The sequence below is a fragment of the Micrasema longulum genome, unplaced genomic scaffold (assembly GCF_059751315.1).
Source record: "Micrasema longulum isolate JH-2025_06_02 unplaced genomic scaffold, ASM5975131v1 h1tg000003l, whole genome shotgun sequence".
In the NCBI taxonomy this organism is placed as follows: domain Eukaryota; kingdom Metazoa; phylum Arthropoda; class Insecta; order Trichoptera; family Brachycentridae; genus Micrasema; species Micrasema longulum.
Genome location: NW_028277212.1, coordinates 309816 through 453994, shown reverse-complemented (window position 1 = coordinate 453994; position 144179 = coordinate 309816). Strand labels below are relative to the sequence as shown.

The following is a 144179-nucleotide window of genomic DNA, read 5'->3' as shown; positions in this document are numbered from 1 at the left end:
AATTGCCCTATTAATGAGTGAATTCTGACTTGCCTTTGTACGGCTTCTGGGTGTGTAAAACAGTGCATGAGATCTCGCTTTAGTATAAATATTGGGAACATACAAACTGATCTCTTTCAGTATATTTGGATTATATATACTTCCAGAAATCAGCTTATAGAAATGTTTCCTGAGAAAAATTTGACGACGAGATTCGAGGCTGTTGTAATACAGCGTCCCCGCTAGAAATAATGACAGATACAAGAATGGATAATTTTTTTTTTTTATGATATAAGTATTACAAAAATCGCTTTTGAACCTTTTCTATTTCAAGGATGTGGTTTGCTTCAGAAGGTCCCAAATGATGGAACAGTATTCTAGTATGCCGCGGACTAATGTATCGTACGATGTGCGAATTGCGGTAGTATTATTCAAATATCTAGAGTTTCGAAGTACAAATCCAAGCATTTTACTAGATTTATCTACAACACCAGTAATATGGGACTCAAAAGTGAAATTCGCCATGAATACTCTCCTGTTATATTACGATTCGCGACATCGACCCTTATAGGTCCAAGCTACAGAAATAAATACAAATATATTGCCTTCTTCCATTAAGGACAGGTAAGAAGATTTACGACGAGTATTGATGGATGCAGAAAACGAGGAAGACCGAGGAAGATGTGACACGACCAAACACGACAAATAAAAAGTTGGAATAATCATAATGTAAGAATGTATTTGTGAGGTTCTATTCTCTCCCGACTCAAAAGTCAAAATTTGAGGTACAGTAAAAGTCAAACAACTTTTTGTCTTTTTGTGGATTGGTATGCTCCATCCTTGAGCTATTTCAAAGTGAAAGAGAAATAGTTATTGTACCTTATTTTTCGACGTAATTCCCCTGGATGCAACGCACTTCTTCCGATGACGCTCCGACATTTGTCCGACCTCAGCCGATCACTTTTCTACGCACCAAATGACCCAGTGGTGGTTTTGCAGACAAGGTAAGAGAGGCTCAGCCTCGCTGAGAAATCATACTCCACACGTTCTCGATACAAAGCTTTAATATAAAAATATATCAACGTAAAAACAAGCCTATCCTTTTGTTCAAAATACAGTTTTTCGCATCGCACAGGCAATGCAATATCTTCAGTCTATCAATTTAGAGGCCGCCCTGTAAGCAGAAAACATCTTTATTTTTTTATTATAAAAAGGAAACATTTGCTTTCTTATTATTTACCCAAATAATTCGATATTTGGGGCCATTTTTAACGAGTTGTAAATAACTCACTATCAGAAAATGGGAACCGGGGTAGAGTGGGGTTTGAACCCCGGACCTCTGATCCGTGAATCCGCAACATTAGCCACGGGACCACAACCGGATTCTAATATACAAAGTTTTTTAGGGCCATACTAACTTTTTAGAATATCGCATTTTTTAATTTACAAAAAAAAATAGACTAAAACATATTTGTACATTGAGTGTGTATGTACCTATAGTCCTTAAAATATAACTTGATTAGAATGATAGTTGTCAGCAAAAGTGACGACATAACTTTGTAATTACGTCTAAGAAGTGATTTATATTGACACACGAAAAATCATTAGTATCTGGCATGTTCATTTATTTTTTTAATACTATATTTGACATATAAATCAACATAAATGTTTATACATTTATCAATCAGCTTTAAAACTAAAAAAAACTTAAATAAACCTAATTATTAACGACATTCTTACAAGGTTACATCATTTTGCAAAAATATTAGAGATGGGATAAATAGATTAATGTAAATTGATAGAATAAAAAAATAATTTATGCTATGTTTTTCATGAAAAACAGTATAAATGTCTCATTTTTTGCTGAATAATTGTCTTAAACACACTAAAATAGGCTTGATTTTGCGTTTATATATCAATTTTCGGAAAAAGAGTTTCATGTTTGCATAAAAAAAAAACTGATAAAATCTATTTGATCGGTACATGATCAGTGATCAGTAATTTTCCATCACTATTGACATTAGTTTGACAGATGTCAAGGACTAAAGTAATGAATAACTTTGTAATTTTATCAAAACTTAAAAAGACGTACCCACGCTTCTAATTACCGTTTTATTTTTAATCTAGTAACGTCTATAGATAATCAATATTGATTAGTTAAGTGTGGCAGTATTTGAGTATAAAATATATTGTAGCCTCACGTGACCTCATTGTCGTCCAAAAAACTGTTTCCACGCAAATGTTCCGTAAATTTTGGTGATGGCCGGAAGTCACCGGGGGAAGATCAGGTGAATACGGGTGTGTTCAATCAATTCAAACCCAGCTTCGTGAATATCAGCCATCAATACCAGACACTAACACCTCCCATGCTGAAACATGGGTGGTGGGGTGTAGATGAGCGCTTGGCAGGGGTCGGACAAATGTTGGAGCAACGCTGGAAGAAGTGCGCACAAGTCCAGGGCCCCGATTTCAATGGGAAGTTAACAGAGTTATCTTCGACTGTCAATAAAGAAAAACCGATATATGTGTATGAAAAGTATCTTCGTCGGTAACCTATAATTGAACGTAGTTATGCAAAAAGCCACAGAAAGTCCACAATTAAAAAAAAATTGAGATATTGATGTTTTTGGGTGCAGTAAGGTCAATTCTATGTTCTGCTGAAAACAGCCAGAATGTTTTCATACAAAAAATGTATCCATCACCTTCTGAAAATCGTGTCGATCACAAAAACGGCATTTCTCAATTTGCTGAAAACACCCAAAACACTAGGAAAATTATACTGTACTTTAAAAATCATTAAAACTGGTCAAATACATAAGATTCTTGTTTGTAATTAATAAAAAAAAATATGTATTCATTTTTTATCATTTGTTAAAGTCAAAAACATGCAAACTGTTTTGTAGATTTGATTATTCACTCTTTTCACAAAAGTGCTATTATCTCAGTTTCACTTTTCTATGGCTGGCTGTTTTCTGCATAACTACGTTCAATTGAACATGTTTAAAAGAAAAATTGTATGCATATTCTGCTTTTCATACAGAAAACTTAATTTTACTTTGTAGATACAATTGAAGATAAATGTTAATTTCCTATTGTAATCGAGGCCCAGGGGATTCCCATAGAATGAAAATCAGACATTTTCACGGTGTTTAAAATGTTACATTAAATATTTCTGTTTTGTTTCTGAAACTAGGTCATTAGCATTTTCAATTTCATATTTGAATTTTTCACATCTCTATTGTTAAAAAATACCTTATTTTTAAAATTAAATATAACCCTAGAAAATTGTACGTTCATACTGCACCACATCAATTGTTTTTTTCTTTAACTTTTCACGAATGTGTCATGTTACATGTTGCTTTACACGGTATGGTATACGCGTATATTTCTACGTAAACCTTAACTAAATGTCTTAGGGCTAAATGGCCACTCACATGTATTCACAACAATAAATAGATTAACCAACTACGCGACTAAGTCTACTTTCCTTACAGCTACAAATAAAAAATAAATGCTTCTTCAATTAAAGCCCGGAGACGAAATTCTATTTCACGTTTAAAATACAGCTATTATAAATATTTATAGTTAACAATGATAACATCCGACATCTTAGAGGTCATACACTGAAGTTAAACACTACCTCCTTCACATCCAACCTCAGGAAGAACTTCCTGACAAAACGAGTTGTGGGGCAATAGAATAACCTTCCAAGGAAAGTGATCGGTGCATGTTCAGTTAATGATTTTATAAATCAATTGTTTTTTATTTAATTTTGTATATTTATGTACAGCGGAACCTTTATATACGTGAACCCCCATTTTTCCCCATACTTCGTCGGGCCTCTGTCACAAGTTGGCAACGTACATTTTACTAGTAGCGAGATATAATATATAATATAATAAAATCTCATCCCAAATCGAAAATTCAAATAAAACTACAAGTTGAATATTATAAAATATTATTTTTTGTATTTGTAAAATATGACACTTTTTTTTGTATGTATATTTGTCAATGTTATTTTTTTGTTGCATCTATCTATGTAGGTAAACCTGTTCCAAGATAGGTGCAAGTTGTGTTTGTATGGTGTGGTATCGGTAGGGTATCGCACCCGTAGGTAGCACGGCAAGAAACGACGAAAAGCGATCTTGCTTGAACATTTTTATATTCACCCGAATGACAGCGGACCGCCCTGCTATCACCGCTCACTATATTTCCCACAAGCGCATAAACATATATACATATCTGCAGTAAAAAATAATAATACATAAATAATATACTATGTTTCAAGGGCATTGTGCCTTGTCCTAGAGCCACATCGCCACAGATCGTTTAAATAAAGATTTTTCGAAAGTTTTCATTTGCTAACCTGCATCAGAAACCCAACAATTTCTTGTGTTTTCCATATTCACAACAATAATAATAGATATTTTTTTTGTATTCCGTATTGCAAACAAATTATGTAAGACAATGTAAAGTTGACCAGGTCAGTGGAAGCTCTACATTCGTCAACCCCGTGTCGTATATTCGGTAATTGTCACATTTTGATGTCAATTTATTACCGCCATATTATTTAATAGTATTTGTCGTCACTCCCAACCAAAATATAAGTACAAATACAAATGCATTTGCTACTTACACATGAAATGTGATCCCATCCTGTTTCTTTAAGATCCCAGCAGTATTTCTACACTTTAAAACAACACAACACGGCATAGTTGAATTCATATTTCAATTTATTTCAACAGAGAGGGAAAACATTTTTGAGAAGGGAATATGGAATTCTAGGCATTTACAGGGCTTATGATCTGTCATTGGCTGGTCATTGGCTGATCCCTACTCAAAAATGTTTTCCCTCTCTGCTGAAATAAATTGAAATATGAACAACTCCTTAGGGAGGAAAAACAGCCAGTCTGCAAGCATTTGGACATAATCAAACATTGTTGAATTACTACCTGGTAAAAGAAGAAGTATAAAAATTGGAAAATTGTTTTCAGGTGTTGCCTAGTGGGTGATTTGGTTCAGCCGGATGAATCTCACCCGCGTGATAAAGGCTTCAGCTCTTTTACTTCACAAAAGTCAACAGATGGAAGAGTTTAGGAAATGTGGATGTTCAAACATGGGCAGAATGGTGAATGATACACAGTGTGTAAAGTGGCCACTTAAACCAGCTAATGACAGATCATAAGCCCTGTAAATGCCTAGACTTCCATATTCCCTTCTCAAAAATGTTTTCCCTCTCTGTTGAAATAAAGTGATATTTGAACAATTCCTTAGGGAGGAAATCCAGCCAGTCTGCAGGCATTTGGACATAATCAAACATTGTAGCTGAATTCAAATCGGGAGTTGCGTACTGAGCGACATCTGCAAAGAAACTAATGGGTCAAAACGTAAAACTACTCCTTCAAGAGTAGTTTAGTCGCCTTCTGTTTGATGCGCGTGTGCGGTTTCTGGACTATTCTTAATTCTACGCCTCACATATTATATTTTTCATGCATAAAACTCAATTTTACTTTGTAGATGAAATTGAAGATAAATGTAAACTTCCATTGTAATACGGGCCCAAGCAGAGATTAATGACGAATATAGAGGTTTCACTGTATGTACAGTAGCCGGGATTAAATAAATGAAATCGGGCTTAGGAAAGAGACTGCTGGCGTAGTCGGCAAACTGGGGCTTTGTAGAGCGTTGTCTTTGTCATACATACACGTATACAGATACCGAACTCCTAAGACAGAGACGACGCTCGACAAGGTCGGCAGTCTCATCCTTCAGTCCAATGTATTTTATTTACTGCCGGGTACTATATATATATATATATATATATATTTTTCGGTTTGCATCTATTTTTAACCAAGTGCTTGGATGTACACGCATCAGCTTTAAGCTTCAATTTAACTTATAATGATACAAGGGATATTGTCAGGTTTATACAAAAATTGTGAATTTTTCACTTCCTTAAAATTATATGTACATGCAAACCACTGGTAAATTCATTATTATTTATGTTCAAAGCATTAACTTTGCTGTCAAACATTTTACTAAATGTAATTAAATATTTGTATATAGCCATTTTCTATATCTACCGGTTTCGAGACATACCCGTCTCTCTCGTCAAGACACTACACCAACATGCAAATACACTTTCACCTTTACCATCGCCGTAGTATACATCATCATCATTCCCTTTCCGCACCTTATAGTGCATAGGGCACTGCATTAGCACACCAATTGCAGAGTATCTTGATCTTTTTTTTGTTACATGAAGATAAGATAAGATGATCAGTTGTACGCTTCAGGTACAAGTCCAGGGACTATAAAATATTCTAGTGTAAAAATACCCTTTTAAATAAATATTACATATAAACCATGTCGGGAATCGAACACGAGATCTCTAGCGTGGTAGGCAAATGCGCTGACCATTACATCACGAGGCCGGCAAGTATGCGTAGAATGTACAAAAAAAATACATACATTACATGCAGAATTAAAGGCGATGCAAACACCACCATGTCCGAACATGCACTAAAATTAGGCTAATAATTCAATAATGTTTTGAGTATGTCCAAATGTTTGTCAGGCTGGATTTCCTCATTAAACATGGTCAGAATGGTGAATGTTACGCAGTGTGTAAAGCGCAAATTAAACCAGAGAATAAAAGGTCATAAGCCCTGTAAATGACTAAACTACCATATTCCCTTATCAAAAATGTTTACCCTCTCTGTTGTAACAAATTTAGATGTAAATAACGCCCTTAGGAGGTGTAAGTGAGGCGGCCTCCGTGGTGTAGTGGTCAACACGCTTGACTCACATGCGGAAGGTTCCGGGTTCGATTCCCGGTGAGAACACAAAAATATAATATGTGATTTTTCTCAAGCCTGGGTTTTCTGTGATGTAATTCACCACTGTAATTAGGCCCAATGGCCTGTTGTGGTGCAAAAATAAATAAATAAATAAAAATCAACAAGTAAGGAATGTAGGTATATTGTTGGTAACAACAATATATCTACAGTTGTCTGTAAACAGTCCCCCTCTAAACATAGAAATGATAAGTATTTACAGTAAACCACAGTTAACTGTACCAAGTCTTATTACTGATCTTATATCCCACCATAGGGTATAACAGCAGGAAATCCAGCATGTCTGCAAACATTTGGACATACTCAAAACTTTGTTGGATTAACTAAGAACTATAAAAATTGAAAAATTGTTTTCAGGCGTTGCCTAGTAGGTGGATTGGTTCAGCCAGAAAAATCTCGGCCGCATGATAGAGGTTTTAGCTGCTTTACTTCACAAAAGTCAACAGATGGAAGAGTTGAGGAAATGTGCATGTTTAAACATGAGCAGAATAGTGAATATTACACAGTGTGCAAAGTGCAAATTTAACCAGGCAGGAGTTGAGGATATGTGCATGTTTAAACATAGGCAGAATAGTGAATATTGCACAGTGTGCAAAGTGCAAATTTAACCAGGCAGGAGTTGAGGATATGTGCATGTTTAAACATAGGCAGAATAGTGAATATTGCACAGTGTGTAAAGCGCAAACTAAACCAGCCAGTGACAGATCATAAGGCCTGTAAATGCCTAAACTACCATATTCCCTTATCAAAAATGTTTGTTGCAACAAATTTAAGTTAATAATATTTTGTGATATGTTGCAGAATGTAAAGGTAAAAGTGTATTTTAGTATTCGCATGCTGGCGGAGTGAGTGTCCTGACGAAGAGACGGGTACGTCTCGAAACCGGTAGACATAAAAAGTCGGTATGTGGTCATATACTTATATTTACTAACTTCAATGCATTCTTCATTTTATATTTCCAATAGTTACGAAGACATCACATCTATATAATGTGCCTAATTGAGAATCGTATTTTAAAAATCTACGCAAACCTATTTTTTGTACTTTTTATCAGAAAATATTAAATTTACTCTCAATTTTTATGCTTGCTTCGCGCATAGGGGTTCCGGGATCTATTCCCAGTGAGATCACAATAATAACAATGTGATGTTCTCAAGGCGGAGTGTTCTGTGGTGTGATCAGGCTTGCAGACCCGTTTTGATGCAAAAAAATGTATTAAAAAAACAAGTCCTTAACTCATGTTAATTTTTTATGACTCGGTCGTCAAGACATTGTTGATAGGCTAAATAGCTGCTATGCAAGAATTGATTTAAAAATAAATGCAATGTGTAACATCCCCTGACTTTGTTAGTTAGGCCAAGTCATCGAAAGGGCTGCGAGTTTTAAATACCAGGGCTGCTATTCTGAATCTACTCTACCCCCTAGAAAATGATTAATTTTGAGATTTTTATTTTTTGCATGCGTTTACACTTGGCTTTATATCTGGCCACACTGATGATTAAACGTATGCGCCATTGGGTACGGAAAGGGAATGATGAAATAAAATAAATTATTTATACTTATTAGTGGCTTAATTTTTTTTAAAATTTACGATTTTAAATTCCTGCAGAAATGGTTCATTGCATTGGCCACGCCCCTAATACGTCACGGTTCGGTTGAATTTTGAACTTTGTTTGTGACCGTTTAAATTTAAATAGAACATCATCACGAATCTTGATGTCACTTTTGTCGAGGCCAAGCATGTCGCGTTTTTGAAAAGACATATTTTTTTAACAATTTCATTTTCAAAATTATGCATGAAAACATCTCCCCACACTATCCATATTGATTTTGAAAATACAAATAATTTTTCTAAATTCATTTCACATGTTTTTTTACGAGTATTTGTAGTATGTGATATTTCCCTATCGACCAAACCATTATCGTTTTCTTCCGTTTTTTAATCAAATTTATACATCATTTGACATTTGATCATCGGTGTGGCCGTATATAAAAATTACATCTTCTCTACCCCCGCAATAAGATTCATAATTGCACCGCACCTTAAGGACCTGGGAGATCTGGCTATATGAGAGCACTCGCCTCCACTCAGAAGCCAGGCACTTTAAAAACCTGGTCTCGGAGGGCGAGAACCAATTTAGGGTGACCCGTCAGGACGCAGAGATGTTATATAGCACTGACCCCCAGCTTTCCGAATTAGTATAAGAAAATACGTATCGGAACACAGTAGCTTTCAGCTTAGAAAATGGAGCTGGGAGTGCGACTAGGATTAGCAGGCGCCACGTTCAATGGCATGAATCTGTGTTTAGATCAAATGTTTACTCTACGGATGCGAAACGTGGCACATCGCTAGGGCCCAAAACGGCAAACTATCGAGTTTCAAGAATCGGTGCCTCAGAAGAATACTGGGCGTGCGGAGGTGGTATGACTTCGTAAGGAATGTAGAAATAAGACAATGAACGCAGAAAACTCAAGTGACAACCGTAATCAAGCTTGTCTACTTTACAAGGCATCAGGTTCTCGCGATCCCGGACGTCAACAGTTTACTGTTCGTCGGCAGTTTGCGTCTGAACTACAGGACGCAGACCTGGCTTGGGAGGACACACAGCAATTGGCCACAGAGCCCTGGGGATTTCGAAAACTCCACATGCTCCAGTGGACATGGGTTAAATAATTAAATAAATTAAATTTCCAAAAGGTATTTCTTAAAACTGAAATTTTTCCTCATACTTGAAAGACAAGACGGTGAAAGATTTGAGGCTTAAAATCTGCCCAGCCTTCATTAGCGAACAGCCAGTTTTAGTACGAAATTCGTAAACAGAAATGTTACAACGGCCCCCTCACTGCTACGCCAGTAAGCATCGGTCATACTATAGTAAGTTCCTTTGAGGATAGTTTGATTTTCTAGTTAAAAAATGATTGAAGATGCGGAAATAGAATCGAGTCTTCGAAAAGCTTAAAGAGACTTATGTATCATAGTCTTCGTCTATGTCCATTGAAGGATTTTTACGCAGGGAATTGGATGTCAGTGTAGCGGGAGGCGTCTTAATCGGCAGCAAAGGTGGCGGCTCATTCGTGATCGAACTCTTTCTTCTCCGGGTAGGTAAAAGAGAAGAATTCGAAGCGCTACTTTCCAAATCGAACTTGTAATTCGACATGTCCAAGTGAATCTTCGGCGCTTGACCGTCGTTTGTAATGTCGATCTTGATCTTTGGAACGCTGAGGTCTTCCACTTCGTCGACGATTCCCGAGCCGGACGAATTGTCGTAGAGGGAAGTCGCGCGCTTCAACGTCTGCAAAGCGGGCGGCCCTTTTTTCGACGGCGTATACTGATTCAAGCTCTCGGATTTGTGCAGCACGTTTCTGAAGTTGCCGCTGTCCTTGAAAACGGGCGTTCGCGGCTGCCTCACCAACGTCGGCTTGAAAGCGGGGTTGTTTCTTTCAGCCTGTGGCGTCAGAGGAATTGACGAAAGGTCCAAATGAAACATCGGTGTCGTCGGCGTTTTGACAATGTTTGTGTCGAGAAAACCTTTGGATAAATCGATGTGCAATCGAGGCACAGTTGACTCTGGTAATTTGACTTCGGAAAATGTGCCGAAGCTGTCTTTGAATCCGGGATTTGGAAACGTCGTTCTTCCGACTGCGGTTTCAGTTTGTTTGTAAAATCCCGGTGACCGTGTATAATCCGGATTAGGTTGGATCACAGAGCTGTACGCCGGTTCCTTTTTGTCGTCTTCGTCTTCTCTGAGCGTTTCTTGGTAGAAGTTCGGCAGTCGATTCGGCCTCGGTTGAAACGATGTGGATGTGCTTTGTAAAGTCTGCGGTGGATTCTCTGGTTTGTGGATGGTCGGAACGTGGGTGTCGAAGGCCTCCAATCTTGTCGGGTGTTGACGCATGTTCTTGCCGTTGCCGTGTGGGTTTTTGATCCGCTTGTTTGTGGGTTCGTAATCACTACCGGAGTCACTGGACTGCCCGTTGTGCTGACTAGAAGTGGCGGGGCGAGGTTGCCTCGGTTTAGCCTCAGGAAAGCGGGAGGCAGTGGGAGAACTGTCGGCACTTCTGTGCTGAGCGGCTTCTCTCTCTTCGGCTTGCGATACATCGGGTATATTTTTTACCTGAAAAATACCCAGAATTAGTATTATTTTTATCATGGATAACTTACCTAGCGCCATTTTCATAATATAATACTTCAAGGGCACTTTACAGAGAGATTCTATAAATACGTAAATATAATTTTGGCCACATAACTCTTTGATTAGTGAATTTATCTCATGCATGCACATGAAAAAAAAGGGAGTCGGGCTACGTTTGGAAAGCTGAAACCATGTCACTCACTGCTAGAAGTATTCGCAAAATTAAGTGCACTCAGCGGTCTATGGAAAGACAAATGTTGGGCGTCTCCTTGAGAGACCGAATAAGGAATGAGAAGATAATAAAATAAATAAAAATATATCGGGTTGTGGTCCTGTGGCTAGTGTCTCGGACTCACGGACCAAAGGTTTGTGGTTCGAATCCCACTCTACCCCAACTCGATTCCATTTTCTAATAGTAAGTGTTTTACAACTTGTTGAAAATGGCCCTCTTAATGAAATATTCGGGTAAATCATAAGAATGCAAATATTTCTTTAAAAAAATAAGACGCCGTACAAAGGCGACCGATATCGCAGAAAGAGTGGGAAGACAAAAATGGCAGTGGGCGGGTCATGTGGCGAGACAAGAAGTCGACAGGTGGACCCCCAGAATACTAAACTGGAGACCCTACGAAGGTAAAAGGAAAGTAGGGAGACCGCAGAGGAGATGGATCGTGGGCCATGGATGGAAACAGAGTGCCCAGGACAGAAAAACATGGAAAAATTTGGAAAAGGCATAAATCCAGCAGTGGAGAGAAACGAGCTGATAAGAGAAGAAGAACCCGGCCAGGCACTCGCAAGTTAATTTAGTTGTAACAATTAGGAACAGTCAAATATTGAATTTAATATTTTTAATAAAAATAGCTGTTAGTTATAATATTATTATGGGAGGATCATTACCGCGCACTTCTCACTAAAATGATTTTCCCAACGCTGGCTGATGCAGCAAACTTCCGTCGTCATCACCAAAGTACTTTCGAAACGACCCAAATTTTTCCCTGACACGGAGCTATGAGAAGTTACCTATATAGATTGTCGATTGCGAAACAATTGTCACGAAGTTTTTATTTTTATATTTGTAAAAATAAAATAAAGTGTTCAGTAGACTCAAATCAGTGTTTGATTTCTAATATTATAAGTTAACCTATATGGGTTTTAATTAAGGAATGATGATATTTCTCCACAGAGTATCGAACATCTGTTATTTCAGTGCCCATTTTTCAGTTTACAACGCCATAATCTTGAAGCAGAATGCGGGAAAGATGGAATATCCTTAACAGATATCCACACTGTCGTTAAAAGTAGTCATCACGCGCCATTGTTCTTGGACTTTGCAACATGGTGATTGGACCAGTGATCGAACATCCCATTTCCAAGACAAGCAAAACGATTTTTTTCTGAGTACCTTAGCCTTGTACGTGACACGTAAGGCTACTAAATACAGGGGTCCAAATGAATATTAAAAAAAATATTTTTTTTAAATAATAATAATATTATTTGTTTTAGGTAATTTTATGGTCATTTTTGTGGTATGCATCATATTAGATACGCCACACAATTAAGGGTTACGCCATCATTACAAAAACTGTGTTTGTAAGTAGTCTAAATTATATTGTAATGACATCAAAAATACAGTAATCAAAATGTGTATTATGTCAGCAAGGATTATTGCGTAGCAAACCAAAATCATTGCAAAATTAGATAAGCAAAGATAATACAAAAATAATAGGTAATTTCCTTCCAGTGATATCGATATATATTATATCTGCTTGCAAATTCTGGGCAAACTTGTTTCAGGAAAAAACTATCGAGTAATGATTACAACAAATAATGTATTTTTAAATGTCGGTACACTTGTGAGGAATTTAGAATGTCTCTTTGTGCGTAATGTTAATATTATTTATTTATTTATTTGGCAATTGTAGTCTGCATTACTTCACGGGCCCATGCCCATCGTGTAATTTATTTTTATCACACTTAAATGAGATACAAATACCGACTCCGTGGAAACAAAGTCCTGTGTTGAGTTGGTACGAATATATATGAATAATACTTTAACAATCAATATCACCATATACCAGGGACGAACCGTGTATGAAAGCGATTATGCGCAGCTTACCATTATATTTGACTGACCATAACCATGTTTTACTGTAACTTTATCTACAGAAAAATAAATAAATAATTAGAATTTATTTTAAATCATTTCCACCGTTTGTATTTTTATCCTAATATAAATATTAATATTAATAAAGCGCGCCCAGCGCCTGCGGTGAGCCAAGAGACTAGCCGATTATTCCAGCTTATTTTTTTCATACAAAAAAGTATACTGTATTTTAAAAATGTCTTAACCTCAGTGCGGGTTTTTTCTGCTAGATTAAACTTGCAGATTACACAAATTATTAGAAAATTATTGTCCACAATCCCGACAAGAGACCGAGACGTCCGAGACCGACCGAGGCGAGGCGCGAGAGAGCGAGACTCGACGAGAGCACCATGTACATACTCCATCTCGGCCTGTCTCCGGTGTCTCGACGAGTGCGTACAGCCGCCAATAGACAATAAGTCATGGTGCGACACATATTTAACAGTTATTATAGTCAGCATTACTCGATGGGGTATTTAAACCCATTATGTAATGTAGACTGAGAATCTCTGGAAGAATAACATTAAGAATGGAAAGTAATGATTGAGAAGGAAATTAATGCTGCTAAATTGTCGATATGTAGAGACAAATATGACTGAAATTTAGCCACTCGTTTCTTTAACTCTCCCTTCCCGGTGATGCATAGCCAGTACACATTGCATCAAATATCTTTAATATCTCTATAAATATAATCAAGATTTCCAGTATTCCTCCATTATACATTTACATAGCGGTTATTAAATAATTAATGCTTATTGGAAACAGAAAAAGCATTTTATCAAAAATCGTATCGAAACCCGTTGTCAGGATGTGTCGGCTGCACTCGAGTGCATCTTATAACTCGTGACTCTGTGTTCTCGTGAGTTCTAAGGTCTTTTATGTATATCGTTATATGTTATTCATCATTATTTCTAGCAGGGACACCCTCGAATGTCGTCGTCAAATTTATCTTGAGAAACATTTCTATAGGCTGATTTCTGAAAGTATATATAATCCAAATATACTGAAAGAGATCAGTTTGTATGTTCCCAATAACTATACTAGAGCGAGATCTCATGCACTGTTTTACACACCCAGAAGCATGCACACTAATGCAAGTCAGAATTCACCCATAGGGCAGTGTGTTAAGTGGCCACTTAAACCAGCCAACGACAGGTGATAACCCCTGTAAATGCCTAGCCGCATATGCCCTTCTCTAAAATGTTCTCTATCTCTGTTGTAATTTGTAAATCATAATGACTCCCTAAGGGGTGAAATCCAGTATTTTGTCTACAAACATTTGGACAATCTCAAAATATTGTAATAAATTGAAGATATTTTCAGGCAAAAGATGGTGCAGATTTGGACAATTATTTAATAGTAATTTTCTCACCATATCCTTCAAGAAGTCGAACCTCGACTCGGCTAGGATGCACTGCTTGAGGTGTGACGGGCTGAGGGTCTTGGCGTTCCTACTCTGCGTCACCTGAAGGGACTTGGTGAGGAGAGACTCCACAAACAGCTCCAGGGTACGAGGTGTGAGGGAGTTAAGGAATGATCACTGAATAAATACCATCACCATCCAGACTTCGAGGCCTGGGCAATGGAAACAAAATGGCTGTCTTCATCATCATCATCATTTATTTATTAGGGCTCTTACAATACACAGTTAAAAGTACATAAAATATTATAGAAAATAACAAAAATTAAATCATAACACCAGCCAATGACAGGTCATAAGCCCTGTAAATGCCTAGACTTCCATATTCCCCTTCTCAAAAATGTTTTCCCTCTCTGTTGAAATAAAATATGAACAACTCCCTAGGGAGGAAATCCAGCCAGTCTGCAAGCATTTGGACATACTCAAACATTGTTGAATTAACTACCTGGTAAAAGAAGAAGTATAAAAATTGGAAAATTGTTTTCAGGCGTTGCCTAGTAGGTGATTTGGTTCAGCCGGATGAATCTCACCCACGTGATAAAGGTTTTAGCTCTTTTACTTCGAAAAAATCAACAGATGGGAGAGTTGAGGAAATGTGGATGTTCAAACATGGGCAGAATGGTGAATGTTACAGTGTGTAAAGTGGTCACTTAAACCAGCCAATGACAGGTCATAAGCCCTGTAAATGCCTAGACTTTTATACTCCCCTTCTCAAAAATGTTTTCCCTCTCTGCTGAAATAAATTTAAACATAACTATTACACTTAACATGTAATTCGTTCTAAAAAAAAGAAAAAAAGAAATAAAAGTAAAGATGAATGGAGAAACACATTAAATAGGGGAGAATTGGGGGATGGCCATTCGATTCGAAGAACTTGTGACGTAATATTTCAATTAGTTTATTTTCATACATTTTAGAGAAACTTGGTCATACAACTAAATGCTCTACTTTTACTGTGTTTAAAAAAACACTTTTTAGATCCAATTTCCCATAGCACTAAACTTCCTCATTAAGTAGATGCTAAAGTGTTCTTCTGACATTTTAACAGTCAAATGAGCAAATACCACAAATAATGCTGGCCATTGCGAAGTCAAAATACATTAAGTTGAGAAAATTAATCAATTTTTGCTCTTCTTTAAAATGGCCGATACAGACGTACCACAGTGTACTTCTGGGGGTGCGACATTTACATATTACTAATAAATATATAGAAGAGCAATTAATTTTTCAAAATTCTAATTTATAATTAATATCAAGCATTTACACTTTAAAGACTTCTGAAATTGTAGGATTTTGCCATTTTAAAATGCTCATCTTTCAATATCGCGCCATTAAAAAATAAAGTAAATAAACACTAGATAAAAACAATCATTTTCTAAGATAATTCTGATAAAAAAAATACTTTAAAGTTTTACATAATTACCTTTTGACAAGCAGATATAAAGATAAAATAATAATCCAATCAAATGTGTTCTAATGACTTAAATATGGTAAATAATTGATCAGAAATGCTATTTAAGAAAAAAATTAGGTTTTAAAATTTAAAAACAAAAATAAAAGCATTTTTACCTTTGTGGTACAAACAAAAAGCGAACAAACCATCACGCCGTTTTTCCATAGGGGTAGGCAGAGAGAATAGAACGCCAAATCACTATGTCTTTGCATACATACCTCGAATCCTCTACATTCATACATCTCCTCATGCACGCACGCCGATTATTCCTATTCGTGTCCATCTTTATGTATTTGATGGACTTGATTGTGCCATGTCTTTCTCGGTCTTTCTCGTTTTCTGCATCCATCAACATTCACATCGTAGATTCTTCTAGCCATTTTTTCGCTATCCATTCGCTCGACATGTCCAAACAAAAGCGGCAACCCTTTCTTGATTCTGTCGATAATGCTTGTCTCAGCCACAGATCTCGACATTTGTGCATAGTTTTATATACATACATAGTTTTACCACACATTTGTCTGAGAGATCGCATTTTGGTAGCATTCAACCTACTGTCATAATTATTTTTCCAATTCCATACTTCGCTCCCATACATTTGGGTTAGCACTGGAACGCCAGCCAGGATTTGTAGACGGTACCACCTGTTTCATGTACCAATAAGTAAAACATTATGTAAAAAATGTTTTTTTCGTATGACTTTTTCAGTGTACAGTACAAAATTTAAAGACATAGATTACACAAACATCACTCTGTCAGATTTAAAATTTACACTAAAAATGCATTATGTAATTTGGTAGACATTATAATAATAAATATGTACATCTTCCTTCCCTTCCTTATCCTCTCTTCAAGCTTCCTTGTCCTAATCTTGCCCAATTAACAATAACTTACTGTTAAAAAATAAAAATATATCGCGGATATATGTTTGTTTACAATAAATATGTATGTAGAACTGTTAGTTTCCCAAATAAAATAAAATATCAATAGATGAACAAAAAGCATTATAGTTAGAGCAAGGACGATAAGGAAAGAGTGTTTTGCATAGTTAGTGCTACAGACTGGCAGATGGAATAAATACTTTTAATTGTTTTTATAATGTAGGTATTCAAAAAAAATTCCTTGAACATTTTTAATCCTTTCTATGTTTGTTATGTATTGTGGGCTCCACACAACGGATGCAAACTCCAAGTTACTGTGTACAAAAGTGTTGTATAAAGTGTTCAATGTATTTGGTTTTTTAAAGGGTTTGGAAATTCTTGAAATGAAGCCCACCATTTGGGGTAAGCTTTTTCAACAATATAACAATATTGTCATATAACCAAAAGCACTACTCTCTGATAAAAAGAAAAAAAATAAGAATAACTTAAATTAAGAGGGAACCTAAATAATAATATGAAGTGAAAAAAAAACAGTTAAGACTGTCGTAGATTTACGTGACGTTTTAAATTTTAAAAATGTCTTGAGTTCCATGATTCATCTTTAAAACCTGACTAAATTATTACGAAATATGCATTATTGCCACAGCCTTGAAGATTAATTGTAATCGTAACAATTCAAATATATTATTCAAATATAAAATCACGTTAAAGATTACTACGTACCATCATTATTTGTAAACAAACGTATTCAGTGCGCGCTCACCGTTATAAATAAGAAATGGGATATGTCCGTAAAAACACATTGAAAAGGATATAAATTATGACTGGAACAGCTTGAGCGACCTTCCCGACTTCCTCGTCCGTCTGCATTATCTTTTTGATCCGCCCCTGCAAAAAAATTAAGGCTAGGTCATGTCGAAGAACGCAAAAGCTTATCAACTGAAAAAACCACCCTTAGACGCAATACAACTTACCGCGGGAAAGCGCGCGTTGTATTTTTTCTTCTTGGATGGCATTTTGTACCGTCTGGCGATTAAGACTTAAATTAAAATGTTTTATTAGCACCACTTATGCACTGCACACAAAAACATTCGCATTTGCACACAATTTTGAGGTTATCGAGACGATTTTCTCGACCCACTTCATTTTTATATGAATCTGACAACTGTAAAAATTATCATATTCATAATGCGGCCAGTGAGAGTATGATTACTTAGGTACTCTAATTGTGAAATAAATCGGGGCAAGTTTGTCCTCATAAATAAATAATATAGTGTTTTTTATCAAGTTTATTTTGTGTTTAGTTTTTACTTACAGCTTTGTTTTCTTTCTATTTTATTTTATATCTCTGATGAAACTTCTTACACTCATAGGAGACAGATAACTTTTATGTCCGCTTTTCGTAAAAAAAAGAAGAGGGAAGGTTAAAATAAAATAAAGTGATTGACAAATTTATATTTTTTGGTGACATTTCTTTGCAAAACTGCATTTCAATTATTTTGAGAAAAAAATATTAAAATGGAATCAAATCTTATCCGTGTTTTTTTTATAATTATAACAGTTCAATTGAATTATTGAAAAAAAATAGTCTGACATAATATGAAGCATATGCGGTGACAAAGATTTGCTCTGGACTATAGAATGATTAATGACTTAGAGTGTCTTCCATCAATAAAAGCATCTACCCCGAATTACTGTTAAATTAGTAAAAAAAAACAGTCATTTATCTCGCACTTAGACATTAACGGTATTTCTTGCCTCTCGGATAAGTGCTGTCGGCCGTTTTCAGGTTCTGACTCAGCCCAACTGTTTTACTATCCAGTCTTATCAGCCTAACCTGCTATCTTCAGCAATCAACAGTTTTACAACCACCTCATCGAGAGTTACAAAGTAATCTTACCTACGAGAACTCGGGTGGTATTTTTAGTATTCTCTATCCCCTAGAGAGTGATTAATTAATGGATTTTAATTTTACACATGCGTTAACATTTTGTGAAAAAAGTGAGTTCTCTTTCTTATGCTATCGTTGGTTCCCGTGGACTCACTTTAAAAAAGGAAATGTATTCCAACCCGTAGTTGACAGGAGAGTGATTGGTTGCGATAACTCTGACGCCACTTAAAAATTGCTATTAAAATATTACACTTTAGATACTTTTTTTCGACAACCTGCAATGTTTTTTTTTATCACACAATCTGTCAACAAGTACCTATGGTACCTACTTTAAATTACTTTAAACCAAAGACAAAACGTTATAATCGACGTTAGTAATGCTGTGCCCGTTTGACAATGATAAACGAATAGCCAGTCGATTATGGACATCGGACAAAGTAATTTGGGAAAGTTGTCGGTTTATCAGTAAGGTTTATGGCATAACTGTTTTTTTTTATTTTTAATACGTTTGAGGAATAGAAATCAAGCGTTTATTATTCGAAGATGAATGAAAATCTTCTAAGAGTTTTCTTTAAAAACATCATAGTGAATAGAAAACTTTGTAACCCGAGGTGAGCAGCTAACATCTGGTCTTTATAAATAAATTTTATTCCAAATACTAGGCCCAAGTATACCCCTTTGTGTTAATTACCTAATGGAAAAACATCCTTAGTAATTTTGTTTTGGAACCGAAGAATTATAATCGTTGTAGCTTTTATTAATGGACAGTTTTTTATATTATTATGGTTAATCCTTGATAGATATTATAATTATCAATTTATTCAAGAGCATTATCGACAAAATCAAGAAAGGAGCTCTGCGCTAGTTTGGACGTGTAGAACGAATGGACAGCGAAAGAATGGCTAAGAATATTTACAACGCGAATGTTGATGGATGCAGAAATAGAGGAAGACCGGTAAAGACATGACACGACCAAATCCAACAAATACTCGAGGATGGACATGTAAAAGTCGAAATAATCGGCGCGCGTGCATGGGAAGATGTATGAATGAAGAGAAAGCGAGATCTGTATGCAAAGATAGAGTGTTGTGGCGTTCTATCCTCTCTGCCTACCCTTACGGGGAAACGGAGTGATGGTTTGTTGTTGTTGATAAAAGTCACTTAAAAAAGAACAGAATTAATCGGTTAATAAAATATTCGATTAGGTAATCAGTCACGCGCTTTACTACACTAATTCAGAGCAACAAAAAACAGCTACGCGATATGTCGTTGTCGAGGTATGTCAAAAAAGTATTAATTTTATCTTTAAAATATATCAACGCGTACTGTAATTATATTTTTAACATACGATTTGTGTTCTGCTATTTATGTATTGCAAAATAGTTTGCTATTTACTGTGTAAATATGTTTTATTTTGCTTTTCAAATGTGTCCTGTCAAATCAAAGAACTTCTTTAATTTTGCTGTGTATTTGCAGAATATACGCTTTTTCGTGTATTTATTGCGTGCATTAGTAAGTTTCCTATTTGGTTTTAGTATTTTGCCGGCTCCAACACAGAAAGTTTGGGACAGAGATGACGAGAGACGAAGCCAAGTCGGACAACGCATCGGGAGCGCGTTAGTTGTCACCCAATCGACTATTCCTCCTTACGGGCGAAGGAAAGGCTGGGTCCCGCGAACTGAAGATGATTTTGGAGGTATTTATGTATTTTTCTGTGTCTGCGCTTTGATTGCGAGACTAAAACACTCAAAAACGATTGCTCTGTCAAAAAATATATCAAGGTTAGGTTTTTTATTTTGGAGTAAAAAAATATTAAATGAATTCAAATTCAATTCAATTTATGTATTTAAATATAACATTTACATTACAAACATATATTCAATACGTACATATTATAAAAAATAAAAAAATACATGAAAAATACTCCTGCCAAAGTAGTAGGAGAATCCTGCTCCGGAAAACCCCTTCGGATACATGGAACTGATCAATATCCAGAGCGATGTTGTTCAGCTTAGCGGTAGCCCTTCCAACAGGCAGAACCATAGGCAGGTTGGTCCTGTATATCGGAATATGAAACAATCTATGCTGACGCTGTCTTAGGTACGCCATCAGGTACATACAAACCAACGCTCATCATAATCTCAGAATTATCGATCACACCGCGCAACAATAGATAAAAATGTGTAGTCAAATACACATTCCTTCTAGTCTCTAAACTGTTGTAGCCAAGCATACCCTGGAGAAACTCGGTCGGGTAGAGCCGAGGATAATACCCGCACTCTCTCATGTAGAGATATTCATTTTTGTAGTATGTAGTGCTGGGAACCATGTTGAGCTTAATAGAAGAAGTTTAATAGAGGATAGAAATGTGCCTACTGCCGACTGCGACACGGTACAAATTCCTAGTAATTAAACACATACTTTTTTTCTACAAAACACTCAGCTTACCCGGAAGATGGCTCCTGCAATGGTAGCCGAAACGCCGGAATAAATCCTACACACACAGTATCACCCGAAAAAGAAACATATTATATATTGTGTTGTGTACATTGGTGCCGTGTTAGGTTTATGTTTTTTGTAATAACACTGTAATTATACCAATATAGCACTGTGTGCACAGGAATAAACTTAAATAAAATAACAATGTTTGATTATGTCCAAATGCTTGCAGACTGGCTGGATTTCCTCCCTAGGGAGTTGTTCATATTTAAATTTATTTCAATAGAGAGGGAAAAATTTTTGAGAAGGGAATATGGAAGTCTAGGCATTTACAGGGCTTATGACCTGTCATTGGCTGGTTTAAGTGGCCACTTTACACACTGTGTAACATTCACCATTCTGCCTATGTTTGAACATCCACATTTCCTCAACTCTTCCATCTGTTGACTTTTGTGAAGTAAAAGAGCTGAAACCTTTATCACGTGGGTGAGATTCATCCGGCTGGTGTGTAAAGTGGCCACTTAAACCAGCCAATGACAGGTCCTAAGCCCTGTAAATGCCTAGACTTCCATATTCCCTTCTCAAAAATTTTTCCCTCTCTATTGAAATGAATTTAAATAAAAAAAACTTCACAACTTGCTGGAACAGACTAACAGCTTTTTGCTAACAACAAAGAGGAACTGCAACTCTTGGTAACAAAAGTCTACGATGTATGCGAGGGAAGCGATTTGCTGATGAATGTCGATAAATCGAATAAGATGGTTTTACTGTTAATGACTAAATGTGAAATCACTGTGAATGGAGTTATACTAAAACAGGTTGAGGAATTTGTGTATCCGGGAAGATTAATGACTGAGACAGATATTGAAAGGAGGGTGGGTGCCTGATTTATTGAGGTTATTTCCAAACCGTGTAAAAAGAAGTTTCAGACTTTTTATTTTTCATCGCAATGAAATGAAAAATAGTCTACATGTGAGCGTTGTTTGTTTGTTCTAGACGGGGGCGCCTTCCCGGAAGTCCCGGTGGCGCAGCACCCCATGGGCATGGGGCTCCGCAGCCGGGGGGAGGGCGGCGGCGGGGGGAAATCTCTGGCCGTTCGCCTGGACGACCAGGGGAGGGTCAAGTACGATGCCATCGCCCGACAAGGCCACTCCAAAGACAAGGTGGTTAACTACATATTATTATTTTAGATAGACGATAAACTCATTAAAACAAGTAGAAGAGTTAGTGTATCTGGGAAGCATGTTTTCACGAGATGGAAAGGTTGAAAAATATGTTGAAAGGATAGATCTTCATATGAACTATAGTCCTTAAAATATAGCTTGATTAGAATGACAGTTGTCAGCAAAAGTGAGGACATAACTTTGTAGTAATGTCGAAGGAGTGATTTATATTGACCCATGAAAAATCATTCATATCTGGCATGTTAATTATTTTTTTTAAAACAATGCTTGACATATAAATCAACATAAATCAGCTTTAAAACTAAAAAAACTAAAATAAACCTAATTATTAATGAAGTTCTTACAAGGTTACGTCATTTTGCAAAAATGTCAGAGATGAGACAAATTGATCAATGTAAATCGATCGAATAAAAAATAATTCATTTGTTGTTCATGAAAAAAAGTATTGAATGTCTTATTTTTTAGTTCTTCATTTTAAACCCCTTTAAAAAAAATCTGTTTTAATTTCAATTATTGTTTGTATCGCAATCATAAAATAATAGTCATTTCTGTTTACCCGTAGATTATCTACAGCAAGGCGAAAGACCTCCTTCCCGCCGATGAGTTGCAGACCATGGAGCGTCCCGATGACGAGGAGGTGGAAGAGACCACGGAGAGGACTAGGAAGGCTCTGGAGAAGCTCACCAGCACCAAGGTGTCGGCAGCCATGCCGGGGAGGTGTGCCGAGAAGAGCGTAAGTGGTGTTGTAAAGCATTCCAATTTAGTAGTGAACGTTCTCGGTGGATGTTTGTTGTATTTTATAAAATATTTTCATAATTCCGTCCAACTCAGTTATTACGAGGACGACGGGACCGACTGAATTTGCTTGTTATAAGCATTACACGTTATATCAGATTAAAGTTTTTTTTGAAAATACAATCGCCATTGCATATTGTCACTGTAACAGACGCGCCAGAATCACTGGCTTCCGTAGCAATTGCGCCAGTCACAAGAACTGTATACTGTAGTGGCTGATGTCAACGCAGAGTGGCCGGGCGTAGGCAGTCCTCAGCCAACGAACGATAAGCTCTGGGGGAGGTATCGCTGCCTAGAGATCCCTTGCGGGGTCGCTAGTGAGTAGCACTGGCGGCCGCAATCTCTCGGTCGGCGGGAACGGCGGGGTGTGTTCCGGGGAAGTAGCCAATGGTCCAATTTATCCGGGGTCCAAAATCCAATCCAAAGAGTATCCGAGTTCCAAGTCCATGGGGTAGCGGCGGTCGAATATTCCCGGTGGCGGCGAGGTCCGGTTAAAGCGAGGCAGGGAGACGAAGTGGAGAGTAAAAGCCCTTAGTGGTGTTAACGATCGACTGATTTATTATTTGCCTGGCGGGGCATATATACAATACATTTTGCCGTGCGGCGGCGATGCAAGGCAATAGCGGGCGGTACTAGGTTGACCAATCACGCGGCGAGAAGGATAGCGAGCACATTCGCCCGCTCTATCGGTCTCTCTCGCCACGTATAAGGACGCCCCCCTCCCGCTACCCGGCCGCAGTTCCCCGCCGACCGCGTGGCGATCAACATTCAAACAGAATAATGAATAATTTTTCTCTATGATTTCTCTTCAAAAGATTTTAAGACTGTTTAAATTAAATATTACTCATTAAAAAAAACATGTTATTAGTGCATATAATAGTAAAAAAACTGTCGAGGAAAATTATAATAAATGCTTACAAACATACCCATCGCATGAAGACATGAAGTATCTATCACAGGCCACTAAATGTCATAGTTAAAATAAAAACACTCATTATTTTTTCAAACATGTCCTAAATACATATTAAATAAAATAAAATTATACAAAACTTACATATAAAAATCCTTTTTTATCTATTTGACTTGATCCACTCATCGATCAATGTGCAACCCACCCCCATTATCCATTTCTTAATAGCAATTTTATACTGAGAATATTTGTTAACTATTGTGTGTCGATATAGTGGTATCTCCATTCCAGGGCCCAGCACAATATATCCGGTACACTCCGGCACAGCAGGGAGCTGCCTTCAACTCCGGCGCTAAACAAAGAGTAATCAGGTTCGTTAGTTTGTCTATGACGATTTAGCATCTTTATTCTGTTCACAAATTCAAAATTCTACTACAAACCAAAACGAAAAGCAAATCCAACTAACTATATAAAAAGCAAGTCAACTATAGAAATTGAAAGAATTAATAATGCTTATCGCAAGAGGCAAAATTAGCAGTTCACAACGGAGTCCTGGTCCCGACCCTGATGTATGGGAGCGAAGTATGGACTTGAAAAACAGGGATGAAAGTAGGCTGAATGCTGTCGAAATGCGATCTTTCAGGCGAATGTGTGGTAAAACTATGTACGATAGATGCACAAATGTTGAGTTCCATACATTATGTATGGCTGAGACAAGCATTATCGACAAAATCAAGAAAGGAGCTCTGCGCTGGTTTGGACATGTAGAGAGACTGGACAGCGAAAGAATGGCTAAGAATATTTATAATGCGAACGTTGATGGATGCAGAAATAGAGGAAGACCGAGAAAGACATGGCATGACCAAATTCAACAAATATTTGAAGATGGACATATCAAAAGTCCGGCGAAAAAGGTTCAGGGAAAACTGTGTTTTCACAGTTTTCCCTGAAGATGGCTCCTGCAATGGTAGCCGAAACGTCGGATCAAATCCAACATACACGGTATCACCCAAAAAAGATACATAATATTGATAACAGTGACCGTGAAAACCTTCGCACCCATGTTATTGCTATGTTATAAACTGTTATTGTAATTTCTAAAAATGTGCATAATAGCAAATTGTGCGAAAGTAGAATGTGTGAAAGTCAAGGGCCGTGTGTATAAAATTATTAACTCTAACAAAACACAGAATTTTGTAAAAATATCATCAAAACATGATCACAATACCAGAGATAAGGAAAAAATCAGAATCCCATTTAAAAAAAAAAGTGGTCACAAAATTCAACTTATGAATGCAGTAAAATAATACTATGAAACTGAAAAAAAAATCAAAATTCAAATTTAAGGTTAAGACATAATATGTGTTAAACAATTTATAAGTAATATATATACAATATACATATTATGTATCCAATGTAATTATTAGAGCACACATAAGAATATGTTTATGTGTGCCCTACTTCAAGATTCAAAATAAAAATTAATAAACTGTGAAATGAATATCTCTGTTATTTGTTTCCAGAATGGTAGAGGCCCAGGTTGACCCCATGGAGCCCCCCCGGTTCGCGATCAACAAGAAGATTCCCCGCGGAGCTCCCTCCCCGCCCGCCCCGGTGCTGCACTCCCCCCCGCGCCGGGTGTCCGTTCGCCAGCAGAGGGACTGGAAGGTGCCCCCGTGCGTCAGCCACTGGAAGAACGCCAAAGGTCAGCCCCTTTGTCTTATTTTGGGCAACTTTTGAATTATTTTCCCTTTCATAACTAGAATATATCGACGGCAGAAAGGCTACATAACCAGCAACTTTCAGATTTTCGCTTTTTGATGGATCTTAAATGAAAAAATGACAAATTATATTCTTATTGCGCTAAAAACAGTGGATTTGGTAAGGGGGACTTCCTATTTTTTGTTGTAGACAAACATTGCGCAGATCTATCAATGAATAAAATGACTCGCCTACAATCTGTATTGAATGCCGCAGCGAGACTTATTTTTGGAATCTCTAAGTTCAGTCATATCACTCCACTACTTCGGGAATTACACTGGCTACGTTTTCCACAGAGGGTGGAATACAAACTCTGTTGGCTTATGTATAAGCCACTGCACAACTCTGCTCCAGAATATCTATGAGAACTCTGCATTCGATATGAACTGGCTGACAGATGTCTTACGCTTAGATCAGCTACATCTACGTTGAAAGGAAAAGTTATTATACCTCTACGCAAAGAGCGCTCTGAATTCGGCGAACGCGCATTTGCAGTCGCAGGCCCTACGGCATGGAATGCTCTCTCAGCAGAGGTGCGAAACTGTGAGAGTGAAGTGATGTTTGGAAAAAACTTAAAACCCATTTGTTCTCTAAATCATTTTAATAAATGGTGACAGAGTGCATTGTTTTTCTTAAATTAAAAATTGAAAAAGTTAAAATCAAACTTATATCTTCTTACAAATCACTCTGTAAAGCGCCCTTCAGGTATTATATTATGAAAATGGCGCTATATAAGCTATACATGATATTTAATTAATAATTTACCATAGGGGCATTCCATGTAAAGTGGGAAAATGAGGTAAATTTTGAATTTCCGTTTACCACCTCTAATTTAATAATAACATGGCTAAATGTGTTTTTTTGTATACCACCAATAGAATTTTTTATAGACCATAAAAGATGCACTTTTTTACTCTGAAAATTGGGGTGCGTCTTATGGTGCAATGCGTCTTATTGTACAAAACATTTTTTTCTTCTAAAAATTGATAAATATATTTTGGGGTGTATACGAAAACGCCCTTTGAGAGTTAATAAATAAATGAATTCCAATTTTCTGTAATACATTTTTTTCTGTTTAGTTTCAAACGAGCGTTTCTAGTCTGATTTGTATTCTTCAGTTTCACTCTCATGTCTGCAACAAGAAGCCTGTACCCCAATCCGTCTTCGGATAATAACAGTATGTCTTCACATTATGCACTGAGGATCTCCATTGTTATTGATCATAGAAAGTTTTTGTTCTAATATTCTGTTAAATGTATCGATTCTCTTTGGCACTCATTCAAAGAACACCCATTTACAATACCGTTCAACAGTGCGCTTCGCCATTTCTCTTCCCAGGTTACACCATTCCTCTGGACAAGCGGCTGGCGGCGGACGGGCGCGGTCTTCAGCAAGTCCACATCAACGAGAACTTCTCCAAGCTGGCCGAGGCCCTGTACATAGCGGACCGCAAGGCCCGCGAGGCCGTGGAGGCCCGCGCGCAGCTGGAGAGGAAGATCGCCCAGAAGGACAAGGAGAAAAAGGAGGATCACCTGAGAATGATGGCGCAGAAGGCCAGGGACCATAGGAACGGTGAGTGACGACGACAACACTTTATGCAACTAGTTTAATCAACAGAATTTCACTATTTGTACCTAGTATTTGATAATAATAATAACAGTAATGTGGCGATAGCTACTATTATTTTTAATTCAGATTCTTGACTGTTTATTTTGATTTATTTCTAATGTTAGTTTTTCTCTCTTAATACCCATCCACAATTCCTCTTTCTTCTCTAACTCATATAGTGTCCATGCGGCTCGACTGTGGAATCATCTCCCATCCACCATCAAAGATGTGACTACATTATTTCTGTTTAAATCACGTCTGAAGAAACATCTCCTTTCTCTTCCTTAATCTATCCTCCTTTCCTCTTTCGTCTTTTTTCCGTTTTCCCATTGAGTAACAATTTAAGGTAATTTATAAACAAATATGTTTATTTATATTTTTATATATCTTTAGCTTTTTAATCATTATTTTCTATTGAATATGTTTTGTAACTTGAATTATAAAAATAAAACTTTTATTTTATTGGTTGGTTGGAAGAAATCGCCATTTGGCAATAAGCCTGCAAATGTACAAATAAAAAAAAATATAGTAAAACTCCCTTTAAAAAGTTTAAAACTGAGGACAAACATAATGAAAAGTGGAAGCATGCACATTATCAAACATCTGGACAACAAGCTCAATAGTATATAAATCTATGCAATATCTCTCAGCAGTCTCCTGCAATGGTGTCTTCCCTCAGACAAAATCCAAACTTGTATATTTTTCCTGAAAACACAAGTTTGGATTTTCTGCTTTCGTTTGACATTGAACACTCTTGGGGCCACAAAAAATAAACTTCTCTGAGCAAAAGCCGTACGTGTTTTTGGTATTAAATCACTCAAACTACAGGAAAACCTCGTACGAGCATTTTGCTGGGATCTCCTCTTGCAAACGCATGACCAGAAATGTGTCAATGACTCTTAAAAAAAAAATTGTCTTATGTTCAGTACCTTCATAAATTGAAACAATGCCTTAGATGGGACATCAAAGCATCACTCTAATTATAAATTTTTGTACGTTCATGATAGACGCGGTGCAACCTCCCCAGCCCACTATACCATAGGTCGCCACTAACTGGAAAATAGCAAAATACACGGTTCTGAGAGTGACAATGTCCAAGATGTTCCTAAGTAAACATGACATAGCTTTCTTAATCTTTCTTTCTTTAAAATGATTAGTTTTATACTTAGTTCAATGTCTTTTCTACATATTTTTTACAAAACAGCATTAACTGTTGTGTGGCTGTTATGTCACACTATTCAACATAGAACACAAAACTTGATATATCTCTCTTATTTTTTAAAATGATGAACCTGTATTTTTTGTAATCTTCAAATGGACATTTTCACACCGGATTTGGAAAGTAAAATTTGTATAACTATGCTGGATGTTAATACAAAAGTTATTTATCCTTGCTACGCGAAGAATGAATGTCCGATACTTCAGCAACAAATCTGTACAAGAGAGAGCACGAAGATATAACTCACAACAAGGAAGACAGTGACGCTGTTCTTTGGCGGGTGTTGTGTAAAACGGATTCAGTCGGATGATGACAATGATGGGGGACGCACGCGCATAATATGAGCGGCTAAATTATAGGTTTCTTTGCATAAATTATGGAAAAAGATTTATTAAACAGTATTAAACGCAAAGGGATTATTTACCACCTCTTTTAAGAGTTAAGATATGTTCATTTGTTGGTTAAGCATAAGCATAAAACAATGTTTTCTTAAATTTATTTACTGTATTTTTAATTTCCCACCTGCCTCCTTTTTGTCCATGGCACATACAGCCTTTTATGTTTCCAGTACTCAATCAGTGATTTTTGCTTTCCAGGTATTCGAACTTTGGGCGACAATTTGGGCGGAGACGAGGGTGGGGAAATAGACGGAGGGGAAGAAGAAAGGGAGAAACTGAGGCAGGATCGCCACAGGGATAGGCAGAGAGATAGAAACATCGCCAGAGCTGCTCCGGATAAGAGGTAACACACATCCCGTATAATCCGCCCGTAAATTGGATAAAACTAACGCATTGCTTTATTGATTGATATTCTCTACTTCTGTAGCTTAATCAAAGAGTTTACCACGTCAGTAAGTCTGTAGGATTTAAGTAGTTTTTTATATATTTTTCATATAGGAGTTGCTTTATTAATTACCTTGTATATAATATACAAGGTTTATATTTCAAAAGTGGATTTTTCTGCAATTAAATTTCTTTAAATTTATCTAAACCAGTGATTCCCAAAGTGGTCTATATCGACCCCCAGGGATCTATGACAACCTGCAAGGGGTCTACGTCAACGAAAAAAAAAAATGGGGGTCCATGAAATGAAAATGGGGGTCCACGATAGTGGATCTCAACATACACTGATAGTACTTCTGTACTTCTGGCTGCAAAAAAACATACCCGTTACTTATCCTGTATTATGGAATATAGCGAGCAAATTTTTAATTTCCTTTCCGTCGTCATGCCTAGTGGAAAGGGGGTTCAGCGCTGTTACCAATCTCCTAACGAAAAAAAGAAACAGACTGGACATCATTGGCCGAGTAGATTTAAGATTAAACCTGACAAAATTGACGCCAAATGATTGAAATCCAGTCCTTGTCTACAAAGATTTGGACAAACTCAAAATGTTGTTGATAAATCCACCTGGTGCATGAAGAAGTATAGAAATTGAAAAAATAACATTTTTAGGCGTTACCTAGTATGTCAGTGAAATAATTCAATTAGATGAATCTCACCCGCATAAATAAAGGTTTCAGCTCTTTAACTTCACAAACATCAACAGATGAAAGAATATGGATGTTCGAATATGGGCAGAATGGTGAATGTTACACAGTGTGTAAAGTGGCCACTTAAACCAGCCTTTGACAGGTCATAAGCCCTGTAGATGCCTAGACTTCTATATTACCTTCTCTTAAAAGTTTTTCATCTCTGTTGTAATATGTTAATATAAACAGCTCCCTAGGGAGTTGAATCCAGTCCTTGCCTACAAAGATGTGGACAAACTCAAAATATTGTTGTTGATAAAATTAATATGATAATAATAATATTTTTGTAATAAATTGAGCAATGCAATTGTTATTTTCTTTCCTCAGATCAAAGCTGGTGAAGGACAGAGAACGAGACATATCGGAACAAATAGCCCTCGGCCTGCCGGCCAAGTCTAACGCTAACGGGGAAGGAATGTTTGACCAGAGACTCTTCAACACTTCCAAAGGAATGGACTCAGGTTCGTATCTTATTGATATTTATACTACAGTAAAACCTCGTTCTTACGTTTTCCCGCTTTTTTCACCGAAATATTTAGGTCCCATTTTTTTCCATACATTCTCATTTAATTTTCCCCCCAATTAACGTTTTTCATAACCCCGGTTTTACGTCGAATTTTTTTCATAACTCGTTCGACCTGTCAAAAGACAAAAGAGCCGCGCGCCGCCGCGTGAATGGAGAATAAAATCGAGGTAAATAAAGAAATGTGCAAATTATTGTCTTAAACTAAATTCAAAGCGGGTGCAGTGTAATTGACCATTTTGTTTAAGTGTCTAATTTTGACGTTTTACTAAATAGTGGCGTGCAGTTGACGCATGTTTAGGAAGAATAAAGTCTTTATATCAATAATTTACGATGCAGAAAATTTAAAAAAATGGCAACATAAATATTATTTGATGTTATAAACATAATGTGAATAGGAGATAGTTTAAACAGTTATCATAAAAGCATGAAACATTTCGCGATGTAAATAAATGACAGTTGAAATTTTGTGGTGCCATACTAATAAAAGTGATACCATATAAATAAATCATTATATGCATTTTACGCAAATTCAAGTTTTTATTTTCGTGTTTTTAAGGTTATTAAATTAAATTAAATTATTTCTGCATGTATTTTTTTTTAATTCAATAAAAAATAACACATTGCAGTTTTGTTTGAAAAAATACAAAATATTTTTAATTATGCATATCATTGGTAAATATGAATAATCTCCAATCATGACAGTTCTTACAATTTTTCTGCAGTAAATTTAGTATAGTCTTGTACAATAATTATATTTAAATGAAATTGTATTTTTTCCATACATTTTTCATTTCCTCACTTTAAAGTTTTCCTCAGTTTTACACTTTTTTTTGTTGCTCCCTTGAAAAACCTAAAACAGGGGTTTTACTGTACTTGCGCTTCCTTCCCAGCGGAAAATAATAATTCAAACCAATGACAGGTCATAAGCCCTGTAAATGCCTAGATTTCCATATTCCCTTCTCTGAAATGTGCTCCATCCCTGTTGCAGCTTTGTGTAGAAATTCAGTCTTGTCTGCAAATATTTTGACACACGCAAAATATTGTAATAGTCTTTTATCTGTTTTCTAATTTTAGGATTTGGCGATGATGAAGCGTACAACGTTTACGACAAGCCGTGGCGCGAGCAGAACTCCCTCGGGAACCACTTGTACCGTCCCACCAAGAACATTGACAAGGACAACTATGGGGGAGATTTGGAAACCATTATAAAAACTAACAGGTTTGTATATTTCTATATCATCCTATCGTGTCTGACTCAATCGTATCGATGTATTTAAAATGGGATCCTCACATCACATCCTCCAAGAAAGCCGAGTCATTGATTTATTTGAATAAGAAGGCATTCCAAAATTTTACTCTAGAGATATTGCTTTAAATATACAAGACCTATTGAGTATGGATACCAGTTGCGAGTGGTGACTTTTTTAATAGGCAAGCTATATTTATTATGAGAGAGTTTATCTGAGAGAGCTCATCCAACCTCTTTCACAACACGGACTGTCCGTAGAGAACCCTTTTAATACCCTGTCATTGCTCTAATTTTTTTGCCTCCTCTTTCACAGTAGTAGCCGCTCGATTGTGGAATAATCTACCCACTAATGTTAGAGACGCCCCTTCTTTATATACATTTAAGTCAAGATTGAAATGCCACTATCTAAATATTTAAATTGTTCCTTTATCCTTCTTCTTTCCTTCCCATCCCCTCTCCTCTCTTCATAGTATAGTGTTATTATTTTTATTTATATATTTATTTTTGTTAATCTTTGCTTTTAATTTTTGTATAAAATTGTAAGATTCAATATGTTCATGTATTTATAATTTTCTCAAACTGAACGGTTTGGGTAGGTAGGAAGAAATTGCCTTAAGGCAATATGCCCGCCCTTATATGTATATAAAGTGTCAAAATAAATAAATATATTTTTTATATCACGCCATAGGAACTTTTGCCAATTTTTGGGCAAAACTTGTGTTTTTGGCCGAAATTTTGGTCGGTCACTATTCTTCAACAGTTCAAAACATTAATCGCAGAAACATCCTTGTAACGTACGCGTTACCACGTGTTATGCTGGTTCGTCACCCGCATCTGCCGCAGTCAGGCTTCCCGGCGTAAGTGGGAAGCCGCCCTCCCAGACAGTGTCAAAGACAAAGTCGGAAGGTAGGGGCTCAACTGCGCCGACCGCAAGCAACCTCAATAGCCCTGAAAAGGACTTTCCACCCGATGCGAGTGGTGTAGAGAGGCGAAGGCAGTCAGCTGGCAGAGCGGAGCGAAGTGCAGGAGGGTAAACATGGCGGAGAACTCAATGAAACACTTGTTGACTGTTCAGAGTTAGGAACTGAACTGATTTATTATGGCGAAATACACGCCTTATAAAGCGATGCGCGTCGGGCTCCGTGAGTCAGCCGTGGTGGGGGTAGCTCACCCTCACCACTTGCTACATGCCGCCGGCCGCAGGTGGCGTAAATATGGGCGCCTAGTGCCCGTACGGGCTATTCCGTCGGCAGCCGCGACGCGCGCAACATGATGATTACAAATTTATATTTAACATTCTTTATATTTAAATATTCTACGGCTATATTTTACCCTGGTATTACTGAGGCCAGGCTCGAAAGTGAATAATTTGTCTTTATTGGGAGTCTAGCGCTCATTCGTTCATATACCGGGGATTTTATCTAGTTTATTTTATTATATTTTATACAGTTACATTATAAATATTTTATTATTTTATATTATACATATTTTATTCATTTACACTACGCGTCCGGAACAATCCTACTATTTCAATGTCACAGGCTCAAACACCGGAACGGATTCATAAACTGTCTCGAGAGTAATTCTTATATTTTCCCATGTTTAACTACATTTTAAATTAGAAAATCTACTCGACTTTTTTATATTCTTGATCTTGCTTAACCGGATGTTTCGCTGTTTAGATTTGTTCCCGACAAAGAATTTTCCGGAGCAGAGAAATGGAACAACCAAACGCAACGTTCCGGCCCAGTACAGTTTGAAAGAGACGGCGCTCCCAGAGAAAGCGAACCCGTAAGCATTTGATGTATTTTCTTGATTTTAAATTGGGCGAATAGGTGAAAGGAAGTCTGAGAGAAACATGAGATGACCGAATTCAACAAATACTTGAAAATGGACATGTCAAACACATTTCCGCTTTTCGTAGATCTCTTCGCCACTAACACAGTGTGGGATGAAGACGGATTGACATAGCTTAGCTCGAAGTCTTGTATGTTGATCGTGTTCTTGAATATATTGTATACCATCATTTTATTGCCCTTACATAATTTTATGTTCTTTTTGTCAAGTTTCTTGTACATCTGTTTCTTCAAATAACTGTTTTTATTGGCATAGGCCGTGTATATGTGTTACGGGTAATGTTAGATAAACGATTAAACCTAGGTTAACCCGGGTAAACTTCGTAATACCCTTAGGTTAGGATAGGTTTAGTTAATTTAATAATATATATATATTTTTTTTTAATCAACTTAATCCAGCCTATCCTAACCTAACGCGTCGGCTTTTGGTTCAGCCGTTTTCAAAGGGTTAGATTTCAACCAGCCAACACGCATTGATGTAAATGTATACAAATTAATCAAATCTTAAGTCTGGTCATGTCAAAAGCAGGCAGAACCGACGGGCATGTATGACAAGATGTATGAATGTGGAAGTAGCTAGAAATGTATGCCAGGATAGACGTGTGTGCCTGTCCGTTCTCTCTGCTACCCCTACAGAAATGACATGATGGTAGTAGTAATGTCAAAAGTCAGAATAATCGGCGCGCATGCATGAGAAGATGTATGAATGTAGAGGTAGCGAGTGACCTGTCATTGGCTGGTTTAAGTGACCACTTTACACACTGTGTAACATTCACCATTCTGCCTTGTGGATGTTTAAACAATTATTGAAATACGCTGCATTTTGTGTATCGATACAGTGCCTCATGCACCACTGGGGGCAAATAGGGAAATGACAACGATATTCCCAATTTTAATCCTAGAATTGAAGAATGAATTATTTACTCATTTTTGTCAAAAACGTTAATTACCAACTTCTTGTCTTGGGTCTTTATAACCTGTTGCATTTGAAAAAGCCGAGTGGTAGACTGATTTTTCGGTGTTCGTTATTATGTTATTCTTACGACATAAAGTTTAGAAAATAAACATCTCAACTTATCTATGTACTGTTTCTTTCAGGCACCCAGCAGAGCGGACGCAGACTTTGACCCGTTCGGTCTGGATCGGTTCTTGACGGAGGCGAAGAGGGCGGACCGAGTCGGCACCACCAACCAAGGGTCGAGCTCGCAACCGTCGAGGTCGAACAAGAGGTCGGACCACCACGACTCGCACTCCTACAACAAGAAGAGCCGGAGAGATTAAATCCCTCGGGCGGTCAATCAATCGATTACTTCATTTTATAATTAGATGGAGATTATCTACCGAGGGTTTTGGAGGAACTGCATTTTTGTGATGAGTTAAATTAGCGGGAAATTTGATACAAAAAATGTTTTCTTGCGCTCGGTAAAAATTAGAGCATTAAATTGTACAGCAACGTTTCTTGAAAATGGACAAAAGTAATAATAAAAAATACTTTAATAAAAATGAACTACTTTGAACGACGTCACTAGTTCATATGAATCAACCAATAGAGAGCTGAAAGATATCTGGTTTACTTACCGTGAACGGACCAATGGGAAGAACTGACCGAGAATAAATGGAAGAGAACCTCTGGTCACATGCGGAGTAATTTCAGAAATACAAAACTTTAAAAAAAATCATAGGCGCCGATTGATGATGGAAAATTAAAATATTTTTTTGGCTTAGTTTAATAGTTTATTAACAAATAAAAAATAAACACTAAACCTCCTCATTATTTTTTGTACATTTAAAAGAAATGTTTTGTCATTCAATAAAATGTTTGCATTATTATATCGAAGAATACGTTTTTAAAATTTGATTTTGGATAGCGCTAAACTCTTTTATCGTTGTATAAAGGCAAGATGATCAGTCTACGAAAGCCGTGCGTTATCTAGCAGCCGTGATGTGGTGGGTGTAACTAGACAGCCGTCTTAATGGTGACAAGAGAGCGGTACTGCGGCGAAAAATAGACAATATAGAAAGACCTAGCTTAGTCCAGATACTATCAAAAATGTCAAAATCTATAATATTAATTTATATTTATGGACACATTTATGCATAGAAAATTATTGTAAAAAATTTAGAAAGACTCAATGGTTTATAGTAGACTTTGTGGGAGTGGAAGCGGGAGAGAGGTGTTTATAATTGAATTTGGTTCAGTGATCGCTTGAAAGAAGACAACTTGTTATCAAAGAAATCAAGACTGGTATGTTTGTTGGCAGACCTGAGGATTTTGGGAGTAGGGGAATGAAAACCATAGTTAGTTCTATGGTTATCGGTATGAAAGAGTAAGTTTTGTCTGAGGTTTCTAGTTGGGATATTTAATTTTATTGAGCCGAGTACTTCAGGCGCATCAAAGAGTGAGTTGAGAATTTTAAATAGGACTATATTAATGCTCTAGATTTGATTGATTGCATCTGTCCCTTATACTTGTGCATAGGAATTTGGGCATTATTATCTGGTATCAACGCTAGATTAGGATCGTTTTCGTATGTCCAAATTGAATATTCAAATGGAATAATAATTATCTCTCTATATTTGTATTAATATTATCCTCTAAATTGATTTATTTTAAATAAGCCACGAGAATATATATGGAGAAAATGTTGAAATTTGCACTTGACTGTGAGATGATGATTGCATCAATTTTGAATTTCTTTTACTCTTACTCGTATCTTACTCTCCTCCAAAAGATAGTTTTCAACTTCCGATGACTCCTTATCGTCCAAATTCGTAATGCTGAGTTGGTCTAGAATCTCTCTCTAAAAGGCTCCCCTAATCACCCAGGGCCCCCTGGGGGCTCACTTTGGGAACCTGCGGTCTAGATTGACCATTTTCCGCCGCAGTACGTCTCGGCTTTATAAAAATAATTTCGTAAAATAATGATGTAATAACCTACATTTACATATAAGTTACTAATAAAAAATACTCGGTGCACTTCCACTTATTTGTTCGACCAATAACACAAATAAGTGGAAGTGTACCAAGTATTTTTAATTAGAAACTTATATGTAAACATACAATGGAATTCCATCAAGATTTGTCAATAAATAATTTAAATCAAATTAATAAAATTAGTTGATCAGTCAATAAAATTAGTTGATCACGGTTGCTAGTTAACGTACTGCATTCTCAAGTTGTTGTCATCTCTGGTCACTGATAAGACAGCCGTCATGATACGCCCTCCGCATCACAGCATATCATGGCTGCTAGATAACGGTACAGCTTTCTTAGGGAACCATAGTTTTACCCTTTTCACTGTGAATATAAACATAACTGTAAAATACACAAGTTCAATTGTTTTATATTAAACAATAATAAACTTATTACGATTTATTTTCTTAGATACATGCTAGCATTTATTTTGTATAAACACATATTTGTTGTATGTCGGTGCGAGCATTGTGTTTTAGTGTGGGAGTTTTCCTCCCAACCAACAATTTTCAGGACTAAATTTGAATGTTAATTATATATTTTTAATAGTTGTACGTTAGTTTAATAGTTAATTGTTAAGATAAAACAATAAAAACCTTTTTCAAAGCCATTTTGTTTTCTTTTCTCAATTAATTTTAACCTTTCGAACAAGTACCGATGTTGCATTATCGTATCCTGATGAGGATCCGCCTTTTAGATTGATTGTATTTTATTATTTATATCACTACATTGTATTTTTTTATATTTCAGTACTATTAGTTGTTTAAAAATTCATAATTTTTTCATGTACCTGGGGAGTTTTACCACATTTTGGAATATACCTACAAACCTACATATTATTTTGGAATATTTTGTTTGCTAATTTTGTTGATTTAAATATACTTTCTTTTGTCCGTACTGAAACCATTAGGCCATTAGTTAACCAGGGTTTTATTTCACGATATTTAGAGATATTGTTTTTTTTGACACATTTTTTTAGTTTTCGACACCGCGATATGATTCATAAACATTTGTTCAAAATTCACAGAGCATAACAAACACAAAAAAATCATATAAATCTGGAACAAGAATGGTAACATTGTATAATATGGCAGTATTCTGTTCTGCTGAACTTTTGATTCACCAACCGACAGTGTGTCCACCCTTTAATAGTTGATTTAAGACCGCCATTTCATACCTTGAAAAATAACTCATATTTGTATTATGTATTCTGCCCTCATAAGCAAAAAGGCTGCTATTTTCAATAAAATTTAGAGCATTTAAACCTGGTGGAATTTCTCAAAAATGAATGGAAAAATAAATAATTTTAATAAAAACGGACTACTTTGCGCTCTCAAAAGAAGAATCCTCAGAGTTGTCTATGGCCCTGTGAGAGAAAACAACCATTGGCGTCGTCGCTACAATAGGGAGCTATATGAAATCTATGGGCGCCCACTGTAATTAACTCCATCAAGGTGGGGCGCTAGACGTGGGCTGGCCATATAATAAGAACGGACAATGAAAACCCCATAAAACGCCTAACTCTCTATGCCACAAAGACGACGAATACCAGCCGAAGGTCCAAAATGCGATGGATGGACTGCATCAGTGCAGATGTGATAATCTTGGAAGTGAGAAACTGGACAGGAAGGGCAGCAGACCGACAAGGGAAGACTCCTGGATTCAGCCAAGGCCCACCCGGGGCTGTGGAGCTTATGATAATGATGAAATTCAGTCTTTTCTCAAAATATTATGACTTTTGGCATGTCTATCTTCAAGTATTTGTTGGATTTGGTCATGCCGTGTTTTTCTCGATATTCCTCGTTTTCTGCATCCATTTTTTTTCATTCAGCTTGAAATTCTTTTTAGCCATTCTCTTGCCGTCCATTTGCTATACATATCCTGACAAAATGCAGAACTTCTTTCTTTATTTTTTTGATAATGCTCATCTCAGGATAACTGGCCCAGTTATATTTAATCTTGTGTGCGTCTATATAAACACTACCCGTAATCTGTTATTTTTCCAAAAATAAATATCGCTTCGCTCGTCCCAGGAGAGAACGCTCCGCATTCCACGGCACAATATGCCTTCCTTCAGCAGCTCTTTCAGTACCAGCCGTTCACCGGGGAAAATAAAAAAAGCATATTTAAAATTATGGTTTTATTTCTAAAATGTTTTATTTCTTAATTTATTATGTCAATTTTATTAACTTTTTCTAACCATAATACAATACAATATTTTAGGGTGCAAATTCCTAAGGTAGATGAGTAGGTACTATTTTTTTCGAAAATAATTTATCTCTGTAAATAACAAGACTCAGCCGATCTATAGTGCCTAGTACACCAAATTTAAATAAAAAAATTGCAATTTTTAGATGTATGCTTTGATAAAATTAAATACTTTTGTAAGACTATTCCTTTGTTCCTGGACTGACGCCTGAAGCGTGAGACTGAACACCTCACCTTTCTGTAAGACATGGTCAAGATGTACTTTTCAAATGGAGTGTCCTATGCACCATCAGGTGTGGATTAGGATTCAATCATTATGATGTAAAACTTACTTTTTGTTTAGTACCATTTTTGTAAAAAATGTTTGTATATAACAAAAACCCATGTACTGTGTTACACTTCATGCCTTGATGCCCAAAATCCCGACTCTCAAACCGAGTCATTAAAAGGGTTGAGAGTTTCAAATACCTGGGAGTTTATGCTACGGAAAACGGCAGCTTTCAAAAGGAACTGGGAGTGCGGCTAGGAATAGCAGGCGCCACATTCAACAGTATGAAGGCTGTCTGGAGATCGGATATTTACTCAGTGAAAACCAAATGCCGCCTATATAATGCTTGCATAACACATTCTCCTCTACGGATGCAAATCATGGCACCTCACTAAGGCCAAAAATAGCAAAATTCTGAGTTTTGGGAATAAGTGTCTCAGAAGAATCTTGGGTGTGCGGTGGTTTGACTTTGTGCGGAATGAAGAGAACGGACGCAACAAACTCTGGTGACAACTGTCATCAAGCGGAGGCGATACGGTTGGCTTGGCCATGTACTGCGGATGCCTCCTGAGAGCCTTAACCACGCTTGCCTACTTTACAATGCATCAGGTTCTCGACGTCCTGGACGTCCACTGCTGACTGTTTGTCGGCAATTCATGTCAGAACTACGAGACTCGAACCTGACTTGGGAGGATGCACAGGAGCTGGCAGCCGACAGAGATGCCTGGAGGATATTCGTGGACACCATATGCTCCAACTAGAGAGCGGACATGGAATGATGAACATATTTAAAAAACATAAATTTGAAAGACAGCTGGAACTTGTAAAGAGTATTTTAAATATGAAATAATAGCTATTTTGCTACTGTGGACTGACATTTGATAATACTGAACTAAAACTTCGCAACTATTTATTAAATTTGGTGTAAAAGAGCATAGTATATTTAACATTTGCCCATAAACATTTTTTATATAAACAAAAGTATCCATAAGATATTGTATACTTACAAAAAAAAATGTTTCATCTGAAAATTTAAATTGAATCATTTATTTGTCTTCCATGTTTAAAGTGCTAGGTTTGTTTCCCGGCAAGGTTGACTAACAATATTTATTAAAAAGGCCGTTTTTTAGTGCATTTTGAGAAATAATATATACATAGGAAGAATAAAATAAAACTTTGTTACCATTATTCATTTTAACATTGTAGGGTCAATTCCAAAAGAAATAACAAATCCATAAAACTAGAATTTTGTAGATTCATTAATACTATTATTTGTTGGCAAATGTTATATACACAGAGGTATTCACACAATTTATTCTAAACAATAGAGAAATATCACATTAGAACATTATTATATAAAGTTAGCACTATTTTACTATATAAAGTATTTTTTTGCTTAATTGTAGGCAATATTAGTTATATCTACACAAGGAGGCTTCGATTACCAAAGATACACATATTTTATTAGAAGTTTAATTTTTCAATGATAAAATTAAACTCAAACACAAGATGGCGCTAGTATGGGGTGAGGTAGGTACTTGTGTACCATCAGATTAGGAACTTATTTTAATTTTCACAGACAAACTAGAACTACAGTAGGGCCTCAACAATCGGGAAAGGCAAAAAACAGGACCTTGGCTGATTACCAAGGTGTCCAGGTTGTGGTCTGCAATACTTTGATGGTAATAAAACATTGTGTGTTTTAACTTTTAATTATCTTAAGACAACCCTTACAAGATAACTTAACAGTCACTATAGCTGCCCAAATTTGGATTCCATGTTCAAGCTTAAACAAGATGCTCGTCTTCGAGGTCACAGTCTCAGGTTAGAGAAAACGAGATTCAATCTAAATCCACGGAAGCATTTCCTGAGCAATAGGGTTGTTGATGGTTGGAATAAGCTGCCACAAGAGCTGATCTCAATGTGTTCAAAAATGGACTAGATTTGTTTGGGAAAAGTTAAAGTGCGCCAACAACTAACTTTCGTTTAAATAGATTTAAGCATATCAGCTTTAAGCTGCTCGCTTAAAATCAATAATAATAATAATATTATATTATATTCAATATCTCCTATACTTAAAGCCTCAATGTTGACTGCGCCTTTAGCAGGATTTTATTAAAGAGGCCATGGCGGTCTTTACTGTTAGCCAAACTGACAGGGAACATATTCTGCTTTTCAAACCGCAACTCGCCTGTGTTTTAAAAAATATATATTAAATGGCTCTTAAAACAGCCGTCAGTTAGTGTAAAAACTATTCCCAAGTATCTAAGGAAGATTTTGATGTATCAATATGGTTAATGAATGATGTGTTTCCAATTGAAAAGAGAATTATAAATCTAGTTTTCAAAGATGGACATGGACATGTCAAGAGTAGGAATAATCGGCGTGCATGCATGAGAAGAAAGGTCTGTATGCAAAGACAGAGTGATATGGCATTCTATCCTCTCCTCCTACCCCTACGGGAAACGGCATGATGGTTTATTGTTGTTGTTTTGTTTGTTTGTTTTTGTTGTAGTTTGAAAGTTTATGCTTTAATGTTTCCATTTTACTCACACAAACTAAAAATAACAATACAAACAAGAACATATGTTGGCCATTTATCAGCTATCATCAACCTCTCAGACTCCGCGACTAATAACATCAAGGAAAGCAGTCAGTAACCTCGCTTGAGGCTTTTAGAAGATTTCCATAGTTCCGTCATTATGCTATATATTTTTTGTCCTATGTAAGAGTATTGTCTCTGTGCCAAGGAAGTTCAAACTATTTGTAGAGAAATCAGATCACTATTGGAACTCCGAGTCTAATAATGATGAGAAATTGATGGGTATGTGTGACCACCACTGCCTTCAGTAAATATTGCTGCATGATATCAAGCACCACAGATTCCCCGAATAGAGAATCACTCTGAAATCTGTAAGGTTAATATTAAGATGGTTCTTCTTATTAATGTCTTTTCTACTTCTGCTGCTGGGTCCAACTCCGTCTGGTACAGCTACCCCAAGCAATGACACCGTACGAGGGAAGCAAAATCATTTCAATACTATTCTGTTTATTTGTAATACAGAAATGTGAATGATTATTGATAATGTGATACTCATATAATGTCCACAACTGTGGAATCATTTCCAAGATTTTTCTACAGTAGCTCATCAAATTATGCCTGAAGAAACACCTCCTTTCTGTTTCTTTTTTATTTATTCATTTTATTGAAAAACCTTTAAATAAGAAATATTATGTTGATTTAGCAAATATATGATGACTCTTTGGTTTAGCAGGGCAGAATGATCGACCCAGGCCACAGTTAGTCTAGACAGTGTTGCTATATTTCATTAGAAAGACATTCATTTTTAAACATGTTTATCTATAGTAATCGAAGCCTAGTGGCTAATGTACATTTCAACAGTAGAATAGAAAAATATAACATCAAAATATTTATGTGAAGACAATCCTCTATTTCATGTGCTTGTATAAAATACTTAATAAGAACATGTTCTTATAAATTTCGCTTCCAAATTACACAATTGACAATCACAAAAGTTCAACCTAACATTAATAAGTATGAATTAATTAAAATTATTATATTAGTGGCAATGACAGATAATAAAATAATCGATCACATTACTCACCGTTTGTATTCTTGCTACAGTAGTATAGAAAATGGTCCATCTCTCGAAAAATAAAACAGTGTATGGAATATTAAATGAGTTGTATTACAAAGATGATTGTTTTTATTGAAAAAAGGAAACATGAAATATGAAAAACGTATGAAACTGAAAAAAATAAACAGGGAGTATTCTTGATACTCCCTTCGGATAATTATTTCGTGAATGCGAAATTACATACATTGCTCTCGTTATCAAGAGATTCTTTTGTTTTGTTTGTCAGAAAGTTGAAATGAAAGTAAAAAAATTAGCCCAAATTTAGACCCCCACACCAAGTGCTGTGGTGTCATCTCGCAACCCCCCCTCCACTCATGACAAACTATTTCCGGTAGTCAACAAAACTGGCTATCCAGTCAGTTCTAGATATTCCATAATCTTTACAGATTTTGCAAAGGAGGCCCTCGAAAGTACACAAATATTGGTCGCGGCAAAACCTTACATGACACCGAGAATGAACCATAACATGTGCAATCGCATTCACATCAAAAAGGAAACGTGAAATAAAAAGAGGAAATGTGAAACAAAAAAGGAAACATGTGAAACAAAGAGGAAATGTGAAATAAAAAAGGAAATATGTTGAACGAAAATAAAAAAAAAAGTAAAATAAAATAACAATTTATTTTATATAATTTACATTTTTTAACAAGTGCCAAATTATGGCCGTTAAAATTATAAAAATACTTAGTTTATAATACACATAACTAGTAATTATTTACAATACTGGTTAGGTACTGTCAGACTGAGATTGTTAACTGAAGATATGGTGATTATTTCATAGGAAAATGTTTAATTTGACTACATAGACGTCTCAACAGAGACGAAGGAATTATTATGGAATGAGAATGAGACAAATGAAATAAATTTTTATGTTATTCATTTATTTATTTTTAAATTTATATAAACCACTTCAACTTTTGAGTTATACGTCGACCGGTTTCGAGGTTACTTCCTCATCATCAGGACTTGGACTAACTTAGAATTACTTCCATTGTTAGAAATAGAAGAATGAAAGAAGGAGAGAAAAAGAAGATAATACGAGTCATACAGATAATATTTTCCAAAGAAGACTTGAAGTTAAATTCAATTGATTATTTATTGTGGGGAGTTTTTGGTTAATGGCTTTACTTATTTCTAATCTTTCTAGATTGTCTAAGCAAATACCCATTTTCATTAATATGTCAAATTTCTACGCCCGATTCTTGATTAAAATTGTGGTTTTCGGATATAAGATGATTTGCAAATTCTGAGAAGTTATTATTGTTGAGACATCATATATTTATTATTATAACACTTGCCGTTCTGCATTGCAATATAAGAACACCCTTAAATAAATATTTTATGTCAACCATGTCAGCGAGAATAACCACTAGACAGTCAAAATACTTGTCTTAACAAATTTGGACATACTAAAAAGTACTATGGATTATTACATGTATTTTTTTAAACCTTGTCTGGACAAGGGGACATCATTTAAATACCTACTGAAATAAAAAAACAATATGATTTTAATTACTGGTATCCCTAAATACCTCTCCTTTTTTTCAGTTTGACAGTTCTGGTTGGCTTGTCTGTTTTCAAGCTAATTCTTTTTGTCCTTCTAAATAATATTATTGGAAATTTTTCATATATATATATATATGGAATAAACACATAAATGTTTAAAACTTTGCCGATTTATTATCAGTTTGAGACCCAGTTTTCATTCAAATGCATCCTTTTTATAAAATACAAAAGATAGAAAAAAAAAAAAAAACATTCACATAATGAGAAAGTTGAGTGCTATGAGAAATTGGATATGAAAAATGTTTTCTTAGACACAGCTAAAATTAGAGATTTAATTATACAGCAGTTTCTCATAAAAGTACAAAAAATTAATAAAAAATGAACTACGTCAGAAGTTCTTCAGAATTAACCAATGATAGTTTTGTGATAGAATTCCGATTTCCGGGAAGCCAAATCACCAATCAGTAGAATTCACTAGTCCTCTAGTCGTTCTAACTTGTGACAAAAACATAAAAAAATCATAGCGCTGATATGACACATGGAAATTATTTAATTTAATTTTTGCTTGGTTTCATATTACAAGGAATATCCTGAAAGTAAGAGTACTGTTTGGCTCACGTGCTGTGAGATTTTTTTTCCAAAAGTTGGCAACACGGATTGGTAGTGGGGGGTCTCCTGAACACAGTGTCGTAGTGTTCGTTTCTGTGAAAGATGTCAAGAAGAAATCCCGCAAAGAGCGAGGTGCGCGCTGTCGTAAGGTTTCTTGTTGCGAAAGGAAAAACTCCGGCTGAAATTTTTGAACGGATTAAAACTCGTTTGGTTGGGATATTTTGAACCACCCTGCATACTTTTTGCTCCCCTGACTTAGCGCCTTCAGATTTTCATCTTTTCACCTTCCTGAAGACTCGCAGAGCAAGAGGCTGTGTCCAATACAAAGATAACTACTCCTTCGAAGTGGTCGAACAATTCACCTACCTGGGCTCCAGTATAACTGAGAATAATAAGGATCCAGCGGAAATCAGAAAAAGAATCACAGCAGCCAACAAAACGTACTTTTCTTTGCTGCCAGTGTTCAAATCACGTAACGTCTACAGGAAAACCAAAATTACCACATGCAAAACAATTATATGTACTGTATATGGGTGTGAGGCGCTAACACTGACAGTAAAGATGGCTGAAATGCTGGACACTTTTGAACGAAAAGTATCCATAAGAATTTGCGGACCAGTGAGAGAGAATAATCAGAGGCGCATTCGGTATAGCGAAGAACTGTATGATATATATCAGGCGACCAGGCCCCGAGCATCTCGGCACATATGAAGATGCTTAGTTCACGATGGGCCGGACATTTACAGCGAATGCTTGACTCACGTATCCCTAAAACAATAATGAGCAGACAATGGAGGAAAGAGATTAGTGGGAAGACCCAGGCTGAGATGGGAGGATGAAGTGAGAAAGGATGCAGCGCAGTTTCTCCGGGTGGCAAATTGGAAGACGGCGGCTGAGGACGGACAGAGCTGGAGGGGAAAGTTGCAGGAGGCCAAAGCTCGATATGGGCTGTAGCGCCACCGGAGAGAGAAGACTCACATGGGTGGAAAAAAAATCTAACCGATGAGGAGGTGAAACAAGAGGTCTTGAAGTGGATGAAGGAGATGGCGGGAGAGTTCTATGAGGAGGGCATCAAAAAGCTTGTGCCACGACTTACAACCTGCATAGAACAGGAAGAAAAATAAGATATATATCTACAAATAATGTACTGTAATTTTTTTTAAAAAACAAAAATTGAGTTCTCTTACTTTCTGGATATGCCTCGTATATTAACAAACAAAAAGAAAATCTCTGAACTTTTTCATTCCTCGTAAGAGTTAATTCAGGTCAGGTTTGATGAGTGTATACATTTCACAGTTCCTATCAATCACCATATCTATGAGTTACTGTCCACATTGAATCAACCCATTGTTACTCCGGTTTCTAGAATTATAAATAGCATTTATTCACTAGAAATAAGTTCACTATGAAGTGAAATAGTCAAATGCACTTTAAAACGCAAAATGGAAAATTCAAATCACTTAAAAAAAGTGTGTGAAAAATTTAATTCTTTAAATTTACTCAAGAGTTCAACAAAAAAAAACATTAATAAGACATTTGTACACTGTGTATGTGGTTTATTCTGCCACAGTCCTATGTACATTATCAAATCTGCATTTTGCGAGGTTTACAGATGCAAAAACAAAGCTATTGGATATTGTAAAATTGCCAAACATGTCTGTAGAAATACAGTCTAACTTGGTTATTACGAGGAAGACGAAAATGACTAAATTCGCTCGTTCTAAGCATTACTCGTTATACTCTGGTATCAGAAGGTTTTTTTTTAATCCAGTCGCTATTGCATATTGTCACTATTGAAAATTATAATACATTGACATATTACAACAGAGATGAAGAACATTTTAGAGAAGGTATATTCTTTCATCTGTTGATGTCTGTGAAGTTAGAGAGCTGAAACCTTTATTTATGCGGGTGAAAAAAAATTTCAGGCGTTGCCTAGTATGTAGGTCATTTCACCTAATTAATTTTTTAATTAATTCAATTGGATAAATCTCACCCGCATAAATAAAAGTTTTTTATTTTTATTTAACAGCTCATGACGGCAGTATTGTTTTAAACCAGTAAATAAATCGTTTACACTACGGTGGTTTAAAACTCAGATTGGTTCCGAGATCGGTAGTTGTGAGGGCTGTTGAGTCAAACTGATGAGTCAAACTGCAAGAATTGTAATTTTTTTAAATAAAGATGAGGTGTTGTGAATAGATCATATAAAATGATAATTGAAAATATGTTTTCCGAATCGTAATAATTATGATGTATGGATTTTAAGGAATGGAATAAATTGCCAAGACTAGTTGTCCATTACATTTCAGTCAACCAGTTCAAAAACCGTTAGGATGCTGATTTGAAGGAAGAACTTGGACAAAAAGCAGTACACGAGATATAGGCGTATCAGCAAAGGATGCCTGCCCATATTGAATAATAATAATAAATAATAAAATAAATCATAATAATGTAGAGCGAATGGACAGCTAAAGAATGGCTAAAAGGATCAGTGATGCGACTGATGATGGATGCAGAAAATGAGGGGGACCGAGAAAGACATGGCATGACCAAATTAAAAAAATACAGGTAAACGTCGATTTACGCTGGGGTTCCGTTCCGAGAGACGCCAGCATAAAAAAAAATCAGCGTAAAATGAACAACAATGTTTGATTATGTCCAAATGCTTGCAGACTTGCTGGATTTCCTCCCTAGGGAGTTGTTCATATTTAAATTTATTTCAACAGAGAGGGAAAACATTTTTGAGAAGTGAATATGGAAGTCTAGGCATTTACAGGGAATAGACTTCCATATTCACTTCTCAAAAATGTTTTCCCTCTCTGTTGAAATAAATTTAAAATGAACAATCTAACATGTTTATTTAACACATATCCTAATTATATTCAAAATAAATTATAATGTATTTAATAAATACAATTTAAATTCGTTTACAAAATAAATAATAATCTCTTGATATAAATAATGAATTTTTTATGATAAATACTAACTCACCAGTTCATCGGTATTATATTAAATTCTCACACTTAAATGAAAAAAGCATCCAATTTCATTTGCTTTGATTGTTGCTTCCTTTCTTGCAGAACGATAGCATAAACTACAAATATTTTCATATTCTTTTAATTTTAATAATAATAAAATTAAAAATATAATCGTACCTTTTTATTTTTCTCAAAAAAAATACGAAAACTAACTCGGAAACAGTTTCACACACACAAAATAGGCTGCTCGCGTACACAGTAATATAATAAAACAATGTGTAAAAGTGTGTCTGCTATTAATCGCGGCGCCTGCTGTCGTCTGGTGTCGGCCGAACCGGGGAATCCCACGCCGGCACAAACCGACATAATTGTAAATCGGCGTAAATTGAACTGGCACAAAACGACGTTTACCTGTACTTGAAAATAGACATGTCAAAAATTGGAATTATCGTAATGCGTGCATGAAAAGATGTATGAATGTAGAGGAAGGGAGATCTGTATGCAAATACAGCGACATGGTAGTTTGTTGTTAAAGTTTAAACAATTTTTTTTCATTTTTGTACTACTTTTAGGAGTTGGAAACATAATTTGAATTGATTATAAACGCAATCTTCATCGGTACATATCGAGACGGTATAAAGTAAAATGGATATTTATATATGAAAATGTGTATATTTGTATGAAAATTTATGAGATCTTCATCGGCAACCTGTAACCAAACATGTTTGGAAAGAAAAATTGTATGCATATTCTATTTTTCATACACTAAACTAAATTTTACTTTGTAGATAAAATTGAAGATAAATGTTAGCTTTCCATTGCAATACAGGCCCTGGAACAGAATAATGGCAAATATAGAGATTCAACTTATACCATTTTGAATATAAATAAGTTATAATAAAAACTATTGCAATGTTCCAGTTGCTCACTGAAATAAATATTAGAATTCAAAATTAATAACATCAAATGTGTAAAATTATGCAGGTTTAAATTTAAAAATGAATAGTTTCTTAATTTATTATGTAGGGTATCATTAACAAAACGTCTCACAAATTATGTGAATTTAAATCATTAAATAAATTATGCAAGTTTTAATTAACTGATGATTTTACAAATTACACAAATTTAAATTAATATATCAATTTACAAAGCATGCAAATTTTTAATAATGAGTTTTACCGAGTTATTATCGTGCCTTGTGTTGTTCGTACTCTTTTCCGATGTTTCAGATCGCATTACCGCATCCCATCAGGGTTGATATTACTTGCGTAGTAATGCTACGTAATTAGGATTTGTAAAGTCGATGCTATATGCAGCTAATTAATATGAGTATCAGAATGATTTTAATCATACCCATCATCTCGATCACCTCTTTTACAAATCGAGTTTGGTGATTATCCGATCTCGCTAAGATTATCGGCTCGAAGAACGTTACACGAGTCTCGTCTTCGAGGTCAGTCTCAGACCGGAGAAAATCAGATTTAATCTAAGTCCACGGAAGTACTTCCTGAGCAATAGGGTTGTTGATGGTTGGAATAATCTGCCACAAGAGCTGATGTCAACGCGTACTCTCAATGAGTTCTAAAATGGACTAGATTTGCTTTGGAAAAATGCGGCAACAATTAACTTTCGTTAAAATAGATTTAATTGTATCAGCTATAAGATGATCGCTTAAAATTAATATAATAATATGCAGCCTTCGTGGTGTAATGTCTTTCTGGCCTCCTGTCCTATTGTGGTGCAAAAAAAAAGAAAATATATGTTTTTTATATATATTAATAATATATCCACACAAATAACATCAACCCTGATGACGAACTCTGTAATGCATTCCGAAACGTCGGAAAAGAGTACGAACGACACGCGGTATAATTACCCAGAAAAACACATCGTGCGTCTGAACGGCCGTGAAAATTAAAGAAATTCAATGAAATTTAATTCAGTCGTTTTGAAAATTACTCAAATTATAACAAAAAAATTATGCATATTTTATGTGGATTAACATCCCAATGCAAGGAAGAAAAAAATATTATCAATGTAAAAAAACTGCGTAAGTTTGAAGAGAACATTTTTTTAACACAATGATTCAAAATAGCACGTAAAATATCTTATATGTTAGACTGTTACATATGGCAAACAGACATTTTCTTATATGTAGGTATCTAAAACATTGAAATTATTGCTTTTCGTTAAAGATTTCGTTCATTATCGATCCTCCTATCAACACTTGCAAAAGAAGTTGTAAGGAATAATTACATCGTGGAGTAATTACGACAATAGGTAACTTTGAAATCAGCGTTTATGAGTTATCCACTAAAAGCACATATTTGGATCGTCCTCAATGAGTGCGACAAATTGACGGTTCCTAACCTAACAATGATTGAAAAAAATATAACACGAGCAGAGTAGTAGGTTGTCAAGTGTTCGAGATAAAAGGTAAACAAATAAACAACTAAATAAATTTAAAAATGAACTTTTTTACTTTACGCTTTGTGTATCTGTTTTTTTTTCCTCGGGATTATTCTTGGAGCTGTGTTTTGTAATATGGTGAATTTTTTTCAAATTTGTCGTGGTTTGATAGGATAATGTGCTACTGAAATGGTCGGTGTGTGGTTCAATGATTGTAGGCAATTTTGCGTGAACCCCTATCGACAAATCTTCCGGATCTTTCCGAAATTGAAAATGTTTTACAAATTTAATATTTGAATCACTAACTTTGTGGTTATTCATTATAATAAAATAAATAAAACAACTTTGTTTTTGATCACTAATTTTAAATTTTTTTCCACCGACCGGTTTCAAAGCTAAACAAGTTTCTTTCTCAAGGTTTACTTACTAATGGATTCTTTATTTTATCTCATCGGTATGCTGCCAGTGAAACAAATAAATCAAGTTTTGTAAATGGGGTCTAGAATTCCAATCGTCTATGCGCTTAGTAGCTGCAAGACGTGTTGTAATCTTACTCCTTTTTATTATTTATATTATTTTTATTTTTTTTAGTATCATTAATACACTAAATTTATTTGTCAATTTTTAAAATGTGTAAATGGGAGCTAAATTTCTAACTGTCTATGCGCTCTGTAGCTGCAAGACGTCCTGTAATCTAGCTCCTATCTGTTATAATTTTTTATTGATCTTAATTGAAAACGAGGAACTAGAATCCCAACCGTCCATGCGCTCTGTAGCTGCAAGACATACTGGGATATTTATTAATTGTACAGCGCCCTTGAGGTGATTTTCACAAAAATGGCGCTATATAAATTATCCAACTATATAAGTCTTTTTTTCTTGAAAGGATGGTAATGTGATATGGATACGTTCGAAACTAGACAGGAGCAGACTAAAATAAATAGTACTTTTGATCCAGTGTCTTTAAAGAAATAATATTTTTTTAATGTAATATTATTTTTTTCATTGGCAGCATACTGATAAAATGAAATAAAATAGGAAAGAATTCATTAGTTACGTAAGCCTCGAGAAAGAAGCTTGTTTTGCTTTGTAAACCGGTCGGTGGGAAAAAAAAAATTGTGGTTATATTGTTGTCTAATTTATGAAAATGTTTTGTTCTCTGCAATCTTTTTCGTTACTGCCTTAATGTTATTTATTTACGGACTTATTCAGTCCGTTCAACAATCGCAAACATATTTTCTTATAATATATAAAGGTACAATTAAAATAAAATACAACTGAAGAAAATTAAAGCTAGCACAAAAAATTTAATAATAATTACTACCTCGAGACAAGAAAGTTTTGTGATGAAATGTAAGTTTCAAGTGTACATGAATAGTTTAGAAATGTTGATTTTCAATATGTAGTTTGATAATAAAATATAAGCTAATATTATGACATTCATATATCATTTTAAAACCAAATAATTAAAAAAATAGACTTGCGATTCATTCAACTCTTATAATGACGGTGGCTGTCAGGTCCAGGAGAAACGTAGCAGCGGACACAGAGACACAAACAGACCCATGACCCTAGACGCTCCCTTTATGACCATCGAATGGCTGCTCCGAGACTGGGATCAAGAAGGAGTTTCACTGTCACTGACTTGGAGACCTCTGCAGAAAAATGCAGAGAGGATCTGTGGAAAGAGCAACTCGGCGATAGGCTCTGAATAATGTCACCTGAAAGCACGCCGCCCACAATTTGGACTTTCCTACGTGGAAAGTTCTCAATAGACTCTCTAGTAGGGGTGTCAGCATTGTCAGCAATCAGCATTCAATGACATGAAATCATTCTTCTGCAGTGATAGTCTTAATTTAAAACTGAGACAGAGGATGGTCAAGTGCTATGTGTGGTCAATACTGCTCTACGGGGTTGAAACACGGACTCTCAAGGTGAACTCCGTGAACCGATTAGAGGCTTTTGAAATGTGGCTTCAACGGAGAATGCTGAAAATCCCGTGGACAGATTTAGTGACCAACGTGGAGGTGTTGAGACGAGCCAGTGCCGAAAAAGAACTACTGTCCTCAATAAAACAGAGAAAACTCGCATATCTGGGCCATATCATGCGCGGAAGCAAATATACGCTTCTACAGCTGATTATGATGGGAAATATCGAGAGAAAGCGTGGAGTTGGAAGGCGACAGATGTCTAGGTGCAAATACAATCAACGGAGGTGGGGTTTTCAGGAGGGAGATGACATGAACTGCGATTGTGGAGAGGTGCAGGATGATCCTCATCTGCTGCGGAGCCCACTAATGCAGTTAACTTGTGATGATAATGATTTGAGGATGGCCATGACAAGGTGATATCTGTCGCTGCACACTGAAGTGGCAAGGTCTAAAGCCCAGACCCGATAAGTAAGTAAGTAATGATGGTTTGAAAGCATGATGACTTGTCTATTTGTAGTATTCATGAAGAAGGATAAAAGTGGGTAACTCACAAATGCTGATTTTGAAGTAACCTAGATGTAATGATTACCCCGCAATAAGAATCTCCGATTACTTTAATTAGTTGAAAAATATTCTTGGTCACATATTTTAAGAGGGATACATGCATATATTTTAAATGTAATAACACTTGAAAAATACCAAATGCGTACATTTTTAGAATTCAACGAGTTGTCTTAATGGTAAGAATGTATTTTATATAGAAAAAGCTTCACAATCAAATTGCCTCGTTTTGTGGTACCTATACTCAAATAAAAACATTCCATCCTTAATTCGAAAATTGCACTATTTGAAAATACGTAGTAATCCATAGATAAAGTCATAAAATATAAGCTGGCAACACTCAGCATATTTATCACGCCGAGTAGCGCTGTTGATTATTTTTATTTGAGTATAAGCACTTTGCTTGATATGCATTGATTCAAAATTAAAATAATATTTAGGTACATTTTTTATCATCGTAAAAGCGTAACATGTCAAATTTAAGTTTTAATGAAAATTAATTACAATTATGCTCTATTAAAATATTAACTTATTTATTAATGTGCTAAATATACAAAAATAGGTGCTGAAAAAAATAATTAAAAAATTGCACTCGAGAATTATAAAATATTGAAAATTTTAAAAAGAAAAAGTGCTTTTCTAAAAATTCTATTTTACAATTCAACAACAAAAAAAAAAACAGTGGAATAAATACTTTAAAAATATTTCTAGGTAGCTCATAATACTTCATAATAGTAGGAGTAAATCTATAAATAAATTATTTTGATTTTTATACATTGATTTTATGACTAGCAAATATTTGACAGAATCAAAAGACTTAATATTAAAGGTTAAGAAAAGTGTTGAATCAGTCCGAACTGTTGTTGTTGTGACATTTGACCGATTTGGTGCCGAATTCGTGCAAAATGTCAAACGCCATGTCAATGTCGTTTCTCGTTATTCCTAAAGCCCGCACCACACTGTCCTTCGGATACCCTTCGTTGACGAGCCGCGAAATGTAGTCGAGGTTAATGTTCTCGTACGGGACGTTGGTGGGAGTATTTTCGTCTAATCTCTGCCCCATGTGATTGTGCGTGAGCGGGTTTATCCGCGACTTCGCGTCGGGCGAAACCGGCGATTGAACCGCGGTTGATTGCGAATTCTCCGAAGCCTTCTGGCGCTTGATCGAAACTACAACACCTCTGCTGTCGAGCGTCACGTTTTCATACTGCGACGGATTATTCGCATCGTCTTTTTTGTTCTTCCCCGATTGAGCTTGGTTTTGTAATTCTTGCCAGCTTGTGAACTGGATCGTAATATCATTGCCGTGCGAGTTTTGCGGTTCCGCAGGCTTCGGTTGAACTGGCGTAACGATAGGCGACGGTTTCGTTTGACTAGGTTGACTATTCGGATGAGATTCGCTGGGTCTTTGCGTTTGCGTTTGTGTTTGCGGTACAGGTTTGAAATTAACACTTTTTGTCGGGTTTTTGTTTTCGTGCGGAGGAATGCAAGGAGGCGGTCTCGGAGGCGGTTGATTAAAGCTTTGCATGTTTTTATTTACATTCGCATTCCCGGGTATGTTCGGTTTGCTAAAACTCCGCGGATCTTGTATCATGGCGACATTTCTATGTGCAGGTAAGACCTCGTACCGCGTGTCGATGAGTCCGGAAATCGTTTCCGTAGAACCGGAAATAACCGAACTTAAATTGTTCCCGAATACGGGAATTTCGAGGCTTTGTTTTCGGCCGTTTGGTCGCAGAGTCTCGGATACGTTGTCGGAAAGATTGCGGAAATCAAACACAGTTCCCGAGATCACACACTGACCGAGAGGAAGCTTCGTAAGGTCTTCCGAGCTTCGACTGCCGGATATGCTAGGCCGAGTGACTTCGAGTAGATTACCACCATTCTGAGTGCTAGGAGTCGCATTTTGCATGCTGAGATTGATCATGCTCGTCGCGTTACCGAGCGGACTTCGATTCCCCGTATTTTGAATCAAATCATTTTCGAGGTTCCCGACTCTTAAAATATCTTCTTCCGACGAGAGCGGTAATTCTCGTAACTGTTTGACTTGAGACGCAGCGAAAGGGAAGACTCTTTTTGGCAAGCTCGGGTTAGAATTGATTTCTGTGGATTTTGCGTCTGAACTCGGAGAAACGGACTTTCTGGGAGGTAAAGGCGGCGCTGTTAAATCTTGAATTCTTTTCGGAGCCGCTCCGGATCGCGACTGAAAATTTTGATACGTTCGTTCCCCGTCGAGTTCTACGCTGCTCTTCGCGAGAGTGTGCGAAGTCGACAGCTCCCCGTACGTGTTTTCTGCGGATTGAGATATGGTGTTTAAATTTCGCACGCTCGTCGAAGCCACTGTTGGGAACACGGAGTTTTGGCTGGTAGAAGGGACGGTTTTGTGCGCCGGGACTGCGGGCACACTGCTCGCACTTCCCGTAGAATGTCGCGAACTCGGCAAAGCTTGACCCGACAGATTCGTTTTATGGGCGGGTACAACTGGCGCGGTGGAATTCAAATTAGGAGTAGAGGTTTTATGCGCAGGTATTGCGGGGGGATTGTTATGACCGGATTGGGGCAAGTTGTGATTGGACTGGGAATTGCTTTGAGTGTGATTTGACTGGGTCGGTGTGACCGATCTCGGTTGACTAGATTTGCGAACCGGTCGAGGAGACGCCAACGGGCTGTGAGGAATCTCTTCGGATCTCTGGTGCTTGATCAAGGCTTGGATGCTGCTGGTTGCTGCGTTGAACTCCAAGGAATCCTATGAAAATAAAAACAAAAAAACATTTTGATGAAATACAAATTTTTAAAAAGCAATCAAAGGGGATTTTATGACCAAACCAAAATAATAATAGATTGAGGTTATCTACTGATATTTTACAGCGGAAAATCATTTAAATTTTAAAAAAATAATTAAATGTAAAAGAAGAAATATTTGCATTCGTATAATTTGCTTGAATATTTAAATTTTGGGGGCCATTTTCGACAAGTTGTAAATAACTCATTATTAGAAAATGGGAATCAGGTTGGGTTAGAGTGGGGTTTGAACTTCGGACCTTTGATCCGTGAGTCAGAGACACTAGCCACGGGATCACAAACCGATTTAATTACAATAAATAAAACAGCATTTAATTAACTTTGACATTTAAAATTTTTACCAGTGACTTTATGGGAAGTAAATCGTTATATACAAATCAGGAAGTAAGCAATGATATTAACGTAATGGAAAATTTTCTATAAATAATCATTTTAAATGAATTAATTGAAATATTGTAGGGATTTGTTTGTAGAAAATTTATTTAATTGGTCAAAATTATAAACACATGTTTTACGAGGGTTTATTGATGCGCTCTACACCTGACCTGCTTCGATTTAACGAGTCGAGCTGATGTGCGTACATTATGTAGCCTAATATATGGTGTGGTTACAACAGGCCGTTGACCACTGCAAAATGCTGGACAATGCTCCCGCACATAAAGGGTTAGTGTCAACGAATGCTAATCACGAATCTCGGTTTGAATTGGTTGAACATCCTCAGTCCAGATTTAGATACTACCGGCTAAAACTCAAGGAACATTTGATATGAGGTCGTGTGCTGTGTAGATGACTGGTTGGCAGAGGTCGGACAGATGTTCTGTCAGGAAGCATTATGAATGTTGGAGCATCGCTGGAAAAAGTGCATATGGAAAATATTCTTCGTATCGGCTCTGAAATAGGTCAGGGGTAGAGATACCAATCAACTATCGTATTTATTGACCAATTATAAATAATGCTTTTCAGAAAAGCGAAAATATTTATTTTAAAAGGCAACATGCAAAGGTATGACATGCAAACATAATAATAAGCTTACTTACCGAAAATAAGATGCTTAGCTGCGGACAGGTGCCATCTTTATTCTAGTGTATAAATAAATCTTTGAAAAAACTTTATTTCATGCCATGCAGTGTAAATGAATTTGGCATACTTATGAGAGTTACAAAAATAGGGAAATATCACTTATTTTAAACATTTTTACAGTAATAAAGGTCTACGAAATACTGTCCAGTAAAAAAAAATTTTTTGCTAATTTTTGCATAAAAAATACTTTAGTAATTTTAATTTCCCGCAAAAACGGCTGTTCCATTGGCCACGCCCCTAATACGCCACGATTCATGTTTATTTGTTCCTGCTATTGAAATTTGTTTAGAACAATTTTATGAATCTTGACGTCACAACAACCAAGGCCAAGCACGTCGCGTTTTTCTACTAACATATTTTCATTGAATTTCTTTTTTACAGTTATGTATGAAAACATTTCATTACAACATCCATATTGATTTTAAAAATACAATTAATTATTCTAAATCTATTTCACATATGTTTATCAGTAATCGAAGTATGTGATATTTCCTTACAGGGATATATCACATACTACGAATGCAGAAAAAAATACACAGTTTTTCAGGGCCAGACCGTGAAACTTCAGAGAAACATTTCTCATGGTAAGCTTTTAAAAAAATCCTAATGAAATTTTTCCAAAAAGTCATTTAAAAAAATAAATAAAAATTGTAATCTCAAAATGTAGTAAATCCTTAGATTCTCGGACAAGCAGTCCCTCCACAAACCCCTACCCCTCTCCTACCCAGCTGCTTCCCTTGTCCGCGTCTGATGCGTATCGCTTCGTTGGTCAAATATGTTTTTATTGCATTTTTTTTTGTCGGGAGGGGTTGGGGTTTGCGGAAGGGATGCTAGTCCGAAAAATTAAAGATTTACTCCATTTTGAGATCATAAATATATATTTTTTTAAAATAACTTTTGGAAAATTTTTTTTAGGAATTCTTTGAAGCTTACCATGAGGAATGTACCTCTGAAGTTTCGTGGTCTGGCCCTGAAAAACCATGTACATGAAATTAATTAAGAATAATTAATTGCATTTTAAAATTCAATATGGATATTGTGGAGAAATGTTTTCATATATAAGATTAAAAAATAAATTACAAAAAAATATGTCACTAGAAAAATGCGAACGCGACTTGATAGTAGTGATGTCAAGATATAGGAATCATGACGGCGGCCTCCGTGGTGTAGTGGTCAAGACGCTTGACTCACACACGGAAGGTTCCGGGTTCGATTCCCGGTGAGAACACAAAAATTCAAATGTGATTTTTCTCAAGCCTGGGTGCTCTGTGATGTAATTCACCACTGTAATTAGGCCTCCTGGCCTGTTGTGGTGCAAAAAAAAAAAAAAAAAAATGTAAAAAAAAAAAAAATGTAATGACGTATTAGGGGCGTGGCCAATGCAATGACTGTTTTTGCGGGAATTCAAAATTACAAATTTAAAAATATTATTTATGGTACTAATTAGTAGCAAAAAATAACTTTTTTTATTGGACAGTATTTCATAGACTCAAATTACTTAAAAATGTAAAAACAACAAAACGTGATATTTCCCTATAGCAAAATATGTATATATTTTTTAATGACACAACTTGCGTTAATTTGTAATTAATGTAAAGGCTGTATTTAATGATCAGAAATTTGAACAGTGTATCGGTTAATTGAATACTTCACCAGGATACATTGCATCATAGGGTTTTTTACATTTCACAATCAAAAAATTACAATGGTAACAGTAGTAATATTTTTTTTGTGCGAGATTGCATTTTCCATAAATATGAGTATTTTGAACCCGAAAACCAGATGTTTTGTGCCCTGTGGGACAAACAACAGGTATGGCATTTTGGAGCCAAGCTTTTAAGCAATTTATTTATTTATTTGACAATGAGGGCACTGAAAGCAAAGACAGCAAACTCCCGTTTTGGTGTTTTTTAAAAATAAAAAAAACTGCTACACTAATGCCAAAGAGTCTTTATGTTGGAAATGTTATTTTCACTGAAGATACTAATAAATTAGCTTTAATACAAACACAAATTCAAAAAACTTTCTTAATATTTGTATGGTACGGCCATTTTGAAAATTTAAATCTCAAGCCTGTCATTTGTCTAATAAAATGGCTGATGGATATTGCTATGTTTGCTTCCAAACACTATTTTCAAACCATCGGAAGTATGATTACTACATTTGCAACTCAACTCATGATTTTTATTAAAATAAAGTTGATAAACTACAGAATTAAATCAAAACCAAAAAATTTTTTTTTGGAGGTTGCTATCTTTGCTTCCAATGCCTTCAATTGTAGTCTGCATTACTTTACAGGCTGTTAAACCCATCACATAATGCAGACTAAATATAAGTTAGAAATTAATTCATAGAAAGCAGATAGCTGCTAAACTGCCGATATGTAGAGAAAAATAGATCCATATTACCCGCAGAATCGCAATTGCCCAATGAATGGGTGAATTCTGACTTGCATTAGTGTGCATGCTTCTGGGTGTGTAAAACAGTGCATGAGATCTCGCTGCAGTATAATTATTAGGAACATACAATTATTGGGATTTCTTTCAGTGCATTTCGATTAAATAGACTTCCAGAAATCAGCTTATAGAAATGTTTACCAAGAAAAATTTTACAATATTTATTAGAAGCAGTCGGCGGTCATAATGAGTGACGTCAAAATGACGTGATGCCAACCGCAGTTGTTTTATATGTGCTCAATTTTAAACCCGAAAATTATAAATGATAACTTGTTTTAAATACATTGATAGTTGTATCATTAAAGTTGTAAAAATCCACTCTAAACATATATTATATTTTTGATGTTATTCCCGGCTTGTGAAAATACCCTATTGAATTAACAGTGTATTCCTCACTAAGAAAACTCGTGCCGAGGAATATATTTTACAATTTAAGCTTATTTTGATTTACTTGTTTTTTACACAAAAAATTGATTTAGAATATTTTTTTACGTAGTGTACACATGGAAGATTTCACATAATTTGTGTATAACATGACACAATATTTTCTGAGCCAAAATCTGATCTTTATACAGCTTTAAATTGCATCTTTTAAATTTTAAGATCATTGGAAGAAAAAAAAATAATCAGGCTTCAATAGAGTTTTGGTCGGTTCTTGTGATTACAAAATGAAATCACAACATAAGAAAAATTGTGTGCGAGTTGATTTATTTGTACAAAAAAAAATTCAATATTCATACAAAATTTTTCACAAGAACGATTTAAAAGAAACCATATATTTTACATTGTAGCCTTTAAGAAAGTGCAAATAACTCTCTCTAAGCTTTTCAATACATAAATGAAGTAGTCATGTGTATATATTTAAGATGCAATGTGTTTAAAATTAGATTTGTTCAATATTAGAAGAAAAAAACAGATTGATGTTTACAAAATATTTATCGTCATTGAAAATTTTATAATAAATTCATAATACAAAATAAATAAGATTATACAAAAACAATACATTAAGAAAAATATTTTCGTGTACTTTTTTAACTTTGGAATGCAAAATAGCTATTTCATTCTAGAATTATTTTTAATTTATGCCTACAATTATTCAAATATCATTCATTCCCTTTCACAAATGTATTGTGAGCACTGCACAAATTGTTTTGCATTTTATAGCATATTTTGTAAACATAAACTGTACCCAATATAAGGGGCAACGCTTTACCCACCATTAAACTGCTACTAGCCTTCTTAATTCTGACCTTTCTCTTGATGCTCAAATTAGTAGGATGATAAGTATACGCTTCTACAAGCAGAGACAAATCAAATGCAAAAATTTGCTGGTAGATTCCGCCCGTCAATTAATAAATGCTTCTGAGTCTAGAGTCGATTATTGTAATAGTATCTACGCAGGTCTACTGTCAAATATAATAACTCGTGTACAGTTTGTACTTAACACCGCAGTGAGACTTCAGTCATCTTCTTCTTCAGCCTTATTCTCTCCACTGCTGGATGGCGGCCTCTTCCAAACGTCTCCATTCCTTCCTATCACCCGCTTTCATCATCCACGTTTCACCGGCAATAGAGGCAATGTCGTCGACCCATTTTTTCTGTGGCCTTTCAACACTTCTTTTGTTTGCCCATGGTCTCCACTTTATTATTCTGGGTGTCCACTTGCCATCATTTTGCCTCGCCAAGTGTCCTGCCCACAGCCATTTCAATTTTGCCGCACGATCCGTGATATCCACGACGCCGGTTCGGCACCTTATTTCTTCATTTCTTACTCTGTCTCTTAGACATACACCGAGCATCTATCTTTCCATGGATCGTTGCGTGCATTTTAATTTCTGGCTACTTTTTTGTGTTACAGACAAGGTTTCTAGTCTATATATTGTCACCGGCAATATGCATGATTCATATACCTGTTTTTTTTAAGCATATTGGGACTTCTTTCATATCACTGCACTACTTTGGGAATTAAACTGGCTGCATTTTCCACAGAGGGCGGAATACAAGTTGACTTATGTAAAAGGCACTGCACAACTCTGCTCTGGAATATCTAAAAACTATGCGTTCAAGATGAACTAGCTGGCAGGAGTCTTACGCTAGGATCAACTACATCTACGGCGATAGAAGTTATTATATCTCTACGCAACCGCGTACTTTAGTAAACGCGCATTTGCAATCGCACACTCTACGACATGGAATGCTCTTCCAGCAGAAGTGTGGAACTGTGGAGTGAAGTGATGTTTCGGAAAAAAACTTAAAACCTGCCTCTTCTCTAGATCATTTGAGCAAATCTGTAGCGTAGGATGACAAAATAAACTGTTTTAAGTCAAATTGAAATCAATTATAAATAAATAATGTTGAAAGAGTCCAATGAAAATTTTTAAGATTCATTAATTTCAAACTGCATATTCCTATAGAACAAATCAACTACATGTCTCTGTTAAACTTTTTAAATTTACCTACTCTGAAGGATCGCAGGAAAATAACTGACCTAATATTTTTATATAAAATCATTAATTCTAAATTTGATAATTAACATTAATATACCAATACGTAGAACTAGACAAAATGGTATATATTATTGTCATCCTTTTCAAACCAACTATCTTTGTCACTCACCAATACCGCGTATACACAGACTCTAGGAAACGAATGTACCTCTCATATCGCCATTTTTAACTCGAGTCTCTGTGAATTTAAATCATCTCTTTATAAATATTTTATGATGTTCTACAGTAACAATTAACGAATTATTTGCAAAAGCTACTTATGCTAATGATCTGGTGTTTATTAATTATATATTTTTTATATGCTGACATATATGCATGTATATGTATATATTTCTTATTTTTAATTTTAGTTTTTATTCCTATGTTTTATTATTGTTTTTATTTTTTTGTATATCTAACTAACTCATTCTTTTGTATATTTTATATTGTAAAAGGCACTTGTGCCATATAATAAATAAATACTCGTAGAATCACTCTGTAGAGTGTAAAAAAAATGTATTTATTTGCATCATTACTAGAAGGACAGGAAGTTATTAGCAAATATACCTCATATCTTATTTATGTGGTATGTCCATTCATTATATTAGGTTCAATTTATTTTTTAATGCAACAATAGATGTTGTGACTATCTCTAGTGTAGCCCATTTCAAGTATCAGCTTTTTTGATTTCCTAGAATGTCCACTCAGTTGAACATTTCTAGGAAAAGACAATATTTTAAGGCTGTCAAATGCAATACAATTTGTTCAAACTCGCAATAAACACAGACCGTGCATTCACACAAGTCATTAAATCTAATTTATAATCACAATATAACATAATAAAATATCGTAAAGAATATCATGTGTTAAATAAATGCGCAACGATTTGGGAGGGCATAGAATTTTTAAAAAAGACCTTTTTTAATTGACCTCGACTTCAATATTTTGTTTGTAGACAAAATACTGGATTTTACCCCCTCGGGCAGTGATCGGTAATCTATGGCATGCGTGTCAGAGGTGACACAAAATGGAACCCATCAATATGTACTATAACATTGTAAACTTGTTCGATAAAAGATTCAATCAGTTTAGAACGCTTTAACAAAAAAATTAAAATAATAAAAATCAAAATACAGTACTTTGAAATTAACTGGTTTTGAATTTCAAGTCGGCATCTAGGCTCGAGAGTTCAGAAGACTGAGAACAAAAGACAAAAGGCCGCATGCTTTGGCCAGTCACAGTACAGCTCATAGCGGAAGAAGGTGGATGGGGTAAAAGGACATCATAGTTCAGGAAGCTTCGGCGGTGGTTTGGAATACCAGATGAGTTTCCAGTGAGGGTCGCTGACCCCCGAAGAAGAAAAGAAGAATGAATTAAACAATGTGTACTAGATATAAGAACACGACCAAAGATTACTCTAATTAATTAATTAAGAAAAATTATAACTCCGTGAATCAAATCGGTTCGCATTTTAATAAACACATTATTTCATATATTTAATTAAGGAATAATCTATTAAAAAATATATCTACAATAATACTAGTTGACAAGACACTTTACTTTATTAAGTATTCAAATTGTTTTTTTTAAATATTTATTTATAGTAAATATGTATGAGATTAGTTATCAGATGTACTTTACGAATTCATGAAACCTTTCATTATTTCTATGACGGCATCTAATGGCGCATGGGACACTGCATAGGAACAGCGCTTGAAGCATAATATTGATTTAAAATGCATAACTAAAATATTGTCCATACAAAATTTTGTTCGTGGATGTATTTGTATGTTTCATACAAAGACCTATCCTAACCTCGTTTTACACATTTTTTTACACGGTTTCGAAATAACACGATCGAAAAATTCATTGGATTTTTTTAAACATTAATTTAGATTGCAACAATTTACAATCGGGTTGTGGTCCCATGGCTAGTGTTGCGGACTCTACCCCAACTTGATTTCCATTTTCTAGTAGTGAATTATTTACTACTCGTTGAAAATGGTCACCAAATTAAATTATTCGGGTAAATCATAAGAATGTTTCTATTTTAATAAAAATAAAAACAAAAATGCAGTCCTCAGCTTTTTTTTTTTAAAAAGACGCTAACAATCCGCAAGGTGTTAGCAGGCACGTTTTCATTTTCGCTCGTGAAAATACGCAAATCACACCAAAACGCGTTTTATTAGTTTGTCTGTCGAAAACCAACTACGCATCCAAAATTGACGGATTAATTATAAACATGTGTACCAATCTAGGAATAGGTTCTTACAATGAGAAAGTTTGTTTTTTTTTTTTTTTTAATGTATTTGTCAATCGATTATCAAACTAATACAAAACAAATAAATTATATTTATCGATCGTATTTCGCGGTGAATTTTTAAGTTTTGCAATTTTGAAATAATCCCGCCTGTGATGTCGCGAGATCAAGTCGGTGAGGTTTCCTGACATATAAAAAGAGAGCCCTGTACCTGTCGAAAAATGCAAAACGTTGAAAACTGTTGCAAGAAATGCTGTTGCACCATGACATTTACTCAAGTATAGTATTATATGACACTCTCGGGTTTGATTTCCGACTGGGTAAAAATAAAATATAGTGTTTTCACAATACATTATGTTTAGTTATGATACGAAAAGTACAAAATATTTTTAAAAAACACTAAATTAGTATTTAATGTGTTAAACTGATCATTTAAATTAATTACATATTTTATTGATGATACGGTACTTTATGATTTTCTTGTTACATTAATCCTTTAAACAAATTATTATTAAATTTGATTTTTACATATATTGTAAATTGTTTTATACTTCTACTGAATGTGTTATATAATTTTTAGGTTTAATTGTTGTTTCTAAATCTTGGGTATAAAGTAGTGTATGTTTAAAAAAATAATAATTAAACCTAATATGTTTATATTTCAAGTTTTGTAAAAGGCAATTTTTCCATAATGTTAATATATTAAAAGTAAATATCGGTTCCAATGTCTCTATGCAGTGCCCAATGCACCATTAGATGCAGAAAAAAAAATTTAATCATGTACAAAAAGTGCAGGTTTCATTTCGTCAAACTTATGCTAAGTGATAAATAAGAATCAGATCATAATTCTCGAGATTGGAGATTCAATTAGTAACCCTGATTCTCCAATTCCTTAATACCAATTCTAACCCTTTCTAATCCGAATTGAAAATAATAAAAAAAAAATAAACTGAAATTGTGCTATTAGAAACTTGACTACAAAAAAAATAATTCTGTGTAGTTTTTTTAGACATGAGGGGCATTCCATTGTGACGGACAATTCATTCCATAATTTGACCAATTTTGAGTTGTAACTATGTCAATTGAAATTCGTAAAATAGTATTTTTTTTTTTAAAAACAAAATAAAGAATAATTTTATTATACTGCTTTTAAGAAAAACGCCAAACAGTCCATATGTTAACAATATTATGTATCTTTTTGGGTGATACCGTGTATGTTGGATTTGATCCGACGTTTCGGCTACCATTGCAGGAGCCATCTTCAGGGAAAACTGTGATGGTTTTCAGTTTTCCCTGAAGATGGCTCCTGCAATGGTAGCCGAAACGTCGGATCAAATCCAACATACACGGTATCACCCAAAAAAGATACATAATATTGATAACAGTGACCGTTAAAACCTTCGCACCTATTTAGTCCATATGTTCCTTGTAATTATTATGTGAATTAATGTAACAGGTAGGACACTGGAAAATCTCTCTTGACTTTGTCAATTTGAAGACAAATTTATGTTAAACTACTTGATATTATTTTTTTGTGTTGAAAAGCATTGAATATAAAACAATTAAACTTTAATAAAATAAGTCTAATAACAGTCTAGGGCAGTGTCCCATTAGCCCAGGACACTATTCCAGTCTTCCAAACGGAACTCTACGTCATCTGAGACTGCACATGAACATTTGCGCGGACAATACTAAAATAAAATATTTTTTATTCTCTCACAGACAGTCAGGCTGCTCTAAAACACAGAGCTCTGTCGAGATCAAAGCAAACTAACCTTGGAATACCCACGGGCGCTTAATTGTGCCGGCGAGTGTAACAGTATGACATTGATTTGGGTACCTGGACACTCAAACATCGACGGTCACGAGGCAGCTGATGAATTGCCGAGGCTGGGAGCTGAGACAGCCCCGATAGGCCCCGAGCCCTACTGTGGGCAGCCCGAATGCGCCCCTCGTAACGAGCTAAAGCCGTGAGCCAGAGAGCAGAGCAAAATGCTCTGGCAAAAATTACCTGGTCAGCACCGTGCAAAAGTTTGCTTTTGACCTGATAAAGCTCAGCCGAAATCAAGTGAGCGTTGTCAGTAGACCTGAACCAAAACTTCTAGATGTAGGTTCTGGAGTGCAGATGACAAAACACCTACACACATTTTAAGTGAATGTGATGGTTTACATCAAGCCGCATCCTCGGGGGACCACTGCTCAAACCTGAGTATGTTAAAGAGCTCGCCCCCTACCTAATAGCCCGATGCTTTACGGATCTGGGCTTGGAGGGGGAAATTTAGCAAAATGAGAACTCTCGCCTTCCACACAGTAGCCGGGCTCTTTAAACTTTTACTTTTAGCACTGACACCCACCTTTAAGAATAAGAACAAAAAAAATAACAGTTGTAGGAAAAATCAAAATTATGACTGGTGCGACAGACCTTGGTGGTAGGTTAATTGGATAGTTCATATGCGTGAAGTGATAGTTTCCATCGACAAAAAAAGTAATTATTTATTATTATATAAATGGAAATTGAATTAAACTTTAAACTTTGCAAGCAGCTTGCCAAGACATATGTATGGAGCTTATTGATGTACGGTTGTGAAACATGGTGCCTGACCAAAAAAGATTTTAAAAAACTAGAGGCCTTTGAGATGTGGTGCTACAGAAAAATATTAGGAATTTCTTGGAGACCACATCACTAATGACGAGGTTCGTAGAAGGGAGGCACCTAATCAAAACCATCTCAGAGAGGCGAGCCCGGTGGATCGGCCACATTAATGAGGGTCTCCTGCATGACTTCATAGATGGAATGGCTGAGGGGACAAATCGCAGAGGGCGCCCCCGACGGGAATATTTGGAGCAAGTGTGCAGGGATTTAAGCTGCGCCTCATATACGCAGAGAATAGAGACCGATGGAGAGAAGATGCGGGACTTTGCTGCAAACCAATACCCAAGATTGAAACTGCGAAGAAATGGAAATTCAACATTTACGTTATTTTCCCGCTTTACATGGAATGCCCCGTAATGTTCTTCAGCACAATTTCTTCAAAATAAAATAGTTTTTACGATTTCAATTGCTTTGAAAACAATTCCAATACATGTCTTTCAAAAGAGTTCATCGTCATCATACCCGTTTGCAACCAGCGGTGCCTGAGGGAATGCATTGGTACTGCCAAGGAATGAGGAAATTTAGTGTCTTTTTTTCATTTTTATATATATTATATTATCAGCGCTATGATTTTTTTAAAGTTTTGTACTTCTGAAATAACTCCGCGTGTGACGTCAGAGGTTGTTCTATGACAGTTCTTCCGATTGGTTCGTGACCAAACCGGATATCCTTCAAAGCTCTCATATCATTGGATGGTTCATATGAACCAGTGACGTCATTTAAAGTAGTGCGTTTTTATAAAAATATATAATTTTTTTTATACATTTTTAAGAAAATTTAGTGCACAATTTAATGCTCTAATTTTTATCCCGCGCAAGAAATGATTTTATGTATCCAATTTTTTGTAGGGCTGAAGTTCCTCATTCAGTATGTCTCCATCATCAGAGTTTATAGAATGTGTGCATTTGGTTTACTAATGCTATGCCCGGTGCACTGCTGGGTGCGGAAAGGGAAACGATGATGGTAGAGCTAAAAAATTAAGTCCATCATTCCGAGTAACATTTATGTACTAAATTTGTTGCAACAGAGAGGGAAAACATTTCTGAGAAGGGAATATGGAAGTCTAGGTATTTACAGGGCGTATAACCTACCATTGGCTGGTTCAAGTGCCGTGTAACATTCACAATTATATCCACGTTTAAACACCCACATTTCCCCGACTTTTCCATCTGTTGACTTTTTTTAAGTAAAAGAGCCGAAATTTTAAATGATGTAGGTAAAATTCATCTGGCTGAATCGTTTCAATAGAAGAATAAAAGACCACTTAAAAATATTTTTGATTAAAAAAAAGAAACATATTTTTCAGTCTTTAGGGAAAATTTTTAAAAATTGTCATAAAAAAATAACATACCAAATCTGACACACTCATTTGCACATCCAAAATATACATAAATATAAAAATACACAATAAAACAACAGTTGTGAATCATGAACAAAACAAACCACTTTGTTCTAAATATAAAAAATCCACGCACCATGGAACGCCACCATTCCATATTCGAAACATTTCCATAGATAAAAATTCAAGTCAATTTGACACATCACGAAAAAAATGTACAAACAGTGTTCTAAGCACGAAAAAACATAACACAGTTCTTTATTCAAGCACTTTGTGATTTAATTTTAAAAAAATGTTTATAGGGTTGTGTTTTGAAGCTGTTTTCAGCCATGCGGTGATGTCGATTGATGCTGCAATGAAAAAAATAATATATGGAGGAGTATTGGCAAGCTTAGTTGAAACAATACAAATGCAAAACAATGGGAAAACAAATATAATAATAAAAACCAATGTAAGACGAAAGATTCAATAACATGTACAATAATTAATCAAATATCACTTGTCAGGGTCTGTATTAGTAAATGATTACAATTTAAATTGATCAAGCGCTTTGTAGCTGCAAGACGAGCTGTGTTTCATCATCATTCCCCTTTCCACATGTAATGGTGCATAGGGCACTGCATTGGTACACAGACCGCAGCGAGTCTTAATATTTTTTTGTTACATGAAAGTAAGGTGATCAATCTCACGCTTTGTCCAAGGACTGCGAAATATTCTGATGTAAAACATATTTTTAAAAATAAATTCATTTCAACCGGAATCAAACTCGAGGCCTCTTGCATGGTAGGCAAATGCTCTGACCATTAGACCACGAGGTGGACAAAGACAAGTTTGAAAATGCAAAATTCAAAATTCTAAAAAATACATGGAATACTTGAATTTCTAATTTAAATACGTGATTGTAAAAGCCTATTTTTTTTTCTAGATTGGTACACACGTTTTAGTTGACCTGTTAATTTTGGTCATTTTGAACACGTAGTTGGTTTTTGACAGACAAACTAGTAAGACACGTTTTGGTGTGATCGGTGAAGATTATTCCAGAGTAAAAACGGTAACACGCTGCTCGTTTTCGACTTTTGACAAACCAAACCGCATTGATGCCCAGCCACCATTTTACCGGGCTTGACCTCATGTGACTTTTTCGTGTTCCCAAAGATGTAGAAGACAAAGAAGATGGGTTTGTGATGGAAGTACCATACCAAAAAGCATGTTCCAGAAATGTTTTCAGGATTGGAAAAAATGCTGGCATAAGTGTATTGTATTCCATGGCGATTACTTTGAAGGGAATATTAATAATGAAGAATAAATAATGATTTTTGATATAAACATATTCCGTGTATTTTTTGATCAAATATTTTGAGTTTGTCCAAATGTTTGTAGACAAAAGACTGAATTTCACCCCCTAGGGAGTCATTAAGATTAATAAATTACAACAGAGATGGAGAACACTTTAGACAAGGGTATATGGAAGTCCAGGCATTTACAGCGCTCATGACCTGTCATTGGCTGGTTTAAGTGGCCACTTTACACACTGTGTAACATTCACCATTTTGCCTATGTTTGAACATCCACATTTCTTCAATTATTTTATCTGATTATCCATTACCGCTAAAATCAACAGATGGAAGAATCGAAGAAGTATGGATGTTCAAACATAGGCAAAATAGTGAATATTACAATGTGTAAAGTGGCCACTTCAACTAGCCAAAGACAGGATATGAGCTTCGATATTCCTTCTCTGAAGTGTTCTCCATCTATGTTGTAATTTGTTGATCAAATATTATACATCTATCTCTTCTTCTTGTTTTCCACGTTCGATCCTAAGTGGAGCATGTGGACATCACCAGTTGCCTCCAGGAGACCCTATCGCCACCTCGAATAAAGTCGAAAGATCGTCATCGACGGCCTTCCAGGACGGCGTGAGCCCGCAGGTTTAAAGAACCGGCAACTTGGGTTTAGGTTCAGGTCTACCGCCGCATCCTCACGACGCTTATTATAGTTCCGTTATCGGACTTCAATGTTAGTTATAAAATTTTATCGCTAACATCTATCTCACCCTGATGCTATCAAAATTGTATTTCGTTGTCGTTTCAGTTATATAGGAATGAACACTCTGTGACTCTCGTGACGAGCACTCCGACCGATTGATTGGATAATCGACATGCTAAATCAACATAACGAGAGATCAATTTGTTTAGTACAGCCCATTATTTAGTTTAGTGACATTACTTGTATGAAAAAATTCAGTCCATGTTTGAAAATTTCGACTTATTTTGAAAGGAAATGAGAACTACAAAAAGTGACAAAGCAGAATTAACATAATATTAAATAATGCCAGATTTGCATATAAGGCTCTCCGTACATTTAGGTATCAAGACATTTATTATAAAGGTTCTTATTCTAGAAGTAAGTCAGTGCTATAATATAACCTCCCAACGTCGCTGTGACTTGTAAATATCTGATTTTAATGATTTACTGACAGGTATAAGACTATTAAACTATAGGCCTTAAAATATAGCTCGATTAGAATGACAGTTGTCAGCAAGTGACGACATATCTTTGTAGTAACGTCTAAGGAGTCATTTATATTGACACACGAAAAATCATTTGTATCTGGCATGTTAATTAATTTTTTTAATACAATGCTTGACATATAACCCAACGTTATTATATAAAATCAGTTTTAAAACTAAAATAAACCTAAGTATTAACGACGTTCTTACAAGGTTACATTATTTTGAAAAAACATCAGAGATGGGACAAATTGATCAATGTAAATTGATCAAATAAAAAAAAAAAAATGTTTGATGTTGTTCATGAAAAAAGTATAAATGTCTTGGTTTTTGCGTTTTTATTTCAATTTTCGGAAACAGAGTCTCATGTTAGCATGAAAAAACTGATAAAATCGATTTGATCGGTACATGATCAGTGATCAATAATTTCCCATCACTGGTGATATTAGTTTGACAGCTGTCATTTTAATCAAGCTATATTTTAAGGACTAAAAGCCAAAATATTTTTTTTCAATTTTTATACAGGTGTTCTTTAAACCCTGTCACATCCGAAACCACGATGATCAGTATGACCAAGAAGACATATTGGCACATTAAAATAAATTTTTAGAAGAAATAAAATTTACGAAAAAAAATTATAAAAACGAATGGTTGCTCACTTCTGCAAGGGAGAAGCGAGGACAGGGGAGTCTGATACACTGTCAACCACATGGTAACGACCCCCTCGCTTCTCCCCTGCAGAAGTAAGCAACCATTTGTTTTTTAAATATTTTTTTTTTTTTTAATTCTGCGTTCTAAATATTGTTTTAAATATGCTAATATGTCTTCTTGCCCATACTGATCATCGTGGTTTCGGATGCGACAGGGTTTGAAGAATAACCTGTATATCGTATTTTCAGCGATATGATTTTTTAAAAGTTTTGTATTTATGAAATAACTCCGCGTGTGTTCATTTCTGCTTATTCTCATATAGTTCTTCCCATTGGTCCAGAAACTGCAAGCAGACCAGAAATCTTCCATAGCTCTCATATCATAGGTTGATTCATATGAACCAGTGACGTCATTCAAAGTAGTGCATTTTTATTAAAGTATTTTTATTATTTCTTTTGTACATTTTCAAGAAACTTTGTTTTTTTTTAAATATGTAAATATAAGTTAATCATTATCATTCCTTTTCAGTACCTGATGGTGCATAGGGCACTGCATTGGTACACCGATCGCAGCGTATATTGATCATTTTTTGTTACTCGAAGGTAAGATGATCAGTCTGACTTCCCCATTTAATAAAAATATTGTTTAATTTGTATTATTTTGTAGAACTTCTATTTAATATTGTATTAATTCTGCTTATAGGTGAAATACAATATGGTTAAAAAAACACAATTGTGATCAAACACAGATAAAACAAATTCGGCGCATTCAAAATTAATCAGGGCGTTATCATTATTTTTAAATAACACATTAAAAATTACTCTAAATAGAGATGCACTGTTGTTAGAATTGATAAGCCAGCACAGATCGTCGACGGCAATCCATCACTGCGTAAACTCAAATTTGACCACTTCAGAGGAGAGATTAAAATAATTTTTAAATCTGTACCTTATAGAGGATAAAACATGGGGAGTCCATTTTTTGCCAGTTTTGAAATTAAAAACGCAGAAATTATCGCAATAAGCTATTTCATACGTGAATAAAACACCAAAGTTCACATTTGTCATAATTTTTTTTTTTTTTAAGTTGAAATAAAAATCTGAATTCCACTTTGTTTTAATGCAAAAGCCACCAGTCAGATACACTATCAAAATAAAAGTTATCATGTTTTGGAAAACGCAACACAAAATCTTGTTTCCTGAACATTTTGTTCAATGCGACTCCTGTGATGTATCCTTTGATGCACAGAAATAGTTTTTTTTTTCTTCTAACATTTAAATATTATATTACAACAGAGACGAAGAACATTTAAGATAAGATAATATAGACCCGTCATTGGCTGGTTTAAGTGGCCACTTTACACACTGTGTAACATTCACCATTTTGCCTATGTTTGAACATCCATTTTTCTTCAATTCTTCCATTTGTTGATTTTAGTGAAGTTAAAGAGCTGAAACCTTTATTGTTGCAAAGAGATTCACCTGACTGAATTATTTCACATACTAGACAACGCCTGAAAACAATTTTTCAATTTTTAAACTTCTTCTTGGACCAGTTGGTTTCATTACAATATTTGTCTACGAATATTTGGACAAACTCAAATATTGTTATAATAATTTATTTCTATTACGGTTTTTTTTCATAGATTCATAGCTGAAAGCCTCCAGCATAATTTTTATCTCAAAAATTTGGTGCGTACTTCAAAAAATATGAAGCAATCGACGTAAGAATACGAAGGTGTCACAATTTACATTCTTCTTTTGCAATTTCCCAACAAGTTGACTTTTTGAGTTGAGTCATTTTCATCCTAAAGGTGCGATACGTTTTTATTTGATTTTTACCAACTGGAATATATTTACTGCCAAACAGCATAACTGGATGATTTAGGCGGTGATATTACATATGCGGTGGTGGATTGCCATCGAAGAAATGTCGGATGCTGCAACGCAGTCCAAAACAATAACAAGATTGCATAACAACCCAGAAAGAGATTAACAGTATCCGACAGGGCATGGATGCGCGGTCTTGGTAGGAATCGAACCCTGGAGCCCGGGCATTGTAGGCATAACCTCTAATCGACCACGAGACGGATTGATCTCCATGATCCATTTCTTTTTTCGGGATGTTAATCCGAGCAGTGATTAAGTGAAAAAAATGGCCCAGAACTCTGGTCCTGTTTCTCGGACACTAGGGTTTTTGTACTAGCAAAACAACCTTTTTTGTTTACACATTAAACCGAATATAATATTAATCGATGTAAAAACTATATGGGTGATTAAATGAATGAATAAAAATAAATATTATATTGACTGTGTTGAGGTCAATGGTTTTCCACCACAATTCTGGAAGAAACGGTTTCATTATTTCGAATGTGCCGTCAAATTGTTAAATCAGCCGCTCAATTGGATGACTAGGCTATTCATATTCAATAAATATTATTTGTGTGTAAAGCATTAACTTTCTGGTCAAACATTTTGACTAACTAACTAACCATCACGCCATTTCCCCGGAGGGGTAGGCAGAGAGGATAGAACGCCACACCACTCTGTCCTGGCACACTTCCTTTGCTTCCTTCACATTCATACATCTTCTCATGCACGCACATCGATTATTCCGACTTTTCACATGACCACTTTCAAGAATTTGTTGCACTTGATCATGCCATGTCTTTCTCGGCCTTCCTCGACTTCTACAACCAGACACATTCGCATCATAAATCTTTTTAGCCGTTCTTTCATCATTCATTCGCTCCACATGACCGAACCATCGCAAAAGTCCTTTCTTAATTTTGTCGATAATGCTTAACTCAGCCTTGCATTCTGCTCTAATTTCGACATTAGGGCACCTATCATACATTGTTTTTCCGCACATTCGCCTGAGGGATCGCATTTCAACAGCATTCAGTCTACTTTCGTCCCTTTTTTTCCAACTCCATGCTTCGCTTCCATACATTAGGGTTGGTACCAGAACTCCATTATGAACTGCTAATTTTGCCTCTTGCGATAGACACTTATTTGCTACGACAGACTTTAAGGCACCATTAACTCTGTTACCGGCACTAACCCTCCTTTCAATATCCTTGTCCATATTTCCATCTCTAGTAAACATACTACCCAGATATACAAATTCTTCGACCTGTTTCAAACTATCTCCATTTACTACAATCTTACATTCAGTCATAGTTACATTTAACTAATGTTAGTATATAACCACTTACCGTTTTTTTTAGTCGACCGGTCAGGACACTCGATATGGAGATTTCCAACATTAAAAAAGCCTTACAAAATGATATTCCCTTAATAAATAATCAAATAAGTTTTCAGTACAGCCCGCTTTTTGAATTAAAAATTAAGCAAACGGGTAACCCCACCTCTAACCCCCCTCCCTCTCAACTCCCTACCAATTCTTCGATACAAAATTAAATATTTTTTTAATTAAGCTCGGTGCACGACTAGACACGGTGGCGTTCGCATCTCTATGAATCTGCACGTGATTTTTGAATTTTTGGAAATACTATATACAGGTGTTCTTTAAACCCTGTCACATCCGAAACCACGATGATCAGTATGGGCAAGAAGACATATGAGCGTATTTAAAAAAATATTCAGAACAAAGAAAAATTGAAAAAAAAACAAATGGTTACTTACTTCTGCAGGGGAGAAGTGAGGGGAGCGCGGCGCAGTGCCAGAATGTGTATAAGACCAACACAATTGGTTTGAAAAACATTTGAAATAATGAAACCGCTTTTTACAGAATTGAGGTCTGAAGCCTTTGACCTGAACACGGTTGATATTGGACACATAGATTTCCCGTGCATTTGTGAATTTAACTATCACAAAAACAACACATTATCAAACCATGCAACAGCTAGTGGTAATATAACACATATATATATATATATATATAAGACAAATAAATTGTGGTCCAAGGGTTGAAATTCTAAATTCAGATATACAAAAAAAAAAATATTTTACTTCAAGTAAGAGAACTTTAACAAAAGCCATATTTTCAGTGCATATCTTTGTATGCAAATTTGGGATTGATTACAAAATAAGATACATTCACCATTCTGCCCAATTTGAACATCTATATTCCTTCAATTCTTTCATCTGTTGATGTTTGTGAAGTTAAAGAGCTGCAACTTTTATTTTTGCGGGTGAGATTCGTATAATTGAATTATTTCACCTACATACGCCTGAAAATGTTATTTTTTCAATTTCTATACTTCTTCATGGACCAGGTGGATTTATCAACAATATTCCGAGTTTGTCCAAATTTTTGTAGACAAGGACTGGATTCAACTCCCTGGGGAGCTGTTAATATCAACATATTACAACAGAGATGAAGAACATTTTAGAGGAGGTAGTATAAAAGTATAGGCATCTACCCCTATGGAGAAATGGCGTGATGGTAGTAGTAGTTGAAATCACTTTACCCAGCCGATGACCGATCATAAGCTCTGTAAATACTTAAGACTTCCACATTTTCAACGGCTTCATCTCTATCGAAAAAATATTTAATGTTTTATTATCATTCTTTAGTTAGTTGAACTAAACTGAACTCAACGCGATTTGGCCAAAACTGGTCAGAATTTTTACCCTGTGACCACATAAATATAATAATTATTTTTTTCAATGTAGCTGGATTGACAAACACAAAGATTCAACAAATGCATTTGGACAGTTAAAATGTTTACACAACTAATATTGTCGGGCTAATGTCAATATCATAAATCTGCATTTTGGCAAGTTTTTATATTTACCCCCCCCCTCCGGGTTAGATTGACACAGCTCATACTTACTTTTACTAATTATTTAGCTTTGTTTGTTTTACATAAATTGAAACTACCATGTCTGCCTCTTTGGGTGGAATGTGTTTATGGTGCCTACAAAATCTCTCCAGGCCTCTAACTGCGGCCAAGGAATTGTCAGTTGTGGGTAGGGTTACCAACACAAATAGAATATATTTCATCATCATCATACCCTTCCCATAGGGCACGGCATTGGTACACCGATCGCACCATATCTTGATATTTTTTGTAACATGAAGGTAAGTTGATTAGTTTTATGCTTCAGGTACCAGTCCAGGGACCATGAAATATTCTAGTGTGAAAACATGCTTTAAAATAAATATTTCAAATCAACCCGAGACCTGATGTCGGGAATCGAACCCGAGACCCCTTGCATGGTAGGCAAACGCGCTGACCATTACACCACGAGGCCGACATATTATATATTTGATGGAATATATTTGATTGTAGGTAATTTTTTAGTAAAAGAGTCAAAATTATGTATATTTTCTTAAAATTGTACTTAATCTGACTGTCAAAAATAACATCATAAAACTCTTTACAATTTTAAGTACACAGCTGTATTTCTGACTCATGAATTTCACCGAGCCGATTAGAACTTTTTGAGATAAGTTTATTTCACAATTATTATATTTCACTTTTCGCACCAAAATGATGCACAGTGCACTGCATTCGTACACACCAATCGCAACTCATTTTGTTGTACGAAGGTAAGATGATCAGTCTTACACTTCAGGTGCCAGTCGAGGGACTATGAAATATTCTAGCGTGAAAACATCTTTTTAAATAAATATTTTACATCAACCATGTCGGGAATGGAACCCAAGACCTCTTGCGTTATAGGCAAACCACTACACTACGAGACCGACATTTCTTACTAAATTAAAAATATGAACAGCAGTGGCATTTGCAATTGGGATTGACTAATAATTGCAAATTTTTTCTGGCAATTTAAAAAAAAAAATATCCGATGACTCGCAAAAGACAGTAATTATCACACAGCAATCGAATCCGGGAGATTTCGGCTGCGTTCCGACGGTCGGTAGATTAAAAAAAAATGATAACATGCTTCTGGAAGAATCACGGAATTTCAGGAGGGTTGGCAACCCTAGCCGCGGACCTGATGCCTCGTAAAGTAAGCATGCGTGGTTAAGGCTCTCGGGTGGCATCTGTAATACACGTCTCCTGGCCATCGTTATCATCGGAGGTCTTATTTCTACATTCCTTACGAAGTCACACCTCGGAGCCAGGCGCCAATTCTCAAAACTCGATAGTTTGCTGTTCTGGGCACAAGCGGGGTGCCACGATTTTGATTTCGACACTAACCCGACGATATGGTTTAAGCTACACACAGACTAAAAACAGTTACTTATTTGGGTAAAATATATTCAAAACCAGCATTCATAAAATGGGGTAGGCATAAAAATATAAATAAATTTTTGAAAATTGTGTGAAAAAGTAAAACCAAAGGAAAATTATTAGGTACATATTGTGAAAATATTTTTTTTTTAAATTTCAACTTGTAAAAAATCATCTCTTTGGAATGAGGAAGTTCAGTGCAACAGTAAATTGGATAGGTATAAAAAATGGTTTCTTATTTATATTTATATTACATTAAAAATTAGAGTAATTAATTGGACGTGGCAGAAAGCGTCCAACCCTCAAAATGCTAAGAATGAGTAATGCCGATTTCGATAGCATACTACTACGATATCTGAAAATGTCCAAACTCGAAGTGCTAATCGAAGTGGAATATCTTTTCCATTTTTAGATCTGATCAGGCGGGCAATAGAGCGTTTGAGCGACGAAAGGACGCATTCAAATAATCCTAACTATGTTGTAATGACAACAAGCTAAACTAACATAAAGAGCGAAAACTAACTAAATTTTTTAATTAATTATAAGTAAGTGGACTGTATTTTTAATGTTTTATTGATTAGGCAAAGGCCAAACCTTTACGACAGGACGCCTATATATGCCTGTTTTTGTTCGGACATTTATTACTCTAACTACACGGTCACTTCCGGGAAAAATGTCTTCGATTATCCCAAGCGGCCAAATTAATGGTGGACTATTATCTGATTTAAGTAGAACTACAGTGCCTTTCCGAATGGAATCTGTGTCTGTGTTCCATTTTTGACGCGCTTGAAGAGTATTAAGGTACTCTATTTTCCATCTTTTCCAAAACGATTGAACTAAATAAAAAATAAAAATTGTCAATAAAAAAAACTTATAACCTACATTACAATTTTACCACGAATTCATTCATTAGACGTACCTGTAGAAATTATAATGGACTCAGTATTGATGTAGACATTTTAAACTGCACGTTGCATTTGTACAGAAAATTTCTTCATGGAGTTGATTATTTGGGATAGTTGCTGAATGTGCATCTCGAGTGGTTTGTGCTATGTATATGTGCCGCGTGTAATGTATATGTTTGCGTATGTTTTATATGTGCGTTCATGTGTGCGTGCGTGGATGGCTCGGGGTGTGCATTCGGTTTTTTATTTATTACCGACGATAACCTCCATGGAAAATGCAAATGTTAACAATTATTCTTTTCTCACTTGAGTTTTTTATTTATTAAATTTTTTGTCACATTTAGTGTTTAAATCTTTTACATAATTAATGAAAACTTAATTGGTCTTTTTATGTTAGAAAATCATTGTTTTTAATACTTTTTATGTATGACTATGTTTTCTGAATAAAATAAAATAAAATAAAAAATAAATAAAAATAACGGCTATCGCTGTTATATTAACTTTAAAAAAGTCTAAGCGGTTTGACTGTTTCATGCGGCTCTTTTTTAATTTCTTTAATTGGCAAAAAAGTACAGCACTTGTATACGAGTTTGGACATTTTCAGCATATAAAGATATCGTAGTATGCTATCAAAACCGGCATAAACTCATTTTTAGCATTTTGATTTTGAGGGTTGGATGCTTTCTGCATTACTACGTCCAATTGTATGGCAAAGTTTCTCGAAAAAAAATTCTAAAAATGATTTGAACGTCCCTAGTTCTCGAAAATCAACCAATGACAGAGTGTCGTGCTACATTTCCGGTTACCAGCCCACCAATCGAGACAACTCACCGTAGAGAATTTGTGACGTCACAGGCGAAGTAATTTTAAAATCAGAAAACTTTAAAAAAATTTTTTGGCTTTGATATTATATTAACAAATATATATCTTTTTTTAAGACCACAGAACTTCCTCATTGGTCTGACATGACACAAAGCGATCAAAACTGATTTTTTCATATTTTTTAAAGTATAATTTAAATGAAGTTTGTCCAAGAAATGTCAGTAAACAAACTCTGGAAAAATCTATCACAGAATTCGCATTGGTTTTACATTTTCTAATCGGAAGAGATTAGGGTACAAATTTACCTCTATGTCATCAAAGTCGTCTGACAGTCCGTTGAAGTTGGCGAGAGAGTTTGGTTTGGTGGATGACGCCGTGGTGCTGGCTGATGATGAAGAGGCTCCGGAGTCCTTCAATGGAGGAGATGTGGGAGTATCCTGGGAACCTGAGATGGTTTTACCACAATAGGTACATTAGTAAGTATAGTGTATTTATCTTAGAGTAATCTAGTTTTAAAATTTGAGTTCATTTTGTTTTGTTTGGGGGTTTTTGGCATAAAAACACCATGCTTGCCAGACGTGTCGGTGAGTTTGGATTCAGCCGCCTTTGACCTAGGGAGCAGACGCTGTTTGTGGCCAATCCGGGCCACAGAAAAGATGGGTCGATGACATTGCCTCGATAGCCAGGTAAAACATGGATAATGAAAGCGGATGATAGGAAGGAATGGAGACATTTGGAAGAGTGAAAGGGACGAGACGTGGGCCTACTACCTCACACCGGAAACAAAGGAACAACCCAAACAGTGGAAACATCCGCAATTGCCGACGCCGCGTAAGTTTAAACAAACGCTGCCGGCAAAGTCGTAGCAATGGTATTCTGGGACAAGAAAGGCCTATTGCTGTGCGAATTTATGCCTACCGGCACAAAAATGACTGCCGATCGCCACTACAAAACTCTAAAAAAGGAAAACCTTTAAAGGGCCATACAAAACAAGAGGGGCATGCTGACGAATGGAATCCATTTTCATCAGGACAACGCTCGTCCGCATACAGCCCGCGTCACCACCGCGCTCATTGAGAAATTCGGATGGGAGATCGTCCTACACCCACCATACAGTCCGGACTTGGCCCCGAGCGACTACCATCTCTTCCCTGATTTGAAGAAACACCTCGGTGGAACGCATTTTGCAAACAAAGAGGAGCTGAAAGAAAAGGTTCTGAGCTACCTTCACGGCCTGGCGGGAGACTTCTAAGACCAGGGAATCGAAAAGATGGTGACCCGGATGAAAAAGTGCATCGAAGTTAACGGGGACTATGTAGAAAAATAGCTGAAAGTCTAAGCTTTCCAATGATGTATTGCTCGTTGTAAATAAAAATGGTTTTCATTATGAAAAAAAAATAGGGAAACTTATTTTACGGACAACCCTCGTATATATCTCAGTTATATATCAGTCACATAATAAATGCGCTTCAATGGTATGACATTTACCTCCATCGTGACTGTTATTGGTTGAAGAGTGTAGTTTGACTTTTGCCTGGTGTGACCGAGAATGTTTAGGGTCAAACGCGTCGACCACTATCTGTTCAGTCCCCTTGATCTCCGCTCGACAGAATGGACAGCCCTGGCCTTCAGAGTCCTAAAAACAAATAAAGGGATTTTTAATATATTATTATAAACAGAGTGCAATCTATAATATTCTGGTGTTTAGTGGAGTTGTCTGAAGCATAAGCAATTTGAACCCCATGGACATGATTAAACAGTATATATGTCGACGCCAAATAGTTAAATAAGCCACTCAACATAGCGGCTAGGCTGTTTATGCTGGCATTCAACTGAAGTGCTAGAAATGAGGATATATCATGTTTTTTTACAGTTTTATATTAATATGGGTCTACGAAATACTGTCGAAATTTTTTTTACTACTTATTAGTAGCATATTTTTTTTATTTTTTATTTATAATTTTGAAATTGCACAAAAACCGTCCATTGCATTGTCCACACCCCTAATATGTTACAATTTGTGTAAATTTTTACCTTTGTTTGTGACCGTTTGTGATTTAAATTGAAATAGAACATCGTCACGAATCTTGACGTCACAAATATCGACGCCAAACATGTTGAGTTTTTGTAGGGGGATATTTTTAAATGGTTTATTTTTTAAAGTTATGTATGAAAACATTTCTCTACAATATTTATATTGATTTTGAAAATATTTTTTTTTCTAAATCCATTTTTAAATATTTATTAATTATTTTATTTTACAACCACAACAGGCCAGAAGGCCCAAAACAGTGGTGATTTACATCATGGAACACCCAGGCTTGAAAAAAATCTAATTTTATTATTTGTATTCTCACCGGGAATCGAACCCAGAACCCTCCGTGTGTGAGTCAAGCGTCTTGACCACTACATTATAACATTTCTAATATGATAATACATTATCACATTTCTAACATGATAATACATAATCATCATCATCCCCTTTCCGCACCTAATGGTGCATAGGGCACTGCATTGGTAACCGATCGCAGCGAATCCTGAACATTTTTGTTACATGAAGGTAATATCATGTAATCCAGGGATTATAAAATATACTAGTATGAAAAAAATCTTTTTAATAAATATTTCATATCAAACATGTCGGGAATCGAACCCAAGACCTCTTGCATGGTAGGCAAACGCGCTGACCATTACACCACGAGGCCGCCAAATGATAATACTTATTATAATATAATATTATAATATTATTAATAATATTATATTATGATAATATTATTTCATTTTTTTAAATGTTTTTGGCAAGTCAATTAAGGACATTGGAAAAGATAGCAAACTCCCGTTTTGGTGATTTTGAGAATAAACACAAAAAACCACTGAATTTCCTCATTATATCACTGTTTGCTTTGAAACCTAGTAAAATGAGGTCGCAGTGTATTTATATTAATTTAATGATGTACGTATAAAATGGACTCACAATTTGCCAGGACGTCAAGCACGGTGTGCACAGCAAGTGCCCGCAGGGTTCTATTCTGATGTCCTTGTCGTTCTCCGCACATATCTTACAGAGTTGGAATGTGCTGCCTGGAAGGGGAAAGCGAAACCAAGTCATTTACAGAGTTAAAAGAGAAACGCTATGGAAAATAACACATACTTAAAAAAATAAGGGGACCAAAGAAATCATGCATTTTATGACCTGCCGTTTGAGGGCAGTTTGTGCCCAGACACGGTGAAGTAGACGCGTCTGCGAGTTTTTTGATCTTAAATGGGAATCACATATTATTGAAATTGTCAAACGCACCAATTCCCTCTTTTACTTTATAAGGAAAACATCGCTCACATCACCCAAGATTTGTTCCTCAAAATTAATCAAACATATATTCGTCCACTCCTGAAGTATGCCTCAGTAAGGACGGTGATTTTATTTACAGGTAAGCTATAAAAAAAATATCATTTATTTGTACCTACATAATAGAATATAATGTAAGTTATATATACCTACTATAAATTGCTATTTTTTTCTGTGGTTCTGTGTGATACTACAACTCTCATCTATGAAATAAACTCAAACGACGTAACTTTGTGATAAATTACATTGTGTGGCTATATTATCTGAATTTTACAGATAACAGTTAGTATTAGGTATTCTCATTATGATTGAAATGTCAACTGGCCGATTTGTTCTAGAAATGAATAATGCCATAAATGGCCGCGTCGAGCCCCACATGTGTTGCGAGTCATATGTAAAAAGTATCATCTCATAGAAAAAAAGTCCCTCCTCAAATAATGTTTGAAATACTGTTTTCCAAATCGAGAATCTTCAAAGAATTTGTATAATCTGAAAGTTAACTCTATGAGAAAAATACTGCTTACAATGTTCAAAATATAGTACACTTATTTGTATGAAGAAATAAGCTGGAGTAATCGGCTAGTTCCTTGGCTCATTGCTGGGGCTGGGCTGGGAGCGCTTTATTAACATTTGGAGAAATATGCAAGATTTATAAAAAATCAAAATTATTTGTTTGTTTTTGTGTAAATAAAGTTGCCGTAAAACATTATTATGGATAGTCAAATATAATGGTAAGCTGCGCATAATCGCTTCTATACACGGTTCGCCCCCGGTATTCCTACCAAATCTAGAGTCCCTATTTTTAAAAAGACAGCTTTGTCGGAGAAATTCCAGAGAAGAGCAACTAAAATGGTAGTTTCTCTAAGAAATAAATCATACGAGGACCGCTCAAGGGAGCTCGGGCTAAGTTCACTGGAAGAGCGGAGGCAGCGTGGTGACTTGATCCTAACTGAGCAATATAATGTACCCAAGTTGAAATCAACGTTCACTGTGAATGAAAACCGTCATCTCAGAGGTCACTCATTGAAACTAACCACTGCCTCCTTCTCATCCAACCCCGGGAAGAACTTCCTGACAAACCGAGTCGTGGAGAAATGGAATGGCCTTCCCTAGAAAAAGATCGGTGCTAGTTCAGTGAATGTTAACTAGATGCACACAGCAATGTATAATGTTAAATAACCATACACACTTGATATACACGCATCAGCTTAATGGCTGCTAGTGTATTATTATTAATAATAGTAATAATTTACAAGTAATAAAACCTTTATTTCTTATTTTATTTTGAGAACACATCAGCATTACAGAAAATATTTAACAATATATAGTAATAACAATATACAGGATGTTCTTTAAACCCTGTCACATCCGAAACCACGATGATCAGTATGGGCAAGAAGACATATTAGCATATTTAAAAAATATTTAAAACAAAGAAAAGTTTTAAAAATAAAATATTTTGACATATTACAACAGAGATGAAGAACATTTAAAAGAAGGTAATGTAGAAGTCTAGGCATCTACAGGGCTTATGACCTGTCAATCTCTGTTGTAATATGTTAATATAAACAGCTCCCCAGGGAGTTGAATCCAGTCCTTGTCTACAAAAATTTGGACAAACTCAAAATATTGTTGATAAATTACCTGGTCCATGAAGAAGTATAGAAATTGAAAAAATAACATTTTCAGGCGTTGCCTAGTATGTAGGTGAAATAATTCAATTAGATGAATCTCACCAGCATAAATAAAGGTTTCAGCTCTTTAACTTCACAAACATCAACAGATGGAAGAATTGAAGGAATATAGATGTTGGAATATGGGCAGAATAGTGGATGTTACACAGTGTGTAAAGTGGCCACTTAAAATATTATAACTGTCTATTTATTATAGGAGCAAAATTTCATCAAAATTTTCTTGTATACCCCCCACGAACAGGCCATGCCTTTGTGGGATTTTTGTTTACTATTAATATGTATTTAATTGCTATGTAATTATCCTTTATTTTTTTAATACTCTGTTTTACCTCTTATGCATATTGTAAAAAACAAAAAAAAATAATTTAAAAACTAGCCAATGACAGGTCATAAGCCCTGTAGATGCCTAGACTTCTATATTACCTTCTCTAAAATGTTCTTCATCTCTGTTGTAGTATCTTAACTTGATAAGTTAAATGAAAAAAATAAAGCTTTTTTTATTTATTAAACTTAAAACAACCCATCCTAACTTAACCAGGCGACTTTTGGTTTGGCCGTTTACAAAGGGCTAGCTTTCCTTTCGATAGCATCCTTTTTCTATAATAGCTGGGTATTTTTATTTTACCATCTTTGAATATTCAAATTTCAGTATTAATTTTAAGTGTATGTATTCCTTGAAACATTTTTGTAATGTATATAAAATAAATAAATAAATTGAAAGTGTAAGAGGGATAAAAAGTGTTAAATAAATAATTAAAATAATAAAAAATAAAAAAGTAACTTTCCCTCACCCATTTCGCAGTACAGCTCGTACTGTTCCTGCGTCACGGCAATGTGGTCTTCACTGGGAGACTGCACGGCCCAACTCAGGTCGGGATTAGTGTCCCGCCCGTCTGGATACAGGTAGCTGGAAACAAGTTATATTTTTTAATCTGTACCTTAAAGCTGAAAGGCTGGCAGTCATTTTTTTTTGCAAAATTGAGTTATGAATGTCATTTTGTTCATATTTCAATCTCTCAATAATCTATTTAGTATGCCCCGGGTATCGCAATTCCGTCTGACTTCCTGACTCCGGGTTCTGCCTCTTTGGGTTTTCCCTTCGATTGCCCTTAGTAGTTTCATCTCTGACGTTCCGAGTTTGTTTTTCATATTTTTCTTTTCTCTCTATCTATCCTCGCCTCTACTGTATACGCCATGATTGGTGTGACACACGTTTTGTAAATCCGAATCATGTTTCCAATAATCATGTGTTCATCGTACCATACGACATTTCTTAGGCATCCAGATGTTTACTAAGTGAGATGGATATGTTCTCGTCATCACTATGGCTGCATCGTCTGCGTGGCATGTGATGTTAATGACCTTATTTTCTTTAATATATTCATTTTTAGTATACCCCTTTTTTCATTTTTAAAAGAGTTTTTTTTAGATATTTATTCTGCTTGTGTAACAAAGTGTTTTTGGCGTAAATATTGTGCTATATTTAGTTATAAAGGTGCTAAACTTTCTTAGTTTCTTTGTTGTTCTCAATATATGTTTTTTTTGTTATGTTAATATTATTTATGTCCCGAATTGAGTTGTTGTAACTCCTAGTAATGTAATTCAATGTATTATACCTGTAAAATACTTTGTGTTAAAAAAAAAATATTTAGATTCTATTAATGCTAAAAAAATTGGAGTCCTCCGGTATACCACTACTGAAATAGCTTGTTCTAAAACACCAGTAACACCAGTAGTGCAGTAATAATACTCTACTGGTATTAAAGCAGTGGATACTGAATAAATTCTACAATTTTTATAAAAAACTACCTCTGACGCAGCAAATTAAGTCTTTTTGTCATAATCAACAATACTTAACCATTATGTAATCTTTTCTGCCATTAATTTCATTATTTTACTTTGCTTTTTTTCACATACTGTTTACTTTCAATAACTGTTTTATTGCTATTAACACACGTGCGTTTCCAGAAATTATCAAGCAGCCAGTGGGCCACATGGCGATGGTATCTACCTACTGTCTACAAAAGCTTCTCTTCGGACATCTATCTCCCTTTGTTAACCATGGAGTTGAAACAGTGTTTGATTTATTTAGTTTTTTAATGCTTACTTCTTGGCATGAACACTTGACAAGATTACTACTATGCTCTAATTTTTATAAATTTATTGATATCATTTTAACTTTGCTGGAATTCCACTCGTCCATGCGCTTTGCAGCTGCACGATAATTGGTTATCTAGCTTTCATATATCAACTTTAAAATACCAAAATTTTGTAAATCGGGTCTAGAATTCCAATCGTCTATGCACTTAATAGCTGCAAGACGTGCTGTAATCTTACTCCTTTTTATTATTCGTATTTTTTTATTTTTTTTTAAATATCATTAATACACTAAATTTATTTGTCAATTTTTAAAATGTGTAAATGGGGGCTAAATTTCTAACTGTCTATGCGCTCTGTAGCTGCAAGACGTCCTGTAATCTAGCTTCTATCTGTTATATTTTTTTATTGATCTTAATTGAAAACGAGGAACTAGAATCCCAACCGTCCATGCGCTCTGTGGCTGCAAGACGTACTGAGATATCTATTAATTGTACAGCGCCCTTGAGGTGATTTTCACAAAAAAGGCGCTATATAAATTATCCAAATATATATATATATATATATCATTAAATTTGTATTTACCTGTTATTTTTGTAAATAATTCATGTTTTAATTAATGGCATGTAATTTAATCTTTTTGCTTACAGAAAGTTTAATAAATACATTGTTTTCCAATCAATTTTTCACATGACTTTTTTATACTAAAGTCCAAGGAGGAATTAGGGTACGGACCGGACAGTTAAAACAAAAATCATTGAAGTCCCATAGTTGCTGGCGCTGGATTGACATGGGAGGAGGCGAGGGTGCTGGCTGGCGATGGGGTCTCCCGGAGGCAACTGGTGATGTCCACATGCTCCACTTAGGAGCGGATGTGGAAAAGAGAGAAGAGAGAGAACATTGCATACATCAACATTCGCATCGTAACTCCTTTTAGCCGTTCTTTCGCTGTCTTTTCGCACTGTATTGTTTTCAAAACACCCTTTTAAATAAATATTTCATTTCAACCATGTCGGGAATCGAACCCGAGATCTCTCGCATGGAAGCCAAACGCGCTGACCACTACACCACTAGGCCGGCTATGTTCCAAACACAGTAATTTGAATTTCAATGAAAATTCCCAATTGTAAACCAGATTAAGGCAACCGAATAGTTTTGAATACAAATTGTATGCACAGATTGTAAATTGTACACTTCGCATGTTTATTCCACAAGGTTTACTGATGAGAATGCCGAGTCCAAATATTTCATCATTTGTACAAACAGCAAAGCGGCGTGCGAGTGAAAATAAATATACATTTTTCTTTATTTGAGTTATTTATTGACAATTCTTGATGAAATTCCATAGTAATGATATAATAAATTATATTTAAATGATAATGTAATTGACCAATTAGCGCTTTCACTCTCTAATGGGCATCTTCAGACTGGTAAATATTATATAGTTGAAGATAAAACAACAACAACAAACCATCACGCCGTTTTGAATATTGGTTTGATTGGTGTCCTGATGAAGAGACGGGCACGTCTCGAAACAGGTAGAAATAAAAACCATGGTTAAAAATATATAATACCATATTAGTTAAAAATGTATGGGTGTACAGAATACATACATAATATTGCAGTAGAGAACAAAAGTGCATTTTTTCCAAACAAACCATCACGCCATTTCTCCGTAAGGGTAGGCAGAGAGGATAGAACGCCACATCACTCTATCTCTGCATACAAATCTCGCTTGCTATGCATTCATACATCTTCTCATGCACGGGCGTTGATTATTCCGACTTTTGACAATATGTCTATCTTTAAGTATTCGTTAGACTTGATCATGCCATGTCTTTCTCGGTCTTCCTAGAGGAAATAGATTTCTCCACCCGTCAACATTCGCATTGTAAATATTTTTAGCCGTTCTTTCGCTGTCCATTCGCTCTACATGTCCGAACCAGCGCAGAGCTGCTTTCTTGATTTTGTCGATAATGTGAGGATAATTTATATAAAACGTATATGGGTTCGGTATAAAAATACGTCGATGACCACTTTTAAAAATAAACCTAGGCAAAAAATGCGTTCCATAAAACACCCTCCATTTTCAGAGTTTCCAAGTTTGATTTTTTTGGTCGAGGGCCCCCTGGGACGGGGTCGAGTGTGCTTTTAGCAGAAATGCGGCCCTCCCAACATAGGCATAGAAAAAATGTACCTACTTTGAATTAAGACATTTAAAAAATATATATTAAAATAATGAACTTACAATCCCTCCCGATACCCGTCCAGTAGGGCTTGACATAAGCTCTTGTTTTGCGGAATGGTTTGTAGAATCTCTCCGTCTGCCGTCACATAACCGATGGCCCACTGCCCTAGTCTGGTGCAAGACAATCTGGAAAAGGGGGTGGGTAAATGTCAAAGTACTGATTTGTTATTTACAATATAAACACAGTCGAACTCGGTTATAACGATCACGGAAACAGCGACATCTCGGATATAACGAGGAAACATTAGTTGACATTTTAGTTTGCGGTTTCTCCATACATTTATTAAATTTTATAACGAGCTTCTTTTTATTTTATTTATTAATTTAAATCAGAGTTCAGAGTTTTAATAGCATTACTGATATTTTCTACATCAGTATGCAAGTAAATCTGAAGATCATCGACATAGAGATGAAACGGACTGTCTAAATGTGAAGATATTAAATTTATGAAGATGGAGAATAGAAGTGGAGACGGTACACTACCCTGGGGAATTCCTGTGCTAAGGTTATTAAATTTGGATGCCTTGTTTGCCGGTGAACGCTCTGACTTCTCCGATTTAAGAAAGAAAACCTTGACTGGAAATGAAAAAATTAGAGTGTGACTTTCTTATCATTCGTGGCTTGTCTTATATCGCCTGTTAGTTTTGCAGAACAGTCATAGTGCTGTGACCTGAACGGAAGCCAGATTGGTAAGGATCAAATAAGTTGTAAGTTAAATACACATTTATTTTATTAAAAACTATTCAGTCTGTTACTTTAGAAAGGATAGGAAGATATGGAGATATATATATATATTTTATATGGAGATCGGGCAAAAGTCTGTCACTTGTGTGGGTAAAGAAATTTTTTGCAGTGGGATGATATTGGCCATTTTCCATATTGAGGGCGTGGATTGTGAAGTCGAACAGTAATTTGATGTCCAATTTTTAAAAATGCCTAGTTGTTGAGTTGGCAACACTGCCGTGTAGAGCATTTTGTGAACTATACATCTGCCTAATTTATTTTTCAATAAAGAATACCTATATCGAATTTTGAATTTAAAAATTATTTAAAAATATTATTTCAATTACAAAAAATTCCTACCGCTACCAATGAGGGTAGGTATAAAGGTCATAAAAACGTTAATAAGATGTTGTTATAAATTGAATATTACAACCAGAATAATCCCATTTCAAAAAAAAAAAAAATACGATTCCATCAAAAAAGGTTTCAACTAAAATATTTCAATAAATATATATTTTTTAAAGTATTACTGAAGGCAAAATTTTACGTAGAATCAAAGGAAAATATCACAAAAATGTATGTGATTTAAAATGCTTGTATTTCTTTTCAAAAACAAAAAAATAAGATTTGCTGCGGCCACTTTCATGTTTATCGGCCTCGTGGTGTAATGGTCAGAGCGTTTGCCTACCATGAGAGAGGTCTCGGGTTCGATTCCCGACATGGTTGATATGAAATATTTATTTAATAGGTGTTTTTCACACTAGAATATTTCATAGTCCCTGGACTGGTACCTGAAGCGTAAGACTGATCATCTTACCTTCATGTAACAAAAAATGATCAAGATACGCTGCAATTGGTGTACTAATGCAGTACCTTATGCACCATTAGGTGCGGAAAGGGAATGGGTGGTGGTGACTTTTAAGTTCAAGTTATTATCTTCAAATTATTATAGCAAATTTCAGCTCAATACATAGTCTTTATTGAGATCCCAGATACCTAAGTTAAGTCTAAATTTGAAATGGCATAATCTGCCGGTTTAAAAGTAATTATTATATTTTAGTTACATAAAACTTTTAAGTATATTTTTTGATAGAAATACCTTTAAATATTATTGTTTTTATCTAATTTATGTTTTTTTATTATTGCGCGATTTCAAAAAAACATTCGTTTTAAAAAAGCAAAATCGTATTATTTCCTAATTTTGCGCGCGTTTTACCAGAAGCCTTAAAAAAAGAACAAGTGTGTAATGAGTAATGAGTAGAAAAAATATTTACCTGAACACATAACTCCCAGCCTTGTTGATGTATTTGTGCAGTCGAGCCTTGACTTCGTCATACGTGAGGAATGCTACATAGCCGGGGTGAGTTACGGCCAGAATTTGCCAGTTCCGCAGTAACGTACCCCACGGTTGAAATAACCTGAAATTCCATGTATTTTATTTACTTAGGATAATTTAGATAGCGCCGTTTTCGTGAAAATCACCTCAAGAACAGGTTGTTCAGCAATATATCAGGGAGCTGTGGTGTAAATACAACCAACGAAGTGCTAGGTATTTGAAAGTGCTCTCTTTTAAAATATTTTATTGGTCAAATGAATGTTAACATGTTTTGATTATGTTTAAAAAATATGGTGAATTTCAAAACCTCACTCTGAAAAACAGTTTATTTTTTAAGTTAAATTGTTAATTTAATTAATAGTAAATTTACCTGGTGAATACATCGAACTCGAAATTGGAGATGAAATCATTACAGGTGAGATCGATAGTTGTCTTAAGCGCCATTGTCTCTAGACCTGTAGATATTGGGTGGACGCTATTCAGGCCTTGACGGAAAATCTTCCACGGTACTAGGGTGCTGAAAGCAAAGAGAAAAAACACTTGTTAATTACATAAGAATTATTTTATTTATTTTTATTTATTTATTTAACTTTTTGTACATAATGTTATTTGTACATTGGCGGGCTTATTGCCAAATGGCAATTTCTTCCAACCAACCAATAAAATAAAAGTTTTATTTTTATTATTCAAGTTACAGAACATATTCAATAGAAAAAAAAAGAATAAAAATTTAAAGATATATAAAAATAGAAATAAACGTATTTGTTTATAAATTACCTTAAATCGAAACTATTACTCAATGGGAAAAAGGAAAAAAGAGGAAAGAGGAAAAAGGAAAGGAGGAGAGATTAAGGAAGAGAAAGGAGATGTTTCTTCAGACGTGATTTAAACAGAGATAATGTAGTAACATCTTTGATGGTGGATGGGAGATGATTCCACAGTCGAGCCGCATGGACACTATATGAGTTAGTATTATTATTTTTACAATAATAGGTTCTCACACATGCATCATAGGTTCTCACACATGCATCATAGGTTCTCACACATGCATAATAGGTTCTCACACATGCATAATAGATTCTCACACAGACATAATAGTAAGGTTCTCAGGTGGGCATAATAGGATGTCCGTTCTAGGGGGAGCATTTACAATAATTCTACAGAACAAGGCAAATAGTTTATCACAAGGATGGAGTACTCTATGAAAATACGCAATCAGTAAATTATCATTTCCCTATCCGCATTCCGTGGTGCATATGACTCTGTATTTATAATCTAATTGCAGAACATCTTGATAATTTTTATTACATGGAAGGTAAGATGATCAGTCTTACGCTTCAGGTGCCAGTACAGGAACAGTGAAATATCACAGCGCAAAATTAACTTATTCTTTGAGATGGGGGTCAGTGATATACAAACTCTTGACGTCACTGCAGAATCAACTTACAAAAATCAATATTTTCAAGTTCATCTTGTTTGGAACGTATCGAACCTAGGACCTCAAGCGTGGTAGACGAACGTGCCAACCACTACACCAAAGGGCGGAGTCATCTCGACTCGATTTTCTTTTCCAGGATTTTTACCTAAGTGTAGCTATCAAGTCAAAACACTCGTCCAGGAATCTGGTTCTATTTCACACTCATAACTGTATTCTGTATTCATGTAACACGGGTGACAGAGATTTGTTGCATTTGGTTAACCAAAAAAGTGACTACTGGGTGCGGATTGAGATATTTTGACGGTTAAAAGAAAAGGATTATTCAAAATATTTATTTTAAAAGGTGTTTTTAAACTGTAATATTTAATTGACTGGCATCTAAAGCATAAGACTGATCATCTTTTATGACAAAAAATATATAGAAAAGCTGCGAATCAGTATATCAGTGCAATGCCCTATGCACCATTGAGTTCAAATAAAGGGATGATGATGATGATGATCATAAGAAAATTAAATTACGACAACTTTTTTTTAATATTTAAAATTAGCAAGTATTTTAGCAGTTGGTATTGCTATTCCAAACTAATTACATATTCATAAGCTAATGCTAATTGTGCTATTTTACATAATCCGTTTTGAGTTTGCTAACCGTTTCCTGTTCACCTGCGGTAGGCAGGACGCGGCGCCAAAGCAAAGCATAAATAACAACAAAATATACAATTGTTCTAAGTGTGTGGGTGTGTTTATGAACAATACGTACACGGCTGCATATTGCGATGTGTTTGTGAGGAACTTCCGGCATGACGCGCGTCATCGGCGAAATGAATTTGGAATGGAAACAATTTGAAATTGGAATAGTTTCAGTACCTAGCATAGCAACACGCCATTTTTTGAACGTTTTATACATATGTTTGGGTAATTTATATAGCGCTATTTTTGTGAAAATCACCTTAAGGGCGCTGTACAATAAATAAATATCCCAGCACGTATTGCAGCTACAGAGCGCATGGACGGTCGGGAATCTAGTTCCTCGTCTCCAATTATGATATATAGGAGCTAGATTGCAGCACGTCTTGCAGCTACAGAGCGCATAGACAGTAATAAACCTAGCCCCTATTTACATTTTTTTTTTATTATTTGACAATGAAGTTTAGAGTTTAAGTGACATTAAAAAAAAACGAAATAAAAGCAAATTTATAAAAATAGAAGTTAGATAACAAGTACTGCAGCTACTGAGCGCATGGACGGTTGAAATTCTAGACCACATTTACTAAATTTAGATATTTGATAACGTTTACACAATATGATAGCTAACATCACAAAAAGTCTTGCAGCTACAAAACGCATCGACGAGTGGAATTTCAACAACATAAGAATGATTTCAAAAAGTTAACTATAAAAAATAATAAAAACAACATTTTAACAATGTTTTAACATTTTTAAAGACTTTTCCAAGCCGTTGTTTTTATATGATTATTTTGTATATTGTTTTGATTATTTTGTATATTGTTTTAATTATTTTGTATATTGTTTTGATTATTTTGTATATTGTTTTAATATGTTAATATCGGTTATCATACATATTCTTATATAAATTTTCTGCATTCCATTTTTCGACATGCAATTTTTTAAATTATTTATATTTTTCTATTATAATTTTTATTATTTATATTTTTCTATTATTATTTTGTATATGGTTTCGATTATTTTGTATATTGTTTTAATATGTTAATAAATATTTTTGATTTATATACCGAAGAGTCCCGACTTAACACAAAATTTTCTACCAAGTCGGGACACAAAAAATATATAATTGTGTCTATGATAAAATTGTGCATTTAGTGCATTAAATAAAAAAATAAAAAAAAATGTTACCGTGATATTTAAGTCATGTTTGTACACTGGAACTAGAGATGGTTAATTCGAAATGCATTCCAAATTTTGAAGAAGCTAACTTTTCCGAATTCTGTACCCGACCATAAACCACTTCATAATTTCACAATGATAATTTCCTGTTATGTTTATTTGTATTAAAAACGCGCCGATAAACTTTTATTTATTATTACTTAAGCGGTGTATTATCTATTCAGTGGTTTAGCGCGATCTTCATATTGTTAGTTTTTGTATAAATTTGAATAAATTAAGTTTTAAAAAAACACTTTTTAAATTTTTTTATTTTTTTTTATTAAAAAAATATATATATATTTGAGTTCTTGTTAATTATTCAAATATTAAAATTTTCAGACCATTTCCTAAAAGTCGCAAATAACTTAAAACAGGTTGAACCTAGTTAGGCAGACTAGACATGATCCAGAGAAATCTAATACCGATAGTCCTTAAAATATAGCATGATTAGAATGACAGTTGTCAGAAAAACTGACGACATAACTTTGTAGTAACGTCTAAGGAGTGATTTACGAAACATCATTCGTATTTGGTATGTTAATTTATATAGACATATAAATCAACATAAATATATAAAATCAGCTATAAAACTAAAAAAAATAATAAAATGAACCTTATTATTAACGACGTTCTCACAAGGTTACATCATTTTGCAAAAACGTTAGAGATGGGACAAATTGATCAATGTAAATTGATCAAATAAAAAAATAATTCATTTGATGTTTTTCATAAAAAAAAGTATAAATGTCTTATTTTTTTGGTGAATTAATTGTATTCAACACACTATAATAGGCTTGTTTTTTGCATTTTTATATCAATTTTCGGAAACAGAGTTCCATGTTTGCATGAAAAAACTGATAAAATCAATTCGATCGGTACATGATCAGTAATCTGTCATTTCCCATCACAATTGACATGAGTTTGACAGCTGTCATTTTAATCAAGCTAAATTTTAAGAACTATAAGTGTGTATGTAGTAGATAAGAAATTGTTATTTTTTGTTAATAAACCATGATGATTACTATTATAATTATTAACTTGTGCTGGAAAAATGGAAATCGAGTTGTGGTAGAGGGGGATTTGAACCTCGAATCTTTGGCCCGTGAGTGCACAATACTATCACGGGACCACAACCCGGTTAATTTCATTCATTCAATTACTAATCATCCGATCAATTAGATTATTTTCATCTCTAACTAGACCCCGTGCTTATTAAACCAAGGAAGTAGTGTTTAAAAAAAATAAAATATGTGACATTTCTGAAATTACTTCGCGTGTGACGTGTCAAGTTCTCTTCCGCTTCTTCTCGGACAGTTTCATTTTTTATTTTATTCAGAAAACATAGTCACACATAAAAAGTATTAAAAACAACGATTTTCTAACATAAAAAGACCAATAAAGTTTTCATAAATTATGCAAAATATTTAAACACTAAATGTGACAAAAAATAAATAAATAAGAAACTTAAGTGAGAAAAGAATAATTGTTAACATTTGTGTTTTCCATGAAGGTTATCATTGGTAATAAATAAAAATACCGAATACACACCCCGAACCATCCACGCACACACACATGAACGCACATTTTTATTTATTTATTAATTTACACGCCCTACGGGCTTTTACTTATATTAGAAATTATATTCAAGTGCAGCAGTGAAACATAAGTATGTAAATTTAGTTAAAATTAAAGATAACATAAGAAAAACTAAAAGATACAATAATAAGTAAAAATAAGGAAATGTACCAACATAGGTATAGGGTACATAGAGAAATATTTAATAAATTTACATATGAAAACATACACACATACATATAAGTTTATACATTATTATAGAGATACATGAGAAAACAAAATAGTAAATAAAGAACAATATTAAGAAATTTTATACAAATTAATTTATATCCTTTTGAATTTATAAAACATACACTTATAAAACATATACATTACATGCGGCACATTTACATAGCACAAACCACTCGAGATGTACATTCAGCAACTATCCCAAATAATCAACTCCACGAAGAAATTTTCTGTACAAATGCGTCCATGAGTCCATTATAATAAATTTCTACAGGTACGTCTAATGAATAAATTCGAGGTATAAGTTGGTATATAAAAAATGGAATTTAATCTGGTATAGCGATGAGGACAACGGAAACCAATATTGTTTAAAAACTTGAATGCTTTGTAAGCAAATAATTTTTAAAAATCTCTACTCCACGAAGGCCTTAGAGTGTGTTTCTCGTGTAGGAGTCGTCCGGACGCATGTTGCAAGGCGAGTTTCCAGTCCTAAGTATCTGTACCTACAGTAAGTATAATGACAGGATAAATTAATTACCGTAACCGACAACGGTAAAGGTAACCCGACGCGACGATAAAGGAAAGATGCGCTATTTTTTCGTCATGCCGGGCGCCAGGCACAACGACCTCTATATAAACGGATCTTCGGCATGTTTCAAATCGTCTAATCACCGGATCGTACAATATTTTCTTCTCGCCTCCAATTTTTAATTTGAAACTGCGATGCAATAAAAAACGCAATCGTTTATTTACCATAGATATACTTATTTATCTATAAATAAAAAAAACGAAAGAATAAGGTATTTTCACAAATCGGGAATAACGTTAAAAATATAATGTATATTTAGAGCAGATGTTTACGATTCTAATGATATAACTATCAATGTATTTAAAACAAGTTTTCATTTATAATAAAGCTCTTTAAATTCACAACCATCAACAGATGAAAGAATTGAAGGAATATAGATGTTCAAATATGGGCAGAATGGTGAATGTTACACAGTGTGTAAAGGGGCCACTTAAACCAGCCATTGACAGGTCATAAGCCCTGTAGATGCCTAGACTTATATTTAAGTAAACAAATGTAAAGCGCCCTAGAGGTGATTTTTCACTAAAATGGCGCTATATAAATCAGCCAATTATTATTATTATTATTAGGTGCGGAAAGGGAATGATGATGATAATGAAGAATGTGATACCGTCCTCAATTTAATGGTAAATACTATTATCTGGCAGTCATCAAAATGGATAATTTGAGTTTTGCTATGCACCACTCGGTGTGAAAAAGGGGGTTGATGATGGTGATCCTTACGGGTATGGATATCGTCGATACTTTTCACTCAAATGTCAATGCCAGGCAAGATAAAAACGCTCATTCAGCGAACGAAAGTCGACGCAATTATGCTAGTGTTCTTTCCACGCGGGGGAGAAATTCCCGGTAAAAATCCAACGATGCAAAAAGCGGTGGGGCCGCGTCACCTGTCGCCAGCTGTACCGGAAGACGGGAGTCGCGAATGCTCGCGAAACGCAACCCCAAGTCAACGACCCGCGCGAGTCAATTATACCGTTAGCTGTCCAGGGCACGTATTGCAATGCGACGACAAGAGATTTACCGATTTTTGTCGATGCAGTGAACTCATGTTGTCTATTTGAAAATTCCGAAATTACGAAAAAAACATACAGAAACTTATTTATTTATTTAACACATTTTATGTAAATTGTTATAAAAATATTGCCTTAAGGTAACTTCTTCTTACTATCTACTCAAACCGTTCAGTTTTAGAAAAAAATAAATATATGGAAATGTTCTAGGTCTAATAATATAGATTCTTATAATTTTATTACAAAAATACAAAAAACTCATTAGCCATTTAATTCTTTTTTTCTTCAAAGTTTTGTCAACATTTTCTATTAAGATCTGCTTAGGAATCTTATTGAAAATTTTAGGAATTGTATAATGAAGTGTTCTTTGGCCATACTTGTTTACAAACCTCGGTACTGACAAGCCTTTACGTTGTGCTAGCCTTGTATTATGGCGGGCTTATTGCCAAATGGCAATTTCTTCCAACCAACCAATAAAATAAATGTTTTATTATTATAATTCAAGTTACAGAACATATTCAATAGAAAAAAATATTAAAAGTCTAAAATATAAAAAAATAGAAATTAACGTATTTGTTTATAAATTACCTGAAATCAAAACTATTACTCAGTGGGAAAAACGAAAAAAGAGGAAAGAGGAAAAAGGAAAGGAGGAGAGATTAAGGAAGAGAAAGGAGATGTTTCTTTAGACGTGATTTAAACAGAGATAATGTAGTAACATTTTTGATGGTGGATGGGAGATGATTCCACAGTCGAGCCGCATGGACACTATATGAGTTAGAGAAGAAAGAGGAATTGTGGATGGGTATTAAGAGAGTGCCTTGAGAATTAGAACGAAGAGGTAAACCATGAACTGATAAGCGTTGAAATTTTTCACGCAGGTATATAGGAGCGTTAGGACTATGAAGTACATTGAACAAAAGTGAGAGGGAGTGATAGTATGTATATACCGTTTCTGGTAGTTACTATCAAATCGATATCTAGTAACAAATATATATATATATTTATTTATATAAATATATATTTTAAATAATAATTCTGGAGTACTGACACTCAGTTTATTATAACTCTAATAAATATTACTAATAAGCTCTAAGCCTAGATCTATTGTGAAGGAGAGACAATTCTAGAATGAGCTTGCCAGAGGTGGTATTGTGGATCTTCTTTACCCCCTAGAGAGTGATTAATTTGAAGTTTTTTTTTTTTAATGCGACGACGCTTTGCTTCAATAATGGCACAACTGATGATTACACGTCAAATTGTGTATAAAACTGTTTCAAAAACGGAAATAAAACTAATACGGTTTGGTTAATTCAATCAAATTAAGTGTTTTGGGTAATGCTTAAGGCCGGAATAATGTTCTATGGTCCTTAAAATATAGCTTGATTAGAATGACAGCTGTCAAACTAATTTCATTAGTGATGGGAAATTACTGATCACTGATCAAATCGATTTAATCGGTTAATTCATGCAATCAAGAAGCTCTGTTACCGAAAATTGATATAAAAAACGCAAAAACAAGCCTATTAAGTGGCGTTTAACACAATTATTCACCAAAAAATGAGACATTTAGACTTTTTTCATGAACAACATCAAATGAATTATTTTTTTATTCGATCAATTTACATTGATCAATTTGTCCCATCTCTAACGTTTTTGCAAAATGATTGCCATGTAAGAACATCGTTAATAATAAGATTGACAAATTACAACAGGGATGGAGAATACCTTAAATAAGGGAATATGGCAGTCTAGGCATTTACAGGGCTTATGACCTGTCATTTGCTGGTTTCAGTGGCCACTTTACACACTGTGTTGTTACACATTCACCATTTTGCCTATGTTTGAACATCCATATTTCTTAAATTCTTCCATTTGTTGATGTTAGTGAAGTTAATGAGCTGAAACCTTTATTGTTGTGAAGAGATTCCTCTGACTGAATTATATCACATACTAGGCAATGCCTGAAAACAATTTTTCAATTTTTAAACTTGGACCAGTTGGTTTCATTACAATATTTGAGTTAGTCCAAATGTTCGTAGACAAAAGACTGGATTTCACCCCCTCGGGAGTCATTAAGATTAACAAATTACAACAGGGATGGAGAATACCTTAAATAAGGGAATATGGAAGTCTAGGCATCTACAGGGCTTATGACCTGTCATTGGCTGGTTTCACCCGAGGGGGTGAAATACAGTTAATAATTAGGTTTATTTTAGTATTAAAGCTGATTTTATATATTAATGTTGATTTATGTTTCAAGCATTGTATTAAAAAAATAAATTACCACGCCAGATACAAATGATTTTTCGTGTGTCAATATAAATAACTCCCTTGACGTTACTACAAAGTTATGTCGTCACTTTTTCTGAAAACTTTCATTCTAATCATGTTACATTTTAAGGACTATAAATTAAAATCATTATGTTCGATTTCACATGTTCATTTTTTTGACGTTTAATCATCAGTGTACATATATTTGTTGTTTATTGCCAAATTAGGCCAACGGATCAAGAGACATCTTTAAAGCTGTATTATACGGAACAGAAAATTCGTTTTTGTTCAGTTTTCTGGTCCGTGTGGTGCAGTTTTTGGTCATTTTAAAACACGTTTGTATTACACGTTGTATTCTTCATCCGCCCGGACAAAGAATGTAGCTACTACTACGCAATTCGATATACGTTCCACTCTAGTAAGCCGCGTATGCGTACATACATACATACATACGTACTACAATACAATTGAGGGCATTGGAAGCAAAGATAGCAACATCAAAAAAAAAATTTTTTGGTTATGTCATTCTGTAGTTTATCAACTTTATTTTTATAAAAATCATGAGTTGAGTTGCAAATGTAGTTTAAAATCATACTTCTGGCGGTTTGAAAATAGTGTTTGGAAGCAAACAGCAATATCCATCAGCCATTTTATTCGACCGATGACAGGCTTGAGATTTAAATTTTCAAAATGGCCGTGCCATACAAATATTAGGAAAGTGTTTTGAATTCGCGTTTCTATTAAAGATGATTTTTTAATATAAGTTCAGTGAAAATAACATTTCTAACACCAAAACGAGAGTTTGCTATATTTGCCTACAATGGCCTCAATTCGCCCATGTATCCCAAATGGAATACTCTCGTTAGAATATTGATGGCGCCTTGCGAACCACCGAGTCTCCCTGAAGGTACACTGGCAAACAAACCCCTTCCGAGTAATTAGTTATTTGCAGCTATATATTTAATTACCTTTATTGTTGCGTGGGAGATATCTTTCAAACTTGAACTTCACAAACGTCAACAGATAAAAAAATCGAAGGAATATAGATGATAATTTGTTTTTTGTTCATAAAATGATTAATGGTTATACCTCAAAAGAGTTGACTCAAAAGGTTTTTTCTAATCAATGTGAACATGTATATAAAACAAGAAATAAACACGAATTAAGACTACCATTTCGTAGGAAAACAAGTACACAGAACTCGTTGATGCACCGAGCTGTACAGTTATATTATAAGGAAAAATACCATTGGAAATAAGAGAGCAAAAAAATATTATTTCATTTAAATGTCAATTAAAAAAACATGTGTTTAGCAGATAAATTTTAAAAAGTAATCTTATTCGTGTTAGCTTTATAGAAGTTTTCTTTTTAAGTGTACGTATATCGTTTGAAAAATGTTAATAATTAGTATATGTATTAATAATAATTAGATATAAGGGGCATTAGATATTAGGGCATTCATTTATTATGTTTGTACTATTTAAAGACAAAATAAATAAATAAATAATAATTATGGATAACTTATATAGCGCCATTTTCGTAACTCAAGGGCGCTTTACAGAGTGATTATATAAAGATGTAAATTTAATTTTAACTTTTTAATTTAAGAAAAATAATGTACTTTTTCATATTACTTTTCCACCACATGCTAAGAATTTATTCAAATGATTTAGAGAACAAGTGGGTTTTAAGTTTCTTCCGAAATATCACTTCACTCTCACAGTTTCGGATTTCTGCTGGGAGAGCATTCCATGCCGTAGGGCCTGCGACCGCAAATGCACGTTCGCCGAATTTAGTGCGCTGTTTGCGTAGAGGTATAATAACTTTTCCTTTCGACGTAGATGTAGCTGATCTAAGCGTAAGACGTCTGTCAGCTAGTTCATCTGAAAGGCAGAGTTCCCTTAGATATTCTGGAGCAGAGTTGTGCAGTGACTTATACATAAGCCAACAGAGTTTTTATTTCACCCTCTGTGGAAAACGTAGCCAGTGCAATTCCCGAAGTAGTGGAGTGATATGACTGAATTTAGAGATTCCAAAAATAAGTCTCGCTGCGGCATTTAGTACAGCCTGTAGGCGAGTCATTTTATTCATTGGTAGGCCTGCGTAGATACCATTACAATAATCGACTCTAGACACTACAAACGCATTTATTAATTGACGGGCGGCATCAACTGGCAAAATAAGAAGTTCAAATATAGGCAGAATGGCGAATGTTACAGTGTATACAGTGGCCACTTAAACCAGCCAATGACTTCCACTGTCAATTAAAACAATTAGTAACGAGAAAATGTTCAAAATGGCTATAACAAAATGGATAGTGGAGCTAGGTATAAGTAAAATGGATTGTCTCATTCGCCCAAACCAACATTAAATCAACAGATCCACAAATGTATAGCTTATGTTATGTTTTTGTTCTTTTATTGTGAGTTTTATAAGCAATATAAGTGTACATAAATTAAATATAAACATAAATACGTAGTGTTTAAAACTGTCGCAACATTTTTTTTTCACAATGAATAAATAGCATGATAAATAAATAAAAATGGCAGTTTTGGAATATTTTCCATATTTACACCGGTGAAATTCAAATATGTGATTGCGCAGCAGGATTATACGTCGTGAAATGTAAATATTTTGACATTTAATATAAGGTGTTCACGGATGTTCCATTGTGATCGCGAATACGATAAACAACCATGGTGAAAATATGTTGTCACGTCGCTTATTAGCACATCGATAGTTATTTGTGATTAAGCAACTAGAATAAAATAAATATACTATCATAGAATTAAGAATAGTCCAGAAACCGCATACGCACATCAAACAGAAGGCGACTCAACTACTTATAAATGAGTAGGTTTACGTTTTGACGCATTAGTTTCTTTGTAGACGTCGCTCAGTACGCAACTCCCGTTTTGAATTCAACTATGCCGTGTTGTGTCCTTTTAAAGTGTAGACATGCTGCTAGGATCTTAAAGAAACAGGATAGGATCACATTTCACGTGTAATTAGCAAATGAATGTGTATATAACAATTACATTACTTAAAAATTAAATTATTATTCCATCTGTCAGATTGTCAAAAAAACAAAATGGAAATTTCGTTAGTGTTGCCAGGGTAGTAATTTTTTTACCCTACTTTGCTCATCCAATAAGAGAATTAAGGAAAATTGGATCTCGGATTAAACAACTCTGTGGTGGACATTTGACCGACATTATCTTCAAAACATCAAATATTATTTAACATGATACAAAAATATCCGTTTTATATAAAATAAAATTTGTTTAATATTTTAAGTTTAAAGTTAATTAATTCAATTACTCTTATTTGATGACCCTTTACTTATTTACTCTGTTGTGTCAATCAATATTTCCGCGTGCACATTAAAATTTTAGAGAAATTAACAGATTGCCCTTTTTTTTACCTTACATTTGTGTTATGATTTTATTTTTCCCATCAAGCAACATTACGCTGCGACCTCGCGAATGCGAGCGGCGAAAGTAGGGCATAGTGGGGGAATTAATGGACACAGTCCGATGTATTCAAATGCGATTCTACGCTCCTTCTTTGATTCTATGTATATTATATTGTGTATGTCACTGCTGAGAAGATCATGTATTGTTTTGTGGAAACGATCTCCGAAGGAACAAGCGAGAATGATTCACCGAGTCAATCAGCCAGACCTTATTTCTTCATCAGTTTGACTTTAGTTGCGTTTAGGTGTCGGTAAAATTTAAAAGCCATTAGTCGCGTTCTCGAATGGTAGGCCCATAAATTAAACTGAAGTGTTCGCGAATTGGGTATGCTTCATTATTACTCATTACAAGCGATAAGATCACAGTGACACAGTTCGGAGAATTATTGTGATCACGCGCACCAAATGATTTAAGTAACCGAGGATATTTATCGGGATATGATTATTTCATTCGTCGGAAAATATTAACATGATAAAACTACTCATATCTTAGGTCAAGTTGTCCTTATTTAGGGCCAGTTACATCATAAAAAGTAAAGATGAAACGGATATCCCCGTTAACTATCCGGTATCCGGCCTAATTTAACATCAGGCCGGATACCGGATAGTAGCTTAATATCAGGCCGGATACCGGATAGAAGCTTAATATCGGCCGAATACCGGACAAAAGCTCAAATCGAGCGGATACCTAATATTCATTTAAATGCGAAAATTAATCTTAAATAATCCCACTTCGCCTGTTTACCTGAGAGAGCTCTTCCAACCTCTTTCACAACACGGACTATCTCTTCGCTCTAGTAACGAGAGAACCCTTTTAATACCCTGTCATCACTCTAATTTTCTTGCCTCCTCTTTCACAGTAGTAGCCGCTCGATTGTGGAATAATCTACCCACTAATGTTAGAGACGAAATATTTAAACTGTTCCTTTATCCTTCTTCTTCTTCCAATCCCCTCTCCTCTTTTCATAGTAAAGTGTTATTTTTTGAATATATTTTTTTGTTAATCTTTGTTTTTAATTTTTGTATAAAATTGTAAGATTCAATATGTCCATGTATTTGGTATTTTATCAAACTGAACGGTTTGGGTAGGTAGGAAGAAATTGCCTTAAGGCAATATGCCCGCCCTTATATGTATATACATTGTTTATGTATATAGAGTGTTAAATAAAATAAATAAATAAATAAAATTTCATGAAATCAACGTCACTAAATTGAAGTTCCATAAATCTAATAACAATGTTTTTCAAAATATTATAAATACAGATTTCTCAATACTGAACCAGAACTGCCTTATGTACAAGGGAATAAAACTATTTGAAGAAATGCCAGAAAGCATAAAAAATGAAATTAATGTAAATATATTTAAAATTAAATGTAAAAAGTATATATGTGAAAAATATTAGGTAGTAAATAGTGTAAATAGTGAATATAATTAATGAAAATGTACATATGAAACAGTTAATATTATAAATTAGGATACTAAGTGTATAATAGTGATAAATAATGTTAGAATAAGTATAGATGTAAATATTGTGTTGTAAATATATATTAGACTATGTAATACATAGAACTAAATAAATAAATAATAAAAAAATAAAATAATTTTAATTACAAATGATAAATAAATCCAATAAAGTGCCTTATGCACCACACGGCGCTAGGAGAATGATGAAGTAATCAACAACTTGGTTGTTTACGCTTTCGGTTCTTTTCGCTAGTCCACGAGATCCACCCGATCGATAGCTACAGTTAGGGTTGCCACCTTTTACAGAAACGATTTCGATGCACAACATATGAAACACGAGGTAAAAATATTGTTTTTTTACGCAAATTCACTTGTACATGTGTATGATGTGGATGCCTTACTGATGACCCAATAAATAAAAAAGAGCGTTACACTGAATACTCCTGTAAATCATAACTATAAAATTAGAATTGAATCCAGTAATAATATTATTTTTTTGGATACAATGCCAAACACAATTAATTATGTAATGTAGAATCGCCTTTAAAACCAATATTTCACGTCCGGGTCACGACTCGAACTCGGGACACCGGGCATGGTAGGCGAAAGCTCCAACCACTAACACTAATACGAGGCTGAGTTCCCATTCTTCCCTCTTTAGAATTTTTACTTGAGAGTATGTATCGTGCGGAAAAAAACTGGTTCAAAATTCTTTGTTCTATATCACACATGTATTCGTCGTTATGTTAAGACACGGATATGCAAATCATATATTTTACAGTTACAGTTTTTATACGCCATTAAAATGATTGGTGTTGAAATATGGCTAAATTTTATTTAAAATATAAACGTATACATATTGAATGTCTTTTTAATAATTTTTATTTAATCAAAAAAGTGTAACAATTAAATATAATATTTTTACATTTCAATTCGGGAGGGAGTTCGTTTTACAATTAAGATTTTTTGGTAATATTTATGATTTTAAAAAATTTCTTAATATAGTAATCTGTAAATATTTTATTTTAAAATTGATGAATACAGCATGTATGCGAGTACGGAGTGGGAAAACAGACTAACATTAAACCCATCAAAAACTGAACAACTGTGGGTGGCTTCAGCCAGACGACAGAATTTGATCCAGGATACGGCTCTACCCAATGTAGGGAGTGCCGTTTTACCCACCGTTAAACTACTGGGAGTTTTACTCAATTCTGACCTATCTCTTGACGCTCAAATTAGTAGAACGATAAGTTCATGCTTCTACCAGCTGAGACAAATTAAATGCATACGCAAAAATTTGCCGGTTGATGCCGCCCGTCAATTAATAAATGCGTTTGTAGTGTCTAGAGTCGATTATTGTAATGGTATCTATGCAGGTCTACCAATGAACAAAATGACTCGCCTACAATCTGTATTGAATGCCGCAGCGAGACTTATTTTCGGAATCTCTAAGTTCAGTCATATCACTCCACTACTTCGGGAACTACACTGGCTACGTTTTCCACAGAGGGTCGAATACAAACTCTGTTGGCTTATGTATAAGTCACTGCACAACTCGGCTCCGGAATATCTAAGGGAACTATGCATTCCAGATGAACTAGCTGACAGGCGTCTCACGCTTAGATCAGCTACGTCTACGGCGAGAGGAAAAGTTATTATACCTCTACGCAAACAGCGCACTAAATTTGGTGAGCGCGCATTTGCGGTCGCAGGCCCTATGGCATGGAATGCTCTCCCAGCAGAGGTGCGAGGCTGTGAAAGTGAAGTGATGTTTCGGAAAAAACTTAAAACCCACTTGTTCTCTAAATCATTTGAATAAATCCGTAGCACGTGACAACAAAATAAATTATTTTAATTAAATTACAAATTTAAAAGCTTCAATTAAATTAACTTAACAATAGAATCACCATGTAAAGCGCCCTTGAGGTATTTTATTACGAAAATGGCGCTATATAAGTTATCCACAATAAATAAATAAATTTTATATTATACTGTAATTTGGATTTGAACACTTAAATATTCTCAAAACTTTTTACAGACTTTTTAGCGTTTAACTTTTTTTTTAAAAAATTCTATACAGATCTACTTTTATACATCTAGTAAATGTTATCACTGTAACTCTCCAAAAAAAAAATTAACTCTTGTGCTTGGAGAGTGATTTACATTGTTGTAGTTGTTTATTTATAAAAGTTTATATAATTTTTAATATACGAGTGAATGAGGAAAAAAAACATAAAAACATAGAATATATAAAGAAAAAATAATAATACATTCATACTAATTAACATTAAATGCAATTTTTACGTGTGTTCAAAAAATTTATTTAGATGTACTTTAAATTTATTTATTGAGATATTATTTTCAATTGTTTTTAGGTTATTTATTTCTGTTAAGAACTTTCTCTTTAATTGCGGGTCACATTGGATCCTCCTGTCAGAAACTTTGATTCCGGGACGGATCCGGTCAGTTCGGGCGGTTGGCAACCCTAAAGCCAGTAGCCGCCTATTTCTATTAATACCGCGCCATTGATGAAATATATTTCATTCATGATTTGTATTATCAGCTATTTCGTAAGCGATTGATAAGATTGCTCGGAATTATATTACTACGAATGTACTGGAAGAAAATGGGTAGCTACCGGAAGGGATCCGTCAGACGTTTGTTTCGCAACATTATTCATAGATTCATTATAATAGTATATTTTACAAAAATAATTCTAAATTTAAATATTTATTATTTTATGTTACGGAATTCAATCGTAAACAAGTACTTGGGTCAACAATGTTTTGAGTATGCTCAAATGTTTGCATACTAGCTGGATTTCCTCCCTAGGGAGTTATTTAGATCTAAATTTGTTGAGAGGGAAATTTTTTGGAGAAGTGGAAGAGTTGAGGAAATGTGGATATTTAAACATAGGCTGAATGGTAAATGTTACACAGTGTGTAGAGACCAGCCAATTTTTTTTTTTTTTTTAAATAAATATTTGCGTTCTTATAATTTACCCAAATATTTAATTTTGTGGGCCATTTTCAACGAGTTGTAAATAACTCACTATTAGAAAATGGAATCAAGTTGGGGTAGAGTGGGATTCGAACCACAGACCTTTGGTCCGTGAGTCCGAGACACTAGCCACAGGACCACAACCAATGATAGGTCATAAGCTCTGTAAATGACTAGACTTCCATATTCCCTTTTCAAAAATATTTTCCTCTCTGTTGCAACAAATTTAGAAGTACCCAGGTACCTACTTGCAAATAAAAAGTTACATAATCTTTTTTGTGTTTATATTCAAATCTGGCAAATAGCGAAGCATTGCCGGGTTTAGCTCGATAATATATTTTTTATTTATTTTATCCAATATATAAAACAAATACATCGTTTACAAAAAAAAATATTATACAATAGTTACATTTAATAACAGTTCCTTTTTATTTATGGATGTAGCCACTCCACTGGCCCATAGGCACGTTCCGGAGTGTCGGTGTATTATTTATTTTATACATAATAGTACATACTTTCACATCAATTTTCAAGTCATATCAAAATATTATAAGTATTAAAATTTAAAAAAAAGATTTTAAAACATACCTACATGAAAAAAATGAGAAAGGACTTTCATGAAATTAAAATTATATTTTGATATACGAAACGTATTCCTCAGCTTCCTGTCTGGTCCATTTATGGACTAGAGCTTTGAAAACATTGTTTTTCATTTTGCTTACCGATATATCCATACTTAGAAAAAAATATGGCTTATCTTTATGTACATAATTCTTCTGTGATTCTACGTGTGATTTCACTGAACTTCTCCTAAACGACTAAACCGATTTAAGTGCGGTTTTTAGAGAAATGTAGATCTTTTCGCTGCGCGTGTTCGTAGATATAAAAATTTTCGAACTAATATGTAAAAAAGAAGTAAGGAGCATAAATATTTTATTCATCGATCTACCAAAGTTGCATTCGAGGAGAATGCATTTACAAAAAAATGGAAGATGTTATTTTTTGTGTTTAAAATAAGTTTGTTTTTGAATGTTTACAAACAACATTCGCTTTTTATGGATCCTAAACAGATTATTTCATTGCATTCCTTATAATTTCTTCCCATTTTTTTTTTACTAGATTTTCGGTAATACTAAAATAATATTAACAGAAATTTAATACATTTTTGAAAATCGCATTCATGTTGGTGAGAAAAGCCGATTTCGACATTTGCAAAAAAAAATCAATATTTTAAAATTATCATTTTATGTTTTGGAACTCAACCATAAACAAGTACCTATGTACCTACTTAAATTCAATATTTAAATATTAATAATTTTTAGTTTTGGAATTCCATCATAAACAAGTACCTGGGTACCTACTTAACAATGAAAAGTATTTTTCCAAGCTAATAGCAGGAAAGCCGACGTTTGGGCAGGACAACGTCTGTCGGGTCCGCTAGTACTTATACAAAATTGGACTTCTGTGCCAAGATGTCTAAGCACAAGCACCCAGCCTCAGATTACATGATATACTAGTTCGCACAGCACACGAAGAGCGTTTGATTCATGGCAGATCATGCATGAAAGGGGGTCGTCGTATTTTGGCACCCGCTGAATGAACGGGCAACGGGCGATGGGCATTTATTTTATAATGACAGACGGAAATAGAATCGGCCGCGGAAGGTCGGCCGCGATATTATTCTGTGCACTGCGCTACAACTACGAGATGACAAGTGTTGCTTTTGATATATAGTTTTATTAGCATGCAAAATTCATCATATTTATTTATTTATATATACGCCCAATGGGCATTTTTAAGGACATATTTATACATAGAAAATTATTATTGAAAAGGTAGAAAGACTCGATGGTTTATAGTAGACTTTGTGGGAGTGGAAGCGGGAGAGAGCTGTTTGTAATTGAATTTGATTCAGTGATCGTTTGAAGGAAGACAACTTGTTTTCAAAGAAATCAAGACTGGTATGTTTGTTGGTCTAAGAAAATTTCATTTCACTTTGTAGATAAAATTGAAGATAAATAATTTTAGCTTCCCTTTCGAATACGGGCCCCGGTGTGGGCGGAATACAAGAAAAATAGTCGAAGTTATTCACGTGGATAAAGCCTACCGTAATATTTCACCCGTATCATTTAACGAAAATAATTTCAACGCCTTGTATTCGTAAAATAATCCCTCCCAGACATGTTTTCATCATCTTTCTAAAAATACGAGTCTCCTTTACCCTCCCGACGGTTTGTGTGTTTATTGTGAATTTATATTAAATACGGGGACAGGAATGAGGGGCCTATTATGGAAAGGTAGAAGCGGGAATTCCAAGACCGAAATTATAACGGAACTCGACAATATACTTATTTCCAGATCGATTTATTTGCATATTTACGCCCACCCGCACACGTCGAAATCGAGATATTATGCGGAAGAAAATATTTATTTACTAAATATTTTGATTTTAATTACGAGTGCACCCCCATGTACCCCCATATCATGGCATAGGGTGAATGCTTTACATTTCGAGTTATACATTTACGGTGAAATCTTTCGCCAAGTTTTCGCCGGACTATCGTCTTTCCATCTGTGCCTCGATTATGAACGCTATCTTCATTTGTATATAATATAAATATGAATAACTCCCTAGGGAGGAAATCCAGCCAGTCTGCAAGCATCTGGACATACTCAAACATTGTAAAGTTCACATAAGTCATAATAGACGAGTTAGTTTGTCTATGTGTAAAAAACTACCAAATAAAACCATGTGGAAAGCCGGGAAACGAGAGGAAATGACGTAGTAAATAATTCTGACCACGGCACCATCGCGATTCTTCGTGTCCGCATTCTTTCGTATGTATCGATACACGAAGAAGCAGAGTACTCGGTGCACGAGGTTTTTGTAATTCGATCAACCGGGGCATGGCGCCAAAGTGGAGAGCGTCCAAAGACCACTTTTGATTCAAAAATAGAAATATCTTTTGTTTGTTTGTACATTAAGGGACCTATTTACTAAGTACTGAGCTTTATTTATTATTCATTTTTAAGTAGGCCAGTACCGCCATACTGGGCCAAATCGTGTAATTCGTTCACTAATGTCGATTCGAAAGTCAAATAACATTTTTTCCTATAATTTTGAGAATTAATTTTCTTTTTTAAATTTCTACGCTTCTTCACGGACCAGGTGAATGTATCGACCTGGCTTTTCACATGCTGACAAATTCACCTAGTCCATGAAGAAGTAAACGAATTGAAAAAATAAGATTTTCAGGCGTTGATAAAGGTTTTTTTTGTATTTATTTTTGTTTAAGAAGGTAAACACGAACAGAAAAATATAAAAGAAAAAATAATGAAGCCCACATGATGTCAGCTTCACAAACTTCACACAATTCAACAGATGGAAGAGTTGTGCAAATGTGGATGTTAAAACATAGGCTGCAAACATCTGCAAGCATTTGGGCATACTCAAAACATTGACAAATTTAAAAGATTCAATTAAATTTATTTATCCATTATATTTAGCCCTTGATACAGAGTGTTCTTTAAACCCTGTCACATCCGGAACCCCGATGATCAGTATGATCAGGAAGACATATTGGCACATTAAAATAATTTTTTAGAACGACTAGAATTTAAAAAAATTAAATAGAGAAAAAAACAAATGGTTGCTTACTTCTGCAGGGGAGAAGCGAGGGGGGCGCGGCCGTGCGGTTGACAGTGTATCAGGCTCCCCCCTCCTCGTTTCACCCCTACAGGCGTAAGCAACCATTTGTTTTTTATTTATCTTTTATTTTTTAAGATTTTAGTCGTTCTAAACATTTATTTTAATGTGTCAATATGTCTACTTGCTCAAACTGATCATCGTGGTCTCGGATGTGACAGGGTTTATAGAACATCCTGTATAATATTACAAAAATGCCGCTGTATAAGTTGTCCATAATAATAATTCTTCCGCATTCAATTTTTTTGCTGTCCAGCGTCCTGTGAGCGGATGACATTGTGAAAAATACCACTCTTTATTTTAATATTTTTTTATCATATATATAAACATAATATAACATACACCTTATCAACATTTATACGATACCGGTATCTGTGCAATAGTAAAAGTTAAGTGCTTCATATAAGAAACAAACGGAAGAACTTAAAAGTTAGTACAATTACTACACAGTCCACAATATTCCTTCTGTTATCGGTGTTTAAAGTCCAAAGGTGATGAGCTGAACAAACATTTCTTTTTTAAAAATGTATTGCATTGTAATAATAATAATAATGTTTGGATAATTTATATAGCGCCATTTTTGTGAAAATCACCTCAAGGGCGCTGTACAATAAATAAATATCCCAGCACGTATTGCAGCTACAGAGCGCATGGACGGTTGGGATTCTAGTTCCTCGTCTCCAATTATGATATATAGGAGATAGATAACAGCACGTCTTGCAGCTACAGAGCGCATCGACAGTAAGAAATTAAGCCTCCATTTACACATTTTAAAAATTGACAAATAAATTTAGTGTATTAATGATATTTAAAAAAATAAATAATACGAATAATAAAAAGGAGTAAGATTACAACACATCTTGCAGCTATTAAGTGCATAGACGATTGGAATTCTAGACCCCATTTACAAAATTTAGGTATTTTAAAGTTGATATATGAAAGCTAGATAACCAATCTACATTTTTAAAATTTTTATTTGAAAATGAAGTTTAGAGTTTAAGTCATATTTAAAAAAAAACGAAATAAAAAGCAAATTTATAAAATTAGAAGATAGATAGCAACAAGTCTTGCAGCTACTGAGCGCATGGACGGTTGAAATTCTAGACCCCATTTACTAAATTTAGATATTTGATAGTTGATTTACATAATATGATAGTTAACATCACAAAAAGTCTTGCAGCTACAAAACGCATCGACGAATGGAATTTCAACAACATGAGAATGATTTTGAAAAGTTAACAATAATAATACATTGAGCAAATTGTAATACGGGCCCTGAAGCCACAAGCCGCTAAACAGTCTGACCCTGCTCCGTTACACAATATACACGACCAGCTTGATCAGACCTGAGCTACCGTTAGAGCATATAATGTTGAAAGCTACATCCTGCTTAAATCGCGTGCTAATATCATATTATAGTCTACAAACATAGCTAGTAATGCGCGTACTGTACCGAGCAGAATATCTGCGTATTGAAGCGATTGAATCAAAATCAAGACGGGTTGTGGTCCCGCGGTAGTGCTGCGGACTGCGGATCCAGATCAGACGTCCGAGGTTGGCTCATATTTTGTTAATTTGTTTTTGTAACTTACATAAACACATACAAAATTTAATGTAATATCGATGGCTCAGTTCCATACGGAGATAACTAGAAAATACTAGTTTTGAGAAATAGCCGGCTAAAGTTTTGATAGATCTAAATTGATTTCTAACAAATAATTATTTGTATCACTAACTAACTAACTAACTAACCATCACGCCATTTCCCTAGAGGGGTAGGCAGAGAGGATAGAACGCCACACCACTCTGTCCTGGCACACTTCCTTTGCTTCCTTCACATTCATACATCTTCTCATGCACGCACGTCGATTATTCCGACTTTTCACATGACCACTTTCAAGAATTTGTTGTACTTGATCATGCCATGTCTTTCTCGGCCTTCCTCGACTTCTACAACCAGACACATTCGCATCATAAATCTTTTTAGCCGTTCTTTCATCATTCATTCGCTCCACATGACCGAACCATCGCAAAAGACCTTTCTTAATTTTGTCGATAATGCTTAACTCAGCCTTGCATTCTGCTCTAATTTCGACATTAGGGCACCTATCATACATTGTTTTTCCGCACATTCGCCTGAGGGATCGCATTTCAACAGCATTCAGTCTACTTTCGTCCCTTTTTTTCCAACTCCATGCTTCGCTTCCATACATTAGGGTTGGTACCAGAACTCCATTATGAACTGCTAATTTAGCCTCTTGCGATAGACACTTATTTGCTACGACAGACTTTAAGGCACCATTAACTCTGTTACCGGCACTAACCTTTTTGAAACTTTATGAAACTTTAGAGGAACATTTCTCATGGTAAGCTTTAAAAAAAATCCTAATATTTTTTTTCCAGTTATTTTTTTATTTTTTTATGATCTCAAAATGGAGTAAATCTTTCATTTCTCAGACTAGCATCTCTTCCGTAAACCCCTTCCCGACAAAAAAATGCGATAAAAACGTTTTTGACCAACGAAGCGATACGCACCAGAAGCGGACAAGGGAAGCGGCTGGGTAGGAGAGGGGTAGGGGTTTGTGGAGGGACTGCATGTCCGAGAAATTAAGGATTGACTACATTTTGAGATTACAATTTTTTTTTTAAACGACTTTTGGGAAAAAAAATATTTTGATTTTTTTTAAGCCTACCATAAGGAATGTTCTTGAGAAGTTTCACGATCTGGCCGTGAAAAACCGTGTGTATTTATGTGAAATATATTTATAATGGTTACTAGTTAAGATGTTACGCAAATTATCACAACGTTTTAATTAGTATAGAGTTGAGGAATTGTTAAATTCGAGAGAAAACCAATTATTTTTAAGAGTTATGCTTTTGTAGAAAAAAGATGTTGAAAGGAGAGTGAATGCGGGCAACAAAATGAACGGAGCACTAAGCACAGTAATTGCTAATAAAAATATGTCAATCGAAGCTAAGCTGGCAGTGCGCAACGGAGTTTTAGTCCCAACACTTATGTATGGAAGTGAAACATGGAACTGGCAGAGGAAGGATGAAAGCCGAGTGAACGCGGTTGAAATGCGATCTCTTAGGCGAATGTGTGGGAAATCAATGTATGACAGGGTTAAATCTGAGCCAAGTATCATTGATAAGATTAAGAAAGGGTCTCTGAGATGGTTTGGTCACGTAGAACGAATGGACGACGAAAGAATAGTAAAACAAGTATATATTGCGAAAATGAACGGTAACGTGAGGCGAGGACGACCAAGGAAGACGTGGCATGATCAGATAAACCAAAATCTGAAGTCTGGTCATGTCAAAAGCAGACAGAACCGAAGGGCATGTATGAGAAAATGTATGAATGTGGAAGAAGCTAGGAACGTATGTGCCAGGATAGACGTGTGTGGCGGTCCATTCTCTCTACCTAACCCTACGGGGAAATGGCGTGATGGTTGTAGTAGTAGTAGAAAATTAGTGAAATAAAACGATACATATAACTCAAGAGATAATTTTTTTAGTTATACCTCTATTTATTTATTCATACAAATTACAAAAAAATAATAACGTATCCCTTAATCTACGAGGCTAAAAGCCCTGTGTTGAGTCGGGATACAACATAATGGAATGTGAAAGCATGCATATTATTAAATAATACTAAAAATTAAAATTATTACATAAACATCTGGACAACACGCTTGATAGTATACAAATCTATGCAATGTTTTGCAGCAGACCCTGCAATGGTCTCTTCCCTTAGACAAAATCCAAACTTGTACACTTCTCCTGAAAATGGCTTTATTTTTTTATTTAAATCTTAAAGTAGGGCACACATATCATACATATTGTTATGTGTGTTCTAATAATAACATTGAAAATGTATTTAATTTATAAATTGTTTATCACATATGTCTTGACCATTATTTTAAATTTTGATATGTTTTTTTCTACATAAATATTTTTTTCCATTTCGTAATACTTTTTAATTGCTTTAAATAAAATTGAATTTTGTGACTTTGCCTTTTTCCTAAATTGAAGTCTAATTTTGTTCTTTTCTCTAGTATTGTGATCGTGTTCATGCTGGTTCCGATCAATTTTTTTCCAAAATTCTGTTTTTTTATTAGAGTTTATAATTTTATGAACAAATATCATTGTATTGTAAAATATTCTTTGTTTATATGTTAATAATTTCATTTCATTTACCATCGACTTTACCCTCGTATATCTGTTTTTTTTTCAAAATGATTCTAAAGGCTTTATTTTGTAATACAGTTAGTTTATCTATGTTTTCTTTGTTTGATAAAAATAAAATGCTACTACAGTAGTTAACGTGTGGTTCAATAATTGCTTTGTAAATAGTTTTGCAGGAGTCCTTATCAATAAATCTTCTGATCCTTCCCAAAATTGATATTTTTTTTGCAATCTTATTTATTACCATCTTAGCGTTTTGGTGAAATGTAAGTTTTGAATCTAACATTACACCTAAATATTTAATTTCAGTGACTTCATTAAGTTTTTCATTTTCTATTACAATTGATGGTGTAATTTCTATTCTTTTGTTTCCTATATTCATATATTTAGTTTTGTTAACATTTAATTTTAATTTATTAATTTTTAGCCACAGAGATACACTATTAAGATCATGATTTAGTCTGTCCATAATTGTTTTATAATTTTCTCCCGATATATATATTAAGGCATCGTCTGCAAAGAGTCTTATTTTTGAATATTTTAATGGAGAACGCAATATAAACTCAGATATTTTTCTTATGTTTTCCAAAGACTGAAAAGTATCTTAACCAAAGAAAAATTAAAAATGGCATATTACGCTTCAATCCAGTCTTCGATAAGATATAGCATAATAGGCTGGGAGGAGTCTTGGACGTGCATAGTTGCTAAATAGAAATTGCACAGAAAAATATAATCAAAATAATTTACAAAAAAACAGACTATTTCCTAGTAATAAATTATCCGTAGAGAGTGGATTCCTTAGTTTTAGAAAATCATTCATATTTCAGTGCCTGAAATATGTCTACTTGAATAGGGAATTGTTTAGTAATAATTTAAATCGTATTAGTAATAGATCCGATAGTGTACTGTCAGTTCCAGGATGCAGAACTAAGTTCGCACAGGACTCCTTACATGTTGGTCCAAGATCCTTCAATCTTCTAACTAAGGAACTACAAAACATCAAATCGCTGGTACAGTTTAAAGTAGGTGAGGACACATCCTTTAAAAATAAAAATAAAAATAAATGCATACTTCAAATAAATCATATTTTCGTAATATCAGCATATATTAATTTGGGTTTTCTTTTATTTTTCATTTCTTTTCTTTTCATGGTCATGTCATACCATATATATGTGCTATAAACTTTTAATAATTAAAAAAGGAATGACCCGCGCTCAGACGCTATAGTCTTTGTGGGCATTTTTTCCAATTCATCTTATGGCTTAATTTTAAGATGTATTTTTCTTAAGTGTGTTTTTGTAATTATATTACTATGTAAATAATAAATAAATAGAAAAAAAACAAAATGTTCATCCAGGATATTGAACACTCTTGGGGCCACAAAAGAGAAATTTCTCTAAGCAAACGAGCATTCTGAAACCAACCAGAAATGTGACACTCTTTTGAAAAAAAAATGGAACTTCGCCTTTACATTTTTGTACATAATTTTCGAATTTACTTTATCGACAGTCGAAGATAATTCTGTTAACACCCCATTACAGTCGAGGCCCAGGTGCCCATCTAGAAATATTGCAGAGTAGAACTACTTTTGAAACCAATATTTCACGTCCACCCTGCCAGAAATCGAACCCGGGACCTTAAGAATCAGACTTATCTCTACTCAATTTTCTTTTTAGGATTTTACCAGAGTTGCCTTCGAGTTTTTTTTTTAAATTTTAAATTTCATTGATAAACCCTTACGGGTTACGACATTTAACAAAATATTTTTACAACGCTGTTTTGAATATGTCCAAATGCTTGCAGACTGGCTGGATTCTCTCTCCCTAGGGAGTTGTTCATATTTAAATTTGTAGCAACAGAGAGGGAAAACGTTTTTAAGAAGAGAATATGGAAGTCTAGGCATTTACAGGGCTTATGACCTGTCATTGGCTGGTTTCAGTGGCCACTTTACACATTGTGAAGAGTTGAGGAAATGTGGATGTTCAAACATAGGCAGAATGGTGAATGTTACAGTGCGTAAAGTGGCCACTTAAACCAGCCTATAACAGGTCATAAGCCTTGTAAACGCCTAGACTTCCATATTTCTTTCTCAAAAATGTTTTCCCTCTCTGTTGCAATAAATTGAAATATTATTACTTTTAAAATTCACATCCTACTATTAATTTTTTTTTAAAGGTTGTCCGAGTCTTTTGTTTTATTTTGTCTGGTTGAAAGCACTTATCCAGGGTTCTGGTTTTATTTCACACACGGAACTGTATTCTTTATCCGCCCGGACACAGAAATAAATCGCCATCATATATGACGTCACAACACATGAGGAGAATGATGCAACCACTCGCGATTTATTATAGGCAGACTTACTTCTACGAATACGTAGGTACCAGATACATAATAATTTCTAGTTGAACTGGTGCTGAGTGCTGAGTAAGGTCAATGTTAAACCCACTGACATTAATATGTCAATGGTTCAACCACTTGTTCCGCGAAAACTGCCCATTCACCGCGCTAGATTACGCGCTATTTTTTGTGTATAAGATACGTTTTTGTGAATAAAATATGTTCCTAAAAATAAAATACGTTTTTGTAAATAAAAGATGTATTTGTGAATAAAAGATATTTTTGTGAATAAAATATGTTTTTGTGTTTGTCTACGAACATTTGGACAAACTCAAATATTGTAATAAAATATGTTTTTGTAAATAAAATATATTTTTGTGAATAAAATAAGTTTATGTGAATAAAAGATGTATTTGTGAATAACATATGTTTTTGTGAATCAAAGATGTTTTTTGTGAATAAAATATGTTTTTGTGAATAAATGATATTTTTGAGAATAAAAGATGTTTCTGGGAATAAAATATATTTTTGTGAATAAAATATGTTTTTGTGTTTGTCTACAAACATTTGTGAATTGAATAAAATGAATAAAATATGTTTATGTGAATAAAAGATGTATTTGTGAATAACATATGTTTTTGTGAATCAAAGATGTTTTTTTGTGAATAAAATATGTTTTTGTGAATAAATGATATTTTTGAGAATAAAAGATGTTTCTGGGAATAAAATATATTTTTGTCAATAAAAGATGTTTTTGTGAATGAAAGATGTTTTTGTAAATAAAATATGTTTTTGTGAATAAAATACGTTTTTTTGGGGCAAGTTGCACCAAAAACAGTTAAGAGGATGCGCGGACTGACTTTTCTTAATACAAACGTATTCCCATATTTTCCCCCTGAATTGTGGCACTGTAATTATAAGTTAGTTAAATTCCTGACGATGAGGTAGTAACCTCGAAACCGGTCGAAGTGTAATTAAAAAATAAACAAAATTAAGTGGTTTATACTAATTTATAAACAAATAAGTGTAAAATGTCATACCACAAAGTGAAAAATGTTTTTGATAACAATAATATATGTTGTATATGTTTATAAAATCAATATATTGCTGCTCTAAAAATCAATATGGGTCATTATTTTTGAAGATGTTTTTTAAATTACCTTAAATTTATTGTCTTATATTTCATTTAAATATTATTCTCATCGTTTCTTTGAATCCCTTAAAATATGTATGTATATATGTTTTTCCTTTTTGAAAATGTTTTTATTTTACATCTGAGCATGTTTTTCATTCTTTATTTTAATTCTTACCTTTTAATTACTTTTACAAAAAAAAATTCTTCATTTTTAATATTACTTCCATTTGTAAATACTAACTACGAACTTTTAAATTAAACTTTTTTTACATTCATTTAAATTTTAAAATATCTTCCATTTATGTTTTTTTCCTTCTCTTTTTTGTACTAAAAAAAATAGTTTATTGATAACTTTAGATATAATTATAATGTAATATGGAACCTTCACTGGTTCATTAGAGTTTGGTCTAACTGTATAAAATATAAAATTATGTAACCGCACTGTATGTTTTCTTAATAAAATAATTAGAAAATAAAATAAAATAATTAGATTTTTTTTTAAATAATACCTTCGTTAGTAGTTGGTACTCTAATTTGATTTCTTGTAATCTTTCGTAATTAATTAGGCGAAATTTCTTAATTAGAGATTACTGAGAACTGGCACAACAAGATTGGGCTGAACATAAATACCGGGAAATGTGCTCCGCGCTCATAATCAATATTAAATTTCTTCAGAGAATAGCCTTTAAAACTTTTGATTAATTTTCTAGGAAGGCTTTTCGAAGCGTCGAAATTTTTGCAACGAATAATCTACCCAGAGACGTTTAAATCAGAAGAATTAGCACTTAGAGTCACCGTTGATCTGGAATTAATGTAAAAGGCGAATATATTATTTATTCCCTTTGAAGGCCGATTTCATGAGATCGTAAAAATGAACACGACGCGATATAATTACGAAGGGTGGATTGACATAAATTGATTGTATCAAAATTATTAACTATAGTCCTTAAAATATAGCTTGATTAGAATGACAGCTGTGAAACTAATTTCATTAGTGATGGAAAATTACTGATCACTGATCAAATCGATTTTAACAGTTATTTCATATAATTATGAAATTGTTTCCGAAAAATTGATATAAAAACCGCAAAAACAAGGCTATTATAGTGTGTTTTCTTTTTTTGTTTCTTTTCTTGAATTTATTTATAGGCAAAAATATTTCCCTTCATCATTTTATATTTTTATACATCATTATGTATTCTTATACATAAATATATACTATTTACCTAAGCATTAGTTTTAAATAATAATACATATTTATTTTTTTCTTTTTATTGTTTAATGTTATTCAAAATTGTTTTCTTAGTTTTTTTTACTGAATCAAAGTATTCTACTACCAAATTATCATTTTTTATCTATAATTCTATAACTGGTAATATTATATTTTTTTATACTTTCTTAATTTGTTAATTAATAATATTGCTTTAAATGTTCTGTATGTTTAAGTATAATTATAAGTAATAACTTATAATTATACTCACATGTATGTATATTTAACTGTATTTGTAACTAATATGGAAAAGGCACTAAGTGCCGTTTATTTCAATCAAATAAATAAATAAATATGTTTTAAACTAGGACAATGAGTGATAAATAATGCTAGTGTCGCGGACTCACGAATCAGAGGTCCGACGTTCAAACCCTACTCTACCACAAATTGATTCCCATATTTTAATAGCGAGTTATTTACAACCCGTTGAAAATTACCCGCATAATTAAAATATAGTGGTAAATCATAACGTAAATATTTCTTAAAAAAAAATAATTCATGTATTAGCGCTTACGTTAATCATAGAACTACGAGGGTTGTCCGTAAAATAAGTTTTCCTATTTTTTTTCACAATGAAAACCATTTTTATTTACAACGAACAATACATCATTGGAAAGCTTAGACTTTCAGCTATTTTTCTACATAGTCCCCGTTAACTTCGATGCACTTTTTCATCCGGGTCACCATCTTTTTGATTGGGCTTTTCAGTGAAGCTTTTCAATGAAGTATTGCTCTTTGTAAATAAAAATGGTTTTCATTGTGAAAAAAAATAGGGAAACTTATTTTACGGACAACCCTCGTAAATACAGAAAAATTATTTAAAAAAATAAATTAAGAAATAATATTCTCCCGTAAAATATTGCTCCTGGCGGTTACGATGTTTTGGCGATCGTGGCTCGATGTTTTATGGCGTGTGGCGTGAGCATTTCAGCATTTCCCACTACGGTATGGTAAAACGCTGTGAGGCAATGTAAATACTAAATACCAGTTCATTGTTTGAACAAGAACAATAGATGAAATAATCAACTATGCAATTTGAACTGTTGCCACAAGTGCAGGACCGGTATTACAGCGAGACGATAAGAAGTTTATCTATGCTTGTCGATATGGGTCGTTTTTACGATCGTTCGAATCCACGCGGCACGGCAAAATTTAGAAATATCACATAGTACGAATACCGGTAAAAAAATATGAAATGGATTTAGAACAATTTTCAAAATCAATATGGATATTTTGGAGAAATGTTTTTATTCATAGATGTAAAAAAGAAATTAAATAAAAATACGTTCATAGAAAAACGCGGCGTGTTTGGCCTTGGTTGTAGTGACGTCAAGATTCGTGATATTTTTTTGCAGAAATTTCAATACTAGGAACAAATAAACATGAATCGTGACGAATCGTGACGTAGACGGGCGTGGCCAATGAAATCACCGTTTTTGCGGGAATTTAGAATTACAAATTTTATAAGTATTTTTTATGATACTAATAATTAGCAAAAAAAAATTTTTTACTGGACAGTATTTCATAGATCTTTATTTATGTATTTTATTTTTTTGTATAATACATATCAATGCAGCAAAACAACCGGACGGTTTACGGGAAGCCAATTCACAAATCAGCCGAAATCACCGAAGAGAACTTGTGACGTCACACACGGAATAATTAATAATAATCCGTTGTGTGGAGCCCACAATACATAAAAAACATAGAAAGGATTGAAAATGTTCTACGAAAATTTTTAAAATACCTAGATTATTAAAAACAATAAAACGCTTTATATTTACAGCCAATCTGCCAAACAAAATGGATTTTTTACCCTTGAAAATAGACGCACTGTATCTGAATTATGCTATTTACATAAATTATTAAATAATAAAGTAGACTCTTTTAACCTACTCTCCAAAATTAATCTTAATGTCCCCTTCTGCCAGTCTGTATTACTAACTAAGCACAACACTCTTTCCTCTATCGTTCTTGCTCTAACTATAATGCTTTTTTTTCATCTATTGATACATTTTACATGCCCCTTAATTTATTTAAAAATTAATAAAGACTCATTATTTCTGGCTGCGATACGATCCCACTTACTATTTAATGATACTCACACTTACACACACCTGAACACTTACTCCTACACTAATACACATAAACACACATCTACACTTACTCTAATACAAATACGCATAAACACACCTTTTTGTTGTAACACAATTTAATAATATGTATGATTCTTATTTAGAAACTTTGCTGGTCTGTCTTTAAACTGTATTTTTTAAATGTTACTATATAATTGTCGACTGTTTGTTTCTTTAAAATAACTACAAAATTAAAAAACTTTTAAAAATCATTCACATTTTTTTTTAAATCGTGCTCATTTTTAAATTCGGGAAAACACATAAAAATACATCATAAAACAAAATAATTAAATGAATCGGTATCGGATGCATCCCCAGTTTTATTTTAAAACATGCAACACACGTTTTGTGCGGCTTTAGAGAATATATTATAAAAATACATATATGCATGTAATGTGGACGGTCGGCTGCCGATAGCGACATGTGTGCATATTGAGCGTTACGTAACACGGAGTTAGCAGGCAGAACACGTTGCGGTTAAGGCATCGCCTGTCGCCACCGCAAGCAGCTTGCAAAAATACTGACCGCGATTCCCACGGTACGTCGGCTGGAAACGCAAGAGCATAAAATGACTGAAACGCATTGCGAGTGATGAGTGTCCTGATGAAGAGATATGTACGGGACCGGTAGACATTAAAAATCGGTACGTGGTTACCTGGGCCCCGATTACAAAGGGAGGTTAAGAGTTATCTTCGACTGTCTATAAAGAAAAACCTACATTTGTTTACGAAAATGAGTATATTTGCATGTACATTTAATTTATTTATGAATATTTTTCTCTTACAAACTATAATTAATAATAAAAATAATGTAACCTCACTGGGGTTACCCGTGCTGGGGACACTTAACAATATACTATTTCGAAATGTTTTTACATTTAAGAATAAACAAAGAAGACAAACTAAATAAACAGAGATAATTAAGGGGATGAATAAAATAAAAACAAAAATAAAATTTAACCAAAAATGTCATACATATGAAACAAGGGGTAAAAAAAAGATAAGATTACCAATGAGGAGAAAAACAGAATCTCATAATTCATTGTACAAGGGATTGAAGCTGTACAATGAGTTACCGGAAGAAATAAAGGAAATATAAAAAATCTTAAAATTTCAAATTAACTTAATGTTATTGAGAAATTTTGATGAAAAAATTGTGAAATTATTAAAAGTTTATATTAGTTCTTAAGATGTTATGAACAAACTTAATAAAGCATAAATAAATAGAGATAATTGACAAAATATTCACAGTTTTATAAACTAGGTATATATGTACATCTATATTGTTTATATTACAAAACGCACAATGAAAATAACAAAAACCTAACATAAGCTATGCATTTGTGGAGCAGTTGATTCAATATAAATATTTAAATTATCTTCGTCGGTAACCTATAATTGAACATGTTTAAAAAACCTTTTAAAAAATGTATGCATTTTCGGCTTTTCACACAGAAAACTTAATTTTACTTTGTAGATAAAATTGAAGATGAATGTTAACTTTCCATTGCAATCGGGACCCAGGGTACGTATTCTGATGAGAAGTAAAAATTTGTCTTCATGTTTTACGTGGTTACCTGGTTAGAAAAACCTATATTTGTGTACGAAAATGAGTATTTTTATTTATTTATTTATTTTGTTCATTAACGCCCAAAAGGCATTTACAAAAAATAAAAATGAAATACATGCTAATATACTAAATAATAAACAGAATATACAGAAAAAATTGTGAAATTAGTTAAAAAGGAGATGATAAAAAGTTTTACAAAGTAAAAAGAAAAAAACAATAATAACAAAGGTATGCAAGAAAAAACAGTAAGCATATAAACAAAAAATGGAAAGATATAAGCTTATGACATAAATTCTGTAAAGCAAACCATAAATAAAGTGTTACGGTAAGCAAGAAAGACATTTTTAAGTTAAATTAATAAACAAGCAAGCATATATTATCACGAAAAAATAAGAAATAAAAATATGTATCTATGAAATGCGTATTTGGCAATATTACATAAACATTTCAAGTATCTTCGTCGGTAACCTATAATTGCACATGTTTAGATGAAAAAAATGTATGCATATTCTGCTTTTCATACAGGCAACTTCATTGCAGCCTCCGTGTAGTGGTCAAGACGCTTGACTCACGCACGGAAGGTTCCGGGTTCGATTCCCGGTGAGAACACAAAAATTAAAATGTGATTTTTCTCAAGCCTGGGTGCTCTGTGATGTAATTCACCACTGTAATTAGGCCTCCTGGCCTGTTGTGGTGCAAAAAAAAAAATGTAAATGTAAAAATGTAATTTTATTTTAACATATTACAACAGAGATGAAGAACATTTAAGAGAAGGTAATATAGAATTCTAGGCATCTACAGGGCTTATGACCTGTCAATGGCTGGTTTAAGTGGCCACTTTACACACTGTGTACCATTCACCATTCTGCCCATATTTGAACATCTATATTCCTTCAATTCTTTCATCTGTTGATGTTTGAAGGGAGTTGAATCCAGCCTTTGTCTACAAAAATTTGGACAAACTCAAAATATTGTCATTTTACTTTGTAGATAAATGTTTACTTTCCATTGTAATCGGGGCCCTGAGAGTATTTTATAACATCGCAACACAAACATCTCTGCAAATTTGACCACATAACCGAATACCGCACGCGACTACACTGGCTCAGTGTCTGGCATAAAAGAAACATTCTCATTCTATTACTTCTTTACAATATGTGGAATAATCCCACTTCGCCTGTTTACCTAAGGAGCTCTTCCAACCTCCATTAAAACGTGGAGTATCTCTTCGTTCTAGTCAAACAAGAGAACGCTTTTAATAATGTAGTAGCTTCTCGATTGTGGATAATCTACTTGCTAATGTCAGAGACGCCCGTTTTTTATTTATATTAAAATCAAGATTACGCTATATCGAAATATTTGAGTTTTTCCTTTCTCCTTCTTCTTTCCTTCCCATCCCTCCTCCACTCTTCATAGTATAGTGTAGCATTTTAGTTTATTTTATACAAAATTATAAGATTCTGTATTAACATATCTAGAATATTTCCAAATACCTAATTGCGCGTATTACAAATATTTTGATTTTATAACTGGGTACCCACACACATTTTTTTTAATTGAAAATATTGTTAACAAAATAAGTATATATATTTTTTAAATGTACAAACATAATTAATAATACCGTTTGTATCTTTTCTAATGAAATATTCAATAACAATGCATATTTTTCACTATGGAAAATGCATATTATGTATGCATACTTTTTTTTACAATTTATGTTGCAATGCATTTCTTGTTAAGTTTGTCAAACAAACCATCACGCCGTTTCCCCGTAGCAATAGGCAGAGAAGATAGAACGCTATATCACTCTATCTTTGCATACAGACCTTGTTTCCTCTACATTCTTACATCTTATCAGCACGCACGCCGATTATTCTTACTCTTGACATGTCGATGGACTTGTTTTCTGCATCCATCGACATTTGCATCGTATATGCTTTAAGCCGTGCTTTCGCTGTCCATTCGCTCTACATGTAAAGTTTCTTCTTTATGCATTTCTTGTAAAGTTTGTTATTTTCCTAAAAAATATTTCTATCTGACTACCTCGAACATACAATTTTTTTGATAAAAATGCATCATTTCATCATGACCTTTCCGCACCTAATGGTGCATAGGGCACTGCATTGGTGCCATTAACCTCGGCGTATCTTGATCATTTTTTGCTAAACAACGGAAAGATTTAAAAAATTACAAAAAAGACTATCAGTCTTACGCTTCAAGTGGAAGTCCTGGGTACGTATTCTGATGGGAAGTTAAAACTTATCTTCAATTTTATCTACAAAGAAAAATTAACTTTTCAGTATTAAAAATAGAATATGTTTACATTTATTTTTCTAAACGTGTTCAATGAGGAAGTTCAGTGTTTTTTTTGAATTTTTTATTTGTTAATAGACTGTTAAACTAAGTCAAAAATTTTTTTTTATAATTTTTATATATCGTATTATCGGCGCTAAGATTTTTTAAAGTTTTGTATTTCTGAAATAACTCCGCGTGTAACGTCAGAGGTTCATTTCCGCTTATTCTCATTCAGTCCTTCCTATTGGTCCAGAAGCGACAAGCAGACCGGAAATCTTCCATAGCTCTCAGATCATAGGTTGATTCACATGAACCAGTGACGTCATTTAAAGTAGTGCGTTTTTATCAAAGTATTTTTTATTATTTTTTCTGTACATTTTCAAGAAACTTTGTAGTACAATTTAATGCTCTAATTTTTACCCCACGTAAGAAAACATTTTTTGTATCCAATTTCCCGTAGGGCTGAAGTTCCTCATTACCGGTTACCGACGAAGATATTTTGGTTTTTCGTACAAATCACACTTTCGTACATAAACATCGATATTAGTTTTACCGTCTCAGTATATACCGATGAAGATAGCCGTTCATAATCGCGGCCCTGGGACTATAAAATATTCTCTTGTAAGAACACCTTTAAAAAATATATTTTATGTCAACCATGTCGGGGATCGAATTAAAAACCTCTTGCATGGTAAGCAAACGCGTTGACCATTAGACCACGAGGCAGACGAGTATTTAAAAAAAAAAAAAAAACTGTCTTGAAAATTTGCTGTTTCTCTAAACAATGAAGTCGTAAAACTGTAAAAACAGCAGTCAAATTACCCTGTATCATAATACTGTGCAAGTCAATTAACAGCTCTTAAACAAGAAATAAAATGGCAACGGAAAAGGAAAAAAACCCAATAATCATATGTGAGAACTTTCCACGATGTGCGTTGGCAAAAACAGCTGTTCCCACACTAAAGACAACTTTTTTCTATCTCGCAACTAATGCTAATCTTACTACGAACGGGTGGTTATTCCGAAGGAATAACTCGCGACGTTTGCAAGTTTGCAGTTAATTTTTTTAATGTAATCGTTGGATTCTTGTAAGCGATAACTCTTGGATTACGTAGCAGAAAAAATATTGCGTTTCCTGTGGTTTGAGGACTCGCGGTCAACGTAATTTGATATTAACCCATAGAACGGGTTTACAACCCCCATTATAAGTGCACTGAGACGATACGAAATTATTTAGCGATGTTTGTAGATATGATAAACTTAATGAAGTCACTGAAATTAAATATTTAGGTGTAATGTTGGATTCAAAACTTACATTTCACCAAAACGCTAAGATGGTAATAAATAAGATTGCAAAAAAAATATCAATTTTGGGAAGGATCAGAAGATTTATTGATAAGGACTCCTGCAAAACTATTTACAAAGCAATTATTGAACCACACGTTAACTACTGTAGTAGCATTTTATTTTTATCAAACAAAGAAAACATAGATAAACTAACTGTATTACAAAATAAAGCCTTTAGAATCATTTTGAAAAAAAAACAGATATACGAGGGTAAAGTCGATGGTAAATGAAATGAAATTATTAACATATAAACAAAGAATATTTTACAATACAATGATATTTGTTCATAAAATTATAAACTCTAATAAAAAAACAGAATTTTGGAAAAAAAATGATCGGAACCAGCATGAACACAATCACAATACTAGAGAAAAGAACAAAATTAGACTTCCATTTAGGAAAAAGGCAAAGTCACAAAATTCAATTTTATTTAAAGCAATTAAAAAGTATTACGAAATGAAAAAAAATATTTATGAAGAAAAAAACATATCAAAATTTAAAATAATGGTCAAGACATATGTGATAAACAATTTGTAAATTAAATATATTTGTAATGTTATTATTAGAACACACATAACAATATGTATGATATGTGTGCCCTATTTTAAGATTTAAATAATTAAAATAAATAAAATAAACTTGAGCATTCGTATCCGAAATTTGAAATATTTTGTACTTTTAAATAAAATCAAGAAAAGAAAAAAAAATACATTAATAAAGAAATTTAAACAAATTTGAAAAATACTAAATGATAAAAAAAAATGTTATCTAGAACTATTCGGTACTAGCTTCTCCTACCCATGAAACACAGGTGAAGGGCCGTCCTATATGAACTAAACTTAACATGCAATGAGTCACCAACGTCTTGGTACTTATAGCCTAGAGCGTGAAGTCTATTGATGACTGCATTTTTACCATGTGAAGTCGAAGTATTGTTGCCACAGTATTGGTAGGTTTGCCGAGTTGCTCTCTTTGACGATTCGCCCCTGCTGCATTGGGACACCAATTGCAGCGTATCTTGAAATTTTTTGTTACATAAAGGTGAGATTATCAGCCAATCACCGGCTCGAAGGACCAAAACGGAATAATTGGTAAGCTCAATGCCTTTCAGGCATTTTACACTGATAGCAGAGGGAATTAGAATTTAGTGGACTGTACGGAAATTGTTACTCACTTTAAAGTTCTTCCAATTGTTTATTATATGGAGCAGTTCACTATTGCTGTAGCGCTGATACCGGTATCGTGGAGATGATGATGAACTGTATAATTCAGCATGTTTATACAACACTAGCAGGATATGATAAAAGATTTATCAGAGAGACAACTTTTCACATGTGACTTGCTCACGGGACGGTAGAAAATCAAGAAGAATTTGAAATATGAAGGATTTAGGTAGGAACGGGATATTAAGTCTTATATGAGTTGCAAGTTTATAAAATGTAAATTCAGTACTTAACATATCTTCAGGTACCAGTCCTACGTTCTATAATATTCTAGTGTCAAAATACCCTTTTAAATAACCGTGGCTTTATATTTTATAGATAAATTTTACATTAAAAAAAACGCGGCGTTATTTTAGGGAATCAAAATTAAAATTAATTCAATGTTACAAAGCATGTTGTGCGTTTCATGTCCATCACAATAACTTATATTAATTGATGACGTAATAATCAGGTAGCGAAACACCTAAACTCGCCTCGAAAAAGGAAGTGTACACGTTCGCAGACGGTATAAACTAATATCAATATTTATGTACGAAAGTGTGCTTTGTACGAAAACTCAAAGTTTCTTCGTCGGTAACCAGTAATTGAACATGTTTGGCAAAAAAAATTAAACATATTCTATTTTTCATACAGAAAACTTAATTTTACTTTGTAGATAAAATTGATGATAAATTTAAACTTCCTATCAGAATACGTACCCTGGTCCCCGATTACAATGGGAAGATAACATGTATCTACAAAGTAAAACTAAGTTTTGAAAAGCAGAATATGCATACTTTTAATGCTATAAACATGTTCAATTATAGGTTACCGATGAAGATACTTTAAATGTTGGTGAAAATGTACTCATTTTCGTAAACAAATATCTATTTTTTTTATAGACAGTCGAGGATAACTCTGCTAACTACCCATTGTAATCGGGGCCGTGGAGTCTTCTTTCGCCTCGACAAATACTGCAGGCTTAGGCCCTTTTCACATATGCCACGCCAATTCACCCGGCCCGGTAATTTTCCGGATACACCCTACAAAGGGTGACACATTTCGTATGCGTTTGTAGGATGTAAAATTACTGGGCCGGGTGGATTGGCGTGGCATGTGTGAAAAGGGCCTTATTCTGTCACAATTTCGTTTCGTAAGTTCGTTTGTTTATCATACATCTATAAATACTCAATAGATTTAAAATATTCTTTCCAATATACTCGTACATACAAAATGATACGCCAATCCTCAAACCACTCTCACACACACGTATGTCTAATAATAATGTAAAAGATAAATAAAATTGAGCGGGAATTTCATACTCATTATAAAACGAAATAATACAGACTAAAATGGATACAAAGTCGTTGGAACAATAGGCTTCTTTCCCCCCTCCGGCAACTACACGTGGACCGGACCATCTTCTAGGAATTTAGCAAACAACATGTGTTTGCACTTGTGCGATACTGCGACAGTGACTAGTGACTACCCAAAATCTACGAAAGCTACCCTTCGGATATTTTTATCTGTTATGTTATCCATAGTGTTGAAGTGCTTTATCTGTTTAGTTTTTTATTGTTTACTTTTTAGCACGAACACTTTACAAATTTACTATTATGCTCAATGTTTTGTTTTTGTTAATTTATTGATAATTTTAAGTTGCCAGAATTTCACTCGTCCATGCACTTTGTAGCTGCAAGACGATTAGTAATCTAGCTTCAATAGGTAAATGTTATTTAGTAAATGAGATCTAGAATTCCAACCGTTCATGCGCTCAATAGCTGCAAGACTTGTTGTAATCTAACTTCTATTTTTATGCTAGATATCTTATTGTCTATGCGATCTGTAGCTGCAAGACGTGCTGTAATCTAACTCCTGTATATCATAATTGGAGAAGAGGAACAAGAATCCTAACCGCTCATGCGCTCTGTAGCTGCAAGACGTGGTGGGATATTTATTTATTGTACAGCGCCCTTGAAGTGATTTTCACAAAAACGGCGCTATATAAATTATCCAAATAAATATATATATCCATCTAACTCTAACGCAATCAAAAACGTATTTCAATCTCGTTCCCTCTCACACAATACGAATGAATTTACGAAGGGAATTAGTTACAGAATAAGACCACTGAATGATAAAAAGTCCACCTCGTAGTGCAGTGGTAAACGCTATTAACCGGAATGAATTAAGTCCCGGATTCGATCTCCGCCAAGGTCGACTTATATGTGTTTTTTTACAACAATAATATTAGTATTTTTAACCTTGGTGTTAAAAGGTTTGACATTTGAAAATTCAAATGATAACTCATTGAACAAACAAATATTTGATAAGCGTAAAATTATAGGATATAAAATAAAACTTGTGTAAATGGCTTTTTTATTGCCTACATATTTTAACTAACTATTTATGAAATTTATTATTTGTCGGCCTCGTGGTGTAGTGGTCAGCGCGTTTGCTTACCATGCAAGAGGTCTCGGGTTCGATTCCCGACATAGTGGATATGAAATATTTTTTTATAAGGGTGTTTTCACACTAGGATATTTCACAGTCTCTGGACCTGATGCGCAAGAGATTGATCATCTTACCTTCATGTTACAAAAATAATCAAGATTCTTAGGAATTCTACATCCTTGGGAATTTTTCACCTCAGTATCTTTGACGGCTGATTTCAGCGAATAGCCTATAAATTACTACTTTTGAGTCTAGCGCAGTTTTTTAAAGTTACTCGGAAACTAAGGAATCGCCTTTTTAGATTTTTAATTTTAATTTATTAGAAAGTAAAAGACGAGTGATACTTTAATCCGCAAATTTGGAATATCTGGTTTCATCGCTTTCGCGACATCTTCGAGCCTGGTATCTTTATGAAGAAACACAATGTATTTATACAAAACAGAGGTAAGGATAGAGAATTCAATCTTTCCCTTTCCGCACCTGATGGTGCATAGGACAGTGCACTGGTACATCAATCGCAGCGTATCTTGATCATTTTTGTAACATGAAGGTGAGATATCAGGAAAGTATTGACAAATTTCTGGCCAGGCGACTGCGGAAGGAGGTCCCAACAGAACCAATTAATACCGAGAACACGTACGATGTTTGCTCTGAGTCTCTTTTCATATAAAGGCCATCCTGTATGTTTTCACGTTTCTTTGTGATTTATTCCGTATGTACGAAGGTTCTGCGCATAATGTTATTGTAAACAATTATGAAACAATTTTCCCTATTTATATTTGATGTACTATTTATAAACATGTTTATAAAGCTCTTTACATATTTATTTAACATACATACTCAATCATTGATAAGCACATACCGTAAGAAGTACGAACCGGATTGTAGTCCCGTGGAAGTTTGGCAAACTAAGAATAATAAATAGCTCGTTCTACAACTTGATTCCCATTTTACTCCCATGACTAGTTGAAAAAGACCTGTCATTGGCCTCATCATGAGCCCCGAAAATGCCTAGACTTCCATATTTCCTTCTCTAAAATTGTCTCCATATCTTATTATTCGTTAATCTCGACATCCTAGGAGGTGAAATCCAGTCTTCTGTTTACAAACATTTGGATAAACTCAAAATATTGCAAATAAATACAACTTTATTGCAAATGCGACAGCTGAGAAATTTGATTAATATGTATCGGGTATTCGAACATTTTTTTTCTGTTACTCTCTCGCAAAAGCGTCCTCAATACTGCGCGAAAAAGACAACTGCACGTCGGACTGATTAAGCCTTACTAAAATCGACGTTACGTTGTTCCGTTTTCCTTAAGACTCCATATTCCCTTCTCAAAAACGTTTTGCCTCTTTTGCCGTTTTGTTGAAACAAACAGAGATCTACATAACTCCCTAGGGAGGAATTCCAGCCTGTCTACAAACATTTGAACATACTCAAAACATTGTTGACGTAAAATTTGATTTAAAACTGTGTTAATTTGACCCGGAACAAGCTGTTTCCTCCTTATGTAGCTATATTTTTTTTATTTTTTTTATAAAATAAATTTTTGAGTTCTTATGATTTACCCAAATATTTAATTATGATAATAAAAATACTTTGTTTTATTCCACTTTTATTTATAATTATTTTATAATTTTTTTACCAGTGACCGGGTTTCGTCGTGACCGACATCGTCAGACTGGTGGGAGACTAAACAAATTTCTATGTTATATACAAGTGCAAGCAGGGGGTAATAAAGTATTTTTATTATTATAATTAAAATGCAGTTCCACCAAGAAATGTCAGTAGAAAAACTCAATATAATATTTAATGTTGAGGGCCGCTTTTAAACGAATTGGACTCACTATTAGAAAATGGAAATCAAGTTAGGGTAGAGTGGGATTCGAACTACGGACCTCTGATCCGTGAGTCCAAGACACTAGCCACGAGACCACAACCCGATGCATGATAATGAATGTAAATTTAAGTAAAAAGTCAAAGAAATATTGAGAGAAGCAGATATTTAATTATTTTTTTATAATACATCTTTTTCATTTGTTATATATTTAACGTAATTTGAATTATTGTCTTAAGTGTAAACAATTTGTTTGGTGTTTGCACGGGTCTCCTAAACTAATATAATATATGTCGATATATTTTGTACATACTGTTTGTTTACTCAATAAAATAAAATAACACATATGAATTTATTTATTTTTGTTTTCTTTTATTTAGGAAACATACAGTACAGTTACAAAGTTTTATATTTTACACAGTTAGACTGTTAAATCAGAGTTATCTAATGGACCAGTGAAGTTTCCATATTATAAAGTAATTATAAGTAAGTACAAAAGTATGAAAGTACAAAAAAGAGAAGGAGAAAAAAAACATAAATGGAAGTTGTTTAAATATTAAAATTAAAGTAAAAAAAGTTATTTTAAAGTTTGTAGTTTGTATTTACAAATGGAAATAATATTAAAAATGAAGAAAATTTGTAAAAGTAATTAAAAGTTAAGAATTAAAATAAAGAATAAAAAACATGCTCACATATGTGTGTATTAGAAGCAAACTTGGAAATCTCCACCAAAAACGGAAAATTAGTTATTGATGCCAAAATAAACTAACTAAAAACCTACCTTCTTTAATAATAGCGTAATTCAAAACCGTCTCTACATCTTGCAAAAAAAGATTTTAATTACACTACTTGACACCGCAAACTTAGCATTCTCCATTGCGTTGGTGAAGCATTATTACAAATCTCACAAATCTTTTTTCAAGTTTTTCGCAAATATCTCAGTAACGTTTTATTTATTGACACTTTATATACATATACAATAAATATACATATAAGGGCGGGCATATTGCCTTAAGGCAATTTCTTCCTACCTACCCAAACCGTTCAGTTTGAGAAAATTATAAATACATGGACATATTGAATCTTACAATTTTATACAAAAATTAAAAGCAAAGATTAACAAAAATAAATATATGTATAAAAAAAATAACACTTTACTATGAAGAGAGGAGAGGGGATGGGAAGGAAAGAAGAAGGATAAAGAAACAATTTAAATATTTAGATAGTGACATTTCAATCTTGACTTAAATGTAAATAAAGAAGGGGCGTCTCTAACATTAGTGGGTAGATTATTCCACAATCGAGCGGCTACTACTGTGAAAGAGGAGGCAAAAAAATTAGAGCGATGACGGGGTATTAAAAGAGTTCTCTCGTTACTAGAACGAAGAGATAGTCCGTGTTGTGAAAGAGGTTGGATGAGCTCTCTCAGATAAACAGGCGAAGTGGGATTATTTAAAATATTGTGAAGAAGTGATAGAATGTGAATGTTTCTTCTATGCCTGATACTGAGCCAGTGTAGTTGCGTGCGATACTCGGTTATGTGGTCAAATTTGCGAAGATTAAAGATATAACGAATACAAATATTCTGCAATCGTTCTAACTTATCAAGCAATTCAGAGTTAGCATCTGGATAACATACATTCGCGTAGTCAAGTAGTGGAAGAAGTAAGCTCTGGACTAATGTTTGCTTAACATTAATTGGCAAGAAATTCTGTAATCTTTTAAGTGAGTCCAAACTGCTATAAAGTTTACGACTAACTTCGTTAACCTGATCGTGCCACTCTAAATGCTTATGAATGATAATACCTAAGTTTTTGACTGAAGTCATGAATGGAATTTCTGTACCATCTATTTTGAAAAGAGGAAGTGTGGAAAAATTCACTTTTGAATACATTTGTTTACTACCAACAAGTACAATTTGGGTTTTTGTTGGATTTATGAGAAGTCCATGTTTTTTTGTCCATGAAGAGATATGGTCGAGTGCAAGTGACATTACTCTATGTGTTTCAACAATGTCGACAGGCTCGAAATGAATATACAATTGCAAATCATCGGCATATAAATGGTACAAACAGGGGAAGGACGTTTTCAATGGAGATTTGTAAGTTTGCTTCTCATACCCTCACATATATATATATAATAGTAGCTAAAGGGTAAACGAACAAAGGAATATAAATGATTTAAAGTTGGTTTCCTATAACTGGAAACAATACTGAAATTGCGTCGAAGAAGCTTTGTATAAATAAATTATCGTTTGGTAATGAAATAATTAAGAATTCTTTGTTAGCAGTTATTCTTGTTACCAAGCTGTGTAATTGTAAATTAGAATATTATTCCTCTGAATAAGAACAATACAAATGAACAAGCAGCTCACCCGAGGTAAGGAATTAATACAAGTGTTGGCAAATATCTCGACAGAGATGGAAACTATCTATGTTTTTATCCATTCTTACGTAAGTTAACATTGCATATTTTGACTAGGGCTTCCAGTCTCGACAGAAATTTCAGTCTCGTAAATAAAATATGTTTTCAAACGCGCGGTAAAAATTAGAGCATTCAAATATTGTACGTCGAAGTTCCCCGAATATATATGAAAAAATTTCATAAAAATGATTTTGATAAAAATGTACTATTTTGAAAGCGACGTCACTAGTCCTCCGAAATCAACATACGTCAGAGTGTTGCGATACATTTCTGGTTACCGGGAAGGCAACCCGCCAATCGGGACAACGAACCGTAGAAAACTTAAGACGTCACAGGCGGAGTAATTTTAAAATAGTATTCAGTATTTAGTACACGTAAACGTCGTTTTGCGCCGGTTCGATTTACGCCGATTTACAATTACGCCGGTGGGTGCCGGACAGCAGACGACAGTAGGAGCCGCGATTCTAATAGCAGACACACTTTTACACGTTGTTTTAATCTATTACCGTGTACGCGAGCAGCCTAGTGTGTGTGAAATTGTTTCCGAGTTAGTTTTCGTTTTGTTTTTATGAAAAATAAAAAGGTACGATTTTATTTTATATATATATTTATATAAAAACATGATATTGGATGATTTTTATTAAAAGTGTGAGAATTTAATTTTGTACTGACGAACTGGGGAGTTAGTATTTATTGTAAAAAAATCATTATTTCTATCAAGAGATTATTATTTATTTTGTAAACGAATTTACACTGAATTTATTAAATACATTTATAATTTATTTAATATATATTTAGGATATGTATTAAATAAACACGTTAAATTGTTCTTAGAATTTTGAAACGAAACCTAACCTTAAAGAACCCAACAAAATATGAACACTCGTTCAGCAACACAAATTAACTGTATTGTCCCATTTGTATAAACCGCCTTTGGTAAAAGGAAATACAATGTAATTGCACCAAAAATATTTAATGATTTATTGCCAAATATAAAAGACTCAAAATGTAAAACAAAATTTAAAATAAAAATAACTGCACATATAAATAGTGTAGCGAGAGATTTTTTTGAAAAATATATGTAAATCAAAAAACGTAGTACTTTTTATAATTAGTACACATATTATTTTTGTTTTATTATATATCATACCATATTATTTATGTTTAAGTAACATGTATTCTTGGCACATATATATACTTGATATTTTTATAATGATGATTTTTAATTTCTTACATTTGATTAGCTAGGCATTTTTAATTAAGTAGTTTTAGTTTTTCTTTTTTGTTATTGTTTTATTGGTATAGGACTACTTACGCTCTAAAGATAGAAAATCTCCATCTTAGAACAGGCTGTGCCATGTTAGATGGAGACTATCATAAACAGAGAACACTCCGTTTTCATTTTGCATTGATTGGTTTTATATAGATTCCCTGTTATTAAGTATGTATATTATTTTTTTACAATAAATTTATAAATAAAATAAATAAATAAAATATATCTTATATCTTTCATTACATTTATGTTCATTTTACGCCGATTTTTTTTACGTCGGAGTCTCTCGGAACGGAACCCCAGCGTAAAACGACGTTTACCTGTACTTTCATCTCTGATCTTCTGAGCAGTCATTTAGTTTTTCTGCTTAGTTTTTCGTTTTTTTTCTTTATCCATCTTTGCCTCTATTACATACACCATGATTGGTCTGACACACGTTTTGTATATATCGAATCCTGCTTCCAATCTGTATGTGTTCATCGTACCATACGACATTTCTAGGCATCCAGATGTTTTACTAACTGAGATGGATATGTTTTAATTATCATTGCCACTATGGCTGCATCGTCTGCATGGCATGTTATGTTAACGACCTTATCTTCCTTAGTTCTAGATTCACCACTTCCTTCATTCTTGAAAGCGTGTTAATATATTTAATCTGCTTTTGTAAGAAAAGGTTTTTCGCTTATATATTGTACTGTTATATTTAGTTATAAAGGTGCTAAACTTGCTTTGTTTCTTTGCTGTTCTCAATGTGTTTTTTTTGTTAATATTTTTTAAGTCCCGAATTAAGTTGTTGTAACTCCTGGGAATGTAATTCATATTTGTAAAATACTTTGTGTTTTATTTATTAGGCACATAAATAATATTACTAGTAAATCTCTAAAAATGTTAGGCTTCATGTTACGTGTGACTAAGGAATTCAAAAACATAGGCACTTTGAAGTTGATGTATACTTCATTAGTGAGAAGCCAGTTAGAGTATAACTCTACAATATGGACTCCTTACTACACTGTCACCAAAATTCTCTTGGAAGAGTCCAAAAAAAATTCTTACGGTATATAAATTTTAAACTTAGAATCAGTCATGAATTTTTAAATTACGATTTTTTACTAAAAACATTAAATTTGTTAAAACTTAACGATAGAAGAAAAATTATAGACCTTTTAAATTTATTCAAAATTGTAAATTCAATATGGGATTGCCCTGAACTGTTATCTCTCATCAACTTCAGGGTGCCTGGAAGAATGACTAAACAGGTGCCACCGTTTTGTAGCAACAATTCACGGACAGTGTATACTTGTAAATGCCGTATTAAACAGACTTCATGAACTCGGCAATAGTTATTCCCACGTATCTGATATATTTAGTGTGGGGTATTGTTCCTATAGAACAAACCTTTTTAGCTTTCTCAAAGATGGTGAATGGTAATTATATTTATTTATTCATGCATTTCATATAAAATTTTTTGTTCACTTTGCCTAGCTGTGTGAAACAGTACTTTTGATTTTCTTGTTGTTTTACTGTAGAATGCTTTATTATTTAAAATTTCTACTGAATATGCTGTATAATTTTTAAGTTATTTTTTAAAATATAAATCTTGTATGATTTTTGGTTTGATTTTTTTTTTTTTTTATAAATCTTGTTTTTAATATTCATGTTTTAGAAAAAAAAAAAAGTATTAAGCGAAATATGTTAATATTATAAACGTTTGCAAAATGCAGATTTGCCGTTTATGTTAATAAAATAAATAAAACATGAAAAAGTAAATAATAAAATTAAAAAAAACACAAAACTAAACAGCGCTGATATTATTTTTTTTAAATATGCTTAGTTTGATGGTAAATTAACAAATATTTTTTTTCTTAATTCCTCATTTTCATTTTTCAATTACGTTACGTAACATTTTCAAATAATATTCCTTTTACGGCGATAAAATCAACTCTATCAGCTGGGTTCTTTAAGTACAAATAGAGATACAAAATACAATATTGTGAATGAATTTATAGATTACCATAACATTATTTATCTTATCGAGAATATTTTGTTAAAGATAATTATTTTCATTCATGTGAAATTATTTGGTCAACAAAAAATATTATTAATTTTAAAAATTAATCAATAGTCAATATTTTGATTTTATCTACACATTTGTAGACTAATACTGAAATTACGCCCTTCAACATCATCCAAGGAGACCAATATCTCAACAGAGATGAAGAAAATATTGGGAGTGTGGAAATGTAAATGTATTTACAGGGCTAATGACGTGTCATTTGCTGGTTTTAGTAATCACTTTACGCACTGTGTAACATTCACCATTATGTCTAATGTTGGTGATTGCCACATCTAAAACGCGATGTTTTTTCTTCAAACTTTAGTTATTTTTGTTTTATTTATAATTCACTTTAATAGTATTTCGCTTCGCTCTTCTCGGGGAGAACACTTTCCATTCCTCGACAAAGCACATCATTTATCAGCTTTTATTTTTCTGTCCAAGCTGCTAGACTTTGGAATGAAACCTCTTCTTATAAAAAATGCACCTTGTCGAAACATGATTATATATCCCCAGAATCCTCAACTCCTAGAGTTTTTACTGCTTTTTTTTCTTTCCTTGGTTCCTCTTTCTCTCTCCTTCTAAACTCATTATCTGATCCTATATTTCTCATAATTTAATACGTATAACATAATGTATTTAAAATATACATATATTAATGTTAATATGTGCGAACCTTATCTCCCAATCAAAAACAGCTGTTATTTTTAATTATTGGGGCTTTATAAATTTTATTTTATCATATGTATGTATCTTTTGATATATATTTATGATTTTTTAGTACAAAATTTAGACCAATCTCTTTTTTTGACCAGTCTGTTTTTTGGTTGACTGAAAGATTTTACTTTTAGCAATGAGTCCGCCAAAGTACTTAATATTTGTACTTGAAGTTATAAAAAAATAAATTTTGCGTTACTTATAGGTATATCGAATGCAATTAAACTCAAGCAACTATATTTTATTTTATGTAATTCAATTATACCTTATGGCATAATAGGATGGGGAGGCACTAATAAATCGATATTAAAACCTCTCGAATCTGCTCAAAAATCAATCATTAAAATAATTTTTAAAAAGCCCTTCAGGTACCCCAGCGTCAAGCTATTTGAGGAATTCGAGATCTTAGATATAAGACAATTATATATTTTTAGAATAATAATGTTTGTGCAAGTAAATTATTCTATCAAATCCCAAAAGGAACACTCCCACACTACCAGAAGTCAAACTAGAGGATGGGTCATGGGGTCTATCACAAACTCTGAATTCGGGCAAAGGAATTTCAGGTTTCTGGGCCCCAAAATATTCAATATGTTATCCAAAGATTGCAAAACCATGACCCGGATTCAATTGAACAAATTTGTAAAAAATCTGTTACTGGATTTAAGTCGAGAAAAATCGGAAAATTTTCTAAAAATAAATTCCTAATAAATCAATATTGTACAACTGTATAGTATATTAACAAGTAGATAGTAATGTTATTGTTTATTTTTGCACAAAAATGTCTGCCTTAGAACAGGTTGTACCTAGTTAGGCAGACTAGACATGATCCAGATAAATCTATTACCTAAGTGTTTATGTAGTATATAAAGTTATTGTTATTTTTGTTAATGAACTTTGATTATTATCTAATTATTATTATTAATCGCATAAATTACGGAATTTAAATTTCGCCTGTTATTTTTTGAGAAGTCAAAACAGCTGAAACCTTTATTGATGGGGGGTGAGATTCATATGAATAAATTATATTACCAACTAGACAACACCTGTGGTGGTATTCTGAATCTTCTCTTCCCCCTAGAGAGGGATTAATTCGAAGATATTTATTTTATTTATTATATTAAGATATTTATTTTTTGCTACTTAATCGCATCGCCTCGGATGTCGACATATTTCACGACAGTGGGCCTTCCCTTAGGAAAGCGCTTTCTAACTTTTAATTTTTCTTTTTACATTTTGTTATATTATTTTAATAACATTACTATCTACTGTAATTTGTGATGTATTATTGTATTTATAATGAATTGGGTCTTTTTCTGTAATGTTCTAAATATCTGAATAAAATAAATGAAATGAAAAAAAATAAATTAATGCGACGACTTTCTTTTTGAGTAATGCTTTAGGTCCCAATAATGTACTAAATGAAAATCATCATGTTTGATTTCACGTTTTCATATTTTTTTGAGTTTAATCATTTGTGTGTCATTTAATCAGTGTGGTCATTTTATGAAGTAATGTTTCGTCGCATTCAAAAAATATAAATCCCCAAATTAACTACTCTCTAGGGGATAGAGAAGATTCAAAATACCACTTCTGGGGGTGGAATCCAGTCCTTATCTACAAACATTTGGACAGAATAAAAATATTGTTTTTCAAATTTATTTATTTATTCATAAAGCTATATCTATTGTTTTTGTTTTCACATACGTATTGAACTAAAGAAAAAAAAAACTATTTTGTTAGTTGGTTAAGAGTGATTTCAATTTGGAGATATGTCCGCCAATGTGTAAATAAGGATAAATAAATAAAATGAAATATTTTCTTTTTACGTTTTAAAAAAAACATGTACTAATTGTAAACTTGAGAGAAGATCTGAACTTTTTTGGTGTAAGTCTTTATAGATTGAAAAAAAATCACTAAGATAGACCGGATCTTGTCTTGAGGTAGTAATTTATATTTTGCTGTCCTAGCTTTAATTTTATTTTATTAGTATCTGTATTTATTATAAGAATTTGTATTTACCATTGTTAGAATGGACTGCATAAGTCCGTCAATTAAATAAATAAATAAGTAAAAAGATACATGTACTACTTAAGTATGCATACGATTTTAGAGATTGAAAAACAAACCATTATCTTTGTGGTCAAACATTTTCTGAAATGTTAATAAATAGTTGCATTTAACCACCCTCCTACTTTTCTGTCTGTCGGTTTTGAGACGTACCCGTCACTTCGTCGGGGCACTAAGATTCAAACCCACTGCACACCTTCGCCATAGTACTTGCAAAAAAATATAAAACCAACGTGCTCGCTAATGTCAGCTACTAAAAGCATGAGTCCTATCAGCACATTGATTTCATATTTTTGTGCAACTACTATGTTGAAGGTGTATAGTAAGGTTTGCATGTTAGTTTAATTAATGCCCAAACGAAACCGGTAGACATAGAAAAGTCGATAAGTGGTTGTATATATAATCTAATTATTATAAAATATTTGTATATAACCACTTACCGACTTTTCTATGTCTACCGGTTTCGAGACGTACCCGTCTCTTCGTCAGGACACCAATTAAACCAACATGCAAAACCCAATTTACACTTTCACCATAGTTGCACAAAAATATACCACAAAGTTAATGCTTTAAATATTAATAATAGTATTTATAATCATTTATTAACATTAAATAAAATGATAAATGTAGTTGAATTAAACATTGTTGCACAAAAGTACCCTGTTGGTATTTTGTTAGTATAAAAATTATATTTATTCAAGGCATACATTTTCCATATATTTAGTCATTTAAAAAAGGATTTAGAATCAACAAACCCCGTTAAATCAGTTGAATTCAGGGTCAAAGAAATCTACTAAAAAATCTAAGTAATGTTCGATTTTTAAACACTAAAATCATTTTGACAGGTGCGTGATATGCCATTTTTAATTGAAATCCTGAAAAGTTCTGTGATAATATAAACTTAAGTTTGTACAATTTTGTTTATAAATGAGTTTTTTTTACCTGTTGCCGAAGTTGCTCTTCCAGAACTCCGCGGCATCACTCTTGGTTATGCGAAACTGGTCCCCGGCGAAGGTTCCATTGGGAAATATGGCTTTCAATTCACTCAGCATATGACTGAAGACGAGGCTCAACTTAGTCAGATTCCTCCTATAGTGACTATTCTCGTCGAACATCTTCTCTTTCCCTTCCTTGAACAACTTGATAGCTTGCTTGCATTTCCGCATGAGATTGATAATGAATATGTTGAAATGCTCGTTGGAATTTAACGCGGACATGTTATCTTCGTATTTGGAGTAAATAACTCGTAATCGCTGATAAGTGTCGGGCAGTATATCGAGTATGAATGGAGGGCTATTTTTCAAATTCATCTTCTGGTGTTGACACAGTTTCACCACCTTATCCATCAACTTCCATGTCTTGTCCAGCGTCCGCTTGTCTGTGGCCATTTTAGGCGGGCACACGGCATCAGAAAACGCGCCGTGCAATTTCGAAAATATCGAGGATATATTTTTCGTTTGTTGAACACGGTTTCGGGAGGCGGCCATTTTGCCAGATTAACACAATTACAAAAACACACTAAATTAAGCACAGACCAGACACAAGTGTACACCTTAAACTTATCACTTAATTATTATACATCTCACAGTGCGTTTTCTCATTATTTTGCCGCGCAATAACATTTAAGTTAGCGTATACGTACGATAAACAATCGCGAAATGACACATCGCGGGTGCGCACGACCGCTTGACAAATGCATGGCGGAACGAGGTGCTAGGACTGCTAGGGAAACTTCAATACTCTCGATTCCATCTCCTTCATTCATGAAGCAACGCTAGGAAATTGCGCAAAATTGATTCTAAAAACATTTTTGTGCTAGATGATATAAATAATACTAATTAATATTATGGATAATTTATGCGGCACCGTTTACGAAATACAATGCCTTAAAGCAATTTAAAAACATCATTTCATCCAGCATTGAATTTAATATTACTTCAAACAATTTTAAATTGGTATTATAGGTATAATCATAATATTTATATAAAACACAATCTGATAGTGGTGGCACATCGTGTTGTGGATTTCCGACTGACGCCTAAGATGTTTTAAGAAGGAAATCCCACAACTTGATTCCTGTTTTCGATCATTTACAAATTTACATGCAAAATATCGTTATCTATGAGTTTCAGCATTATTATATGCAATATTTATTATTATCATATAATACACAAGACATCATCATCACCATTACCTTCTCCACACCCATAGAATTAAGAATAGTTAATTCTATGTCCACACCATATAGCGCATTGTGTACTGCATTGATACAACAACCAGAGCATCTCGATTACCCTTTTGTTACATAAAAGTAAGATGATCAATCTTACGCTTCCATCGTGCCATTTCAAAAAAATATTTAATATTGTGGAAAAGTACATATTTCCAGTATGTAAATCAATAACGCCAAAATGATATAATAAAATTTTAAAAAAGTGACTACATGTTTTTTTAAATATCATAAACGTAAGAATTTTTCAATAATCAAATAAAATACTTTTATTTATACATTATACATATTGATATACATAGTATTAAATATGTATACCTACGCATACAAATGGACAGTAAGTATGTTTTTGTGTAATTCTTTCAGCTTAAAAATAAGATTTTATCACTTTTATTTGTAAAATTTTCAGCAGTGACCGGATTTCAATGTGGACGATGTCTGACGA

The 144179-nt window shown here is 34.2% G+C and overlaps 3 protein-coding genes and 1 long non-coding RNA gene across 7 annotated transcripts; 2 read left to right on the top strand and 2 right to left on the bottom strand.

The window, feature by feature from the left end:
* Window positions 1-8280: 8280 nt before the first annotated feature.
* NC2alpha (negative cofactor 2 alpha) lies at window positions 8281-18030 on the bottom strand. The gene is made up of 4 exons (XM_088238672.1): window positions 17841-18030; window positions 17682-17754; window positions 14485-14627; window positions 8281-10951 (listed from the first exon to the last, which is right to left on the bottom strand). Exons 1-4 carry the CDS (start codon window positions 17880-17882, stop codon window positions 9803-9805), a joined length of 1407 nt encoding a protein of 468 aa, XP_088094798.1. The 5' UTR covers window positions 17883-18030; the 3' UTR covers window positions 8281-9802.
* A 1961-nt stretch (window positions 18031-19991) lies between these two features.
* Bx42 (Puff-specific protein Bx42) lies at window positions 19992-35886 on the top strand. Its single transcript, XM_088237553.1, has 12 exons — window positions 19992-20034; window positions 20293-20453; window positions 22193-22359; window positions 22943-23113; window positions 24377-24456; window positions 25609-25790; window positions 27185-27418; window positions 29270-29414; window positions 30532-30665; window positions 31805-31949; window positions 33662-33770; window positions 34934-35886. Exons 1-12 carry the CDS (start codon window positions 20021-20023, stop codon window positions 35114-35116), a joined length of 1725 nt encoding a protein of 574 aa, XP_088093679.1. The 5' UTR covers window positions 19992-20020; the 3' UTR covers window positions 35117-35886.
* Window positions 35887-50090: 14204 nt separating this feature from the next.
* LOC148285809 (uncharacterized) lies at window positions 50091-53405 on the top strand. The gene is made up of 3 exons (XR_015825436.1): window positions 50091-50936; window positions 51318-51356; window positions 51779-53405. It is a non-coding gene; the product is annotated as an uncharacterized LOC148285809 (long non-coding RNA).
* Window positions 53406-53720: 315 nt separating this feature from the next.
* Window positions 53721-143216, bottom strand: Cbl (E3 ubiquitin-protein ligase CBL). 4 transcript variants are annotated; one of them, XM_088242476.1, is made up of 9 exons: window positions 142447-143216; window positions 90891-91037; window positions 90459-90602; window positions 88462-88587; window positions 84898-85023; window positions 82051-82153; window positions 80565-80712; window positions 79382-79521; window positions 53721-55686 (listed from the first exon to the last, which is right to left on the bottom strand). In XM_088242476.1, the coding sequence occupies exons 1-9, from the start codon at window positions 142989-142991 to the stop codon at window positions 53788-53790; spliced, it is 3378 nt and encodes a 1125-aa protein (XP_088098602.1). In that variant the 5' UTR covers window positions 142992-143216; the 3' UTR covers window positions 53721-53787. The 4 variants fall into 4 exon arrangements, with proteins under 4 accessions (XP_088098602.1, XP_088098681.1, XP_088098762.1 ...); XM_088242555.1 differs by having other exon boundaries at window positions 82051-82157; window positions 84908-85023; XM_088242636.1 differs by lacking the exon at window positions 53721-55686 and adding an exon at window positions 67976-68366.
* Between the last annotated feature and the right edge of the window lie 963 nt (window positions 143217-144179).

Bases quoted from the DNA above. Each gene is read 5' to 3' on its own strand.
- NC2alpha (XM_088238672.1), bottom strand. From the start codon at position 17,882: ATGCCATCCAAGAAGAAAAAATACAACGCGCGCTTTCCCGCG. The intron at 14,628-17,681 runs ATATCCTTTTCA...ACTCCCTCACAC, and splicing joins AGCTGTTCCAGTCATAATTT to CTCGTACCCTGGAGCTGTTT. The intron at 10,952-14,484 runs GTGAGAAAATTA...GGTATTTTTCAG, and splicing joins TCGACTTCTTGAAGGATATG to GTAAAAAATATACCCGATGT.
- Bx42 (XM_088237553.1), top strand. The intron at 25,791-27,184 runs GTCAGCCCCTTT...TTCTCTTCCCAG, and splicing joins CCACTGGAAGAACGCCAAAG to GTTACACCATTCCTCTGGAC. The intron at 30,666-31,804 runs GTTCGTATCTTA...TTCTAATTTTAG, and splicing joins TTCCAAAGGAATGGACTCAG to GATTTGGCGATGATGAAGCG.
- Cbl (XM_088242476.1), bottom strand. From the start codon at position 142,991: ATGGCCGCCTCCCGAAACCGTGTTCAACAAACGAAAAATATATCCTCG. The intron at 82,154-84,897 runs GTTACTTTTTTA...CCTTCCAGGCAG, and splicing joins TGCGAAATGGGTGAGGGAAA to CACATTCCAACTCTGTAAGA. The intron at 80,713-82,050 runs GTGAGTCCATTT...ATTTGTTTTTAG, and splicing joins GCTTGACGTCCTGGCAAATT to GACTCTGAAGGCCAGGGCTG.